Source organism: Pagrus major, chromosome 6 (assembly GCF_040436345.1).
Source record: "Pagrus major chromosome 6, Pma_NU_1.0".
Taxonomy (NCBI): Eukaryota; Metazoa; Chordata; class Actinopteri; order Spariformes; family Sparidae; genus Pagrus; species Pagrus major.
Window position 1 is genome coordinate 22176937 of NC_133220.1, and position 122038 is coordinate 22298974.

Genomic DNA, 122038 nt, shown 5'->3' on the forward strand with positions numbered 1-122038 from the left:
GATGTTTATTTTCTGTTTTCTATTGATCTGTGTGTGATACCGTATATTAACTGTAGTTTGATTGTACATGTTAGCTGCTAGGTTGACTGTCACATTTCTCCTAAGGGGGACAATAAAGGCTAATGTCATCTATTTTAACCCAAGCATTGTTATTATTATCACATTGAATAAGGCAATTTCTAATAATCTAGGATAACTTCACTCAAAAATGACAATTCAGTCATTATCTACCCACTCCCATGCCGATTAAAAGTCAGATGAGGTTTTGAAGTCGTTCTCCTGAACAACTAAAGTAGATGGGGACTTGGGGGAAAAAAATTAATTCATTAAAAAAAGAAAAGGGCTCCTTAATACCAGAGATCCCAAATTGATTTGAAAAGGCAACAAGACATGGATTATGACGAGCCTTATGGGGCCATGTTCCTCTAAGGGAGGGGCTGAGTAGATAATGACTGAATTAAAATGTTTTGGGTGAACTTGTCCTTTATCCTGAGTAAATAAGAGCAGTGCTCACAGTCTGTGGTCTAGCACTGCACTGTCAGTCCCTGGAGCATCAATTAGCCTGTCACACGACCTGTAAACCTGAGTTGTCCAGCATGTCTGCTTGTCTGCTTTCTTTCTTTCTTTCGTTTCGTTTCTCTCCACGTGTTTTCCTCGAGCTTGAAGCATGAGGCAGTAAGTCCTGTTGTTCTCAGGAATTTTTGGTGGGTGGTATGCAAGCGCGCCCACACAGACATAAATGCACCAGGTAGGGGTAATGCAATACCCAAGGTCATTGGTGCATGAAATCACGTGACCCGGCTCTTCCACTCCCATGACACCTTTGCGTTCACCCCACCTCTGGCGGCTCCACACCGGGCGGTGACGCAGCGGCAGCAGGACGTGTCAGGTGTCTCGAGGCTTCACTAAAGGAGCGAGTCAACGGAAGTCTGCACAGGTAAGACACGGCTCACAGCAAGGACGTGGAGACAGGTGGGAATAACTCGAGCGAGGGCTGGTTTAGAGATAACCGAAAGTGTGTACTTTGAGAAGTTGAGTGAGTTTTTAGATGTAGGAGTTGATTTTTGTAGTAAGGGACGTGTACATACTCATAGTCTGTCGAGATAATCGATACCGAGCTAGTCCAGCTGCTGAGGCTGTGTTGTAGCCGTAGCTTTTCACTTTATACTCTTACATGTACAAAGGTATAGCCTATATGACAGTATATACGTAGTATATACGTATACTCCCTGTGTGTTTTACCAGAAGTCTAGATGTAACACACCTGACATTAAAGTACTCTTAATGACATGTTTCCCTCCGAGCAGGGCAGCAAAGTCCTCAACACAACTCGTCATGTTTGTGACATCTCGTCAGTATTGATTCTTCAGGTCCAACCCAGTTATTTCCACGTAAACAGCATGTTTTGTGCTTTTGTCTTATAATAACACTAATTGCGTCTTAGGCCATTCATGTGTGAGGCAATGCCAACTCCTCCTTATTACCCATGAGTCATACTGTAGACAACCTGACTGTTTGTTGGTGGCTTGGCTTAAAGCTAAGGGGTAAAAGGTCAGTATCCACCTTTCACTGATAACAAGTGATGGAGACGAAGCTGAACGAGGGTGTTTAGGTTATCAGATTTCAAAAGCTCATATATCAGACAGCCTGTAATGGTTTCAAGGCTCCTCTTGCAGTGTATACCTGCTGAAACAGGGGCCACCTTTGTTAAGGCTTTGTTTACATTCTGTTGCCTTTGTTACTTCTGATTAATGATGATTTCGTCAATGTTGAATTCAAGGATGTAATAGGCCTACAGGAAATGATGATGTAATGCCGGGAGAATACAGGACCCTGTTCTCATACAAAGCAAAACTACAAAAAACACAAAAAAAGAGTTGGCTATTATATGATAGTTCTCTTTTATTGCTTATTAATAATACTGCAGAATGTGCCTTTAGCTTTTATATCTAACCTACGATGTCAGACTAACCGTCTCTCTCGGTTGCTGGTCAATTTGTTTAAGTTGTTTAATGCTGATGGCCTGTGGAGTTCTTTGTTAAGGACTCGGGTCAGATTTTCTTGACAGTCCAAAGGATGTGACTTTATTCACGTTCTCGAGTGCCTCGTCTCAGTGCCTCTCTTTCAACAGGGGCTAACGTTAGCTAATGCACAATACAGAAGTCCCACAGAGCCCCATGAACATGTCAATGAAACCAATTAGAAGAAAAGTCAAATCAGTCTTATCTGGTGGACCTGCAAAGGTTTATGCACATGTGGTATATGCGAACGTAAATGAGTTTAACTCACAGATACTGGTGTGTGCATGGTCTTCAGAGTCGAAATGGTAATAGCAGCTCCTTAAACAATACTTTGAGGAGAATCTAGTGTCTTTACTCTTGGGCTTTCAAACCAGGTAACGTGAAAGGAGGTCAGAATGTAGAGTGTGTAAGTTGTTGGCACATACAGGAAAAACATGCTATGACCCCACCCTATCCTTTATTTAAATCAGTAACATTTCCTGCTGTGTATTGATTTTCAAAGGACAGCTCTGCTCAGCTTTGCTGTTCTCTTTGTGCGCTTCAAGTGTCAAGAACTTGATTCTCAACTCTCGTCATTTTTCTGGGGAGTTCATGCATACGCTCTTCCTGGTTTCTTCAGTTGCTCTGGCTTCCTTCAACAGTTAAAGGATATGCAAAAGAGGTGGATTGGTGACTCTAAACTCAGTCCACCTGCGTTTGTTAATATCCCTGTGACGGGCCTGTGATCTGACCAGGGTGTGTCCCTGCTTTTCCATCTACGCACCAACCGCAAGAGATCCTGCAAGAGGACTAACAGGATAGAAAGGAGAGGTTAACTTAAGAGTTACCTTTTTAGCAAGGCCATCAAGTTACATTGTTTTACCCATTCAGCAGTGACTGTACACAGCACAACGGAAACAAACTTGTCTGTCAGGCCTTGAAACCTGTAGCAACAGTAAACAACCCCGGGCTATTCAAGAGGTAAGAGACCTAATAAAAGTGTACTGTCCTTCGTATCATTGCATTGTATCTCATTCTTTGTTAATCTTGTTAAGCTTGGCAGTAAACAAAAGTAGTTATGTATATAATTACATACAATTCCATATCGTTAATATGTAATATATGAAATTACATTGCATTTGTCTAAATTGCTAAGTCTGATGGTAATGCAGTGAGAAGTTGTTGCATTTGACTGTTTTAATGTTTAATGTCGGGCCTGATGTTGAAATTCACTTCTGTCCAAAGTCCTCACACCAGTATCGCTTTGCATCTGAGTGGTGATGTAATGGCTGCACTTGTGTGAAAAGGCCCAGACGATAAGAGAAATGGTAATGATTGAGTCAATCAGCTGTGGTGATTTAAACACACTGTCTGAGCACTAACAGAGGGATTCATGGGCTGACATTAGGATATCTCTCCATGTACAGAAAGTGTATCAGAGGCTCGTCATCCGTCTGCAGCACTTTATTTAAGTGTGGGTTTGTTGGAGTTAAAGAAAGATTGCGTGTGCCCTCGGCGAGTTCTCCTCTCATAATGACAATGTGCTCACAGTTTGTAGTTGTGTTTCCATCTTGACATGCAGTCAAGTGGTATGAGATTGATTGCAAGTTTGAACACGTTGACTGTATGAGCACATATATGTGTGAGCACTCTTTGGTATGTATGTCAGGCAGTGGGGTGTAACGAGGAAAACTGATGGAGAACATCTTGTAAATCAGTGATCTCACACTGAAGATAGTTCCACTACGTGCACAAACCTGGACTCTGGCACCAACACTCTGAACAGTCTGAACACGTCCAGGTAGATTTTAGCCTTGTTTTTCTATTTAAAACCAGGTTGTTTTGTCTATGTAAATCTTGTCCGATGTTGACATCCAGTATTTCCAGAATTGTGGTCTCAGTTGCATAAAACACAAAACTTGTAGATGGTACACTGGCGAACAAATTCGCCGAAGAGGATGGAGATGAGTGTTTTATTTTCTCGTTAAAATAAGGAAGAATTTGTCGGGACAGTGAGACCTTGCTGGCTTGTTTTTAATTCAAATCTATGATCCAGCTCAGCCTAAGGAGATGGTTGACGGTATGACTGAAGTTTAGTTTTCTTTGGTAAACTTTTTGTGAAATTATTTAGAGGTGAAGAAACACAATTAGAGATTTTCTGATCTACAGAGTGCAGATCCAATATCAGTGCATTAAAACTATAATTATATTATTATTGTTTTTAACAGCTTTTTACCAGTTACCCTGTATGGATATGATATGATTGCTACCATTGTTGTATGGTCTGACCCACTAACACTTTTGTATTGTAAAACAATAGATAAAAAATACAGACAATGAATGTTAGAAACTTTTCTTTTACTATCTAGTTTTACAGTAAGTCATAATTAAAGAAAAGAACACAAATGTCAACAAATGTAAGTTACACAAGTTGCTTGCTGTTTATGAATATTGGCTACTTGTGCTGCTTGGAAGTAGCCATGTCCCCTCTCTGGATTAATAATTCTCATAGTATTGGATCGAGAGTCACGCACTTGCCGATACCACATTCGGCATTTTAGGCAGTATCGGAGGCATTTCAGATACTGTTATAAGTATCGTGAACATGGCTTATTGTGGTTGTGTTTGCATTACAGGTGTTCAGATAACTGCCAGAGATGGAAAGTGGTCCATTCAATCGACGGTCATGGGCGACACAGTCCTTGCGTGTCACAGCGAAGGAGCTGTCACTGAGTGGACGAGGAAAAAACAATGCCATAGCTGAACGCTTCTCCAAGTGAGTAACGCCTGGCTTCTTTCAGTAATGCTAGCTGTTAGTTAACACTGGTAAAACTGTCAGTAGTACAAGACATGAATGCTAAATACATCTTTGGATAATGCTGCTTTGTTTGGCCCACATGACTACATCTTATTACCAGCCGCAACAACATCAACTGGTAATGTTTTTACCTTGTGAGTCTATCCGGTGTGTCATAATTGCAAAATGTCCTCCTGGGGACACCTATTGGAAGTTGTCTATCCAGATTTGTCAGTGTGATAGCGTCACAACACTGTAAGGTACAGTAACAAAACTTCTCAGTTGTGTAGTCCAGATCAAAATGAAGGCCAAGGTTGAAAGTGGGTATGGTCCGACCCATTAGTACTGAGTACTAATGCAATAATGTAGTAATGGTTACTTAGTAGTCATGGGGCAGATCATGAACATGCTGATGGGCGTTGCAGCTGGTGTGATCCCATCACAAGATGCTCTAGTTATTAATGATATTAACTGTTCTGTCAGTGCTTTTGACTTATTTTATGCTGAAGTACAAAATGTCAGCGCTCCATTTAGGACTCCAATGAACGAGTTCAGACTTGTTGAGTCTGCTTATGCATTTCATTTCTGCAGCCTTAAAACAAGTGATTACCATTTTCACTAATTTGATGATGTATTGAAAATGAAGGCAACAAAATATTATTATTTTGTCTCACAGAATGCCAGTTTTGTCATTTAATTAAAAAAAAATCTAATTAAACAAGCTGGTCTAAAATCAAACGAGAGACAATCCAGCCGCAACGCCTGCCAACATGTTCACGTGAGTACTGAGTAGTCATTATAACATTATTACATAATGGGTCAAATCACACTTATCTTCAAACTGGGCTTTCATTTTGATCTCAACCACACACCTGTAAAATTTTGTGACTGTATTAAAATGAATGTGGGCCAGGAGTAAAGTACGGTGGCCCTCTTGCTTAGACTGTGCCCGTCTTCAAACTCGGCCTTCATTTTGATCTTAACTACACACTTGTCAAATTTCCTGAGTATTTTGTACAGTTGTGATGCTATCGTGCTGGCAAGAATTTCCATCGACAGATGGAAAGAGACAAACATAAACAACTTGCAAAAATACTCAAAACTGCCTTTTTGGCACTTGCTACAAAAGGTGTCTGCAGGACCACATTTTACTATGAGGTAACGCACACACACAGACTCACAAGGTGAAAACATTTCAACAAAATTCTACACTATAAAAAATGTTTTCACAGTGTACTGTTGCTGAACATTTTGCAAAGCTCTTTAAAGAAGAAATGTCACTGATCTGAGAAAAGTGTTGTGTTCTTGTTTTGAGTCAGCAGAGGTCAGTGTTGTTTCTGTCTTTCTCAGGTACCAGAAAGCTGCTGAGGAGTCAAGTGCAGACAAGAAAAAGGTAGAACATATTTCATATATTTTTATTTTAGTTTAGAGACAATTCATGGAGTGAATGAAATAATAGTATACAGCTTCATTTGTTAAACACAATCTTAAATCAATGATCAGTGCATCTTGTTTCCATTGTTTTGATAAGCCTCTCCAAGATGTAAATGAAATGTGTGTGTACACTTGCTTCATTTGCTCAGTAGCTGCTGGTGGGGCTGAACTAATTGCTGCATGTTGAGATGAGGAGTGCACACGCACACAAACACACACACACACACAAACACACACACACACACACACACACACACTCACCATGCCAACACACTGTCTGAGCCAAATGTCTTCTTTAGCTGACCTCTCATTGGCCACTTGTTGCGATGGGCAGGCTATCAAACCCATAATCCTACTTCAGTGTAATCCCCGCAATGCTCTGTGTGTAGCTGCTTTGTCAGTGTGAAAGACTGATAAACAAAGCAGGACTGAGATTAAATGAGTTAACTGATCGGCTAATACCATGAAGAACTACAAGGTAATGTGGCTGTGCATGTAGCTGCTATATGAAATGTGGTGGCTGTTTACCTGTGTGAGTGTGTGAAGCAGGTGCTTTAAAAGTGTGTGAGCTTCTATAGTCTGTGTTTAATGATCTGATTGGTAATGACAGTGACAAGAAGGCTTTGTTCTTTGTTACTTCTGTACAAATGGGATATGAATATTCTGTGTGTTATAGCAGCTCTCCTGCATCTTTCCCATACATGCAGTGCACAGACGAAGCTCTGAAGGCTCATTTCTGTCAAACACACGGCTACAGATTGTCCATTTTTTTCTTTACACTAATTTATATTTTTGGTGTGATTCATCATCGTTTATTATAATTTTTCCGGAACCAGTAATATGTGTAGATATAAACTGGTGTCACTATTACAGGGTTGCAGAGGTCTAGTTAAAACAGTTAAGGATAACGCTCGTATCCTGATGTGTCTTAGGCAAGTTTGAATGCGCGGGGTAAATGACCATCTGTCCGTCTCCGTGTGTGTGTGTGGGGGGGGGGAGTTGGGGGAGTTGGGGGAAGGGGGCACCACAGTTAGTCCATTAGATAAATTACACAAATGTGTGTGAATAATATCAAACATTTTTTGGTTACAGCTTCTCAGATGTGAAGACTTGCTGCTTTTCTCTGTTTATTGTTATTTTTTTATTCATTTATTTAACCTTTATTTATACTCAAGAGATCATTGAGGGGCAGCCCTCAATACAATGATGAGAAAGAGATATACTAACAGAGAAAAGCAATACCAGTATAAAAATAATTAAAAGGCCTTAAAAGTTTCCGACCACGGAAAAAAGATAGATATATTAGGATAATTATACTAGGAGCTCAGGTAACTTTTATTTTTTCTGAACCGATTTCTGTGAAACTTGGATGTAGGATGGGCCCAGAATAGACCCCGTTTACTTTTGGCGCTGATCTTGATAAAGGGACGGATCCAGGAATATTTCTCACTATAACATTGCAAAGCATTTTTCAACATTTTCATTAATTTCTCAGGGATGCATGGATCTTGATGGAAAGAAACAGGCGTATTGAGGTATCTTATGACTGAGTGAGTCGTTTTGGGCCTTGCTGTAGGTATGCTCTCTAGTGCTGTTTTCGTTAGTTGTTGAATTACTGATTAAATATAATCAGATCCACTTTTAAATGAAAAATAATTGTGGTTAGAATCTGTGAAATTTGTTCACATCATGGACCAATATTTTCCTTTTATGTAGTAAATTGTTGTTAGTTACTATCACAGAATTACTATGAGCTGTCTTCACATCGGGGAAATTATGTTTTCATGGTGCATGTTCCTCCTTCAGAATCTGCAAACAGGCTTGACTGTCTCAGAATTCACTTGATGGTATCAGCGGGTGCAGCTGTACACGTTGGCCTCATGAACAGTGGAACTAATAACTGTACTCATTCTTCCAAAGTCCGAACAGAGGAGTTCAGCTCAGTGAGGAATATGTAAAATGATTATCCATTAATGATTTGTAGAGGAGCATTCAGACTTTAACAGTGTGTAATATACTATTTAGTCTGATATGCCTGCCTTACCACATACAGCGGTCAAGTTAGTTTCATTTCCAGTTTGAACAGGATGCAGTGGCATGAGTGTGTGAAGCACAGTAACTCAATTTTAGTCAGTTTTATAGTTACTATAAAAACAATTTGCAAATACTTTCAAAGCTCAGGAAGAAATAAATTGCCAACTTTATGTCTGACATTGTGTGCTGTCTCTCTTGACACTTTATTTATGGCATCACCTCCAGAGTATCTGAGCTGAGAAGTGTTCAGAATTCTGTATGAATCTCTCACCGTCACTTGATAATTTATTTTTCTTCCCATCTTGTCTTGTTTTCCATATTTTCTGACATTTTTTGCCTTACCCAGAACTGTTCTGTCTTTGAAGATAAGGTCTGTGGAGACTGATTTTTTTGCCAGTATTATTTTCACATGGTTTTTTCTATAGGAAAGTCTCATTGAGATACAGGATCTCTTCTTCCAGGCAGCCCTGGTCAAGATTACAGCATAAGCATTTAAAAAACAGTCACATAAAAAACAAATTCACATGTTGGAACACATTCAATTTATAAAAGCAATAGGAGGGAAATGGTAAAAGAAGAGAGGTATACACATTCCACCTCAAGTCACAGATTATGTAAAGCAGCAAAAGGGTTTCCCTCAGGGCCGTCTGTTAAAGACCTTTAAAGGTGTTCAATGAAGAGAATGTTTCTAAGATAATGGTAATTTGCAGCTCATTCCTTGACCAGGGTGAGAAAGCAGTCTTACCAAGCTGCACCCTGGGGACATTTAAAAGAATCCCGTTTGTAGATCTTGTTCTATAGTTGCTGTGATAGAAGGCTGGAGATATAAGTATGTAGTTGAACTAATAATGTCTCAGCAATCACTGAAGATGGAAAAATGTCAAAGCCGACACAGTGAACAAAGAGTTAACTTTTCCCTGAATGTATCATTTCCTGCTCTGGTTTCCTGGCTATTCTGACTCTCTCTCCCTCTCTCGGTCACTTTGCTGGTGTTAAAGGGGTTGGACTAACTCTTAGGAGCAGATTTTGTCTTGCTGCTAACATCTGGGAGAGCTGTGCCTCTTGCTGTCTCTCAGCACGCTGACCAGTAGAGAAGGACCAACTAAAGGACTCTCACTTTCCTTGCTGTTTGGTTTTGCTTACAACTCCAGCGAATTCAGGTTTTGTTTCATGTTTTTCTGTCTTTTTGCTTAAAAAAAGGGGAACAATCCTGTCACTGTCCGGTTCTTCCTGTTCACTCTGGATTTGCCTCACAAAGACAGTAATTGTATGTCTGGTTTTTTGTCCACTTTGGGGGGTTTGTCCCATTTGTTCTAGTCCTTATTCTCATGTTCTTATTTCTCTCTACTTTCCTTTCTTTCTCTATGTGTGTGCACGTTCATATAACTTATTTTTAGATGTACCAGTTTGATTTGATGTACTTATAAAGTACGCTAAAGCAGTTAAGTTTTTCTTTAATCATTCCTGATTTAAGTTGCAAATGAATTTGTAATTTGTGGTTTCATAATATAAGAGTGTTTAAATGTTTCCTACTGACCTGACCTCAGCTGGGAAGTTCGCCCATAAAAGCTCACATAGTTTTTTGTAAAGATTTATTAGTTGATTAGTTAACTTATATGAGCGTGATTTATTCACTCCTCCACGTCCTCTTTCTTCAACGTGTCATTCCTCTTTTATAATTAAGGAAGTTCCCGGAGGTCACGCTGCAGTAGTGTGCCTCCTGTTGTTCTGTTGTGCTGTTTGCCGCTGGACATGTTTTGTTGAAATGAATGACTGAGTAGTGAACAGAGCCCTTCTTAGTGTTGTTTTTTGGAAAGGTAAAGTTGTAGTGTGGAAGGGAATGCACTTCTCCATCTTGAGCCAATTGTTGCCTTGAGCAGCCGCAGCAAAACATCTATTTCCTGGATCAGCTTTGAACAGCTGTTCTCCTCCTCTGTCAGTGAAGCCAATTTCAGAATCCGGCATTTCCTTTATCCCATTGTGCTGAATGAGGGTTTAAGCTATATGTTTAAGCTGTATATGCGTGAGAAAAACAGACTTCCTCCTGATGTTTTTGATCGGCATTTTCTCTTTCTAACTTCTTTTTCTCTTTCTCACAGACCTCTGAGAGCGCAGCACCCTCCCTGCGGTCAGCCAACCTGAGTGCCCTAAAGAAGCGCTGGGAGCAGGCAGGCAATCGTGATCAGGCAAAAACTTCATCTGTGCCACCTCCCAGCCAACCCAGCTCTCGTGCTCGACCTCCTGCTCTGTCCAGGCCCACTCCTATTGCAGAGGAACGTCCTGCATTAAAGAGCCCCGGCCCGCTGACCACTCAGGGAGGTCAACTTACAGCCAGTCGTGTCCGGAAGTCCTCAAACACATCCCAAGGAGAAGAACAGAGAGGGATGGAGAGGGATGAGCTGACACACAGTGAAAGACCTGAAAAGCTTGAAGAGCAAGTTCCAACCAGCCCCTGTGCCTCTTATGAAAAACCCAGAGTGCCACTGAACAACCTGAAGATGAAGTTTGAGAGGGGAGAGGACGCCATCGGCAAGGTAGGTATAGACGGATTCACTGGAGAGGAACACATGCACAATACATTTGCGACACAATCTTTTTTCACTGCATGGTACGACTTGACTCGACTAGTAAGAAAAGTCCGATCTCATTGTCATGTCTTGTTATTTCATGCTCTCAATGTTTTGTCAATTTTGGATCAAAAATGGTATAAAATATCAGTACTTTTCAAGGTATTGTATTGAACTTAGTAATTCCAGATTTGTAAAATCACTATAGATTACAGTGTGTCAGTGAAAAAAATGCTGCAGCTTCAAAAGGCTAAAGTAGAGCTCCCGTCTATTGTTTTCCGACTGCCACAAAAGATTTCCGCCTACCTTGAAGGGGTTCTTTTTGAGGTGGAAAAGGAAGTAGAGAAAAGTACCTGGCACAAAAAGCAAGAAGAGTCAAGTCGAGCTGTACCCTGCAGTTGAAAGACAGAACTGGACTCTTGAACAAGCAGTGACATCCCCTCAATACATTAATACTTACATTATTTAAGTTTCTATAGAACTGAAACGAAAATTCTCGAGTAATATACTGAAATAAACGAGGCACAGGCGTTAGTCTCTTCTTACTGACAGCTGTGACAGCTGTGCATCTATTGGCCATGTTTCTCAGGCAATAACTGGAACCACAGTGTTGATGATTGGCTGTACTGATGGAGGTCGAAAGGCAGAATGTTTTCACACGTAGCTAACTGTATGTTGCCTGAAGCTGCAGAGACCAGAATTAATTTGCATCTTTTTGAGGAACTCTTAACCACTAAGATCGTACTTCACAAGGCTTGTTGCTGCACCACCAACCACCCATTACATTTACTAAACTGAACAGAAGGGAATATGTAGTAGTAATATTTCTATTGTGAGTATGTGACTGTGTATTTTGTGTATGCATGTAAAAGAGAGATAAGAAGTAACAGTTACTGACCACAATGATAACTTCTCCATGCAGCAATACCACCTACCACTTAAAACACGTTGCTGTCTGTGCAGAAATACTCAGTGCTAAGCATTGTTGTGTTTCTTCCCTGTATTTTCTGAAGTAGTCTCATTCCACCTGGATTTTCTTCCCCACCCTGTTTCTGTCCTTCCCTTCACTCTCCCCCTCTGAGCTCAAAACAACAAGCCCTCCACTCTTCACCTTCCAGCAGAGGAATGCAGGGACATTCCTGACCCAGGGCTGTTTCATACTTCAGAGAATCACCTCTGAGGAGTCTTTATCTCACTTTGCATTAACCACACTGTGTATCCTGGATTTCAAACAGTCCCAGTCTTGAGTTTGAGGTCTTAAATTTTCCCGTTTTATGTCATATTGTGCAGTTCTGTGTCCATGCAGCAGTCGTCACATAAACTGCACAAATTAATATTAGTTGTCTTTTACGTTTCACTTGACTTGCACTCGGTCACGCTCGCCACCATGTCAAGATTCTCCAGCTCTGGAAGCTGTAGCCTTTTAAAAATACTTCATAGTATGACTAAGAGCATGACGTCACCATTAGGAAAGAAGCAGTAGCACAAATTATAACACGTATTCTGTCAATACTGGTCAGAAAGGTTGATTATCTTCTTACTGTAGGTTAAAGCAGGCATGCCCTTCTAGTGTTTGGATTTATGTGGCTGAGGACGATGGTGGCACAACAGGACTCCTCAGTGAAGCAGCCTGAAGAAAGGAGCTATTTTAATTGGCTAAAGCTCTTTTTCCATTTGTGTGTGTGTGTGTGTGTGTGTGTGTGTGTGTGTGTGTGTGTGTGTGTGTGTGTGTGTGTGTGTGTGTGTGTGTGTGTGTGTGTGTGTGTGTGTGTGTGTGTGTGTGTACAGGATAACTGCTGAGAGAAAACTGTCTGGTATACACATTAGTATTGGTGACACGTGGACACACACACACACAAAGCTCATTCTTTTGGTTAAGTGCAATAGAGTATTTCTTTGGTTCTCTGTGCTGCATTTCAAAGGCGTGTTGGTGGCTGTCCTTGCAGATTCCTGTCATTTTTCTGTCTTTAGTGCAGTGTTGCTGAGACGGAGCCTGCAATTTAGTGCTAGTTCGGCGTTTGTAGTTCTGAAACTGTGTCAAAGGCGTGGAAGTAGAATATGGAGCCAGGATTCAGGTATAGTGTCCCTGAAGGCTATATATTTAAAGCTGCACATCTGTCATGCATAACTCAGGACAATATCTGAAACACAACATATTTCGAGTCAATTAGTAAATCTAGTTTATCTATATTTTTATACTTGAGGACACAAACACTTCATATCTTCTACCTGTTTTGCACTGAGGAGTCAAAGTGCTGACCTGTGTGGGATGCTTGTACACCAGTCCTGATGATTAGTGATGTCCATCTGTGATTCAGGCAAGTGGACAGACAGTGCCTCACATACAGCCTGTGAAACTTGTATTTACCAGTAATCTTTGTCTCAGAAATAATTTCAGACTCTCTCTCTCACTCTTTACACTAGTTGACAGAGGCTAAAATAGTACTAGCCCATAGTATTCAATCTCACACAAACTTTAGCACTTTTACAATGTAAAAGTTCTGTACATCGCAGGAAAATTCAAAGCCCTTGAAGTAAACACTTACAAGTAAACAAGCCTGCTTTATTGCATCAGAAATCTCTTATGGTATTCTGGTTAAAACATGTTTACCAAAAAAAATCAGATATAGAAACCTAAATCCAAAGGGTCTGTGTTTTATGAGATTGCCAGATGTATAGTAATGTTTGTTTGGCCGGAAGTGAGGAAAGTAGTAAAGATGTAGAGTTGGTAAACAAGCAAAGTCAGGAGAGGAAACGAGTAGAGCAGCAGATTGTGTCAACTGGACCTCTGATTCCTTGAATCCTTTTACTTCCACAGGGTGGCAGGACAACACTGCGCAGTACTTCATCAGAGGACATGGACCAACATGGGGGTAAAGGCAAAACACACACTTGCATACACACAACCCTTTGAATAATCAACCAAGGTTTTGTACATATCAGTGGAGTTGATACAATAGAAATAATAAAAGTGTCATCTCTAAACCTTTAAGTCCAAAACTGTTCGAATCTTTACCTTAAAACGCACTTATTTCGCACCTTAGTGTTATGCATGTATGTGGGTGGGTAATGTTGTTTCAGGGGACACAGTAGTTTGTGCCACAACTAGATCATGAATAGTACTTTTAAACTGAAGAGTGATCCTTTGTTGTTTAGGTGAAATGCAACCACAATTTTCATGTGAGTTTACTGTCAAAACATTAAATATGTTTATCTCTTCTGCCGTAGGTCCGTCAGTGCATGACAGGGTGTTGGATACGACATCCATGAAGGAGAAGATGGCCAAGTACCAGGCTGCTGTTTTTAAACAAGGCAACGCTCGTGCTGTGAGTTCATGCGATAGGAGCTGAATCAATAACATGATCAAATCAGATAACTCGAAAAATATAATTTCTCTAAAATAGGAATGAAACACAAAACCTTTCTGTGGTGAAACATACAAAGTGGTCTGAATTAAATTATTTCATTTAAGGTGACTGAACTCTGACCGTAATTGCTGACAAGCCAGTAGCTAAGTTCACATATAGTTGTGAGGGAGGCAACATTGTGTTTGAATCCTTATGGTGATTTATGAGTCTTTGTCTCTACCCATGAATGTTACTGTACATACATTGTTTTCTGCCTTCCTGTCTCTTAAATTTATTCCTTCCTACCTTCCTCAGAAAGAGGGGAAATACTCAACAGTTCATGAGTGTTTAAACTTTGAGTGTTTGTTTTCATTTTATCTTTCACTTTGTGTTTCCTCCAGGGTCAGACCTCAGATGTGCCTGCTGCGAAAACATCTGCACCTGAGTGCAATGGTGAGTCTGAGTGGCGATGTTATTGATACAGTATTACCTGTAATATAAAATGTGAAAGGGAACATCCAGTACACTGGCATCCAGAATTAGACACTGATTAGACACTGGTCTGATTTGCCTTTTCAACTGGCTTCTTACATTTTGTGTGTTTTGTCTGTTTCAGGGGAGAACGGCGAGCAGCCCAAAGCAACGAGGGTGAGTCAATCATCACAACCAGCAGGAGACATGCATGAATCACCAAAAGAAATCCAATTTCAACCCTCGTTGATTATGGATATATGTGACTGTTATTGTGTGTTTCAGAAGTTCTGCCCACCGGTGAGGGAGAAGTGCATCGCCTGTCTGAAGACCGTGTACCCGCTGGAGAGACTGGTGGCTCTTCAACACGTCTACCACAAAGGCTGCTTCCGCTGTGTTCACTGCGGCACAAATCTCAGGTTAGAGTCACACTGTTGCATATTTCCTGAATTTTCTTTTCTTGGTTTCCAGAATGGAAACAACTTTTAATGTCACCAGTAAATATGATTTAGATTTCCTCCATGGCTGACTGTTCAAGAGCCTCAAAAAAGAGGCAAGCAAGTAAAATATCATCTTTGCTGCTCTCTGTTTCCAGTCTGGGGAACTACGCCTCTCTGCATGGTAACGTCTACTGCAAGCCCCATTTCAGCCAGCTGTTTAAGTCTAAAGGCAACTATGATGAGGGATTCGGCCATCGCCCTCATAAGGAACTTTGGGAGCCGCGAGCCGACGAAGAGGAAGGTGAGGAAGCGGTGAAGCCAAAAGAACAACCAGCAGCAGTGACACGTCCGGCTGAGAATATCACAGAGAAACCGCCAACCCCAACTGAGGAAACATCCCCACAGGTGAAGGTCACAGATCTGACCGCCATGCTGGAGACCCGTGTGCAGACACAAACAAGCTCCGGTGAGAAACTCCAGTCAACAGAGAAGCTGGCTGAGACACGCAGGCTGAGGGTGGCCTGGCCTCCTCCTGGTGGTGAGGGCCACTCTGAGACAGCAGCACTTAGTCCAGTCACGGAGGGAGCTCCTTCAAGCCGACCCTGGAGAGCCAAGTGGCCCCCAGAGGATGATGCACCATCAGCCTTCCAGAGCTCAGACCGGGCTGAACTGGTAAGCCTGAGGAGGAGCTCTTCTCTCAGGGAACGCATTCGGCCTTTTACAATCGCAGCTAAACCCAGCCCTGCAACCAGTCAGGAACCCAGAGGACCTCGTCGCCCTCTCAAAGCCCTGATGGACTGGAGAAAATCGTTTGAAGAAAAGAACCCATCGGAAGAGTTGCCAAAGGAAAACAAGCCAGAGCCTCAGCAGGTGAAACAGGAAAAGAAAGAGCCTCAAATACCAAGTGAGGCCATCTCAGAGGAAGACGTGGAGACTCAGGAAGAACGAGATGAACAAGCACAGAGAGGAGAGGCAGCAGCAGACAAGATGGCAGCAGAAGAGGGCTCTCTCAGAAGCATCTCACCAGATATCTCACCGTCACCCTCTCCACCTTTACAGCCAAAACAGAACCGCTCCTCCCAGGATGTGGGCTTCTGGGAGGAGGAGAAAGAAGGAAGTGACGCAGAGGAGCTGAGCGCAGAGGATATCATCAAGAGGAACCGCTACTATGAGGAGGACGAGGACTCTGACTCATAGAAACATCTCACATTGTCACGTCCATCCACCTTCTAACACCTTTCAGTCAGTTTTGTTTTCTCAGTTTAAAGGTAGATCACAAATATAGCTTTGCCAGATTTTATAGTGTTATAGGAGAGATGCACAAATGCATAATAGATATGCATATATTCTGCAATAACTGCCTTTAATTTTTGAAATGTTTGATTTTTCTTTTTTTTACATTTTAATTATATACTGTAAAAATATCTAATACAGCTTTTATATGACTCGTGATTATACTAGAAGATGGGCCTCTATTAAATTGAATCATCGCATCTCTGGTCATCATCTCTTTCTAATTATATGCAGCAACAGTGGCGTATCAGATAACCATTTTACTTTATGCAGCACTTTAAGTGCTTTCTAATGACAGGCAGTGCTCTTGTGCATCAAGCAAAACAATCATTACGTGTATTTTTGCCGAATAGACCAAAATATCTCATACCTGGAAGCGTACACCAGCAGAATATTTTAAGATGCTGGTGGAGAACACATTTTGTTTTATATAGGTCATATTTTTACACATTGCCTCAATTTAAATGGTAAATTAAAGAAAAAAACAGAACCCAAGTGAGAATACTCTGGATTACATTCAAGCTAATGTCCAAACCTACATCACACGTCTTCTCTCAGGGATGAAAACATCATCAGTGTACTGTGCTACGTTATCACAGGTATTACAATAACTGGAAAGTCCCCTGCTGTTTAAATACTACAGAGCAGACAATGTGCAGTTTACTACTTTGACTGTAATTGAGTCTTTAGCTCATCACTACACCTGAATAGTCATAAGTAGGTGAAGTTCCTTAAATATAAATGTCTTCTGAACCTTTATAACACTATCCTGCAGGAGGCGCTGGGGTTCAGTTAAAAATAAAGTACAGTTATGTACAACTGCAAATTGCAAAGGGATTATTTTACTCACAGGAGTAGTAGGCGTAGCCATGTGGAGCAGCCTTCATATATTTTCTTACGACAGTCTGAACTTCTCCACTGTGTCAGAACAACTTGCAAATTTTCAGCCTGGTTCTGCTCTCCAGCTGCTCTAGCCACCATTATCACAAGAAAGGGAGAAAATATAACTAATTAAACATTTTTTCCCACTCAGACGTGTCCTTTCAGTCTAATAGCAGAGTATATGTTATCTCTCTGGGCCTTCTGGATTTGTGTATTTTCAAACGTGATCCAGTTTATATGGTATGTAAAAAACATTGTATTTGTTGAATATATGTTTGCACTGTGGAGGATTTTTTAATAATTTGTATAATGACACTTTGGGCATTTCAGTCTTAACTGTTGTTAAAACAAAATTAAAATGTATCAACAAGGAAATCCAGAGTTTGCACAAATCTGACTCTGCCTTTTTTCATTATTGTACCTTTGTACAACCTTACATACCAAACTTAACAAGGTCATTGTCCATCTCGACTTTGTGCACGTTCTCACATTAGAACATTGCTTTAAATTAAGTCAGAGGTCTTTACTTGCAGGCTTTGCTAAGAATATTATCTTTCTTCTTACATACGCATAGATATTATCTCCTTCAGAGAAATTGGTTAAATTGATAGTTTAGATTCTCAAGTTTTCATGCTCACTGGTGCCTGATGTAGCGGTACTGTTGAGCTATAAATAGCACCGTTGATACTTAAATACCAAACATTTTTTAAACGTTTAAAGACATCAAAGACACATGTCCGTCACATTAGACCAAATAATTACAATTAATAAGCTCCTTCTAAACAGCTTCTTCAGATCATCACTTCTGTTAAAACACTGCAACCCTTACAAAGGGGTACAACACACTGGGGAGTGGGGAAAATAATCATTATACAACAATACCTTGAGGATTGAAATATGAGGTCTGCATTAAAAAAATAAACTGATCTCATTTGCATGTGAAGTCCGCAAATGGCACTAAATGTTATTCTTTTCAAAATTGACTCAACAAAAGTGAGACAAAGCAGCCAATGGTGCAGTGAATGTAAATAGTCTTTATTTATTTTTTTTACATTATTTTTGGCATGTTTTTCTGATTGCTTCAAGTGAAAAGAGACAAAAGTGAACAAGTTAAAAGAAATAAAAACACACAGTACAAGACAGGATGTACACAGAGGCTGGACAGAGACAGCTGCTGTAATTGTGTTGAACTTCATGATTAATGACACAAAAGATAAAGTACGGCTAAATATTAAACTGGTGGCAGATGGCCAACAGCAGCAGAAGAAGAACATTATCAGCTTCTGTGAACTAAGATGCTGACTCACCAATACTGGACAATGACAAAACTAAACAGGAGTACACCCCGTTTACAGTACAGGCTGATATGATGATGTGAGAGTGTTTCCTCAGCACACAATTAGCAGCAGTTGAGCATCACATGAGCATCTTTCAAATCTTTACACTTCATGGACACAATTAATCCTTATTCCAATGAGTGTACCAGCAGGAGAAGGACTCCAACATGGATACAATAAGGTGTTTTTCAGCAACCTGCAGAGTCCACAGACATGCAACACCTTTGAGATGAGGTGTCAACGCCCATTTCTAACACTTCAAACATGATCCTACAAACAGGTGTATTATTTAATAAAGGATCCAAACCGGATGTTTTCACACAGGCACTTTGCCCATTAAAAGCAGTCTGGTTGTAAAGCCCACTTACAACGTAAATCAAGTTCCTTTATCTATTTATGTCAGATAAAAAAAGGAAGCAATACTTCTCAGTATTGCAGGTAAAAGATAAAACTCTGGAAGTTGTAGTTGTCGCCCATGCTATATTTATGAATAACTCAGTTACCCAACAGTTTTGGTAAAAAGTCGGTGTTGTGTGTAAAATTTGGCAGCACAAAAAGAAAATCAATGGTTGACTTCAACATACAGCAAGATCATAAAAAATAACCATAGAAAAGACAAGGTATTTGATTTTCAAATATACCTGAGAGCAGCAAACAGTTACAGTATGGCTTCATTTTAAACATTCAGATCTTAAGTAAAAAGTAGAGTAGAAATGTTATACCATGTTTAGTCCTTAATTATTCTTGTCCTGACATGGTTTGATACTCAATAGAATTGCTCTTCAGAATTTTCCCTTTTTGAGACATTTATGATCCATTTTATCCCAAATACCTCACGATCCACAGAAAATACACCGAATATCATGACTTCAAATGTGTCTTTTTTGTGTCAGTTTAAGGCTCCACTGGGTTTGTCATTAACTTAGAGATTAGTAATTTTCTTAGTTTGATTGTTTGACTGTAAAATACATGCTCCAATATGTGTATGGTTACACCTGGACACCAAATATCTCACTACTGGAGAACCCAAACTTTAACCTAAGTAATCTGTTGGGAGTTCTCCCTCTGACATGATTGGTTTTACTGTCACAAATATTTATCCCAAAGACTTTGGACTGATTATGACTGTATTTAATGACAGTATGTTGTCTACAATTAGGTGAAAAATCATACCTGCTTAAAAAAAGGAGTCATAAAAACTAACCTGGATTTTAAAAACAATTCAAAATCATCAAACTATCATTATTACATTTAATTATCCCATAATTCCTAATGCATGTGGCTTGCACTTCATGTCAGAACCACAGCCACAAAGCAGCTGGTTTTACTGACTGAGTGAACTCACTGATTTACTGTTTTTTGGAAGACTTTCCGAACACCAACACTCTCACCACTGAGTGTCAGCAACACACCATCAATGAGCTCAGTGTGGCTGCAGGCTGTGAGAGTGACGCTACATATCTGCTGACATAGATTAGAGCTGATAAGAGGGTTGCCTTGGTAGATGTGGTCTGCTCTGATCGATTCGTTATTTTGATGAGATCCTTTCTGGCATTTGATCTTATTTTATTAACTTGACCTTGTGTGATGGAACACTTATAGTATTTCACCCTCACAAAGGACTGATCATTTCATTATAAAGCACTTCTTTGAGGCTCGCCTCTTTCAAACAAAGTTCCCAGTGGATTACTGGTTTAACCTTTCAGGCACAGATAGTGATTTTCATGATTCACACATGAAGCTACATTCAGGAGCATTTCGTCGAATTTGCGAGTTTTACGTGTTTGATACATTAAAAGGAACATTAAAAGAGCGTGGGATACTGAAGACAAATTTGAAGACAATAGGCACGTGAGACTGAAGTGCTATAGGAGACCAAGAGCTGCAGCAGAGTCTAGTGATTGGTTTGCTCTCTTTTGTCAGTTGGACATAACCCTTTATGGCATTTTCCCTCAAATTTAACTTGAGATGCGGTACAGATTTTCCTGAATGACCCCATGCAGGAAATGTTCCTGAAAGGGCCTGAATAACATACATTATTTTGATCATTCCTACAGCATGAGGGCGCCACAGTCCCCTCCTACACTGGAGTGACTTTTTCAAGTAACGCCGTTGATTTGGAGGTAATATTTACTGTCCGATCTCCAAAATGTTCCAGAGCTTGATCATTCATCCCTGCTCTGATTTCACCGCTCAGTTTGTATTTCCTACACTCAGCTCAGCCGCTGAGCGGGTGCAGGTCCACTCTGACCTTCTCCCCAGTGCTCATCATGCCAATCGTGGGATACAAGCCTCCTACAGGTAAGGCCACTTCCCTGCGGCCCACCACTTGTCCATTTCTGGTGAAGAAGACCTGTTAAAACACACAGAGATAATAAGAATATTTGTACTAAAGGCTTTAAGAGTCCCTTGTTTTTATATTCCAAAGTTTTGACAGCATCTCACCGCGACTTTCTTCCCCTCCACATCTTCTACCTCGTCCTCCTCATCTTCATTGTTTGCATACAAGTCATTCTGAACCTCGCTGGGTTTGGGAAACACCTCGAGGTCCCAGTCATCTACATCATCTGAAAGACACAAAAAAAGAAAGAAAGACAGTTAAAGACTGAACATGATGAGACACAGGGCTTTGTAAACCATATAAAAGATGTTCACCTCCACCATCAAGGCTGTAGTCACGTGGGAACATGATTCCACAGCCCATTATGTCCCCTTCAAAGCAGCGTGGTCCAAACGCGTCTCCGACCCCGCTGCCCTGGAACAGCTTTCCATCATCTACAAAGAACAACTGATTAGATTCATGTCACATATATTAAAAAATACAATCAAGACACAGCTGCCATGACACAACACAACGTCTGCCATTGTTAACATTTCTAAAAATCTGTTTGGATGAGCAGTGTAAAATATCCACCTATTCATTTTCTGAACCACTGATCCTGCTCAGCCTACACACGGTGCACAGACAGACTAATTCCCAATCACTCCCACAGTTTCCAGTTTACCTAGCCTGCATGGTTTGAACTGTGGGAGGAAACCAGAGCAACCAGAGGAAACCCACGCAGACACAGGAGAGAACATGTATCAAATATTAAGTTGGGACAATGATAAAGTAGTTCAGTGGGAATTGTTTTCAGCAACGCACTGTTCTGTCTGTTCCAGCAGGCTGAAGCCAAAGAAAGCTGCATAGAAATCAATTATAACTAAATAAATAATTAATTATTATTGATATCAATATTAATAAAATACTGACAAACTCCTCTCTCTACGGTTGCCAGAAACATGAGTGACAGTTTGGTGCAGTTATCAATGTGACTGTGGGTGACACAATTAAATGTAAGACAGAATTTAAGACTGGCCACAATGACATAATGCAAGTGTTATATGGATTTATTTTGAATGCAAATGCTCACAGAGAAAACCTATGTACCATCAAAATCAGCACTCACCTGCATGATAGGCTATGGACCCTCTGCTCCAACCTGGATGTCTGTTTTTGGGGTAGTCCTGCAAAATAAAAGACAAAGTCACATCTTATGATTCATTAACACAACCAGTCTGAACAATGTCCCCATCCACTTCATTACCGGGGCGAAGGGGGTTATGTTTTCACCTGTGTCTGTTTATTTGTTGTTTGCTTTGTCAGCAGGATTACACAAAAAAAACTGCTGAATGGATTTGAACAAACTTGGACGAAGGATTCACATTCATGGCTGATCTCACAAAGGTAAACAAAGGACATAAAAACTCTACTATGAGGTGACACAGATCCAGGTGGTGGGATTTTCTTTCCAATAAATCAAAAAAACACAAAAAAACACAAAACAAACAAAAACAACAAAAAAATCAAGATATTGAGAAAGGAGAGTGAACATTATCTTAAGAAGTTTCCCTTCATTTAATTTGGGGTTACACATCATAAAGATTTGACAACCTGCAGACATCAACTGTAAGTTATATAATGAATTACTAAAATAGGAGTTAAATGAGAAGGTCAGTATATTCAATGTGATTTGTAACTTTTCTGTTATCATCTGCTATTTACTCCTTCCAATAGAACTACACACATTTTGTATTTAGCTTTGGCCATACTGAAGGTTTGTGGTCCCAACCCAAAATGATCTGTCATTAAGCACTGTGACACTGATCAGCTAAACCACCTCTTAAAAACGGTGACTATGTAGGGAGATATTCATGAAATGTATTTCCTGTGATCTAATATTGACTTTACAGTGAAGTGTTAAGTGTAATTCTAGGAGGTCTAAGTAGCCGTATATGCTCCTGTAATCAGAGCACTGATGTGATGATGGGCTCAGCAACAGGTAAAAAAAAAAAAGGCGTTGGAAGGAGAAAGCATGAGACAATAAAAAGGGCGTTATACGAGAGAATAAATGAGATAAGTAATGACTATTGCGTAGAAAACAGGACTTTCCCTGAAGCAACAAGAGAAAAAGGAATGCACCATAAACAGTTGCTCCTTTATCCAATATAAGCAATCATTGAGTAACTGGTGACTGTTAAGCATGAGTTACCCTGAGACAGAGAGAGAAAGAGTGAGAGACACCTTTGTTTTGCTTTTTTGCAGCAAGGTAATACTTCCCATCAGCAGGCTGATGCGTATTGCAGAAGATGACAGGGGACGGAAAGAAAAACCTCAGGAATGACCGTTTGATGGATTTATAATGCTCCACTGAGAACCGCAGACACATCGAGAAAAACAATTCCTGGAAAACAATCAGCGAAATGACAGAGCTCCATTCTCCACAACGTCTGACCTGAGGGCTCGACATGCCCACACACAGTATCTACCGGCAGAGGAGTCGGGGGAACTGAATGGTAAGGGTGAGTGAAACGGTGATCCACTACCTCCCAGGCTGTGTGCGCCATCGCAGCTGGCAAAACAGCAGTGTGATTAGCAAGACTGACACTTGAGCAATTAGCGTTCAATAACCAAACGACGTGATGTCGACATCCAAAGCAGTTATTACGCAGATTTTTTAACACAATATGCACAAGTTCATGGTGATTTCATGTGAGGCTTAAGGCCGCTGATTGCATCTCTGATGTGTAAACATTCAAAAGTCTTCTCTCAGACTTATTTCCAAAATATGGATCGTCAATTGCTGTCATCAGCACAGATTACAACCACTGAATGGAGCCAAACAAATTAGGATATCCTCCTTTAATTGCTTAGCCCGAGGAACTCCTGCATACTTTCAATTCTCTTCTATTCTTTGATTCTTGTGTATGGTAGTGCTGACTGATAATTCGCATTTTCATCGTGTGAACTGAATATGAATTAGCACCATCGCGAATACCATTTTTGGGGCTTTGACAAATTGTACACTTACTTAACAAATCTTTTGCTTATTCTCCCAAGGATCAGTCAGAACACACTACACTAGATCTGCTTTTTTAGACAGCGGTCAGAGGCGGTTTTAGTTCGTCACAATAACCCGGCCCCCAGGCCCTGACGTAAGTGGTTCTTGGTTCTAGACCAGCAAGTGTTGGTGCCACTCTGAAACCAATTTTACTGGTCGAGAGCCAGTTCTTCGGCTCTCGAAACACAAAGAACTGGTTCCAGAGCAGGCACTGGCTCCAAACCAGCACCTGAACCACCTTGGTCGAAAACTTGTAAGGGAGGCATCAGTTTGTGAAGTCCAGAAATGCGAGTCTGAGTTTTTGCCGGTGTCAAAGGGTGTGCAAGGTTACATTTTTATCAACATGATCTCTTCCTTGGATTGTTGTAAGGCACATCTTTATGCTGATGATTCCACCATATATTGTATTGCTGACTCTGTACAACTGGCCATTAAGAACCTGCAGCTTTCTTTTAATGCTTTCCAGAAAACTTCTCAAGCTGGTACACAATGCAATACAATTAAATGTATGGTTTCCCAAGATTAAAAACATAGATTACTCTAATCTCAAAATCTCCACAGTTAATGGATCAAATATTAAAAGGATTACTGAATTCAAGTATCTTGGCATCTGGCTTGATAACAAATTTGCATTAAATGCCACATCAGTGATCATCAAAAAAAGTGTTTTTCTTTTGAAATACATCCAGCAGATTGTTGAATTAGCTATTCTAGCCATTTTGGATTACGGTGAGGTAATTTACAGACATGCTGCTCCCTCCACACTTACTGTAGGCCCTTGGATTCTGTCTACCACTCAGCCCTGAGGTTTATTTCTGGTGACAGCTACAATACTCATCACTGCATCCTCTATGATGAGATCGGTTGGCCTCCTGTCGACTCATACTCTGCAGACCATCATATATAAGTGCCTCATGTTAGGACCGATCTTGGGAAGACTGCTTTTAGTGTTAGTGCAGCAGTCTCTTGGAATCTCTTGCAACATGAACTAAAACTGAACTTTAGGTCTTTGCGAACAACCATCCTCTATCAAGCTTGTAACTGTTGTTGTTCTGGAGATTTGTATTTCTATTTAAATCTTGTTTGCTTTTGTATGTTTGCTTGATGTCTCTGTTCATGTTCAGTATCATGGAAAATGAGGGCCTCCCTCAACTGATTATCTGAGTCTCAAATAAAGGTTTGAATGAATGAATTGCAGATTTTCCTCATATCGTGACAGCATGGAAACAGGAAGTGAAATAAGGCAGAAACAGAAGAAACTGAGACAATAGAACAATCTGATCTTATCTCATAAGTAACCTTTCACACACGTGACTGCAGCACTCTAGTTAACATGGCAGATTAGCATCTAAATGGAAAAACCTGCTTTCTATGGAAAACCAGATGTGGGGATGAAATGAGACAATATTTATTCTGTTGTTAGCTTTTCCTCTTTCGATCATCCATCACTCAGACTGGAAACAGTGAGAGCAGTGGTGCATATGAGGAGTGCGATGACGAGGTTTGAGAGGGGGGAAAAGAAGTTTTCTTACCCGACAGATAACAACAGAGTGTGTTCAGTAAGTACCACGGCCACTGACACGTGATCATTGTGGTGAAAATGAGGAGTCTCTCACCCTGCGTGCCAGCCCCAGGGCGATATAACACTTCTCTCCAGCATCTGTGATCTCCAGTTCATAGTAGTGGAAGCGTGTGTTGAGAGGCCGACGGGCCTGAGCCAAGCCTACGTCCACAATGCTCTTCCCTTTACCCACATACTCCAGCAGCTGTGGAAATACAGCACAAACATTCAGGTTATGACTGAGTTACTGTCTCTAATAATTTGTTATCATTTTAGCATGAGAACACTGATTTAAAACAGTATCATGCTGTACCCTATGGAGTCTTAGGTCATTTTTTTTTATTTTGCTTTATGTTCAGCATTAAACAAAATCCCATTATTTTATCCGTAGTAATGTGCCTAGAGTAAGTCAACTAAAGGACTTGAATAAACAAAACTTAAATGTTCACGATGCTCCTCAGTCTGCTTTTACCTTAATGACTAAACACTTACTTTTACATACAGCTAAACCAATCAATATTTTTATATAATAACAATGTATCAGAAGTGCCACTACGTGCCACTTTTAGCTCATGGTTTCGATTTTCCAGTCTGCAACTCCCCTCTGATAAGCCGACTGAATGCTGCCCAGCACCGAACATCAGACAGACACAGTTAGCCAGTGAACATAGTGGAGCACCTGAGGGGTGAAGAGACATATTTCTCTCAGCAGTTCATCGAGACAAACAGAGTGGGGATATTGGATTGACATTTGTGGTGTGACCAAAAAAACTTGACTCGAAATGGATGCTCATGGTGCTTCATGGCTGCTGGATGTGTAAGCAGACTGATTTGCTGAAGATGTTGCCACAGCGTTTTAAGGTGATAATACGGTATCGTTGCTGTGTATTCATCTTATCTGCTGCCCCCTAGTGGCAAAAAAATAAAATGTAAAAAAATAAATGTTAAAAAAAAAATAGATCAATGAATGCAGCTTTAAAGCAAGTCTGTATGTCTTTTGAAAGAAGTAGTAACATAATCTTAGTCTTAGGGATTCAAAGTTTAATTCATAAGCAATACGAACCCTCGCTCAATTTTAATACATTCAGGACTTTTGCTTCTACAGCCTTACCTGGACTAGCATGACCAGTAGTTTCTGTTTCCTAATGTTAATTAACTTAAGTATATTTGGTTGAGATTACAGTCAGTTAGCTGACTTAATGATCCTTCTTTACTTGTGTTACTGTTACATATTGCTTTAGCATATAACATTATCCTGGTTAGCATGGTAAGCACATGGGGTTAATGAGGAACTTGCTTTGGTATTCAATGAAAATTCATTAAAAACTTTGCATTTAGATTTAAATCTTGTGATAATTTGTGTCTTTAATCACTTAAATAAATAAATGCAAACACTACTTAGCTGTGGCCAAGAAATATGCTGAACATAATGTATGTATCATATGTATAAAATTTCTGGGTTTGCCCCAGACATCCCATTGTCTGATTTTGGCTTGGCGGCTGCAGCCTTCTCAGGCTGGTAGAGACAAGAGTTGAACAAGAGGAGCGAGCATGTTTTATTCACACATTATCCTATTAGGGATGTGAGATGGTGAGATGAAAAAAATAGGTCGCAACGTCATGCAATTCTTTCTTTCCTGGAAAAATAGGGCAGGGTCTGGATTCGTCATCGCTGCGCCGTATTGTTCTGGGACTAAAAGCTAAGAGATAACATAACTGTTTACTACATGCAGCAGAGGAGATCAACACCCCAAAAGGCTGAATCCTTTTGCTGAGCAGCATTCATAAATGTCATGAACACACCATCTGAAGATAACAGGGAAAACAAAAGACTATAACATTAGGGTAACACCTCATTGCTAGTACGGCTGCCCATTTTCTCAGTTAAATTCACACATCTCTCATTAACAAACAGTCAGCTGGATGAGATGTCAAAGACAAAGAATAGTGATGAAAATGTGTAAACTCATTAAGATCTCCCTTTAGCACCAATAACAAGAGGAGGTTGGTTTAAATTGTACACTTACTTAAATAAATAAGATATATTTTAGTCCCATTTATCGGCATTATCAGACTGATTATTTTCTGGAGAACTTTAACTTGTGTTTTCTTAGTACACCTCGTACTCTTCCTTTTCTCACTATATTGTATAAGCACAATCTCAAGAGGTAAACAGCGACTCTAGTCTTGTTACTACAGCTGACCTCATTTGGAACTGATATTAAATCACTCAGTAAACTCTGTGTGGGCAAGAGAGGCTCTGTGGAGTTTGTGTGTCTTAATAAACAGTTTTTAACACACCTGCATGTCCAATGTAATCACAACTATCAGCAAAATTAAACAGAACAACACTTGCAGTTACCGTTTGGACAATAACAGAGAAAAAAGTGCAAATGAGAAACAGAAACCAAGAAGCATAATCCCAAACTTAAGTATGAGTCTTGAAATCCTGCATCTGGCTTTGTTATTGACTTGTTTTTCTGTCCTGACAGCTCTCAAGTAGTGTTACGACGTGCACATGTGTAATTGCTGATTTGCAGGGAGATCAGACTGTGGTTTATGGGCCCTGCATTCATACAGGACAGGGCCAAATTTGTCGAACTGAAGGATAATTAAATGTGAGGGTGGCATAAGGTTACTTGTTCCTGCCTCAGGGCTATTCAGCTGTCATCCCCTCCCATCCTTTTCAATTCAGGTTTTATGCGTATCAACGGCTGAGTCAAACACAAACACTGCAGCCCTGCCATCACAGGGAGGGGTGGACGATATTCAATCCAGGATTTCTGTATCAACTATGTGAGATAAATATAACAGTAAACACGTTATATTTTCAGGACTCACTGTGCCAGTCACTCTGACGTCATGAAGACGGCCCCAGTCCTCTTCATGACTATCCACTATCATCTGCCCATCATCCTCCTCTGTGCCCCATTCAGCGTTCAGGTCCAGCTGCACTTCTTCCCCCAGAGAGTGCATTCCCACGGCAGGGTAGAGACCGTCAGGAGCTGCTGGGATCTCAACACTGCCGACCTAGGCACACATTCAAATTCTGTATTTTTGAGGAAAAGTAGCTGGGAACTATGAATAAAGTCACGTGTAAAACTGCACTGGCTAAATAAATTCTGTCTAAGTTAGAGAAATATGATGGTAATGGAGCACTTACTTCTTTGCCATTCTTGGTAAAAAACACTGTTAACTGTCCGTCATCAGAGTCCAGGGATATTCCACAGCCGATTCTGTCACCTCTACAGCATTTTGGACCAAACTGTTGACCTACAGTGTTGCCATTATACAGCCTGTGGAAAGACAAGTAGGAGAGGTTCAACGGCTGATCATTAATCATTTTCAGTTGTTTTAATCTCAGGCTAATGTTTGCGCTTGAGCTCTTACTAATGTGTTTTTAGTGTAGTGTCTGGTTAGATGCAGTAGTTAATCCAACACATATTTCTCCTATGGGAGACAATAAGGTTACCTACATTTCTGCAGATACAGAGAGAAACATCAAGACACAAGTAACAGAAAATGAAGGTAGAAAAGGGTTCACAATCAGCAGCTCAATTGTGTTATCTCCCTCTGTTTAAGTTATATTTTCTACTGTAAATGTTTACTCAACTTGGTGTTTGTACTGACAATTGCATTGCATACTCACTTGGATTTTTATTGCTCAGCCATGAACTGAAACATCTTCAAATCCAGCTGGAGGCTTTTGCTGCATGTTGTTAGGGCTGGATTATAGACAGATAACTCTAAGCCCCATATACGCACAATATGATATTTGGTAAACAAACAAAGCTACTCAAATGTCACATGATTATTATTATACGGATTAATTTAGTTGGGTAGTTTATCTATTTATATTTTGGTATTCATACGCAATTGGTTTGTCATGCACTTATAAGAAAAGTATATCTAACGTACAGTTACAGATACAGATTTTTACATTTATATAAAATATTCTAAAATGTTTGCTAAACATTATTTTAACTAGGTAGTTCTTTTTTCCTCTGTCTGAGCAATAAGACCCTGAAAGCACATAAAGAAGCTTCTCTTGATGATGAGTATGGACAGGAGGAATGATTACAGAAAAAACAACCTGTTTCAACGTTCACATCTATACCGGGCTAGTGTTTATAGACAGACTAGCATGAGATGTAGTATATTCGTACATTATTTGGCTGCATCTCCATGTCAAATATCATTATAAACATGTTAAGTCCACAGTATGTTTTAAAGAAAATCAGCATTGTCACATACTTGCCATCATCAGCATGAAAAGCCACAGAGTTTGGGAGCCAGCCCGGCTGATGGTCCAGTTTGTACATCTGAGGCACCAAACCAACAGCAATCATTCCCCTCACTCCTGTATCGATGATGGTCACCTGCAAAAGCCACAAGTTAAATTATCATTAATTATAATTATAATAAATTATCACCAGAAAACATGAGAAAAAAAACAAATTATCTTTGGGATGTCTTGAAACATAAATGTGACCAAACGTAACTCAATTTAACTGGAAGACTGAATCAGAATCGGCTTAATTGACCAGCTACATACAGGCTATGTCTCAATTCAGGGGCTGCATCCTTCGAAGGGCGCATTTGAAGGCCAATTACGTCACAATGCCACGCGAAGGCCATCCCAATTCGAAGGCTCCTCCAAATGCAGCCCACAAATGGGGCCTTCTTTTCCCTCTTTTTGGAGGATGCACCGCTACTATCCTTCGCGGCCTCCCATATCCCAAGATTCTTTGCGCACCCGAAAAATAATAAAAAAAAGAAAGAAAATGGCGACATCAAGTGGTGTAGATTGTCACTTTCGCAGGCCTGGGCGTCAGAAATCGTGATGTAAGGGTAAGGGTGGGAACATCTGGTGACGGAACCAGGAAATGCTCCGAAGGCTAGACCGTCCCATTTAACAACAGTGGACGCGGCTTTCGAAGGCCGCGTCCTTCGAAGGATGCAGCCCCTGAATTGAGACACAGCTACAGAGGGAATTTGACTCACAGTGGTGTTGCACTCAGAAACTGTGGGGGGCACCAAATCACACATTTCTACATAATGTTGCTTTAAGAGTGAAGAATGTACAGGACTGTAATGTACACAAGTAAATGAAAAAGGAGGTGTATATATCTAAATAATCACCACTGACCAAAAACATAATAAAAATCTGTATGAAAGCCAAGTGTTCTTTAAATTGTAAACAATAGAAATGGTGTAAAGATATAAAAAGAGATTATGTCGAGACAGGCTGTCATTACATTCTATAAATGTCGGAGGCGTGAGCATCAAATCACAGCCAGTAGCTTCAGATATTAATGTTTCTTCTAAATGATGTGGTGAGTCATTTTATTCTTCCTCTGATACATCTTAGGACACCAACCGTGAATGTAAACGACGCTGTTTTCACATCCAGAGCGATGAGTCATGAACTCCTCTAACAACACACTACTAACTGTGTTGAGACTGAGGAAGAGTAGGTGTAGTTTATCAGAGCTTCCTTTATCTCCTTTTGGTGGATGTTGTCATGTGAAGGTGATACAGCCACTGTGATAAATTGCATAGTACTGTACATAGTGCAGTACTAATGTTATGTTTACAAAGAAATAGGTTTTTAGCAAACAAGTAATTGATTTCATGCTAATGCCATGCTAGCAGGGCAAGATGCTCAACATGACAAGGCTACTGTGCTAATGTTCATCAGGTATTATGTTTGTTTGCCACCTTAGAGTTTGGCATGTTAGCATGATAATATTTGACAATTAGCACAGTACAGCTAAGGCTAATGGGAATGTCATTAGATTTGCAGTTATTTTTATGACAAACTGAGTTAGTCAAAAAATCTTGATGCTAGTGCCAGTGACTGTGTCAGGAGATCACCACAGTCAGAGAGATTCATCCTCTGGGTACCATGAATGGTTGTAAAAAAATTCACAGCAATCCATCCAATAGTTGAGCTATTTCAGTCAAAGTAGTGAAGCACAGTTTTACAGATTTTGTACTACAGGTTTTATATGCCGTTAAATTTTACTTTTGGGTTTGACACTGCTCCTGTTTTCACTTCATGAAATTTCCAAACCAACCTGAAACTAAATAGTATCTGTTTGTACAACATTGCATGTTGGTTCAATGTGAAAACCCTCCAGTAAAGAGCTGGCTTTCACCACTGTTATCATAACTGAATGCTGACCATATGACATCATCCCTAGGGAGCCCAACATGGACACACTGCAATCGGAGCACTGCTGGCAAATCCAGGGCGAGGAGGAGAGGAAACTTTTTAAGTTCTTTCCCATGACCTCAACAATGGTCTCCAGAGAGTGAGTAGTAAGTAATACGTCCCTATTTTCTGGGTCAGTGTAAAACATGCAGAAGACAAAAATCTACAGTCAGCACCGACTTTACGGTCATTTATTAGCTCATATGCCCATTTACGTAAATGGCTTCCTATCTCCTCCTACGTGACTCCCACAAAGTGAGTCACAACAATGAAACACATGTGAGTTTAAAGGTTGAACGGGTAAGTTAGTGTTTCACTTCACGTCAGACTGGGGGCAGGATGTGTGTGTTAGGCAAGTTTGAACACGGTTTACTCTGAGCAACAGTCACGATCTCAGGATGTTTGTGCACTATGGTGTCTATTAGAAAGAGCAATGAAATAAACAAACCAGCACATGATTTGTAAATGAGCCGCAACTTATTTGGCTCTGTGAAACCAATTTGTCAGGGCTGAGGGAAGAAAGCCTGCATCAGATCAGAGTTAAAGTGAAAAGCACCACTGAGACTCTGATATACTGTATCTGTGTATGCAGGAGTAAATGTTCTTTATTGTTACAGTATGAAGTACAGTATTGACCCTTCATACCAGTTTTAAAAGTTGCTAGTTGAGGCTGTGTGAGCAAAGAGTGTGAATCTGACTCCACTGGTGTCAACAGCACAGTATTATATATTTTAGCCACCCAAGCATCAACTAAGACTTGTTAGTGACATTTTAGCAGAAGCAATTGTATTTATAAGACCCCATTTTACAGAAATATTTCCCACCAGCTACAGCTGATAAAACCTGCCCAAAATTGCTGTAACTTCAGCCAGCAAAATTATTGGTTTCCAGCTAGAGATGTAATGCCTCCTTTTGTCTGCCTTTGTCTTAAAACAAGGACTCATTGTTGTAAAACGTATTGCCTTCGTTATCACTGTGAACTGAATGAGTTTGGTGCTAAAATGGAGGGCTCGACATGCATAGCAACAGTAGCTAAGGGAGGCAGGGCTTAGTTACAACACACTTTGTATGAAGTGAAACAATGTTAAAACTGCAGGAAATGTTTGTGACTCTGGTGACAAAATGTACTGAGTGTCTGGAAGAATAAAGTTTATCCTACTTCCCCTCTGATCCAAAAATATATTCCTCTCAGTCACAGGCTTTACAATAAAAATGATGCAATCAAAAGACATCAAGACATGTTTTCATAACCTGTGTCAACATCAAAGTTGTTATGAAGGGGGTTCAAACTGGCAAACCTGCTCAGCATACAACAGTGAATCTGTTTCCATTATAAAAAATATAGTTGCTGTTATTTGCGCTGACACTTAACACCTGAACCTGCTTCTGACATTTTGTCATACATGATTTTGACAAATGTGACATGAAGAATTGGTGATAACTTCAGTAATTACTGTACACCCAGTCCCAACACACAATGTAAAGGGAGGTGCCAAGTATCTACAAATCTATTTCCAAGATTACAGATGTTTAGTTTCTCAAAGAAGTGTCAGACCTTCTTTTTTATTGTGGCTCAATAAGATGGAGGCAAACAATCAGACATGATGGCCCATCTCATCGACAGAGCAAAAGTTGTGTCCTAAAGCTACAACAAATCAAGAACCAAGAAAACCAATGCTTGTAGTCGAAAATTGCTTTGGTTACTGTCAGATCTGAAGAGCTCCTCCATTTCTGTGCACTGCATTGTGGGACAATACGTGTCCGTCAATACCTTAAACAAAAATGTATTTGTATGAATACTCAGCATTGATTACACATTATTTTTCCATTACATGCTCAAAACCTCTGTTGCATTTTGGTAGTAGTGTGGAAATGAGGATATGGGTCATTTGTTAGTACTTCACTATAAAAAACACCCCATTACATAGTGAGATTGACATTGTAATATAGTAGTAAGTAAGTATAGCTTAACTTCTCTTGATTAATTCCCAGAATGTTTCACTTGTATCTTCATTTGGAATAAAGTGACTTATGTATAAACAAGTCTCAGAAATTCGGCCGTTTTATCATCCCACATGCTTAATAGAGTTCATAATTAATCCTGAATACATTATATAGCTGGCGAGAATTCAAGAAACCTAGTAGGCCTTAGGCTGATAATTACACCAATAAAGCTTCTACCAACTGTGGTGCATAATAAAAACTGCTCAGCTTAGAGAGTTAAATTGGGGTTCTTCACTGAATATCACACTGAAACTCATAAAAGACACAAAGTAGAGAGTTATTGTGAATCAGGCAAATTTACTAATAACAAGTCTGGCTGTATTTTTCCCTGACAAAGTGTCATTTTTTTTAATTGTCACTGCTACACTATACACAGACTGAAAAGAAAAGATCATCTCTTACTTCAAAGTAGCGATTTCTTCTCGACAACGGCCTGGCCGCCACAAAACAGCCAACTTCATCTGAATTCCCATGGTACCTACAGAGAGATCCAAAAAGTAAAACTAAATGTTACAATGATCATCACATCTGCTGAAAGCAACCAAAGTGGAGTGCTGACTCAGCAAGTGAAGGAAAGGCTTCAGTGTATAATGAGGGACTAAACCTCATAAGTTTCAGACTCTCATGATGGCATCACTCATCACTGTTACCTGAGTATGTCTCCATCTCTCAGCATCCTTTTGAGCCGCTCACGGTATCGCACCGCTCGCACTTCACGAATTTCTCGAATCCGCCTCCTCCAGTTCAGAAAGCGATAATGAAGGTTTATGTCGTCCATGTCTGAAAATCATTACAATCTGGGACAAAAGAAAAAGATGTATTACTGCTTTAGAGAATCACATAAATCAGCTGACATTAGATCTGAAGACAAAGGGCTGTTTATGAGTATATAATTTGTTCCTGATGATTTATTTGACTGAAATATCAAACTCATGACTCAAATGTTTGTTCACTCAATCATCATAGCCATGGAAGCTGTTGGGGAAAACCTTCAGAAAACAAGAGCACTAGGAACAGCACAGGTCCTCCTTAAAAACACAGCAAACATCTTTGATCACAACATGATTACCACTGTTGCCTGACAACAAGAAGGACCTGGGTTTGAACCTCAGGCCGAACCCTTCCCGAGAAGAGTTTGTGCGTTTGTGTTTTTCCATTTAAGTTTAATCCCACATTCCAAAGACAAGCAAAGGCCTGGACAGTGACTGTACACTGCCAACAGGCACGAACGTGAGTCCCCTGTTCGTGTTAGTCCCAGGATGGTCAGGTGTGGGTGTCTTCCACCCAATGTCAACTGTGACTGACTGACTCACGTTTCGACTGATTCGTCCGTTAATAACAGATACCCTGACTCAGTAATGTGTTTTTGAACCTAATATCTCACTGGTGTAGGGGGCAAGTAAAACACTAAACCTAAAACAAATCATGCTAGCTATAGACAAAGACAAGGGCTGAAACTAATAATCATTTGGTTAATGTGTTGATTATCTTCTAGATTAATTGATTCGCTTTGATCTATAAAATTTCATAAAACGGTGAAAAGTGATGATTACTGACTCCCAAAGCCCAAGATGACGTCCTCAAATGTCTCTTTTCGTCTAAAACTCAACAATATTCAGTTTACTACCAAGGAGGAGAAAAGCCAGAAAAAAACTCACATTTAAGAAACTGGAATCAGAGAATTTCGACCTTATTTCTTAAAAAACACTCAATTTATTGATTATGAAAACATCTAGCAATGGATATAATAGTTGACAACTAATCGATTGATTGGTAAATTGTTGCGGCCCTAAGACAAAGAAAAACAGGCCATGACTTAATATACAGGAACTACGAATACTTGACATTTTTGCTTAAAATATATCAATATCAGATTATTTTTCCGTTAATCAACTAATCGATTAATTGTTTCAGCTAAACACTGGTCAACTACATGTAATTTATCATGCTTTTTCCTGTCAGCTTATGTAATCCAAGCCAGGATGAATCAGGTGAAAGGAACTTCATCAGACACTCAGGTTTTGTTTTTCCATCCACAGTCAACACACAGAACAAAAGTATTTTACTGTGTGGATTTTGACTGCTTGGTAACATTTCTACTTTCGTCTCACGACGTCGGTAAATCTGTTACTTTCAAAACATAAGAAAGTGAAAGTAAATAATGGGCTAATTTTTGTGGTGACAAAACCAACTTCCCAGCCCAAATACGACTAAATAAAAATAGTTCAGGCTGTAAATGTTGATGTGTTTTGATAGAGTAAACAAATATTCAACCTCATATGATCATTTGATGTGCGTTAACTCCGATGTGGCTATTTACGAGCCTACCCTAAACGCAGCATCGCATTTCCCAAACTACGGGCAGGACTGTGTTGGCCGGCTAGCTGCTTTCAGCGACACAACATTATCGCGCTGTGCGGCCAATAATGTCCCATAAACATGACTACACATCAGGTTTCACACAAACTACTAAAAACCTATTCGTCTCATGTTGGTTCCTTACTGTTTTTAAACTTGTAACGCGTCGTCCTTCGGTTTTTCTTCCAATTTTAAGGAGGTGAAGTCTGTCACTTTATGTCCAACCTGCGCTGCCGGAAGTCCCGCCCTCCCAACCAATCACAGCGCAGGATGAGGACAGTGTCGTTAACCTGTGCAGTGCCGCGCGCGTGTGTGTAAGTGTGTGTGTGTGTGTGTTTGGTTTTACAGTTGGTGTTTTACATATTATTTTACATATATTTTACATGGAGAGTACACATATGTAGACTGATATATTTTATGAACACTTTTTATTTTATACAAAAATAATGATATAAAGTTTAACTGTATGGGATAAGCCTTGTACTCTTGATTCTATCTCCTAAAAGTAGTACAACACACTTTTACAGTCATATTTAATGTATTATTATGTTGATTTTGGGGAGGTAAGAATCACAGAGTGGCTAAAGTTGTGCTTTTTAGTCACAATAAGGAAGAGTCCACTGAGGTTGGGTTCTCTTTGGGGAAGGTATTTTTTGGTACCGTACCTTTCACTGATGCAATGGCCCTTTCATGGTGAACGTATGCTACCATAAGTAAAGGGTATAAAGGGTGGGAAGTATGGATAAAATCTTCTATCACTGTGTAATTGTATGTTGTGATATTCATATAATTCATTATATAGACTAGTACAATGTCTAGAAAATTAATTCAATTGATGTTGAATGTAAAATCATACATAAAATGCGTAAAAGAAAGATCAAATGGGAGTGTTTTAGTCAAAAAATCAAGATATCTCATTACATTCATGCAAATAAATCCTATTAATTCAGCATCGCCCACAGAGGACTAATACATCCTGAGGTATTAAGGGATGATAAATCATTCAGATCAAGTAGTCTTACCTCGACTTAAGAGATATCATTCTGTTCTATCCCTGGGTAACTAAGTTACATTTGTATTTGAGATGTAGTGGTCACAAGCTGGAAAAATAATACATCAAGTTGGAAGACTATCAGATTTTTTAAGATCGTGTCCTCTAATTTAATCTGTTGTGACTCACAGACAGTGGAATTTGCAGGGTGGGACTCGTTGCTCGTGGCTATTAATGTCTTAGTCATGCAACCTTGAGTGGCACTCCTTCAGCCTCTCAGTGTCGGCCGTTTCCTCTAAATCTTTAGCCCTGGAGTTACAGCCACTGTAAACACGCTCGGTGAACAAAGTGTTTGTTTAGTGGTTGCTATTTAAAGACAACCCTGAAAACAAGGACGATGGGTGGAAGTAACTTAATACTTTTACGCCTATTAGTGTAACTTGGTATTTTTCCACAGTACTTGTGCTTTTTAAAATATTTTATAACTTTATTTGTACATTTTTTGTTACATTCTTTAATTGAATATGTGTTTAACTGCATTTCAAATCATGCTCAAAGTGCTGTGTTGGGGGCTGACTATAATCACCATAAACTACACAGTACTGTAACAAAACAACTGACCATAGGAAAGAAAAAACACTTTAACTGGTTTAATTGGTACTCGGTGGGGTGAAGCTAAGTTTAACTGTTTGCATTACATTTGAAGGGGCACAAAGTAGTTTTTGGAGAAGAAATTCAAAGTCTGGATTTTAATACTTACAATATTAATGATGTAACAACAGAAACTTTCTTTTAAGGTCAGTATGATTATTCAGTTGATTCAGTCATGAAAACAAAGACAGTTTGTTTATTTAGTTTGTTTAGGCATTAAAAAAATCAGTCGGTGAAGGTCCTTAGAGGTTTTGTATGTGAAATCTGTGAAGTTAGTAAGTGCAACTGTGAGATAAATATAGAAGTACAATATTTGTTTTTGAAATGTAGTGATGAACATGTATGACGTAGCATCAATTGGAAGTACAAGTAAAACTAAAGTAAATTATAATAGCTAGTAATAGTATAGTAAAAGTAAAAACACAACTTATGTAAATGTACTTAGTTACATTCCACTACTGCTGATGGCTTCACTTTGACATTTGCTAGTTTACTTAAACTTGTGTTGCTCATTCCAATTTTTAGCTACAATGAAAAGTGACTCATAAGACACACAATCTAATAAATAAATAAATTCTGTATGGACAGATGACAAAAATTCAAACTGATGTTTCTCTGTCATGATGAACAGCAGTAATTTTAAAACTTGCATGCTGAATTTCTTGTCTGCTGAGCCTCGATTGGCTGGTTACACCAAAGCATCACTTCTGTTAATAAATCACCCTCTCAGTAGGGAAAAGGCAGAGCAGTGGAGGAGCGTACACAGCGATCACTCTGTGATTTATGTCGGTGTAGAAAACATTACTATCCTGCAAGATGACAGGCAACAAATGGTATGAGCATGCGTGAGAGTGTGTGTCAGAGACAAGGGGAAACGGGGTGTGCTCGGCTCTGTGGACATGAGAGGGAAAACTAACATTCTCCATCACGTACCCTCCCATACCTTTCCCCACTGCTCTTTAAAAGCTGCTGCCAGTGGCGTCTGTCAGCCTCATTATCACTCTGTCTTGGCTTGAGGGAATTACCGTCCACATTGCGACACACAGACAAACTGCAGGCGGCGGATCTGAGATCAGAAGTCCTCTGAGAAACCAACAATCACGAAGTCAGTTGTAGGGGACTGTTACCAGCGCTTAGTGGACCTCTTCCAGACCTCCAGTGTGAGATGCTCCTGTGTCTAAACATCCTGGTGCTGCTACTCCTGCAGCCGGCTCTGTCACTGCCGCTGACCACCCCGTCCAGAGGATGTCCCACCTGTAAATCAAGGTCCACAGAGAGTCAGCCGTCTATAGATTCTAACACCACCTCTCTGGCTGTTGGAGAACCGTGTGGGGTCTACACGCTGAGCTGTGCCCAAGGTCTACGCTGCGCACCACAGGAGGATGAGCCGAGGCCCCTTCGCGCCCTGCTGGAAGGCAGGGGAGTCTGCAGTAACACCAGCGGCATCAGCCCGACTGAAGCTGTCCGAACAGCAGGTAAGATTCACACTTTGTGCCTGGAGACGATGATGTTGATGTTCATGTTGTGTGGATTTTTAACACTGACAGTCGCCATTTCCTTATTTGTCAGTTTTTGACAGTTTCTCCTCCGTACTATTTACATTAAATCAACAAATGAGCGTTCGATCAGTCTTCCTGTAGCTTGAACATGAGTTTGTGGAAGTCAACAAAATATTTGGCCACAAGAACACACCTGTGTTTACACGCTGAGTTTATTTTTCCATTGCCAACAGCTCCCGGGCACGCTGTTACATAAAAACAACCGCATAACGAGATGTAGCAAAATATGACAGCAGTTTGCAAGAAACATGTTTTTATGGCTCAGTGATTGTGGTATAAACTTTTATTTGTTTTCCCGGATGGGTGTTACAGTTCATCTATTCAAGCTTTTAGTTTTATTAGTGCTGTTAGTTGACTAAGTGCATTACAAAGATAACAAAAACAGGCATACATACAGTATTAAGTGACCAATGATGAATGTTTTTGTCTTTATCTCATCCTAGCGACAGCACCTACTGAGGATCCAAATGAGGTAAAAAAATCCTTTTTGTCTTATGAGCTCAATAACTCAGGGAAACAACAACATTAGGCTCGCACTTACATAAATCTGCTGTCTCTTCCTACAGGCTCCGTGTCGTAAACTGCTAACTACACTTATCCAAGGTCTTGACGCCCATGTATTCGACCCACAACATGACATCTACATGCCCAACTGTGACAAGCGCGGCTTCTTCAGAAAGAAGCAGGTGAGTTTACAAACGAGATGAATTCCAGGAAACCGTCGAAAACTTTTCTGTAGACACGTGGTTTGTGTTTCCAGCTGCATAAACAGATTCATATGTTTGTTGTGTTGGTGCAGTGCTGGTCGTCCCGAGGTAAGCGGCGTGGCAAGTGCTGGTGTGTTGATCAGAACGGCATGCCGGTGACCTCAAAAACTAAACAAAAGGGTGGACTGAGCTGTTGAAATGGACCGAAGCAGAAGAGGCTGAAGCGTCGATACGAGATAAAGATGAAGGAACACCACACAGAGTTTAAAGGAGCTCTGCACAGTCTCACATTTCACTCTCCAGCAGCCAGAAGCAGCTCTCCACCAATGAGAAGCTGCTTCGAAAACAGGTGTAACTTTGTCTCCTTGCGCCCTCTACTGAACATATTAGGCCTGTAATAATAAGACATTCCTATAAAGTCTACTCATATTAGATGTAGATGTCAAATTTGATCAATATTCCAAAGTGTCACATGGAAAGAGACTCTAATGAGATCACTTATTCTAACTTGGACCCTCTCCTGCCCAAAAACTAACCCAATAACACTCCCTTCAATATTAATATATTCAATGAAATCAACCAAGTTTCAGGAACATCATGATTTGATCAATCTATTGTATTTATAGCCTACATATATTTTCAGTATTTTATTTTACATTGAAACCACTGTAAGTGTTTTACTGTAACTGCTGTACATAATCTCAAGATGTAACCCTATTTATGTCACTTTGAATATGATAGTCTATTTATGTTAATATTGCTAATGAATCAATAATTTATCAGTGGTTGCCTATAAGAACAGATACCTGAGGTGTTATTTTAAAAGCCTGAATTTTTTTTTTTTATGTAGAATTGAATGGGGGCATTATATGGGGGCGTTTATATTTTTCTTACTGCTTTTTTCTTATTTATTATTACTGTTTTAACTGATGCTCTCTATTTTTGCTATCCCCTTTGCTGCTGTAATAATGCAAATTTCCCCATTGTGGGACAAATAAAGGATTATCTTATCTAATCTTATCTTGTTATTATTGTGAGTTTCTTTTCTTGGAATTCATTTAGAAAATGTGCTTGTCCAATAGAGACTTAACTGAAGATCTGTGTATTTTGTGCACAGTTTCAAGATCATTTTGATGGTACAGTGTCTTGTAACAGGGTGAATGGTGTCTGTCTCAGCCACTCCGCCCCCCCACCACTTGTTTCTGCACTATGTAACTTCAGTGAGAGGGTAGGATCACAGCATTACATACATGTTTACTTCAACATACGGGTTTCCAACACATAACATTGTTTTGACGTAATGAGCTTTGTAGTTAACACCTACATTACATCTGAAAAACTATTACAGACCTGGGATTTGTATTCACGACAGTGGCACTCAGAAACTGCGTGGGGGTCTCAGGGTAGAGGCTTTACAGACTGTGAAGCCCCTAGAGGCAGATTTGTGGGCAATATAAACAAAACTGACTGGACTCTTCAGGCTTAATGATCCTTTAAATTAAGCAGTTTGAGAAGGAAAGTGACTGTTCGCTTGACCTGCTCACAACTGAAGTCCACATTAAGGTGATAACCTGTGATGTAAGCCCAGCTGATGCTCACTTCTTTGACCTGAATAATGTTATATCATGTGTTAAATGACATATATACACTGAAATAGTGAAGTTCACTCAGAATATAATAATTACAAATTACCCCAAGCATCTTCCTCTGCATCATAATCTCTAAAACAGTGCTCCATTTTTTTTTCAGTACCTTTTTGGCCGTTTTATGGCATTATTTGGATAGGACAGCTTAGAGATGACAGGAAACGGGATAACAGGTCAGATTCAAACCCTGGGCCGCTGCAGCGAGGACAAAGCCTCTGTATGTGGGTCGCGCGCTCTACTAGCTGAGCTGCTCAGGTGCCCCATAAAAAGATGCTTCTATATTAGCAAGAACAACATATGCGCCAATGCCGATATATCTGTGATAGGCCAATAGTCAGGCTCTACACATACTGCTTCATCACGAGCCAAGAAGGTTGGTAAACACAAATATGATGCAACTTAAAGGATAAGTTCGCCCCAAAATTTTGAATTTAGTCATTATCTACTCACCCCCCATGCCCTCGAGTTCCCAAATTGATTTGAAATGACGTTATTTACACCCTTTTTTTATCTCAAGTCTTCACTGTAGCTTCACTGTAAATGTTTTAAGCCAAAAGCGTTAGCCCGCACCCTGAAGTGGGTTCACAAGCTTGACCGTGCATGTGTAAATAACAGCTTTTTTAAAAATCGATTTGGGATCAATTTGGGATCTCTGGAAGACTTTGATTACTTTCGACCGAGCTGTATGGAGTTATTTTATTGTTGTTGTTTTTCCCTTAGTTTTTTCCATTTTAAAACAAGTCTCCATTTGCTTCAGTTGTTTAGGAGAATGCTGCCACGCTGTTTTGTTTTGAAGCTCCAGAAATGTTTTGTGGACTACGAAACTTTATCTTTCCACTTGACTTTCCATCGGCATGGGGGTGAGTAGATAATGACTGAATTTTTTGTTTTGGGTGAACTTGTCCTTTAACACAAAACCACTAACTACAGTCCTACAAAGTTATAATTTATCACAAGACTGTATTATTGTTATATTTGTAATGGCCTATAGGGAAAATATTATTATTGTTATTATTATTAGTAGTAGTAGTAGTAATAGTAGTATGATTGTCATTATCATTATTATCATTATAATAATTATTATTATTATCATGATTGTGTTTAAATTGGCAAATAACATGTTAACACACTCTCTGCAGTTCAAAGTAAGCTCCACATCACATGCCTGAGATGAGTAAAGATTACCAGGGAGCCTGTTGTTCACTGACTTCAGTGCTGATGTTGTCCCGGTGTCTCTCTCAGGACTGTGCACCTGTTTGATTTCACTGTTGTTGCACTGGCTCCATGTAAAAGCCCCACAGTGTGTGCAGCAGGAGGTGTTACAGCGCCATGCAGGTTGCTGCTGCAGAGACTCCAGACAAGGCGGACTTCAGGCTACTTTACATAAACAGGACGCCACAGATTACAAACCCGGCTCACACTCACTGAGACGCGGACACACGGCTGTGAAAGCGAGATGTCTTCTCCCAGCGCCACCTCCAACCCTCTGAGCACCCTGGCGCCCAAAAGGAAGACGAAGAAGAAACACTTTGTGCAGCAGAAAGTGGAGGTTTTCCGAGCCAGTGACCCCGTGCTGAGCGTCCTGATGTGGGGAGTCAATCACTCGGTAGGTACGTGCGCTGCTTCATGACTCTCTTTCTATTGGCCTGTGCGTGGATGTGTTCATTAACTGTATGCTCACTGATCATGCGCAGATTAATGACCTGAGCCAGGTGCCTGTACCTGTCATGCTGCTTCCAGACGACTTCAAAGCCAGCACCAAGATCAAAGTGAACAACCACCTCTTCAACAAGTACTGTGCTCCTCTGGAGAAACCTTCATGCTGCTTCCTGTGATTTGCACAGATTTCTGTGGCTCTTGTGATTTATTTGCCTGCATGTGCTTATCAGAAATTACAGACCCCTTTAGAGAACAGCAGAGCCTTTTTTACTCCAACAATACCTTTAAAAACTACCACAGCCACAGCTCCTACCACTGACAATAAGGGTGAAAGCAGCCAGAGAGATGAAAGAAATAGTAATTTGGCTTCTCTGTGGTGTGCTATGTTGTGAAGGCGACATGTAAAGGAATGATATACCACAGTTGGAAATGTGGCACCATTTATACCCAGCAGGACATTAATAACTTTCAAATTAAGTTGATGAATTCATCAGAAAATGTAGATGGTCTTGCAGAGGATGAGCATCGTTCAGGCAAAGTGTTTCAGAATATTAATGATTCATAAAAACTGAGCTATACGCTCACCCTGTCTGCTTCGAGGGTCAGTTTCTATACGGGTGGAGTCTTGAGTGGCTTTCAATAATCCTTTAATCCATTCAGGAATCCAGGTCGTGTAAAGACTTATAAACAGAGGTGGGAAGAACAATAAAATATGTTTTCTCCAGTTCAAGTGCTGTTACCGCTGTGAGATTTTTTTAATTGGTTGATGTGCATACAGCTTGGTGCTAAAGAAGAATTCAACCAATGATGCTAATGTCGTTTGGACATTTAGAAAGCTGGACTTGACACCACTGCATCATTAAACACACGCACACACATGGATGTGGGAACTGTGGGTGCTGAGGGGGCTAACATATGCCGAATTTACAAGAAGGCCCAAATAATTAAGAATTTGTCACAAACAGCGCTCCACAAAGTTTATAAAGTTTCTCCTAACTCAACAACTCACAAAATTGAGTGGTTTTATAAGGGAGTCTGGGGAATTGTTCGCCCTCTTCACGTCCTTGCTGCTGTTGACTGTAGTTGATGTGGCTACTTCGACCTATAATATGTTGGTGTTCAAGTTTGACGTCTGCTGTAGTGCAAAACCTTCTCAGAAAAGTATTTGTTAATTACGATTCACTGTTATCCTGGCCATTCAAACTAATACAAAAATAATAAATGTTACGCACCATTCACAGTTACATCATTATATAGACCAACCCCCCAGCACACCAACTGTGACTGACTTCACACGTCTCTGCACACACAATTCATGTTTTAGTGGCATTATAGAAGACACACTTGTATAGTGCTAGTTAACATAAACACGACTGGTGATTAGTTACTATCTCTGTATGTATATTTTTCAATTTGAGTATAACAGTATGTAAAAAGCAGGTTTTTAATCATATCATCCTTTTGATTACATGATTTGAACATGTTACGTTTGTGATATTTGTGCTGTGTTTAAGAAGATACAGAAATAATAACAGAAACCTTGAGTGGCTATTTCATTGTTTTTTTTAGTAGGCTATTCATATAATGAAGTTGTAGTAGCTGCTAATGAGATGCTATTTGAAGACAGTGAATAAAGCTACATTATTTGTACTTAATGTAAAACATCTGTGTTCCTCAGAGAGAACCTTCCGGGACTGTTCAAATTCAAAGAGTACTGTCCGCAGGTGTTCAGAAACCTGCGAGAGCGCTTCGGCATCGAGGACCAAGATTACCAGGTATGATTATAAACTCAACATTTAATGTGCTAACAACAACGTTGGCAAAAACGCTTATTTTACAGGATGAGGGAGGTAACAAGGTGTTGAAAAACAGAGACACAGACTTTCACAAACAAACAACTATCCAGGGTTGTTCAGTGTTTTTTCATGTATATAATACCAGACACCTGCCTGTATGCATTGATCTGCTCCCTTCTAAATTTGCATTTCTTTGTGTGATATTTGCATGAGCCAGGTGGCACACAGTCGTCATTCAGTCTGCGCACAACACATTTGTTTAGCACATGATTGCTGTATGTGTAATTAAAATATGTGCTGGTTAAAGTTTTATTTCTGCACATCTGCAAGAGTGATGCTAGAATATGTCTTGAAACACAACAGTGTGCATCAGTGCCAAATACAGCATGATAACACAAACACAAATATGTCTCATCTTTCTAAATGTCAATGTCATGTAAACTGTGTGTCAGTGATGGTTTTGAAACAGGATACCAGTATGATGGATGTAAAAGGTTTCACTGTTGTACAGCTGATGTCACATGTTGCCGTCCTCTCTCTCGCCAACAGGTGTCTCTGGCTCGCTGTCCTCCCCTCAAAGACGAGGACGGGCAGTGCGTGGGACTGCTGCTGACGTCATACGACCGCACTTTGGTCGTGAAAGAAATCTCCAGTGAGGAGGTGGAGGAAATGCACAACATCCTTTCTGAGTATCACCAGGTAACTAACCTACCCTGGGTGGGAAACGTACTCCTTGTAGGAGGTTTAAACACAGGTCAGAACACGATCTTAATCCACATTTTAGTGAGTCCAATTTGTGATTCAGTACTTTCTATTAGTCACATATTTTCCATTCATTTTGTCCTGTGTGTTTTATACAAGGAGACGGTGTGCTGTTTTTGTGACAACCCTGGTTGCCATGGTGAAGGTTTTGCAGTATCAAAGCTGAAAGACTTTTTCTTCCACAAGTAATGATACAAGACCGGAGCTCTCGTTCTTACATTAAAATGTATCTATAAAAGATATCTAATATAAAGCAAAGACACTGTCACGACTGTTTTTGCTTCTACAAACTGTATAAAAATCAGACTGATGGGAAAGATTTGAGGGCGAGATACACTCTTTAAAGACATTTAACTAAGCAGAGGATAGTACAGAGGATTGACTTTACACAGAGGCAAATTAACACAATATTGGAATTTTGTAAATAGATTATTCCATTCTTTTTGTCTGACAGCAGGGACTACAAAGGACCACGCCACTAGGTTGAAGCCTCTCATTTATTTCCCCATCATTCATTGCCTGTTCACTGCCGTTTTCTTCTAGCATATAGTCACCTGCCACGGCAACACGCTGCTCCCTCAGTTCCTGGCCATGTACAGAGTCACAGTGGAGAGCGAGGACACTTACCTGTTGGTTATGAGGAACATGTTCAGCCACAGACTGCATGTACACAGGAAGTACGACCTCAAGGTAAATACTGCAGTAGGAGTCCATGTTTTGAGTGATGCCTCAGTTCATTTAGCCACCTAATGAGCACCTTTTTGTCATAAATGTTTATCATATTTTTTATATAGTGTTGTTTAGAGGCAAAATGCTGCCCACTCGAGAAAGTATCTAAGTTTAAAGGCACTATAATAACATCACATAATTCTACCCATGGGGGCTTTAATGCTCGTGAATTTAAGTTGTACCAAACCTAAAACCCCTTCAGTAGCAAGCAGACTGTCGCGTTGTTGTGATTGATCAACTAACAGTGATAGTAGAGCTTTGTGAAATAATGGTTTCCATAGTATTTTGGTTTGAAGTGTTGGTGACTGTGTGGGTGTTTTCTTTCCTCAGGGGTCCCTGGTGTCTCGTGAGGCAAGTTTTAAAGAGAAGGTGAGATCACACTGAGGTCAATGTTGAATGACAAGCTCTACCTAAACTCCCTGCAGTCCAACATCTGTGTTTCTGAAGGGATGCAGTGAAGTTCGTTTTCAATAACAAGCGAGCAGGAGTGTTGCTTGTTATTTTTAAATGTAATTTGACTTGTTGAAAAGATGATGAATGCGAGCCTGCAGGGGTAGTTAAGTATCTGTTGTTGACCTGGTCAGATATCTCTTAAAACAATGGGAAAAGAATGTTTGGCAAAAGGAAAAGGCAAGAAAGATGTGTAACCTTAAAGACATGTTCATTTTTTTAATATCACCAAAATTTAAAGGAGGAGCCTACTCCAGTGATTTAGTCCTGCATTCCCATAAAAATGTTGAATTTTACATTTCCTCAGGCATTACAAAGCTCCTTAAGGGCCACAAGACAATAAATTGTTTTCACCAGTCGATTAGTATTTCTCCTGAGTAGACCGACGAGCACTAGTAGAATGGGTGGAATGCCCCTTTAACAACCCCCCTGAACCAGTTCAGTGCTTTTGATTCATATTTAGAAAAACAAAAAAATAAAAGACCCTTTAGTGAGATCTAATAAAAATCTATCATTCTTTGCTGTTTGCTTTGTGAGGATGAGAACTTTATGAGCTTCAGTTTGCTGCAGCCGTGCCACCAGACTGGTGAAGGTGTGGACGTGCAGTATATGTAAGAGCTGAAATAACATCAGACTCTTTCAAACTTTCCTGTTGTATGCCACTGGAAACAGAGCGGCTGATTGTGTTTTAATGAGAAAAACACTCATGGATAATGTGATTTCTGGGCTAAATATAATTTCACAGTAGTTGATCTTCACTCTAAATTTCCAGGTGAAGGAGCTGCCCACTTATAAAGATGTAGACTTCAGGAATAACATGCAAAAAGTGTATGTGAGTGACGAGGAGAAGCAGAAGATCATGGATAAGCTCAGCAGAGATATCGAGGTAAGACAACGGCGTTGAAGAAGCACGCAGCCATAGACCTTACTCACATGGCGGCCATTTTTCTCTAACGTCACGCTCAGGGTGAGAAACCTGCAAGTCGTGTAAACGTAGGTAACTGAAAAGATGATGGATAGTGAAAATCTGGAGGCACATTCGGCCATATTTCAAGGTAAAACAACATAGCCTATTTGATAACCCATTAGCTGATGTTAGCATTTAACAACTTCCTAGCTAACATTAACATTTGATTACGTGCAGTGTTTCATTCCCAGGTTTAGACAGCTCTCTTCAAGATGTGTGTTGATATTTCTGAATTAATTTACACCTTTCCTAATCGTATCACATCAAAACAGTATTGTATCAACCAGTATCGTTAGCTACAATGTGGCTAAATGCTAATGTTAGCTGTTGTTTAATGGAAGCTAATCTGTTAATGAAACCTGTTGTTTTACCTTGAAATATGGTCCGATGTCCCTCCGGTTCAAACTATCTGCTGTCTTTACAGTTGTTAATCAATCAGGAAACAATGAAATGATAACAATTAATCAGATCATCTACGTTTATATGACTTTCACCCGAGAACACAGCAGTAGCACATCTGACCGCTCACCCTGAGTTTGAACTCACAGGAAAATGGCCGCCTTGTGAATATGGTCTATAGTTTTCTTTGACACAATTTGTGCGTGCATGCGTCCTCTTGCTGCAGTTTCTGGTGCATATGAGGATCATGGACTACAGCCTGCTACTGGGCATCCACGATGTGGAGCGGGCTGAGAGGGAGGAGGAGGAGGAGATGGAGTCGTCCTATGAAGAGGATGAGGAGGAAGAAAACGACGTGGCTCCTGCTCCGGGCTCCACCTCACCTGAGGGTATCAGTGGCTACATGAACTCCTTCAAACCCATGGGCCCTGGGGAGTTCGACCCCTATGTGGATGTGTACGCTATTCAGAGCGCTGTGGGTGAGTCCTGACAGCTGAGTGAATATAAGTAGGTTATAGGAGCCCGAACGCTCATCTCATGCTGGCCAGCAACAGATACGATCATACATTTAGATCAATATCACTCACCAAATGCTGTGAATCACTCCCATGTAGATTCACCCCAGAGGGAGGTGTATTTCATGGGTCTGATTGACGTGCTGACGCAGTACGACACCAAGAAAAAAGCTGCTCACGCTGCCAAGGCTGTCAAACACGGGGTGAGACACCACGACTGGTTAGGATATCCTGCAAAATTTACAGGGTTGCTTTCATGTTGTATTCAGTTATCTCCAACCGAGTGTGTCTGTGTGTGTTTTGCAGGCAGGAGCAGAAATCTCAACAGTCCACCCGGAGCAGTACGCCAAACGTTTCCGGGAGTTCATCACTAAGATCTTCGCCTAGTTCAAGGATTAAAGGAGTCTCACCACGCAATACTTACTTAATCTCAAATCAACATCAGGAAGCACTGAAAATGTACTGTTTGATTCTAGATGATATATGTAGTTTCACCGTCAATATCCCTCTGTACTGCAAGATGGACTGTGCATTTTATTTTGATGGGAAAATGCAGACAGGAGAAAAAGCCTTGTTAATGTTTTTTCTTATGTTTTTGGGATTGCTAAAACGATCTCATATGAGGTGATGTAAATAAACACCTCTGACACTTAACTCTAACAATTCTTCCTGGCCAGAGGGAAGTGGAGATGAAGAGAAAAACACGTTTTCTCAACACGTGCGTTGTTGTCGTGTCCCTCTCTCCTGCAACGAAAGCCTCACCCGCTGCTGTTTGGGAGAAAGATTTGTATCTTGCTCTTATATATTAATTATGACTCACTGTTTTCTTGCCAACAAGAACATAATTTGGGCAAATTGGGAGAATCTACAGGGTCTCAATTAGCAACATTACAAATGTTAATCTCCTTTTTAGCACCAATGTGTTATTTAAGCTGATGTTATCTTGCCAAATGCAGATTTATAATAAATAGCTAAACATGATTGCCCTCTATTAAAAGCTATTTTCATAATGAGTTTACAAATATACCAGACTGGCACTTTCATTAGAGATTGCTCCTGTTGTGGAAACAGTTTCACCATTTTGTTTCCTTTATCAGTAAAGAAATGCACATTTGCCATTATCTATAATGAGCTTCTAATTTAAGGAAAAATTGTTTTATTATTTGTGCTTTGAAACCCAGAAACTGAACATTTTTCCAGCAGTGTTGACGGGCAACACTCCTCTCTGCTCAGTGTTCAGTGTTTATTGTATTACACTATAGCAGTGCAATGCTGTAGCCGCTTAAGGGGAGCTTGCATCATCTGAAAGGCACTGCAGCACACTAATTATTAAACTGTAAGTCGATCAGATCAAAGACTTCATTATGTCAAATATTGTGGCCTGGATCCAGCCTTATGCTGAAGATCCCTTGTTTCGCCTTTGAAGGACATTAACTATTTAACAGTGTAATGTAAATTATCAAAGAAATTGCCAAGCTCAGATCTAAAGATCAGTGTGTGTGTGTGTGTGAAAGCAAAATGTGATTGGCATCTGAGATTCTGACATACAGTACACTGCCATGTGGTCCTAAAATGTATTCTCAGTGGTAAAACATTAATTTTTGTCCTTATTTAGTCCCTCTCCTCTGTCCCAGTCCTCCTGGCACACATTCATGAATCTCCTTTTAAGATTATCATGAGGATTTCACTTTTGGACAAACAGGCAGAGGAGGGACAAAATTAGGAGAAACAAAGCTTGTGAGAATTACTCTAAAATAAGTCCAACATGCCCTTCATTGGTTAATGTTGTTTAGATTGGATGAAAATAGATAAATACTATCAGCAGATAAACTGAGACCACAGCTGTGCTTTGTTTTGTTTACAGTCTAGATTATTAAAGAGTTGCGATAAATAAACCTGAGTAACACATTTAAAAAAAACAAAAATATATTTATTTATTTTTTATTTTGAGTCAGGTTTTGGATTTAAAATGCATCTTCCAGAGCCATGGACATGTTGATGAATAAATACATGAGGGCAAATTGGTTTTATACCTTCCATACACATACATTCTGGTTTGAATTACCTAATATAAATATTAAACGGCATTTATCAAGTTTAAGGACAGATGCGTCGACCATATTCCATCGCCTACTTTTCACTCTAAGTAAACACAAGGTTACTAATTTACAGCTGGTGCAACAGGCTCCAGGTGCTGTGTAGCTAATTGAACTGACAAAGCTAAGGTTAGCTTTCCAACGTATGCCATTTTGCCAATAACATTTGACTAGCTAACTATAAATCAGAAAACAACATCAGGTAGGTTGTTTAATCAGATATTTCCCTCTCATTTGAAACCTCACACTAACTATGAATAATGCTACCTCTGAAAGACATTTCTCCACGTATGCAGACATAAATAGGCTTTAAACAGTAATGACTTAACTAATTTTGGAAAGACATTTCATGGTGCAATCAAATTTAGTAAGACATTAGTTTGAAACTTGCTCGTAGTTACTAAGAACTTAGACGGGACTTCAAACAAACTTATTTAAGGATTTACAGGCTGACGCAACCCAGTCCAAGTGTATTTTGTGCGGTGCACCCACTTTAAACTTAGTGATGCATAAAGCTCCACTTATTTAACACTTTTGGCTAAGTCTGAATTTACGAATTCACAAGGTCCATCTCTTATAAGGAACAACATTATGACTGCTGATGAGTTTTCTTTATTTTCTGTGTATATTTTCTTTCCTTTTGCGACTTCTGGGGCCATATGCCACCGAAAACACTCTGCTTGGAGACATAGTTTTGTAGGTATAAAGATGCTGTGTTGTGTTTTGGGTGACCTGTATCTTTATAATGTTCACTAACCTTATATTTTTGATACTTCAGTACAGTTTAAACACCAACATCTATGGATCTCAAATGTTCCCACGCTGGATCAATTCTTAAGTTGCCCTCAATTATTGTTTGTTTGTTTTTTGTTTCTTTTTACATCACTTTTGTCTCTATATGTGTTTGCCTTGTTAAATCACTGTACAACTGTAAATCCAAGAAAATGAACCATCTCAGGGATGATATGGTATAAAAATGAGTCCATGACTTCGACCTAGAAAGAAGTAGGTCAAAGTCAGTAGGGACCTTTAACAAGAACTGGTTTGATCCAGAAGATCTCGTGTTCAAATGGTAGCTGAGTGTTAAGTGATGGCCACTGGGTCCACCTGTCCAGAAGACAGCTCCTCTGCAGCCAGCATGTACTGGGTTATGCACCTAGGCCGTGTGATATTCCTGCCTGCTGAAGTCTCCTTCATTAATGGTTGGTGTTAATTTTTTTTTGACACAACTGGCCTCTATGAGCCCAAACAGAAAAAAACAACTCTGAACAAAACACCACAGTTTGGGCAGTAGCCTTAGTGTATTGATAATGAATGCTCTATGAGTCATTGCATGAGTAAAAAAATACAAATGGAGAGAGATGCTTACATCACAGACATGTACACTCAGCGGCGTCTTCAGATTAACATAAAAATACATACAGTACTGCAGGAGGGTCGTTTTTATGCCTTTTTTAAAATATTAAATTGGGCAACATTCCTCTATTTCATGTTGATTTTTCAGCCACTTACAAATATAATCATAGTCATTCGAAGGCCCAGTTTTATAGATCAGAACCTCTTCCAAGTTTTAATCTATTAAACTATTAATTAGTCACAGCAGGAATAATATTAGTTAAGTAAAAAATAAAACGCCTTGACAGTCCACCAAAACTGCATCATCTAAAAAGAACACACGTTAGTGCCTGAAATAATGAACTAAACCATCAGTTTTTGTATACATTCAATCAAAATCAAGGCATTTACACATCTAGTATTACACTGGCCTTGATAATGAGCTGCTGCTGGAGTCATAATGCACACATCATGTACAGTGTTTATGTCACGCACAGTGATACAAACATAACATAGAAATCTCAGTCTTGGATGTCAAAGGGTTAATCAGGTGGTTATTAAAGGAAAACCGAACCAAGACGCTGCACAGCAAATCTCTGAACAGCTACGAGTAACCCTTTGAGTTTTATACACAGAACCGACTGTACAAATCATACAATAACAATCTCGGAAATGAAGCACTTTTTAAACTTTTAGAATTATAATATTTTATCAATGCATTTCTATACAGTTATTTTGATTATCTTTAAAACAGCATATCTTTTTCAGCCACTCTAAAGTTTTTTCTTTTTTTCAACTCACACAACTTTATTTACGCACTGAAAGACCGTCCGGCTGTGTTGACCGTTACACAGCACTCTAAATTTAAAACTGACATTCACTGTCAATAAAGGTAAGAAGTGTGGATGTGTTTAATGTTGGAATTTCAAGCAGAGACGGACTTAAAAATAGAGACGTCCATCTTTGATATCGTAAACTTATTGCAGTTCTTTACTTCTGGGCTCTAAATGCTCAGATAAGCTTGTTTGAGGCCGAAGGCAAATTTTGATTCTTAACTGAGAGGAGAGTAAAGTTGAATATTGACTGCATGATGAAATATGAATCATACCAGCTGGTACACAGTGCAATACATTCCTACTGAATCATTTTCTTTCATCTTATCGTAGAAAGTGTAGTCAGAAAATTTCTCTTTTTGTTTTGATTAAATCTTTCTAGCAGACACACCCTTTAAAACCTCGGGGAGTGCAACATCTGGCAACATGTTCATCAGTCCTGCTGTTCATGTGTGACTGTGACGGCAAAGCGACAAGCTCTCTCTAAGACACACACACTTTACCACGCCACATTTCGATTATGAAATGGCTCTTCTCGACGTGCTGTAACTCAAGCTGGTGGTGCCGCTCTTGTGCGAGATCTTCAGTGTCGTGGCAACTGTCAGGCTCGGTGTCATGGCTGCCGCGAAGCCAACCGTGGTGGCTGGCTCATTTGGGCATCCGTACTGGAGCAAGATGTCGACACACTCCTGGCTGCCAGCATTACGAGCCAGAACCAGCGCTGTCTGCCCCTGAGCGTCCCGGTATCGAACGTCACAGCCATACTGAAGAGAAAGTAAATAAAAAAACAGCATTAGATTATGTAATTACCCCATATTCAGCATTTTAAGGAGGTCTTGTTTTATGTGGCATAAATTTCAACTTTGTCCTGACAGGGCTGTCTTAAATTGTCCAAACAAGGTGTGACTCAGTGAGCTTTAGTGCCTTTCACACATAGATCACCCTTGAATGGTCTGCTGAGTCATCGGTTTCGCCCCTTTTTGTTTTTTGCTGAGGGCACCACTCAGAGGTTCTTGAAGGGTAACATTTATTGTTTTGCTCGATGGTTTGTTGTGTAAAACTATCTTGCATAATTTCACACCTTGTCAATGCTCTACCTTCACTGCAACATTATCTCTGCTTGATAATGCACTTCTTGAATCTGATCATTCATACAAGGTGATTTATATGCCAGAGCTGGAGGTAAACACACCCAAACAAGAAGCTGCGTCATCACCACATCAGCCTGCTGACAGGCAGCGTGCAGGGCAGAGCCGGGCAGTCGCAGCGCTAAGATCGACCTGGAGGAGAGCGCCAGGCTGAGGGGGGCGTTAATGTCCTCCTTAGTGCAGTGGGCCAAAAGGAGCAGCAGCTTGGGGAGGTTGTGTTCCATCACTGCCAAGAGAAGACGGCCGGATAGCGTGATGTCTGGGCCCTCGCCAGGAGTTGGAGGAGGCAACGGTGCCACAAACAGTTTTTGCTCATATTTGGCCCTGATCCATGACTCCCGTTCCTCACTGAAGAAGCAAAGAGAAAATTAGGAGATGATGAATAGTCAGTGAAACACATTTACAGCTTCTTGTCTTTTTGTCGTTCAAGGATTTCAGTTTTTATCGACTGAAAATTGTTAACTCAGACACATTATTTAGTTTGCAGCTCGTATACATAGAGTAAAACATTAAAGATGCCCTCCACAAATGTATGAAGGCAAACAAAAAAACCTTTATTATATGTCTGAAAAAAAGTATGATACCAAAGTACCACATTAAAATCCTTGACGGAGACCTATTATGCTTTTTTGTGTTTGTCCTTTGCTTCAGTGTTTTATAACCTATAGGTTCTTGTGCATGTAAAAGATCTTGAGGGTTAAAAAGGTCAAAGTCCGCACCAACAGAAGCTCCTCGCTCCCACAGAAAACACTGCTCCTGAAACGCCTCGTCAGTAGTCCTGCCTTTAATTCTGTGACTTCATGACATCACACTACGTCACCATGTCACACATTTGCATAATTAATGCATAGCAAAAGATAAAAAATTAACTAAGCAAAGCTGCTCTGTTGTTGTTAGCGGCTCAGGCGTGTGTGAGCTGACCAATCACAGCAGACTGGGTATTCAGGAGGGGGGCTTTAAAGAGACAGGAGCTAAAACAGAGTGTTTCAGACAGAGGGGGAATACAGAGCTGCAGCACTGGACAGGATGAGAAAACTAATGTGTTTTTTGAGCATTAAAGCATGTAAACCTATTCTAGTAGTAACCCAAAATAAAATAATGAACTTGAAAATGAGCATAATATGTCTCCTTTAAAATGGCACCTACTCTTTCTCCCTGATTCAAAATTCCAGAATATATTAATATGCAATTATTTTCATTTCACAAGTTAAACTGCTGGACAGATGCCCCGCCTCTTAAAATCAGGTTTTCAGTGAGCGCAGAGGCAATTTATACTTTCAGCAGATGAATGTAAAAACAGCCTTCTAGAGTGAAACTCTGCTCATAAATCATTCTACACAGTGAAGCTCAAACATTCAACTGTGGGAACAAGAAAAAACACATTTTTGACAGGAGGGGGACTTTGAACCAAAGCTGTCTTTACCGCGAAGCATCAGGTGCTGGTTTACGGCGGCCCAGTGTGCGCGCCTCCCATATGCTGTTCACCATGTGGTTGCCGATGACACTGAGAACCAGCGTGAGCTCCCGTGGCAGATCATCAAGGTCCAGCGAGCGCACACGCGACAGGTGGGTCCCCAAGTTTCTGTGGATCCCTGAACACTCGATGCATATGAGAGCTCCCAGGTTCAGACTGGCCCAGGTTGGATCTGGGAGATAACACAAGAAATTAGGATGCCGCCCAGGCTGTGTGTATATGGTTGATAGATTTTGTCCATTTAGGTATGCCAGCTTGGCAATGTCATGCCACAAGAGTGTCTGTGAAACCCTGTTTGGAAGAGTTTTAAAGCAATACGTTTAAATCTTAAGCCAGAATGCCAAACATTATTTCCCCTGTAGCTCAGCCCCTTTAAAGTGCTCCAACATTAGAAGAATTTTCAGCATTTGATCTATTTTAGTTTGGTTTAGTGATATCTCAGACACTGACTTTAATTATAGGATATATTAATTAATTTTGATGACTGAAAAACTAAGGTTCATCATTAATGTGCTTTGCAGCTAATCGCTCCTGTGTTGGACTGAGGCCGAACACGTCAAAATGTTTGTACGTCCCTCCCTAATTGGCTCATTCACCTTGTGATTAACAATGTAGAATTTGTTTTGGCAGATATTTTTCCTCACTGAAGTAAAAACAAGGTATTTCAAGGGCAGGAAGGCAACAGATGAGGATTCAGAAAAGATTCAGTGAAGCATTTAGGTAACGAGTTTCATCCAAGTCAGCAGGTTTATCTAACTTGTCTTGAGTATTCCAACAATATGAAAACAACATAATGACAAATAAAACCAATTGCCCTCTGCATTAATGTTCACATACACAGACGCACAAAAAAAAAACATAAAACAAAGATTGTCATGGATTTTTTCACACTTGCAGAGTTTCTTGCGTGTAGACTAAGGTTAGTAAGTAACTCCATTTGTGATTTTTCTTTCCGTGATATGACCATTTTGTGATTTTACAACATCTGAATGAAGAACAAATAACTATATCCTAAAATACAGTATGCTAAATGTACAAATAATCTAAAGTTAGTCTTCTTTTTTATAACTTTCCAAGTGGTCACATCCATTTTCCATTGATTGGCCAGGTTTGCTAAAGTGGTGTGGTAATGTGGCAGCCCAGTCGCCAGGATATAATGTTAGCACTTAACGTTTCTGCAAACCACAGATATACATCCAGGGCTGACATTTGTGGCGTATCACGTTCACATTATATACTTTTAACTGTCTCTCATATCAGGAGGAGGAGGAGACGGCGGTGGCGTTACTACAGGCCAAGAAGGCTGCCAAACGGCCGATTGCTACTCGAGTCACAACAATGCATATTTTTAAGGATAGGGATAGTTTAAGCCGTGTGTTTTTATAAAGAGACCTGCAGACATTTCCAGTTGTTTTTCTGGCGACCAAAACCAGCTATTTTTCTTGGGAAGGCGGATAATTTCCATCTGTGATCATCGCCACGAGCAGACATGTAGGGTTTATATGAGACATGATAGGTAACCCAGATATGAACATGTAGGAGAACAGCTATTATGTCACTAACTTGGAGCATCGCAGTCAACACAGAAGTTGTTGCCCTTTGCGTTGCGGATTGCCTGCAGAGCGACTGCCTCACTCTGGCTGTTCTTGCGAGCCTGTGGAAGACGCACAGTACATGGTTATAAAAAGAGAAAGAACCGTAAACCAACTCTCTGTGATATAAGCTCTGCAACAGCTCTCTTCATTAATAACACTGATTATAATTTCCAAGAAGAAGAAGAAGAAGGCTATTATCATTATTATGACCAGCTGTAAAATTATTGGTATTGGCCTAAAATGACATCCACTTCTCATAACATTAATAAAGAAATGCATCACAGGATTAAAGTCATTATTGAGAATCATTATATTAGTGGCAATCGCCATTTTTGTAAAAGATTGAACTAATTCCACACGACTGAGGACACGACTCCCCACTCAAGAGCAGAAACGAGCACAGCCCATTAGTGGACAGGACCGCATACAGTTCTGGAGATGGGGTGGGTTTTGGTAATGGCCAATCTAATTAGCTGCCCTCATCCCTTTTAAAAGCCGCAGCAGTAACAGTTTTCTAATGGGTTGAGTAGAGTCCAGGCCAGATTCTCCTAAGAGAGAACTGTTCTCATCCAGGAGTCCCAAGGTGCAAATACACAGCACACAAATATGATTATATGGGCCCAATGTACTTCCAACGGCACATAATGCCTCCTGTAAATTTAATACAGGATAATAAATGTGTATCCACGATTAGTATTTGTTGTTTATATTGTGCTTACTAAAATAAGAAAGGCTGACTTCCAGTAAGACATTTTGATACATTATAGGCATAATTTGGGGTAAAGGAATATTAAGTTTAAGCAGTTTAAACGACTAAAAGATTAGTTTTGATATCCCAGAGAAAACTGAAGTCTTAGTTGGAGCTCAGATTACATCCTGTACCCAACATCTCTATAATATATAAATCATCTCGTCATATAAGCATTTATATTCTGTGTGCGTGCCTCTTCCAACAAAAGCCTTAAGATCGTCCTTTAGGCTTACAGTAAGAGCTGGTCTCATCAGATGGAAACAAAGACACAATTTCATGCCAACATGGGTGCCAATATTGCGCTGCACCACCTTATCTGCATAAACACAACCTCAGGTGCCATCCTCAATGCAAGCAGAACCACACATCATGCTAACAAAGACGTATCTTGTACATAAATGGCAATTTAGCTGCATTTGCGCCCCTGCTTGCTTCGTGGCCGCATGAAAATAGATCCTGAAATGTTTTGCAAGAGTAAGTGGGAGAACATTGTGTCATAGTAGTCATAATATTTTGTCAGCTGTCAGTTAAGTTATTGCTTAAGTGGGACGCGTAACACAATCACTTCACACGTGGAGAAAACATGATTAAAAGACACAGATGCAGTATTTTATCACCCAAAATAAATACTAAACATGATTCATCTGCATCTTTAAAGTTGGAGGGGATGTGGAGAAATCTGTGCAAACTTCACTATATAATATATTTAAATCACGTGAAACATTAAAATCATATCGGATTGTATAGATGAACATTTTTATGGATCCACGTTAAAAAATATCTTATAAATCAGTAATGGCTACTGAAATGTCTGCATTGAGAGTGCACTGTGTGCCTGTTCTTCATTCTTGCCTTGTTTTTGCTGCTCTCACACAGCTGCAGGCTGGCCAGGATCTGGCTCTCAATAGCTTGGACCCACGAGTCCCTCTCCTCCACACTCTGGGCTTCAAAGTGCCAAGTCTGGCCAGTGCTCGACACGATGAGGAAGTCAAAGTTATCCTCGTCTGGCACAAAAACACGTCAGAAATTATTCAAATGTAGACATTTCAGCAATAGCTTGTTCAAATTATTGGCTTAAAAAAACAGTTTTAGTTTGCATGCATCAGTGCAGCTAAGCATCCATGTCAGTCATCAACAAATCCTGTTGTGTGAACTGTTGAACTGTAGCCAAAACTTTGACCTAAAATTAACATATATGTAGGTAAAATTATCTTTGATGTACGGATAGAATATCAATCAAGCACTTTTAATTAATCCATTCTACAACAAAAGCTTAATACAATAAAATGTCCTTGTGACAGGAAAGAAAAGCAAAACAAGCGTGTGCAGAGGGCCAATCACTGTTTGAAGGATGACAGATCAACATTACCTGTCTTGCTTACGTTTCTTAAGCTACCAAAGCTTTTAAGTTTCCACATTTTGCGCTTGGCTGCATGAGAAGACAGAAAATGTCACAGAGAAGCCAAAGAGAAAAAGAGGAAATAATAAATGTTTCAATAAAATCTTGTGTAAATTTATCAAATTTTACTTCATGACAGTATAAATGCTGAATATAAAAAACACATGTTGAGTTCTTAGCGTTTACCATCTGCTTGGCCAAGGGTTGCGTCTCCTTTCTGGTTCATGCTCTTCTTCCTGCGATGCTTCTTCCTGTCTGTCAGCGGGGAGGAGGAGCCTACATCTTTGGTGGAGGAGGAGCTGGACACGCCTTCAACTGCAGAGTCTGGACACAAGAACACAAAAAAAACCAAAACGCTTTGAATTAAATGTATCGGGTACAAAATTTGTTTGCACAAATGAATCTGCCCTTTACTCACCAACACTTTGAGCGTGGTTGGACAGTGTAGAGGGACATCGCTGCACCCCTCTGTTACCCCTCAGGAACAGAGCACCACCCAGCCCCTCCATTTCCTCTACTTGCAGGATGCTGCTGGCACTTACAGGGACTAAAAAGAGACCAAAAAAAGATCAAATGAAAAAGAGTTTCTGATTCTCTTTGAACACCAGCAAAATAAAAGAGTGCGACTGAAGAAAGTTCAGAAATCTTTCACACACTCTTTGTGAAACTTGTAAAATCCCTGATGGTGTCGTTTCCTTTCGCATCTTTTCTTTGATTTTGAGTTCACATGCAATTTTCCTATCTGCCACAGAGTTTCATCACAAAGAGCCTTAAAATCCAAAGAACAGTGCATTTATTTCATCATTGTCATTTATTTTTTTTAATTAATTTTACCATCAAAGTTCATTCCTATTAAAGGTGCAATACGTAAGAACTGGCCACCTGTCGAATTCATACTCAAAACAAATGGGGGGCAGCATGTTGGTGGCGTAACTGCTGTTTACTGTAGCTGCTGTTTGCTAGTGAGCCCAGCTAGCCATGCAGCGAGCAGTCCAGGTGAAATATTGACACTTGTAATTACTAGACATGTTTTACATAAGAAACACTCTTAAATGAGATGATGCAGTACTATACTGCTAATCTATTATTATACTATTATTTAGACTTTGATATTTCTACTTTTTCTTGTGTGTAGGATCAAAGTACTTCAACCACTGGTTTTAGTTTTGTGTACAGATTTAGGAAAATGATTGGGTTTAGCTTTGTTTAAAAAAAGTGTATTCTTTCACCTGGGCTGACACCTTCAGGTCCTGGCACATCTTTGACCCGTCCATTGAGGCCGACTGGAAGGCCGCAGGTGGGTACAGCACGAGGCGGTCTCTTTCCTGGCACCTTCACTGTCACTCGCAGCAGGTCCATCTCTTTCCCGGGGGCATTCAGCATATAGTCCTGCCAAGCCAAACATCAGCCGTTACCACCAACCACTAGCTGTCAGCTCTGCTTTCAGCAGCACAATGCTTCAAAGCGCTCCATCAACACACTGACTCACATTGACACTGGAGTGATAGGACAGTATGCCATCGTTGGACAGCGTGACATACTTCTTCTTCCACTCTTTGTTGAGCGAGTTCCCACTGCGCTTCAGCAAGATGCCCTGATGGAGGTGACAAAAACCGAAGAGTGAGAATTTATGTCCGACGTCTTGTGTGTTCATCTCACAGATTTCGGCAGCATGACAACTGCTGGCTGCCAAAAACACCCACTATCCTATTCATCAGGCCAATATGGGGGATCACAACACATCATCGCTCTGCATGATGAAACAGCCTTCACACATTTGATTTCAAGTGACTGCTGTTGTGATGTCCTCTGCAGAAGGTCATGAGATACATCATATTTGTTTCTGTTCAGCATCTGCATTCTGTTTCCTACCTGTTTGATGGGAATGGAGCGTCCACTGCCCATATCGCCCTTACACTCTGCACTCCTTCTGTTTGAGTCACTGCCTCTCCGGCCCTGGACAGACATGAGAAGGAATAACTGCATCAGAGGCAATAATATGGTTGAAAACTGGTTAAAAAATATCATTTAGATCCCATTAACTATGGAAGTTCTTCTTATTATATTATGTGCATTTCATCACAAAGCCATTCAAAGAATTTTGAAATGTGAGAGAGTTTCTGCTGACTGCAAAATCTGGCTTATAAATGTAACAGATATCTATAGAAATGAGTTTAATTTCAGTGCCACTGCTGCATTAATCAATATTTCTAAATTAACGAAGTCCCTATTCACCTCATCTAGTTTCATAGCCAAATCCCAAACCCAGTCATGGTAATTTCTAGGTCATAAATTACTTTTCTGAAAGGTTATTTGACAATTTGGTTTAGAAAAAGGCCTGTTTTGTGCATCAAAACTTAAACATCAAAGAGGATGAAATAAACTGCTGAATAGCCAAAGGGATATTGGTAGCACACACACTTCTTCAAGACAGAGTTGACAAAACATTTAACTAATTTATTCCAGCCAAGTCAAAGTGGTTGACATGGCCAGAATAAATTGGTGAAATGGAGACTTGTCAACTCTGTCCTGAAGAAGTAAAAACAATTCAATGAAATAAACCTTGGACTCAGAACAAAACATGGAAAATGTTCTATTCCAATCTACTGGTGTGCTGTTTACACTGGTTATACCTCCAGCCCCCACTCTGTGGGCCCTGTGAGCAAAGCTGTTCACTATAATCAAAGGATATTACAAAGTCTTGTATATTTAGGCAAAATAAGATGGCAACATAAAGTGTATGAAAAATACTGCTACCCAGTGTTTGTCTTTAAGTGCACAGAATCTTCAGAATCATGATGTTTAAAACACATGACCTGATAAAATGTGATGTCAAAGTAAAAAAAAAAACAAAAAGGGAAAGAGTAGAAAAACAAAACGGTGCATGTATGTACCGCAAATCGCGAGGTGCGTCTCCGGGTGGCGCTCCGGACTGACCCGGGCGTGGCACTTTCCTGTTTTTCTCCTCTAGCCGTCCTGCCTATCTCTTTATGGCTGATCACAGGAGTGGAGGGAAGCGATGAGGAGTAATCACTGCTCTGACCACCATTACTGGCCTTAAGAGAGGAGAGAGCCAGAGCAGGCAATGAATGAAGTGATAATTGAGCAGTAAAGGGAGTTAATTAGGTTTGTTAGAACAGCAAAAATAGCAGGACAGGATGGCAGGAAGCCTAAAGTATACTCAGTGAGAAAAGGTACACTTAAATGGTACAACCTTTTTTCAGACAGTGTGGAACAGATGGTCCAGTAAGAGTCTTACCTGTCCTGGAAAGACACCTGACACTGGGGTGGAGCCTCCAGAGTGACTGGGAGAGTTGGGGAGAGACTTACAGGAAGCCAGTAGAGCAGCTTGCTTCTTGGCTGCCATGATCTTCTGAGCAGCTGTTGAACAAAAAACAAAACATTAGCCCTAAAAAAGACACATAAACCTCATATTTCTGCATTATCTGCAGCACAGTCCTCAGTTCTCTGGTCCAGATCTGAAAGGGACACATACCATCAGTGAAGACTCTGTTCACGTTGAGGCCGTACGTCGCACAGGTTTCATAGTAAGTGCAGCGACGCACGTCTGAGCAGAGCTGTCTGGCCCTGGCATCATCGATTACTCTGGGGTTGGTGCTGCTGATCTTATCTGGAAAAAGAGCAACAAAAGTCAACCTCTGCAAACATTTGAAGTCAACGCACATGTTGTGTGTGTGAGCGACTTACCCTGAGTGCCGACTACTACGAAAGGTATCTCAGAAATAGGCCGGTGGACAGCGAGCTGGTGGTAGATTTTGTAAACTTCCTGGAAGCTGGACTCATTTTCCAAACTGAAGACCAGGATAACTGCATCTACCCAACTTGCAAACTGAAGAGAAGGGAGGAGGAGAAAAGTAGCACTCAGAATAATCAGGAGGAGGATGACAGTAAGGGACTAAATTACATCAAATTTAAATACTTATCCACTTTTACCAAATTCAATCAGTTTCCAACCCACCTGAGCACCTGGGAGCTCTGTCTCTTCTCTGATTATCATCAGGTGGCTCTGTCCATCAACCAGGACCTCCTTAATGTACTGGCGCCCTGTAAAAACACAGTATGAATATGTAAGACCTTTTTATTTTGAATTTTTATAACAGGAAAATGAGCAGCAAACCCTGGCTCTGGTCATGAATGATCTTAATATAATATGTTATATATATATAATGTTATTAATGTGTATGAGAGGTACATTCTACAGTATTTAGTCTATTGTCACTATGCACTGACATTGTTACAAAAAAAAACATAAATTCTGTATTTGAGGACGTGTGAAACCAACCTTCAGCATTCTCCAGCTGCAGGTAACTTCCTGTCAAGTGTCTGTGGACCAGCGCTGACTTCCCGCTGCACAGACCTCCCAAAACACCCTACAGAGCACACACACACACACACACACACACACATACACACACACACACACACACACACACACACACACACACACACACACACACACACACACACACACACACACACACACACACACACACACACACACACACACACACACACAGAGAGAGAGAGAGAGAGAGAGAGAAGATGAATTTAGCACTAATTCCATTAAGCAGTTTGTAAAAGTTTTGTAGTAATGCCTACCAGGTGAAGCTCTTGTATAGTTTGGCTCATGGTCCATTCTTGACTGCTGGTGCACACAGCTGAAGACAAAAAAAAGAGGTTTGATTAATAAAAAGTTCTAAATAAGCTCAGTGCAGTAATGATTTGATGTACTGGTAACATGATGCTCAATACACACTATAAATAAGACAACTTTGGAGTTGCCACTAGCTGTAAGCTTCCAATCTATGCGCTAGGGTAGTCTAAAAAAACTCCCCACATCCACACACATCCATGAGTCACCACAGTTTTGTTTAGAGTCATAATATGTGTTAAGTAGGCAAATTGCATACCTCTGGTCACTGGTGTGACTAACTCGGCTAACCAGGCCCACTTCTTCTAGCTGTGGTGCCAAAATAAGCTAAGCTAAGCTAAACTTGAAACACGTATTGAGCTGTAATAGAAGTTGATGTCATGAAACTGTGTGCATGGGCAGTAGAGGTAAAACTGTGGGGGAAAAGGCATTTTAGACCTTATTTTGGGGGAAAAACACTGAATTGTTGAGCATTTTCTTTATCAGATTTGACTGGTGATCCTATTAATGCAGTTTTTATGTCCAGGTGATCATTAAAAGTGAAGCTCTGGCTCTCTCCCCATTCATTTAGATAGGGGCCTGGTCTTGTTAGCCTGAAATAACTGCCAGGGGGCATTGCCAAGATGGCTGCCGAGTGTCAAGACTTGCCTAAAAGGACTTTGACTAAACTAAACAAGTTATTTCTGTAAATGTACAAAGAAGAAGTTGATATCAGATCAAGTTATAGAACAAGGCTATTTCTCCACCATGTTGCCGTGTTCCTTTAAAAGAGTGATTACTGCCTGCTGGCCAGGTTTTCTCTGCCTGCCTGCGGACACACTGAGCAGTGTCAAGTGTGTCCAAGCTTCCCCACTGGGAGCAGGGAGGCTGCAGCTCCCAGACACTGAGCACCCAGAAAATTCAATCAAGTGTACAAATGTGCAAGTCTGCATGGGTTAGAGAGCATGCCAGATATCTTTAGTTTACCCTAACATTATCAGACACGGCATGTTTTTGCATTATATTATGGTCACCCTGCGAAAACCCTCCTAACAAGTCATTTATTCTTTTATTCAGCTCTAAAAACATATTAAACTTTAAAAAGAGAGAATTCAGCCAGCTGTGGTGAGGTAATTCATCTTATTCCCAGAGCAGTTTCCCTCATTTCATGAATTTTATAGAAGTCAGTGTCGACTGAAGCAAGACAGATCTGCCACTTGGCGCTCTGTGGTATTAGGAAGGTGAAACCTGATTCAAAAATACTTCTGAAAGGAGCAGATTTGCAACAGAACAAGTCAAATGACATAAAATATAAATAGTGTGTTAATACAGAATGTTTGCTCTGAGCTATTACTGTCTATTATTGAGTCAGCCAGAGTCTTAGTACTACTGCAGCGATCTGCCTTATCCAGTATTGTTATGTTATATTGACTATCATTTCTAAAATATTCCATAAATAGACCAAACAGCAGTGGGAAAGGTGAAACTATTGTGCTGGTGTTTTTCTTTTCTTATAAGAAAAACAAGTCTTGAGGGCTGAAATGTGAAGATGGATGTTTTTATACTGAATGATCAATGGACGGATTCTGGTTACTTTAATGCGCAGCATCATTTTGTATCAGACTAAAAGGAAATGGCTCTGTGAGACATGATAGAAGATAACTGTTGATAAGTGACTCATCTGGTTACAGAACATCGTGTTTAGGATGAGGCAGACGTCGGCATCTCCAGAGATGAGCAAACTCATTCCTCTGTCAGTTCTTCAGAATCACTTTGAATCATATCAGAAATTGACTAAATCTAACGAGGATATAAAAGACAAAAGCTTATATTTAAACTGAGAGAAGTATAGTGTGTCTAATGCAAATGAACTCGCTGTGAAAGCCTTCACTTTGACATCACTAAGATGATCTATCACCATTTATTATAGGTTTAACAACTCATATAGACCAGCGCTTGTGTTGGTTTTCTTTGGTTTCAGTGATGAGAAAATCCACTCTGCAGTGACGCTATGATGACTGAGTGTTAATATTAAAAAACCTGTATTATGTTCCAAGTGTCATGATGATAAATAGTTGTGCAGTTATGGCCAAATAAATCTACGTCACAGCTTAACTGTCATCATAATGATCCTCCAGCTGTGTGGGTTGATTGTGTAGCAGTCGGTTGAGTAAGTAATGCTTTATTAGATCTGGCTGATATTCTAAAATTAGACTTAACTAAATGATGTGACAAAAATTCATAAAGGCGGCACAGATTGCAAACTTAGCTGCATTTGTTCCTCGAGTCATTGTGTGGGAATGACAGCACTATTGCAGATGTTTGAATTATTCTTATTCTTCCTACTCCAACCCTCAAACTCTCAAATTTAGTTCTGAGGTCATGGATATATTTCTGCTCGGCGCTCTATAGAAAATATCACTCACACGTCACCTTCCCTTCCTCTCTCATATTCAGTCACAATGTTTTGCAGCAGTGAAATGACAGCCGGAGCATCATTATAGCACACCTCCACCAGGGTCAGGGTTGTGGATAATGAGAATCTTCAAACGAGGCGGAATAAGACAGAAAAGTTCACAGATGCCAAAGAAATGATAGATCCAAAGAATTCCTAAAACACGTTGATTTCTTTTATGTTATTACTTGCAATACTTTCCAACACTGATATATATATTTTTTAACTTGCTGACTGAGGTTGCACTTAACATTCAGGTTAGAGTACCTGAGCTCTGACCTCAGTAGATTTACAACAAAGATGCCTCTGTGAGTGGACGCTCAATAACACACACACACACAGCCATGAAGGACACCGCACACATCTGCAGATATGAGGCTGAGAGGAGACAAATGATAAACACACACACACACACACACACACACACACACACACACACACTCTGAATGTCGGGTCACGTTGTGTTCGGGCGGAGCCACACCGTCGTCCGCCTCTCACAGGGACACAGATTCTAACTTTAAACCCCCTCATCCCCATCTTTGGGCAATCCCCACGTCCTCCCCACCCCTCCACACTCTCCCCTCTATCAATGGCGTCACACCACAGACCAAACAGCATCTCTCACGGCTTGCTGTTGCCATGGCAACTCCATTTTTCCAGAAGCCTCCAGCCCCGGTCTCTATACAATAAATGGTCTCTCATGGATACAGCGACGTGTGTGAGAGGCACAGAGACATGTTGTCCACCTGTGAGGCTGATAATAAGCCAGCGTGTCCGTACACGTTTGGACCACGGTGACAAACAATTTCTGAATTAAATTTAATCGATAATGTTCACCTATCGTCAGAAAACTGACACGATATGCTGAAATTACAGGTTCAACACGGCTCAACACTTAAACACAATATAGCGTCGGCGAATGAATAGGCTCCATTTGAAGGCTGATTAACTCTATGCACAGCGCAGGAAGTAGCAGGTCTCCTCACTCCTCCGATGAACACAGCTCTGTGTATCCCCAACCTTAATTATTCATGTCCCACTTACTACTGACAAATTATTCAGAGCTTACTCCGATGCCACACTCTGTGTCATTTTCTTTAGAATATATCAATAAAGATTAAAGATTGATAAAGTTGCATAATTTCCTTTATTTTAAATAGAGGAGTCTGAATATTTCATAAGGTGTTTTCATAGTTTTTGACAGGACCGAACTCGTTTCTATTTGTTTTGGGAGTGTCAGGATTTGGGGAATTCCTCATAACATACATTAGTAAAAGTGCTGAGACAGATCAGAGCAGTGTAACCTTTCCACTATGAGAACAGAAGCTCTTCAACTGAAGCTGATGAAGAACAATTTGTACTATATTTTAAAGCTTTGTCTGCAACATTAATGATGTTAAGGATTCTATTTGTGGCTGGTTTTAGTTTAGTTGTACGTGTGTCATATTTTTATATTTAGTTTTTATTTACAGGTAAACAATATTCTGTTCATTTCTCCGCCAGACCTCTTGGAGGCCCAAGGAAGATGATTAAATTGGCTTTTAGATGCTTTTTTTGGTTAATCTAGTGATCATTATGGGGCTGTAATGATAACCCTCATTGTCAGTTAATCTAACGGGTCCAGTAGTTGATTGCTATCAAAAAATAGCAATAGTGGCCATGACAGTTTCCTCCAGTCTGACCTCTTCAAAAAGCTTATTCTGTCTGAGTAGTGGTCCAAAACCCCGAAATGCTGACAATTATCAAATAAGATTAAGAAAAGCAGGAAAAAATAATCTTTGTGTATTTTTTTCTTGAAAAGATGACTAATGTTTGATGATTAATCACCAATCAGAGTCGTTGTCCATTAATTTTCTTGCCTGGTCGAATAATCAGCTAATTGTTTCAGCTCTAGATCATTAATAAACCTGAGTAATGGTCCAGCCTTGTGCGCCTAACAGAGTGAAATCTGACAATTAACAAGCTAAAAGCCACATAAATGTTTGAAACATGCAGCTCTTTTACCAACTCAACCTTTATTACATTAAACCTGCCATACTTATATCAATGATGTCATTTTATTTTGAAAGTTTGCTCCGTTATTTCTTTCTGCAGCTTTGATGGAAGATCTTCCTTTGTTTTTCTCAAGGCCTGTGTTGAATTTCAATAAATTAGATAAGATTGTCAACATATTATCACCACATTTCACCTTTTAGATACACTGACAGTATCTCTACATCCCCACCAGATCCCTCAAAGGCATGAAAGGTAACGTAGACCTGATCTCAGGCAAGCTTTCAATCAGCTGGAGTTAAACCAAACGTGTGCATACAGAGAGAGTAAAACGAACGAAGGAAACAACAGCAGCTTATTCCAACAGAAAATAACCACAGAAGACACTTTTAGTGCTTTAACCAAATTCAAAATCTATTTGGCAGGAAAATAAGCATTATAAAGTCAGATGATAATTGAAAATCCCAACTGTGTTTAAGTAAAGCATTTGAGCATTATTGGGACTAAATGTGGTCCACACAGCTCCAGAGAGGGCGATGTAAGTGACACTAACTGTGTGATCCTGCAAGGAAAATGTTCTTTATAGTTGCTTAAATTTCCGTCCACGTGGACCCTCTTTATTGTTATTTTCCCCTTTATTTTGTTAGGTCTGTGCAGCACTGTGGGGCTCAAAATCAGTAAGAGTCAAAATGTATCAAATATAACTGAATTAAATATTAAGCCTGTCATAAAGTTCTGTGTCTGGATGCAGTGGATGCATGAGGCCTTACCTTCCTCCTCACTCGAGCCTCTCTCCACAGCTGGATAGAGGGGGGGTGTAGTGTTGGCACTGGGCGCTGCAGCTGCACTTTTGGTGAAAATGCCACTGATGAACTTCAGCATCTTTCGGTCGCGAGGAGGAGCTCGCTGGATTGTTCCTCCCTGGCCCTCCTTCCCCTTCTTCAGGTCCTCAGAGGGGGAATGTAGGTCGCTGTTGTCCAAGGTACGACTTGTACCTTTCCTTTGAGGCCTGGACACATCGGTGGCAGGAGGTGTAGGGAAGGAAACAGATACCGTCTTAAACCTCTCCCCCTGAGGGCTGTCCCTGGTCATGATGCCTGAAAATCCTCCGCTCATGGGAGCTCCAGGGCGGATGAGCGTGCCCCTGCCGTCACTGTCAGCCCAGGACGCCCTGTAAGGCCCCAGAGTTGTAGCTGCCATTAAGGGGGACTGGTCCCCCATACGGTTATCTCTCCGATCCAAAGTCTTAGCAGAGTGATACAGGCTTGTGTTGGTCTCTCTAAGTTCCCTCCAGCACGCCGAGTTGCCTCCTGTGTGTGACCTCATCATGACTTCAGGACGCTGGCTGACCTGCGGCGGGATGGAAAAAGGGAGGCTGCAACGTGAGCGGCTGCTCAGGTCCGCTCCATTTTCACCCTTCAGGAACAGCATGGGCGGCTCTCTGTAGAGCTCCGTCTTTGGGCGCAAGGCTTCTGAGCGAGGCCCCTCTCGGCGCACAGTTCCCTCAGAGGTAGTTCCTCCATACACTTTGACCATCTGCCTGACAGGTGGATGTACAAAAGAAGTGTCTCTGCTTTTACCGACTGATACAATGTCTTTTTGGTGTCCATGAGTTTCCCTCCTCTCAGGCTTCCCCCAGCTCTCAATGGGGCTGCCATATTTGACCTGTTCCACCTCTTCTTCCACCTGTGTGTTTTCTTTCTCCAGCACTTGAGTACATACAGGTCCTTCATCCTTTTCAGGGGCATAGCTCACCTCCTTCTCCTCCTCCACCTCCTCCTCCTTCTTAGGGCTCCCTTCCCCCTCTGGAAGAGCCTCCCTCTGGTTCCCTGCTACATCCTCCTCTGGCACAGCCTCAACCTTCACCAGAGTGAGGGAAATGAGGTAGGTGGTGCGTCTCTGTGGGTTGCCTGCCTTGCTCATCAGGACAGCAGACTTCAGCACAGTGGCACCTGCTCTCTGACCTAGCCAGACCTGCCCACCTCAGTCATGGCAACTGGGACGAGCCTGAAGCAGAGGAGAGAGAAAATCTAAGATCAAACAGAGGTATCTGATCAAACCCTCTGGAGCTGATTGTGTCTGATATCAGGCCCGTGCACCTGACAGGAACCTCAGTTTCCTTTTAAAATAAAGACACGAGGACTCGGTGGGAAAAAAATGAGGGATGCTTCAAATTGCAAATTTCAGAATAGATTTAAAAGGGTGGCCCAGTGGTGAAACAAGTCTAGACTGTTTTTTTTTTTAATGCCTCCATTAATCCTCCTCAATGCACACTGCTACTACTGGTCTCTACCACTGATTCATTCATAATCCTCCCCTCTCTTTGCATTGCTTACCTTCTTTAACTCACCTATTCTGCACAAATCTGACATGCAGACACACTGATGGATACAAGGAAACATTTCTCTTTACTCAGTTGATGTCTCAGCCTGGATTATGCAACAGTCAATACATTCGCTTGATCCGTTTCTTGACTAGGACTTCAAACGAATATTGGCTGAATAATGCCACATTACTACAGTATGTGTCTCGTCTTTTGCTCATATCATACCTTCATTTCCCCTGAAGAATATCCATTGCACACCCTTGTACATCTGATGTGATGAAGAATTTATCTCGCCATCAGATTACCATTCATATCAAACGACACATCAAACAAGGCTGAGAAGAAAAAAGGAGCTCCGGCTCATGAGTCCAAGAGAAAAAACAGGTGAAAGGGAACAGGCTGTAAAAAAACATCAAAATGGAAATCATTCACTTGTCACGAAGCGTCTGGCAGCTGGAGCTTCCGTTCGACAATGTCATGCATAAAATTATGTATGCACGGTGTGAGGGTCACTGGGAGATGCTGAAAAACATCTGTTGTTATGTCTCCAGAATTTTTTTTTTTAAAAAGAGAGATAAGTCGCCGGATTTTTGCAGCCCAAGCAATGCTTCCTTGTGCCTGTATCCCTCTGGAGAGCAGCTCCTCTCGTTCACCGCATCCTCTCCTCCGAGTGCCTCATCCAATTAGCAAGTCAATAAAATGTGTCTGTGAGGCAGAGGAAGCCCACCAGCTCACCACAGCCCCTCCTCCTTTTTTTCCCTCCTCTTCTCGCTGCCACAGAGCCTTGCAGCCCCCCTGCTAGCCCACTGTTAGCCTGCCGCACACCCTGCTCCACACTGGATCCAGCTCTGGCAAACAGGATGGGGATGAGTGGCTTGCAGTGAGGCGATGGTGGAGGATGAGGTGGTCCTTGCCCACGGTCATCGGATTTTTATCTGTGCCGACACAACAAAAGAGACAGGAGGGAGAAAGAAAAAGCCTCAGCGCTGCTCCTGCCAATGCATCTGCTCTGTCTCCAGCTCTTTCTCTCCTCCTCTGAGCGATTTATGGGCAGCTCCTGCTCTCTCTCCCTGCTTCACTGTCAGTCCCCTCAGAGGGAGAAAGTGAGGATGCACAGGAGGGAAAGGATGTCTATGGATCAATGCAGCGGGACATAAAGTAGAGAGGGAGTAAAAATGTGTAGCAAGGGAAACTGAATTATGTAGCATGTAATTAAACTCCGTCGGGAGGAAACTGAAGATACTAATTTGGGTGTGCAGGTGACGCTGCAAGAAAGAAGAGGAATATAAAAAGGGAGTGAGAAGGACAAAATGTGTGTTGTGAAAATATAACATAAAAGAAAACATTCTCCTATCACTGCACAATCTCTCTTCAGGCGGAAGCCACTTCATCTTCCCCCTCTGCTCGACTCCTCATCATTAACTTGTCAACAGTTCCTTAAGAAAAGGTTCAAAAATCAAGTTAATTAGCATTTTTCTTTGTCACTCCGCTAAACATGAGTTTCCTGATCCTCTATCCGTGAATCAGATATATGAGGCAATCAAAACACAGCAATTACAGCTAAATAAGATTAAGCTGTGAACCTCACAGGGTGAAAGCAAAAATAGATGCTGTTGTAAATATCTAATTTTGAATACATAAAGGTTGCGTGTGCATGTTAATATTTTACATGGCCTATTTAGATCAGAAGCATGTAACAAATGATGTTTCAGATATCAAGGTTTGTAGCTCAGCGGGGTGAAGATACTGAACCATTGATTCTTCTTTGAACAACATGTCAAATTGTGGTATTTGGTTATTTTGAATTGTCCATTTTGGAGGAAGGTGTAGGCTAACGTGCCAAACAGCTGCACAGTGTTACTGTAGTCAAATGCTACTGAGTGGATAATTTCACTGCTGAAAGGATGAGTTTGACATTTTAGGTGCAGCTTGAACCAGCTGCCAGTTAGCTTAGCTTAGCATAAAGAGGGGAAGCAGAAGAACAACTAGCTTTGTCATTTCTACACTTCCTCTTTTGTATGAATTATATCACAAATTAGCTGAGAAATAGTATGTTGCTTTGCTTTAGTGGTGCTGGTGTCCACTCTTTATGCTAAGCTAAGCTAAGCTAACCGACTACTGGCTCCAGCTACACATATAGTGAAAAATAGTATCACTCTTCCTCTCACATGACCCATAATGTTGACAGCTAGCTGCCTCATCCTGTCCCCGTTTCCAGTCTTCATGCTATGCTTATTTAAGATAAGTTAACGAGCTGCCGGTGGTCGCTTCATATTTACTTTACAGAAATGAGAGTGATACCAATCTTCTCATCTAACTCTCAGCTAGAAAGCTAATAAGCATATTACCCCAAATCTTGAATTATTCCCTCAATTTACAAGCAGCCTCCGTCAGTTAAATGTACACTATGCAACTCTTTTACAGGCCTATATACAAGAAAGAGACAGGGCTCCTGATACGTGAAATAGCAGTTTGGAGGTGCTAACAAGAGCTTTAGATGTAGGCCTACTTTAAAGCTACATGTTTACATTTGTATTTTTTAGAACAGGTTTGTATTTTGAACATTGTACTAAAAAAAAAGTTCAACACACACAACAAACGGCAGGGTGGGTCATAAAAACTTGTTCTCATCGTCAAACTATATGGATGTTTTTCTGATGAGGACAGGCTGAAAAACTTACATAGTGCACCTTTAAAGTCATTTGATTGATAATTATATGTATGTTTTAAACTAAAACTCTTACATATTGCACCTTTTAAATTTGGGAATATTTCAGTTTTTTTGTATTGGTTCATTCATGAGACAACAAATAATTTAAAGGGCGGCTACTTTACTACCATGTAAATATAAAGGTAAATGTTCGATTATTGTCATGTTACAACACCCGTGTTGTAACATGTTTCTGTTTTAAGTTTGAGTAAACAACCTGTAGTGACGTCATCAGGGATTGGACTTGTTACAGACTCAGGGTTTGGAGTTTGAAATATTATCAACAGTCTTAACAGACAGGAAGGGTCTAACAAAAAGACACCATCGATTTCCATTTTGTGAAACACAATAGCAATTCACTCGGATTAAACCAAAAAAGAAAACATCTCTCTGATTCAGACAGCCCCATTCATTCACTCTTTATTTGTCAATATTCAGGACAAAAGCAGTCTAGTGAGGCTACTTGGTCTTTTAGTTGTTGTTTCGTGTTTCTTTTTGTCAGTATTTAAAATCATTCTTTGTACTTTCACCCAACATTTCAGTCCATTTCATTTTCCATGGGATCACAATCATTCATTTTATATGGACTGGCATCTGTATAATAATACACAAATGAAATCTGAATGTGATTAAAACGTGTTTTTATTCACTTGTAGTTGCAGTGCTGGTTGATTTCAGACGGTTTTAGCAAAAAATGTTAAACATGAAATGAAGTTGAACCCTTCAGTCCCTCAATAAAAGAAACAGTTTCTTTCACTATATGAGAGCTTTTAAGGGCAATACCAGTATTTTTGTCATGTGTGTCTATCTTGTGCGTTTTCCTACTTCTACTTTATACTATCCTTTCTTTTCCTAATGATTTTCATTCAGCTTCATGCCCGTCACAGGCTTATGTTGTTTTTGTTCCTTTTTGTAGGATAAATATTAATACAAATAAAAGTCACTGACGACTGACTCTTCTAACCCTGAGGTGTCACTTCTGTCAGACTTTGTTCAGCCTGCAACACAAAAAAGATGACATCTCGGCTTCCTTCTGTCTAAACACTGTACAAAAATAATAAGAGAAACATTTCAGAGGCCATGACTGATGTTTCTGTTGATCAGTCCCTGCTGATGAGACTGATACAGAAATCAAACATGAAAAACACTGGTACTGTCCTTGAAGACATGACATGTTAATGTCATTAATTGTGACATTTACACGTTGGGAAGCATGCCAGTGATCCTTAAGTTCACTCCTCTTCTGTTTTTAATTCCATTCCCCCGTCTTTAATCCTTTTTGATGCGGGAGTAAAAGAAAATATCCCAAAGCGAAACCCAGACATCTTGAAAGGCAATGCACTGAATGAAACTGAAATCCTTTATGGTCAGGCCAGGTCTAAACTTAGACACTGTTACCTCTCGCTGCATGTTTAACCGCATCACTTCAGCTTTTTGTCTGAGTCAATGTCTCCTCCTCATGGAAATATGGATGGTCTAGGGCATTCAGGGCAGATATTCGTTTGAAGGGGTCAAAGGTCAGCATTTTCTGTAGAAGAAAGAGTAGCAGGTTAGATTTCAGATATCAAAGCAACAGCTTTTAACATTTTAAGAAATACTCTTATTCACTTTCTTGATAAGAGTTAAATAAAGAGGTTTAGACCACTCACATATCTGACCATTAAATACGAAGCCGGAGGCAACAGCAGGTTAGCTTATCTTAGCATAGAGACTGGAAACAGGGGAAACGCCTAGCCTGGCTCTGATCAGAGGTAACAAAAACCGTCCTACTAGCACCTCTAAAGCTCATTAATTAACATGTTATATCTCATCTTTCTTGATCCATATGATTTAATAAAAACAAAATTACTGGACTGAAGGAAATCTCTATTTTGCCAGGACCAGTTGCCAGGCAACCAGAAGAAGCTACAGGAAGTCACAGGTCAAAGATGTTTATTCATTTAATAATACAGAGGAAGGTAAAGAAATTAAATTCAGTGGAAAGTCACCAAAATAAGCTAATATATATGTCATTAGCTTTCTTTGCTTATTAGGATTTAGTTTTTTTTAAATAACTAAAATAACTTATCGCTTAATTTTGATCATATATTATCTACATCATATAGAGAGGCATTGTAAAATATACCGACCACTTTAAAGGTGTTGTTAAGTAACTGATTCAAACCCAGAAGAGCAACATTTATGAGCATTTCTGTTGGTAAACTAAATACTAATACATTGGAAAAGTTGTGATCTTGAAGGAGGCATATTATGCTCATTTTTGGGTTCAAAATTGTATTTTGGGTTACTACTAGAACAGGTTTACATGCTTTAACGCTCAAAAAACACACCAGTTTCCTCATACAGAACAACAACACAACAACAGAGCAGCTGCATAATGTCATAATAGGTCTCCTTTAAGTCTTATTTTCAGTTTTACCAGAGAATGAACCTGTTGAAAGTCTGTCTGCTCTTTCCTCTAGTTTAACCAGCTGGTTATTTAACATTAGTCACAAGAATTTCTCATATTGCCCCAGTGAAATTCTTGTGGCTTGTGTTGAACATCAGCAGACTATGACTCAAAAAAGTTCTTCCTGACTCTGAGGTTACTTGCTCGTTACTGTCCTGATTTCAGCTCTGTACACATCTTATAATGAATTACCATGTATGATGGACTGTCCCTTTAATTTTGAATTCAAAGCGAAGTCTTACCAGCAATAGTTGTGCCCCCTGCTCATCTATCTCTGGAACAAAGTCAGTGATTGGTCGAGGTAAGAGAGGGGGGAAGTTTTTTCTTGAGAGTGTAACATCAGTCGGCCACTCCTCCTCTGGTGGCAAGCCAATAACTCTGAAAAGAGGGATCATTGTCAGTGAAATAATATGAATCATCTGCCAAAGTCAGGCAAATGTGATGGAAATAATTTGTTACTCACTCGAGAATCTTCCCAAGTTGGTCCACTTCTGATTCTCCGCAGAACAAAGGTCTAACAGACAGACAAAGTCAAAAATTTGAAGCAGATCTCATATAATTAACTCACATGTGTTTGTACTTCCTGTTTGTACGGGAGGGCAAACTGTAACATGGTGTCCATTAGACCCAGATTAGCATGTCGGCATGAAGGGCAAGTTGAAGGCTCCCACTGATCTATTTTGCGACGTCTCGCCCAGTTACACTTGTTAATTGTTTGTGATACTGTAAGCTATAACATTATAATGATGTGCCTCTGCTCCATCAATGTATCATTATATAATCACCATCATTATACTAACTGTTCCCAAGACGATTATTCTCAGACATGAATCCCTTTATGCAATTATACAATGCATCATTTCTACCACTAGATGGAGCTACTGTGTATATGCTGCACTGGTTATCTGCTGATCTGGGAGAGACGTTGTGAATAATTGCCAATTAGAAATCATATAATACTCCGAGCATATAGACAGAGACATATTTAAATGATATGTCTCCAAGCTGCACAAGTTGCCTTAAATTTACACATTATGACTTTTGCTTGCAGAAACTCCTTGTGGACACGTGAACACCAATAAAGTCTGGATGTTTATTGTAAATTTAACTTGGTCGGGGGAGGGCTACGACTGAAATAGAATATCTATGCTGTAACATAATATGCGTGTTCACCTCCTGACAGTTTAATAGTCCGGACAAGATTTCCCCATGGCCACAGATAACCTGATAATGTTGACCATTTACAGATAAAATCTGAACCCTGCCGGCTGCTGTGACACTGGGACAAAAATGTGTTAAAATCTGGACAGTTACACCACTGGGTAATGAATACACCCACTATATACAACCTATAAAAGGGTCTAAAGGGGAAGCATCCATTTGCCATGATAAATATCATATTGGGTCTGTTATGTCTTATAATATAGCGTTAGCATGTTTGGGACTATAAGAAACTATTTGACAAGAAATGTACAGTAATGTTCACCACATTATGAGCAAATATTGATATTTAACATGTCTGCAAACTGTTTATTGTCAATGTATACACTTTTTTCTCTACAGCATCCAATCATGTCAATGTAAGCATGATTAACCTTTCTAGACATTTTATTTACATTTAGGCAACTCCAAGCACTTTCCTGATAGGGAAGGATGTTATCTTGGTTTAATTTGAAGAAGTCAGCAGCGACTTAAAACACAAGACAGGAAAAGACTTTAGTCAGTCTTTAACAGAAGCCACAATCTTCAGCTCACTTTAATTAAGCGTTTCAGTAACCTAAATCAAACAACGCATAAAAAGTTAAACATGTTCCTTTGCTTTGTAAGCCCCTGCTTATGTTTCATGCCACACGTTCAGGATTGGAAAAAAAACGTTGCCTGTGAACATTATCCAAGCAGTGTTTTCCTCCGAAACGTATTTGGAAAAGTATATCAGTATCAATGTATTTTGTTGTATTTTTTGAGAGATGTTTGGTGTGCGTCTGAAGATTATTCTGCTGACTCACTTGCATCTAAACATCTCGGCGAAGATGCAGCCGGTGCTCCAGATGTCCACAGGTGTGGCGTAACTTGTCTGCAGCAGAACTTCAGGAGGTCGATACCACAGCGTGACCACCTGGGAGAAACAAACACGTCCATCAGCAGGTGTAGGACCAAATGATTTGAACACAATTAAAGAAAACAAAAATCAGGAACCAATAAAATGTTATAGTAGGATGCAAAACTGTACTTTTTGTTTAAGCTCGTTCACAACAATAACCATAAAAAATAAAAATATCTGCATTTCTGATGACCATTTTCCAAAGCTTAATGTATTAATAAGCTAATGTTAGCATGCTAACAGGCTAAACCGAGATGGTTAACCTGTGCTGCATTCAAATACCCATACTACCATACTATTTAGCATTTAAGCGGCACTAAAAATCACATACTAAGTAATGTATCACAATGTGTGTGTGCATACTGCCTGACACTGTGAGCCAGTTAGTATGCCGAAGTTGCATTTAGCAATAGTGCTACCTGAAAAGAGCAGCTAGCATGGCTGTTCTGGTTAAAAACTGATCCCTATATGAATTCAAGAAAGCTCAAACCAAAATTTGACAGTAAGCTAGTGAGCAAATATCACATTCATGCTGTAGTGTAAGGTAGATTAACTCTGACGACAAATGACAACATTGACATTTGCCGAAAGGGTAACGAGAAGTTGGAAGTGTCACACGTTCAGCAGACACTGAATGCATCAAAACAATAGATTTTTTATCTCAGGCAGATTTTCAGTGGCTGAAGGTTGATTTTTATTTTTGAACTGAAATGACTGGAAACCTGCAGCCTGGGTGGTTAAAGTCCAGGCTTTGGAAAATGGCATAATCACAACACAATAAGATATCAGTGTTGTCCATGTGAGTTCTTACCACAGGAGTGAGGGCCATGTGGCAGCTGTAGATCCTGGCCAGTCCAAAGTCAGCCAGCTTCACCTGGCCCTGGCTGGTCACCAGAATATTCTCTGGTTTCAAGTCTCGGTGCATCACGCGGTTCGAGTGAAGGAATGCAAGACCACACAGCAACTGCCTCATCAGGTCCTGCAAAAACAGTGTTATACCTCCACTGAAACTACAGTTCAACAGATGTGTCTTCCTTATAACATATTTGACAGATTATGCAGTTTAGTTTAGATATTGTTTCAGTTAGTTCTTGCCTTAATGTGTCCGGGGGCTAATCCTGGAGTTGGGGCCCTTTCTAGGTACGTCTTGAGGTCTTGGTCCACATGTTCAAACACCAGAGTGACTTTAGTCTCCTGGTCTGACCTCTGGGTGGCACATACATCCATAAGCCTGTCATGTAGAATAAAAGGTGACTTCTGTGAGGTGATGGTGGTGTTCACAGTGAGTTGTAGACAGCACGCACAACACTTTAATGACGGTCTTACCTGACCACATTGGGGTGGTCAAACTGCTCCAGCCTTCTCAACAGAGCCACCTCTCTGACTGTGGAGACGGGGAGGCCATTTTGGTCCGTCTGGACACGCACGCTCTTCAGTGCCACAAACTGCCCGCTCTCTGTGTCTCGGGCCTTATAAACCGTCCCGTAAGCGCCTCCTCCGATCTCTGCCACTGGCTCATACTGGATACTGGTGCCGTGGGCCATGGCCAAGATCAAACAGACTGAGACAAAGTAGGGCAGACAGATCAGATGTAAAAGCTATTAATTACAAGAATGAGATAATTAAAAGGGATTTTGAAACATCACACTAATGTGCAGCCTGGAGCTGTTCCATTGAAAATACTGCAAATCAACAACTGACGAACTGGGAAACCTTACAAAACACAGACCCCTTTCACACTCATCAACCAATCACTCAACCCAAACCTACCCATTACACAGATGTATGTAAAGAAAGTGTAGTTGAAACAGATCAAATCAGACAACTGAAGACAATACAGTTAAAAACAAGAAAGACAAGACACACATAAAAAACATTAATTTCCTCACTCGAATCGAGGGGCTAAGGACAGAGGATGCCGTTCACTGTACAGATTGTAAAGCCCACTGAGGCGATGTGGTTGTGATTTCGGGCTTCATAAATAAAATCAATTTGTAAAGGAATAAACCGCACTCATATATTGTCTCTGATTAGCTGGTGAATATTTAGTAAGAAAGACAAAATGTCTTCAGGCTAAGAATAACACACTGCAGAAGCTGGAATTCATTGCCTTTCTACTCCAAACCTTTCATATTCAAAATGAACAGTTGCTCCTCGGCAGCTCTTGTGCTTCAATATCAATTTCTGAATGAGTACAGAGTTGATTTTGAGCTGGCAGCAGTGCGTCTCAGAAGAAACATTTCTGAGGTTGTCTTGAGCTGAAATACGTGTCTATTGTAACTCTGCTATTATACTTTTGCATCCAAATGACATCAGCTTGTTAGCAAAGAGTTGTCATTCCAGGAGTTCAGTAAACAACAGCCCCTTATCAGTGTCCAATGAGGAGATACGAATGTGTCATATACATCAGTCAGCCTCAACATTAAAACCACTGACCGGTGATTTGCATAATACTGATCATTTCCTTACAAAGGCACCTGTGAAAAGGTGGGATATATCAGGCGGCAAGTGAACAGTCAGTTGTTGACGTTGATGTGAAGCAGGAAACATGGGCAAGTGTATCAGGCAGGCGGTTTTAATGGTGCAAGTTCTCAGCGGTAATATTTCACAAACAGCATAACATTGAGCTTGTAACACCGCGCTCTACAAAAGAGGACAAGGGCAGTTTTTCTTCTTTAGTATTTCCATTTGTAAAACAAACTGCTCGGCGCTGTCGACGACTGTGTAGCACTTAGAGTGCTGCTGTATTCAGGAGGGGGATGCTGTACAGCTCAACAACCTGGTTGATGTGCCATGGAGCTGACTGAGCCATTCCTGTACAAAATATACTGTTTCAGCTATTCAGAGTGGGTAATGTGAATAAAATCTTCTTTTACAGAATCTTCCATTTTTATATTTTGAAACTTTATTAATACATATTTCTAATACAATAGATTTCCTCTTCAAAAATGTCGGGAGAGGAATGACTAATTAATTTAATTCAAATCTCAGTACTTCATCACAGAGCTATAAAAGTGCTGCTCACTGATTTACAACACAGGGATAATTAAACTACAGTAGCCTAAGTATAAACAGTAGAGACATTATACTGTATCATGGTATATATCATAATTGCCCAACTCTCTCATCTATATTAATTAAAGCCTAATAAAATTGGTTTCAATTTCCTCTCTGTGGGTCACTAAAGTTTAATTTATTATCATCATCAACACAATCAGGCTGCTACCAACTACAAATTCAAAATCTTTAGACCTGCATCAGCCAACTTTTTAGCCTCTTGGTTGCAACGGAACAAGCTAAACACAACATAAACGCTCATTTAGCCGCCTGTAGAATTTAAATCCGATCTTCTCTCTCTTTTTAGTTTTATTTTGGTCTCCACTGACTCCTGAGAGAAATATCTGTCTCTTCAGCTGATAAATGGGCCCTTATGTTCATGTTCTAGAGGCATATTGTGTCTGGTGCTGAGTAATGGTGGTACAGTCACTTTGTGAGAGCTCTTTCAGTGGAAACAGCTGCCTGCCTGGGTATGCCTGAAGTGACTCCAATAAGACAGTAAAGTTTTGGGGCATAAAATCAAAATACTTCAGATACTCAAACCCTCTGTAGAGCTGAGGAGAACTGCACTGTAGAGAACTAATTTTCTGTGCAAGTGCTTTTGAGGAGATTTCAAAGTATATATTACATATTGTGCATGGCTTCACCCACCACTAATAAATAACACACAGCAGTCTATGTAAACTTTCTGGCAGCAGGAGTTAACTGTGCTCGGAGCTAAGTGCACAACATTTTAAGGCTAGCTGCACTGGCCTCTATTAGAGTGAAACCTCAAAAGGTATTTTTGGTGCAAAGTGCTGACATGTCTGACATATTTTTTATCCATTTCTTTATTCACATTCACCAAATGTTTTATTATCCACGAGCTAAAGGACAAAAGTACCCGACCTCCCGAGAGAAATCAAATGGTTCACTGAATGGGACACCATTTTACATGAAATACATTAAACACAGGACCCTGCCAGCACAGGAAGCAACGTCAAACACTCAATCTTAACAGCGTTTTTGTCCCATTGCTTCTAAATTGTCTCTGGCTTCACCACCACCTCCATCCATCCGCCTCCTGCCAGGGAGCAGGCATACAACCAGAGAGAGCATCGCCCGCTCCTTCCTTCCCTTTGTTCAACTCTCAGCCTTTAATCTGTTAAACCAGTTTGGTACACTCCCCCCCTGCTCCGCCTGTCCCCACACCTTATCCCCCTCCATCCACCTGTGTGCCTCTTCCACCTACTCAACATTAACACCTGTCACATTCATATCTGGCATGTGTGTCCTATTGTTTTGTGGTCATCTGCTCCCTCTCACTCCTGCTGCCTCCTCCAGCACAGTCCCTGGGTTCACTAAGTTATGAACGTCGGGGCTCGAGGACAGAGCAGAGCAACATCATTACCATATTCACAATCCCATCCCCCCTCTCAGGTGACAGGTGGTCTTTGCTGAAAAAGGCATTGCTTTTCGGTCCTCTGTCTTATAATCCTGTTCGTGTTGAGGTTAAACATTTGTTTTATTTGAACTGATGGAAAGGTTTGATATTTGATTAATAACATTTTTTTAAAAAAGCCAAATATTTGTCTGTTCCAGCTTTTTAAACATGAGGCTTTGATGCTTCATATTCATATCCTGTCGTATATGATTAATATCTTTGGGTTTTGAGCTGTTGGTTGAATAAAATAAGCAACTTCAATGTATCACATTGGGCTCTGAGAAATTGTTATTGATTACATTATATAGGCAACACATTGATTTTAATTGAAAACATGATCAGCAGATTATTCATTAATTAAATTAATTGCTAGTTACTTCATCATTTTATCCTATCGGACATTTGTGTAAAACATTTGTTGTAATTATCGTATGAATCGTTGAGAAGTGACGAAAACATGTGTTTTGTGAAGTCAACGTGACCTTGATCTTTGAACACTGACCACCATAATCTAATCATTCATCCTGAAGTCCAAGTGGACCTTCATGCCAAATTTGAAGAAATTCCCTCGATGTGTTTCTGAGATATCGCGTTCACAGGAACGGGACAACACGAAAACATAATGCCTCCAGCCACAGCTATAACCAACGCTGAGGCATGGCAAGAAACTAACCTGTCAATATAAAACGTTTCCATGTTGTTCTGTGTCAGACTGTATAAATACTATGATCACAGTGGACTTGTTGGGGAAGATAAAGTGCGAAAGAGATGAAGTCGAGCCGGAGCTACAATTGTTTCTGCAGAGGACAGTGAGAAAAATGCAGCAACAAAAGAACAGAAACACAATCCACTGAAAGGCCAAACACCTCAACAAGGAATTCATTCTCTTCTGTTCTTTAGCGCACTCTTCATTCTCCAAAGCCGATACTCCCAAAAATACACAATACTAACACTCAAAGAGACTTTCAGTCTCTGTTGACAGCATGACTGGACTGTAACTTTGTAAACATGATTGCTTCATGAGCCCAGAGAAGAAAACAGATAAATGCAGAGTCACTGTTGAACGTAGCAAAACATACACGCCTTTTAGGGCTGACTGTTGAGATTCAGATGATTTGTTAAAATAAAATATAAAACCTTTTGGATCTGTATGTGAATCTCTCCAGAGAAATCTCTTCTACTCACTATTTACAGCCCAACATGTACAGATCGGGTTAATTATATCTCAAAGTGTTATTGAAAGTGAACATGATACCAACTGACAAGGCTTGAACATATTATAGCGAACAGTTTGAATATTCTGCAATGCAGCCAAACCACATTACTGAAGTGGTCAATATAAAGTGTCGTTAATAAGAGGAAGAGATGTTGCATTATTCGTGACCGACACACCACATTTCTTCCTCTTATGCAAAGAAAAGTTGAGTCAGACTGTCTGCGGACAAGAATCTGCTGGCATTCCTGTGTGATTCTGCAAGAAATACAAATTCCTTTCAACATTATTCAGGTCAGTGCTGACCTGACAAATAAAACCTAAAAATCATAGCTGACATTAAGCGACACAGAGAAACATAAAAATACCACCAATATCACCAAGAAACTTTCTTTTTGATTCCTATAAAAAATACTCCCAATAAAGATTTCTGGCTGATTCTTATAATCATTTCAAAATAAACATATTGCAGGTTTAATTCATGACAACCAATAACTATAAAAACATTTTTAAAGAAAAATCTGACTGTCTGTCTAATGAGCTTTTGTTATAAAGTCCATCAACTGATACTAATTATCAAGATGAAAAAAAAATGTGATATCTGTTTTTAGTTTCCTTTAATCACATTTTTTTAATATAAAAAAAATAAACCTCCTAATTACACTACTGACTCGAACTACACTAGCTTTAGTTTTTGTATTATAAATACATTCATTTAAAATGTAGTTTATGATTTTAAATTCATATCATACAGTGTCCATGTGGAACCAAATGTGCATTAGGCAACAATAACAATAAGTGCTGACCAAATACTGAGCAACAAATTACAATAATCTTCCTGGTGTTAACAATTAAAAGCTAAGACAAATTGCAATCTAGTGGTTACGGGTAGACACAATATGTTACGACAGAGCAGAACTTAATAATAGATATTAATAAACATTCATTTCTTATTGAATTGGTTTTTATCCAATAAAAGGTTTTCCTTTGTATTTTGTTTGCTAACTAAAATAAACTTTGGCAATCTTCCCAGAACTTTATGATGTTGTTGTAAAAAAAAAGAAAGAAAAAAAGCCATTTAATAGTTTAATCAGTTTCCATTAAAGAAAGCTTCTACAACTGTGATAAACTGATCACATATTGTGAGTCCACAGTTTGCCCACATGTAGGTTGCCTCATTAAAGTAATTAAGTTAAATTTAGGCGTTTATCATCACTGCCATTGTGAAACTTTCCACTGAAGGCAGCAGACTGTGTGGTAACTGTTGTGGGAGGCAGCAGAGAAGAAATCCAGAGAGGACAGGGAGAGGCCTGCTGAGGAGGCTGAGTAAACCGGCCTGTACAGTCAAATGTCAAACTGTAAGAAGTTACTGAGTCTTCTTCAATACTGACAGGGTTCAACCAGCACTGCTGTTTTAAAGTTGATGCAGGTGTGGACCATTTACAGTTTGAAAGTCCAGCAAAAGTGTTTTCATTTTGTAACTTAACTGGATAAAATAAAACCAGTGGTGGGATTTAACCAAATACATTTGAGGTACTTGTACTTTTCTAACTATTTTCCTTTCATGTGAATTTGTACTTGTACTCCACTACACTATGGAGGGAAATATTACACTTTCAACTCCACTACAATTACCTGACAGCTTTGGTAACTAGTTACTTTACAAAGTAAGATTTTTGCACACAAAAAACAGAAGAGTTTATAAAATATGACATTTGGTTACAAATCAAAATGCTTTTATATAGTTTATACCAGTTAGGCTGAAACAAAGAGTGGGTTAATTAATTAGTTGATTGATGGAAAAAAGTATTCCCAACGACTTTGATAACTGTTTCAGTCATTTTTCATGCAAACATTTTTCACAAAACATTTCAGGAGATTAATCCAAATATGAAAATAATCCTATAAAAAGTAGTTTGATATTAACTCTACCTCAACCAACTACCACAGCAACATGTTACCTATAAAAAATAATATAATTATAAGTGATATAATAATATATCAGTCACAGGGGACGTTATTCCACATTGAGTATTTTTACTTACTTAATCATCATTTTACAACACATAGTTGTATTACCAGATGTAGTTTTTATGCAGTATTATAGTATTTAAATGTATAATATGTAGTGTAATGTACATACTTTTATTGAAGTGACTCTTTTAATGCAGGACATTTACTTATAGTGGAAGCACTCTATGAATGTCAAAATACATCATATATTTCTATATAACACATTACTTTACTTACTTTTACTTACTGTATCATCATAATACAACACATATTTGTATTACAAAATGTAGTTTAGGCTTATATGTCGTATTTAAATGTATTATTTGTTGTCATACTTACATACTTGGCTCACATGTTCAATGCAGGACTTTTACTTGTAGTGAAGTATTTTTACAGTCTGTAAACTTTTAGTGCTCTGTGGATGACAAACTAAAAAATATATATTTACATTTGATCTAAACTACCAATAACACATCTCTGAGTGTAAATATCATGTGGCTGATTTATCCACCTTCATTTCACAAAGGTAAAAAACTGTGTAATTTGATTGAAAATGAATCGTTACAACATGAAGTGTCATTATGTCTGAGCAGGCCTGCTGTGGTCCTCATGCCAAACCCTCCCCTGGTCCTACAGGAAGTGGTCTGGTTGACTTGTCACCTTAAAAACATCTCCTCAGAGAGACTCACACAGCACCACCAGAGGAGAGAGAGGGGACAGATGTTTAACACAACACCTGGAGGTCTGTCACACAACACTGAGGCCGATAACCTGCAGGTTTATTGATCACCAATCAGCAGACAGCTCACATTTCATTCATTTATCACACTTAATCAGCTCCAATGCAGCCGGGCACTGAAGGCCAGTGGGCGGAGGCACAAAACAGGCCAGGGCAGACGGAAAGCCCTGTCTCCCGACACGTGGTGCTCCTCCATAGCGCTCCTTTGTTGATTAAAAAAAACTGTCTTTAAAAAAAGTGAAGCAGCAACAGGCCACACGGACTTTTTTCTGCTCCTCACCTACATGATCACTGACGTGGCGGAGTAATAAAAAGTAGAGACGGGGAGCGGAGGAGACAGATCACCGCCAGCAACTTCCACTTCCACATCTGTGCCACATTACATAAATGTCCGCTGCCAAAGTGTCACACAGGAATCAAGTCTCATGTTCGGGCGACAGCTCACATACTTGTACTCACCTCGTCTGTTTCTTCTCCGCGGCAGGTAAAAGCTTCACTTGAGCTTTATGAGGAGGACATGCTCATTCTTGTGCCACGTATATAACTCCCGACAGAACCGGGTCACAGAGGCAGGCGGGTCGGGTCCGGGCTCAGGGTTTCACAGCCCCGGCAGTGGATCTGGAGAGGAGAAGCCAATCAAGATATGATTTCGGCCTCCTGTGTTTTTTTTCTTCCTCCAGCCTGCTCTCTTCTTCTTCTTTTGGGTTTGTCGCTTCCTGTTGCTTCTAGCAACTCTTGGAGGAGGCGGAGCTACAGAAAGCCTTCACAGCATGATCATGTCAGCAGCACATCTCAATCCATCTCAAACACTTTATATCTGCAGAGAGGAGCACTGTAACACTTTAACGAGCATCGTTAATAAACGGTGCATTTGTAGTTCATCAAACTTTAGGTCATAGTTGTTTCACTGTGAGCAAACAATGAAATGCGTCATAAAACTGTTACCTAGCAATTGTTTATTATAAAGTTGCAACTAATGTAAATAAATACTGTGCAGGTCATTTAAACATTATTTGGATGAACATTATAAAGTTGCAACTGATGTTTAAGGACCTTCAAATTGCCCAACAAATGGTTTCCATCACATAATTATTAAATAAAGTTTAATTAACTATAAATGTACATTTTATTAATGATGATAAATTGTTAAAACATTCACTGTACCTACAGATTATATAAAATAATAATACCATAATAATAAATAATTCCTAACATGCTGTTCTTTTAACATAAAGGCTAAATCATCATCATCTGTTGGATTTAAATCCAAATACACAGTATAAACTGTATTTAGAGCATATCATCCTACTTACAGTAATCTACATTACCATTCAATATTGTATATACTCCTACAGTATTTTATATACACCTACACCCAAAGGACCATAAAGGAAGTGTTGGGCTTTATTGTGTTTTATCCTTTTTTACAAATATTATAATATATTATATACAAATATAAGATGCCTCTCAGTGAGGCTGTGAGTGTAATATATTCATTAATGTGTCATTTATTGTAAGATTCCATATATATTTATATGTCTATTTCTTTTAACTTACTTGTATGTACATTATATTCTATTTTCTAGCTTCCTGATTTAAACCACCTGTGCACATACTCGACCAACAAAGTCGAATCTGATCCGGATTGTTTCTCTCAGATACTAAATATAGAGCTACTGCACATAGATATCAGACACATGTTTATAATTCAGCACAGCACAAAAAAATGTTTTCTTAGTTTAATTTTTTAAAACTAATTTAATTGCTTAATGTAAGAAAATGCACAAATCATGACAATTTAAGGGAGTACAAGGTAACATTTATATTAATAGAAAATACAAAAAATATATAAAAATGTATCAGTAGTTTATATATTTGGGACAAAAATATAACAAAGAAGATTCATACACAACTCTGTTGCTACAGTAATAAATATACACAATATACAAAATTAAAGCAAATATCTAAATGTATATTATATTTCATGTGGAGTTGTTGGCAAAGATTTGTCTATTTGTATTGTATACAGTTACATTAAAACTGCACAAAATGCTTTTATCGTCATTAGTTTACTACTTCAGCCATGTCAGTGCCGTGATCATAACCCCAAAGTAAAGATATTTTTACAGCTGTATAGTGAAAAAGTAAATGTTGTAAGGAAAACAAGAATGGTGAAAGAAAGGTGAGGAAATCTGTCCCAAATAAACAGAAAGCTCAGTATACATCCATTAATAAATCAAAAGAAATACATAGACTTATACATACTTATAAATACATTAAAATATAAACTGATGTATTATCCATGTACAAACAATACTACCATACACATTAACACCTACTGCTTTAACGAGTACTTGTACACATTAAGTTTCATTAATTGCTTCCATAACAGTGAAAGTTTCATTAAATCTAATAATATTCCACATTTTGGACAAAATTCATTTTAAAATACATATTTGCTCCACAAAACATAATAAAAAAAAGCATGTGGGAATAAAATATCTGGGACAATAAATAACAAACTCTCTTTATATTAACTTATCATTAGTAAATCAGTTATTGAGATAAAAACATTAATAAATAAGGTGGCTACTCTAATTACAGCTGATTTAGTAAAAGTATAAATAGCAGATCGTCCCCTACTGTTTATAAACTAACATTAACTCATATATTTAGTATATATCCAGTACACTCCACTCTGATGCACATCCAGCCTGTGTATTTGGCATTAGAGGTTAACAAAGTGTCCAAATGGGAAGAGTTGGGACTAATGGACTGAATACAGTTCAGGCTTGTGACTCACTACTATTAATCTATTCATTAAATGTTGCTTTCTGTTCCTTTATGGTCTGTTGGTTACAAACAAACTGCACAACGTCTGCCTGCCTTGAAAACGGCATGAATGATGGACTTTTCTATGAATAAAATCCTTGTTGGTCAGTCTCAGTTTATGAGTTCTTCTGTCCTGCACAACCAATCTGTTTCAGATATAGTCCCTCTTTTACAGTTTTCCTCCCAGCCACCGCTGCTGCATTTGTGTTCCCGCTGCCTGCTAGAGGGGAAGGAAGTTGACGCTGCCAGTATCCGCACTTGTGGCCAGAAATGGGGATGTAGTGCAGTGACATTGGCATGCAGACTGACTCAGTGGCTGGGACAAAAGTCTGAAACAAGACGTTGCTTCTCACACTTCGGTTCTGCTCGATTATGAATGAGAGACTTCTGAGAGAAGAAGAAAAAGAAGAAGAAAACGGTAATGAAAAATATATACAAATGATCACTAAATACATTTAATAACAAACAAATTCAACAAAAAGGGCATATTTACATTCATGTTGAATGTGTATGGAAATATCTCATTTCCACACTTAAACACAATACACACAGTGAAAACTAATATATTCTTTTAATATATCATTCTTTCATTTTCCAGTCTGGAGAGTTGAGCAAGCATTTGACCAGTTCTTGGTTTTGTCTCTACAAATGTTGACTAAAGTTGCTGTTAAAAACATTTCTACTGATGACTTGCACAGCATTTGGGAGGAGGTGGGGGTTGGTCAGGTGGTTTAATGGCTGTTAGTGACTGTTTTAAGTGAGTAGTTTCGGCAAAACAAGTCCCCAATTCACTGAGTAAGATGTGAAAATATTCTGCCTCTGCATGCTGTTTTTTGCCTGTTGCAGCACACCTCTCTTATCCCCACCTGCCGTGTCTTTTCGTCATCCTGGTCAGAACTGCTGTAAATCACCTCCATACTGTATGCCCTTATGAATGACATCTGTTATTATGTCAAAATGCCCTCACTGTGAGAAAGGTCCTGTAATGGCATTCACCTTGAAGGAAAGATGTTTTCTAGTTCCTGGTCACTGCTACCCTCCATCTCATCTGAGGGTGAGACTGAAAGTCTTTTTAATGGTTCAAGATGTTAAAAGAAGCGGGAGGCAGTGAAGAAAGGGAGGTGGTAATATGCTCATGATGCACCACCTGAAGAGCTTGCTCACTGCTTTTCCCACCCCTGAAAAGAGACCTGGCAACTGCAGATTTCGTTGTAGGTGGACTGTGGAGGACATTCAGATGGATAATCAGACACTTCACAAGAGCATCAACACCAGATGGATTGTTTGATGGGATTGCCACCTCCAGTGGCTGTTCTGGTTTCTTTGTTGAGTTTTCTCATGTCGTCCTAGAGTTAGCGATGTTAATTACATCCCATGCTATTTCTGAGAATGCTTCTTCAGATGCTTGATGGTGGCGTTGATGTCTGCTGTCTGAAGGGACTTTCTGAAGGGGCATTTATGATGAGCCTCATGAGTAGAGCACTAAGGAGGTTGGTAGTTGTCCTCTCTGACAGAGGAGATGAGGTATCAATTGACAGTGATGAGAGTCCTTTGCCATACTGTTTGGAGGCACTGAAGGACCAGGGGAAGACATTGGTGTACTCTCAAAGGTTATTTCAGGAGATATGACTCCTGAAGCCACATCATTGCCTTCCGTCATAATCAGACTATCACACAGGTCCTGAGATTCAAGCCATCCTGAGGGGTGTTGTAGTCTGCCTATCAGTACCTTCAGGAGATTCCAACCTGGTGACCTGTCACTCCTTCTTTATCCAGCACCTGCTGCAACAATTTTCCCACTGCATCCTCTGTCATGACAGACATAATGTCAGGAGAAAAGTGGAGCTGAGTAGTGTTCATCTTCCTCTTGAGACGTCTTCCCATTAGAGCGAACAGAATGTGATATGTCTGGCCCACCATCAGATGATCATACATTTTATCAGTCAGTTCCTTTGAAAACTGCCTGACGTTGCCACTGGACATGATGTTTTCCAGTGTTTTGTTGGCATGTTTCATATTTTTCTGGCAGGTTTAAATTATTACACAAGCTTTTAAAATACTTTTTGATTGGTCTCAAAATCTAGTGGAGAAGACAGCTGCTTTTTCACACTGGCAATTGTTGTCTTGCTGGTCTGACTGCAAGCTTTAGATCTCGGCCTTCGAGAGTCTGGAGCAGCTCTTGGTAAATTAACAGTTTTATCAGAGGCATCCTCTTCTTTGAGTCTATGTTCAGAGGACCCTGAATGTCCCTCTCCATCAGTTCTGTCAGCTTTCAGCACTTACATTTGTCCAGTGGGATGCAAAGAGCTTCAGCAAAACTACCATCGAGGGAGTCTTCCCACCGTGTGAGGACGTTTACTAAAGCTGTCAGCCGACTTATATCCATCAGCCTTGGAATCACTCCTGAGTACACGCTCCTGAAACATTGCAATTCTCAAGGTGGATGAGGAGAGCGTCTGTGTGATTTGAGAAGCATTTGAGCCAGTGTTGCATCGACGTCTGAGTCCCAAATCCCTAAATCAGGTATCATGCCTCACTGTGCCGCAGAGACTCTGTCAAAATATTTGATAACGATGGGCCTCTGGTGTGACAGGGATAGTGTTGTCCAGCTGGGATCTAGAGCCTTCCATTTTAGACTTCTCTTTATTTGAACTTTACTTTCTGTAAATTGTTCAGTGATGCGTCGAACTTCACCATGGTTTCAGACTGTGGTCTGGAAACTTTCTTTTTTGGTTCTTGTTTTTACCTTTTCTTGTTTCACTGTATGTTGCGGCAGAGATCGAGACTAGAAATGAACAATGTGCAGCCATAACCATGATTATATACCTCTGTATAGGTATATCATCTGACTGGTGCTCAGCTGGCTTTAGTAAAACTGCTTGCCCTTTAATCAAACAAATCATTGTATTTACCACTAAGAACAGCTATACATTACTTTACAGATATGCAACACATTAAAGCTATTACTGTCTACATGAATCACTCGTGTGCGAAATGCAGCCCAGTCGCAAGGATAAAATGTGAGCGGTTAAGGTTTCTGCACCGACATGTCCAAGTTTGTCATACGCAACGGAGCATGTTGACAGCTGTACAAAACGTGTCATATCAGGTTCACATTGCATGTTTATTAACTGACAGGAGGTGGAGGTGGAGGTTAGGGTGGTGGAGCTACAGGCGACAAAGCTGCCAAGACAGTGACCACAGTTCAGTGAACTGCTTGATATTTTAAGGAGAACTCGGTACAATTTCCAGCCGCGTTTGTGGCGCCAAAAAAGGATATTTTGACAGAAACTCGGGCAATCTGTAGTGGTGTTAGTGCCAACAAAGCCCAGTGTTTTTAAGGAGACCTCGGGACGTTTCCAGCCGTGTTTGTGGCGACCACTTCAGGTATTTTAAGCCAGACGCTGATGTTTTCCTAACCCTAACTAAACACTTTTTGTGCCTAAGCCTAACCAGAGCATAAGCACATTTAAAAAAAAAAAAATTCTGCCCCACTGGCAGATTTATAATGAGGAGGACAGGAACAGGTAAAAAACACTGGTGCTGGGCAAAGAATGTATCCACAACTACAGTGCTTCTCTTTGTTATGACAGAACGGGCTCGAGTTTGTCCAATAAAAGACAGTAGACAGTCTCCTCTGAGACAAGTATGTGACGGACAGTGCTGTTGTACTGTCTCTACTGTCTTTGTTGTGTTTTATAAGAGCTTTGTGACACCATGCATGAGATGGTGAAGGACACACACGTACACAATAATTGTTTTTCTTCCCTCCATCAGCCTATGAATATGAGCACGTGTCCTGCACGTCACGTGAATATCAGCACCTTGGACAGCAGCAGCCTCTGTGGATGAAGCTCATCTCTGCTCTTCTCAGCAGCTGGAGGGAGGATGTTTTTAACAGTTCGGATGAAGAAGTTTTATGTTTTTGACCTGAGGCGCCTGAAAACCGACTGAAGATGAAGTTTTAACATGGTGGTGAAGCTGGACTCATGGCTGCAGCTCGCCTTGTGAAGTGGCACCAGGCCTCGATTTAATTTGTTGAAAGTGTGATGATGCTGAGGATGATGATGATGATGAGCATGTGTCTTTAACAACCCGGAAGGGCCGGTTGCAGCCCGCCGTCGGCTCATTTGGTGTTTGTGCAGGAATCCATCTCTCTCCTCCTCTTCGCTCCTCCTGATCTGTGGCGCAGAGATGTTTGGGGGAAAGAGGTGAACTGCCATTGCAAGTTGCCGCGTAATGGATCCTTCTTTACTGTTCAGCAGATTGTATTTGTCTCGCATCCATCTCTTAAGATGCGACGCCGCCGGATTGTAACTTTGTAAGTGGGTCGAGGTGTGGGACGAAACCTGCTCCATCAACCAGCCACAAAAACAAAGAGAGAGAGAGAGAGAGAAAAGGCAACAGCGAAGTAGAAGAAGAAGAAGAAGAAGAGGATGAAACTGGTGAATTGATGGATGCCACTGCGAGACAACAAAGGATGCACGCTTGTCACCTCGTGTAATTACACCACCCCTGAAGGGAAACGAGAAACTCGGATATAAATCGGCTTTAACTTAGTTGTTAATAGGATTTAACATCATCCTCGCAGCTCCTCCGCCGCGTTTTGTTGGACAGCTCCTGCCGATCTGAAGCGCCGGGAGGACCCGAGGGATCCTCGGGCACACAAGTAAACGAACCGGGCTGAAGATGTAGGCATGGGAGGATGCTGCTGGACCCCTCTGACTTTAATGTTTGAGCCTCGGTGTTCGTGGCTTTCAGCCTCCATTGAATCCCGAAAGAAAACGCCTCTGTCCATGAAAAATAATCCCTCCCTATTGGCTGGATCGCGGTGCACATGCTATAACAACAGGATATGCAAAGAGCTATGGGCTGATCTAATAGCCTATCATGTTGTCCGCATGCTTTTTTGACCGAGATCTGTATTTTATTTATTAGGATGTGACTTGTCTACTTGAATCAAATGGTTCAGATGCAATAAATAATAATAATAATAATAATGATAAGGAATAATAATAATGATGATGATGATGGACGTGTCACAGTCAAGCTGAAGGCTGCTTTGTTTGTGCCTGTGTAGTAAAGCTGCTGAAGAATGTTTAAGTATCGGATCCGGATGGTATTCAATGAACTCAAAGTGTTGTTCCTGATGCGCTCTGGATCCAGCAGCAGGAGGACGGACACAGGCACAGACCCGGACACCCAGACCAGGATGAGAGGGCTCGCCATACGGGGCTGTGGGTGGCCGCCTCTCAGCTGCTCCCACCGGGACGATGAGGAGGAATATTACGGCTCTGACCCGCGGCCACGCAGCCTGGCCTTTGAGAACAATGAAGATGAGGCCAAAGACAACAAGGAAGGAGGCCTGGACGCAGCTTCCCTCCCGAGTCTGTCAGAGAGCGGGACTCGATCACCGCAGTGCCGGATCTGCTTCCAGGGGCCCGAGAAGGTAAAGTTCAATAACACAGGTATCCTTTAATAAGGGGTGAGCTATACTCAGTTGGACCCTGGTACCCATGAGTCCAGGTTTCTGTTGGCATCTCAGCAGCGCAGGTGCTCCGAGGCTCCTGGGGCTTCAAACCACGTGGTGCTGAGCTGAGGGAAGTCTGTTGAAGGCAGGCAGGTCATCAGGTTCACTCCTCCACTGCTGTCTGAGCACGTGGATCCACAGAAACGCCTGCTGTCATAAAAAATAAAACACTACAATATGTAGTTTCAGGAAAACAAACCCAGGAGGCAATGCTCAGAAAAAGGTCAAGACATAAAAAGGCAAATATTTATCCAGAAGTTTGTCTGATTTAGAATATTTTGTTCAATTTTGGTTCATTATGTCCTCAAATGAAGACTCGGTGCCAGCCTGTCACAGTTTAGATCCAGTTCAGGATTAAAGGAGACTCATTGAGCTTTTTCGTTTTCAGTGTTTTATATATTCTTGTGCATGTAAAAGATCTTGAAAGTTAAAAAGGTTGAGGTCTGCACCAACAGAAGCAACTCTCTCTCCTGAAAATTTAGGAGATATCCTGATTTTTAGTCCCTAGTGTGAGCCCTGACAATCATATGCATGGATCCTACATTTCCCATAATGCAACTCAACAGCATCTAGTAGGAGGTCGGAAATGTTTCACAATCCTATTTCCCTGAGATTACCCTGCTTTGTCGATGTCCACGTTTGTTTGATGAATGTTGTAAATATTTAGTCTCCAAGCTCAAACTGCAATAACCCTGATGACATCACTATGACGTCATCAGGGTTATTACAGAAGACATTGTACAACTGATTTCACAGGCTGAGCAGTGCTCATTACAGTTACAGATAGTTGTTAAAATCATCGGCGTGCCCTTTGAATTGATTTAATAATGGAAACAAATGAATGAATTAAAAACCCATGATGAGGATGTGAGTCATTACACATCAACACCACACTGTTTCAAATATCTGTAAGCTGCATCAAGCCTGCTCAGATGCAAAGTAAACATCCAGACTGGCTTAGACTAAAAACAGGAGTCCATCTATCAACAGTGATCTGAAAATAGCAGTGGGCAGATGAAGGACATCAGTAAAGAACAGGCTGGAGAGACGCAGGAGGAGCTTTGTGTTTACTTTTTGAACCAGTGGAGTCCATCTGATGCACAAAATTAGGATTTAAAGTGTCAGTGAACAGTTCCTCCACATAAAAGACAGTTTTACTCATTATCATTCTGAGGGATTTGAGTGAGTGAAGCAGCAAGAGTTCAATAACTTGCTGAGTGACTCTTCAGTAGGAACCGTTAATGCAGGGATCAAACCTGTGGTCGATCCTTCAGGCTGCAGCAAGGTCACAAAGAATACAGCTCAGATATCTTCTACCTACAAGAAGTTTTTAAAAATGTTTATTTGAGTCCTTAGTCCAGGACGTGGACGTGAGCACGTCAAATCCAGTGGACGAGATCAACCTTGAGGAGTCAGACTTTGCTGGAGGTCTCACAAAGTTTTGGTTTCACCTCCAGATATCCAACTAATTAAAGACCTAGCACATCACCTAGAGTCAGACAGGAAATAAAGTGAGATGTGCGAGAGCGTTGTCAGTCCGAGGGCCTTGGGGACTCTCACACTGACAACACAAGCCAGCGCCAGATGTCCTGTGATTTCTTTTGAGGCTCCAGCAAAGTGACACGAGAGAAGAAAACTTTATCCAAAAGAAGGCGTTGAGCAGCAGGCAGTGAAATGCGTCCAAACAAGTAAACAGTATAATATCCCTTTATCACATTTCCATTCATGTTTTGAGAGGCTGCAGCTCAGGATGTAAAGATGTGTGTCTCCTTTGACAGTGAACATAGCAACCACTGAAATTTTCTTTCAAGTCAGCACATAACTGTATAGTACGTGATGCTTGAAATATCTTCACAACGATAAACTGCTCGCTTTTACACCCTAATTAGCTCTAATAAAAGAATAAATGTTTGGATCAGTGACAGGCTTGCATTGACTCCAGTTAACTCTGCAAGTGTGACAAGTTGGGAGCCGATCGTTGCTCCAGAAATCTCATCCAAAATGTTCATCTGGACTGAAATGCGGCGATTGCATGAGCCAAGTGCTACTCACAGAGTTATTACAATTGTGAAAACCTTCTTCATGCAGTCATGAAGGGACTAAAGAACTGAGAAGAAATATGAGATCTGTGCACGACTGATGGAGACAATTCAATGCCGTGAGGTTGAATGATGATGACATTTATCAATGATGGAGAAATCGAAATAATTATTTTTTCTTTTGTTCATATGCTCTATCTTAGTGCAGCAAGCAGGCCACAATTGCTTGTGGTCTGCTTTTAGTGTTAATTTTATCACGTAATTGAATAAATTAAATTAAATATACCCGATGGAAAAGGCTGATATCATGCCATCTCAGTTGAGGCAAAATGCAGCTCGGGTTTTTCCAATTAATCCAAAGGAACCATGAATAAAGCCATCAATAGTTAATGAGAGTGAGCTGTTCATACTGTAGGTGATAAAACCATTGTGTAATGTTGTTGCACTTGTGACGTACCCTTTCATCATCATTTGCAGTTTGTCATTATTATTTTACACATAATTATTATTCAGCTACTAATCAACACTGGAGGCAGGATTGCACAATGACTGGCAATGTCATGTTAACTGATTATCCAAATTTGTTGGAAAACAAGAAAAAAAAGAGATTAACATTCATCAGTGAATACTTTTAATATTTTAGTCTTGATTTGTCACCAGGTTCATCTCGAAAAAGCACCAAATTTGACCCAAATTTATATTTTGGAGTGGAATTTTTTTTTCCTCAGTTGAATTTTTTAAATTGTTGTTACATGCATGTAGTATTAGTATAGTTTCATAGTGATTATATGCAATAGTGTAGTATTTTTTAAATCCCTTTCCAGCTTCACGACAGAAACAACCATGGACACAATCACCTTAAACCTTCAGCAGATAAAATTTCAGTGCAACTTTGTTTTGGCTGCAGATTTCCATGTTGGCCTATTCATGATAAAGATCTTTGTCTTCAGTTTTCACCGTCATCAAATCAAATCATGTGACAGGCAGACTCAATCACAGTTTTTAACATCCAGCGTCCTCTGTGAATGCGTCCCATGCAGCTGCTCTTTGTGCCCTGCAGGGGGAGCTGTTGAGCCCATGTCGCTGTTCAGGCTCTGTGCGCTGTACCCACCAGTCCTGCCTTATCCGCTGGATCAGTGAGAGAGGCTCCTGGAGCTGTGAGATCTGCTACTTCAAGTACCAGGTCCTGGCCATCAGTACCAAGAACCCACTGCAGGTACAACACTGTAGTTTAAACAGTTAAAGGCCTACACACACTACTGCACTGCTACTTTAAGTTTCCAGATTTAAGCAAGTGAGTTATTGGAAGAAAAGGATCACATTAGCGGTCCAGGATCTTAAGGCAAATGTAAAGGCATAAGGAAGAAGCCGTGCAGAGTTTACATACCCACCACCAACAACACTGAGACATTTGGGACTGAAATTGTCCCGTCGACACTGATTCCATAAAGAAACCTCATTATTTTCACGACTGTTGGCAGATGAAGAGCGAGTTGCCCATCTCACTTTCCACAGAGCTATTTATACTGTTTTTAGGGACAAAAGAGAAGAAGAAATTGAAGAGGACTTAGAGGAAGATGCCAAGACCACATTCATGAGACGGTGAACATTTCAAAGAGCTGGCGCGTGATTTAACCAAAGTGTGTGGCACATGGACGAGGGGAGAACAGACAGCATCACCAAACGATCCCAGCCTCTGAATGCTGGAACAGAGATGTTATCAGATGAAGCACTTGTCCCCTCATTTACAAGACAATCACTGAATGAACATTATGAATTGATTATTTTGGAGAATTTAAGTGATACAGTATTGACGAAACAACGTAATTCATTTAAGAAATTTAATTTACTTTTCATCGGTTTTTATTGTCATTTAATTGTCCTTTCTTTATTGTTTCATTCATCTCAACAAGCAGCTGACTTTACTTTAACGCTGCTTGATTCTCTAACTAGTTGCAAAATGCATCATGTTAGATTTTTAAGACAAAAAATAAAATGTTTACAACTTAATCCATACATGTTTGTGTTGCACAATTAATCAATATGTTGTCAAAATTGTGACACATACAATGTGTGACAAATACACATTATAATGAAGTACTGTAGAGCAGCAGAGATGCTCTGACCTTCAGATCTCATTCTCCAGATGTAAGAAAATATGATTCTTTGGTACAGACCCCAATAAATGTCACACAGTCATGATTTTAATTGTTTTTTTCAGTGAAAATGAAAATTGTGATGCAAAAATTGTCATTCCTACTAACCATGAATCATCATAATTGCAATATCTGTCAAAATAATTGCAATGCGTTTCTTTTACAATGTCGTGCTGCCCTGCAATTTATCCTGCCACAGATAGGCAAAGAGAAGTGTGTGAGAGAAGAAGTTCATTATTGACTATTCTCACTTCAGTTTCACAGCAGCATAATGGAAATACTGTCATTCCCTGTGAAACCCACTGATTACACTGTGACGTTTGTGAAAACATGTCGAAATGAAACATGGTAATTTGAATGAGCACTGCTCTATAGAGGTACATTTTTGTATAACAATACCACAACAGCTCCTCACGTAATCAAGAAGCATTGTGCAGTTTACAGGGTTTCAGTCCATTTCTATGTCTCTCTCTGTCTTTTCTAGTGGCAGGCCATCTCCCTGACTGTGATTGAGAGGGTGCAGATTGCAGCCATTATCCTGGGCTCTTTGTTCCTCATCGCCAGTATCTCCTGGTTGGTGTGGTCCTCACTCAGCCCTTCAGCCAAGTGGCAGCGGCAGGACCTCCTCTTCCAGATCTGCTACGGCATGTACGGCTTCATGGACATAGTTTGTATAGGTAATACACTGGCACTTTATTTTGCATGTCCATAATTGGCTCAAAATCTCCAGAGAGACACATTATGATTTGGTGGTATTTATCAGGAATCTAGAGACAGTGTTTGTGATATACAATATCCCTTAATTAATTCCAATTAATTGCAATCTAGAGAGTATTTTAGTCATAATTAGTATCATTGGTGCATAATAGGTGAGCTGAGCATGCAAAAGTCAGCATATATTTAAACATATATATGATGAATAATGTTTTCAATAATAAATTAACAATTAATTAATATTTACTTGGGTTCAAATAGAAGAGTCCTTTCAAGAAAATTCCTGTTTTCTCTCTAATTAGCACCAAAGTACACAGTTAATCCAAGAAAATTATATAGGGAATCATAAGAAGGACCCTGTAAATGATGTGTTACCAATCCCACTTTCAATTAACACATCTTTTATTCACCTTATTAACAAGACTGATAGTCTACAGCCTTACTAGTGACTCTGTGAGCCTTCATTAAGCACAGCACTACTTTAAGCTAAATGCCAATTTCATGATGCTAACATGCTCACAGTGATCCTGCAAAGGTTAAGCAGGCTTACGGATAATGAATGAATGAATGTTATCATGCTACAGTAATTAGCACTAAACACAAAGTACAACTGAAGCTGATGGGACTGTTATTTGGTCATAAACCCAAAAATTTCCGTCAGGGACATTTCGTCCTGAGGTGGTCGTCATTTCATAGCATACACTCACAACCAGACATTTGAACCTCACGGTGGCGCCAGAGGAAAAGTCATCTTGCTTCATCCTTGGCATCATTTGACCAAATTTCAGGACAATCTGTTTAATAGTTGTAATGAGATTAAACTGAAAGCAAAAAATGTCAATGTGCTGCCAGTGCTGTAGAAGAACAGTGAGGTGATAAATGTGTTTGGATTCGTCCTCTGGGAACCATGAATGTCTACACTTCATGGCAGTCCATCCAACAGTTGTTGAGATGTTTCAGTCAAAAGTAATGTTGATCGGCCAACAGAAGGACAGACAGACCAACATCAACACAGCAGTGTCCCTGGCATAGGGTTGCAGCAGTATGAGCTTTTCACGGTACGAGAGCCATCCCAGAATGTAATGTTTTCACGCTTTTTATTATTATTATCAGTTACAACGACCCTCAAAGGAATGAGGTTTTTTTTTTTTTTTGGTTAAACAAACACTTTATTATAATTTCACAGAAACAATTTGTAATTTGTCTTACATGAGTATATTTGTCGTGGTATGTCTATGCCTCCTTTTTCACATGAAGGGATTTTCCTCAACACGTGTTTCTTACCAAACATCAGTCCAAAACACCCACAAACATGTCCAGTGTAATTAATCCTTTTATTTTCGAGAACGTCTAGTTCCCATCAACTCTACATTTGAGTACAACCTGATTCTTAATGAACAAACAACTGTTTGTCTATATGTAACCCGGTTTTCTTGCCCCCAAACTCCCCCACCCTTTATCCTTTATGCCCAGGCCTTATAATCCATGAAGGATCGTCTGTTTACCGGATCTTTAAGCGCTGGCAGGCGGTGAACCAGAAGTGGAAAGTGCTGAATTATGAGAAAGCAAAGGACTTAGATGACCCCATCGGTTCCAGCAGTAAAGGTCGTGTAGAGAGGAACTCTTCTAACACAGACAGCAGGCGGAGGACGAGTCGACACGTTAGGACTATTCTCAACCACCACTGTGGCTATACTATTTTGCACATCCTCAGCCAGTTAAGACCCAACAACCTGCGCCATGCCAACCAAGAGGTGGTCATGAGGGTGACCACTGTGTGAGGCTGGGTTACACAGACATAAACACTCCCATGATTAAGGAGGAGATCAAAGTGTTTGATTGGGATTTTTTTCTTTTTAAATCCTGATCTGTCACATTAACACTGCCGTAAACTTCTAGTCTCTTTTTGATTTTGATCGCAGATTCTCCCTGAGCTCAGAGTGGACAATTAGAAATATTTCTCAGATTTGGACAAAGGGAGAAGAAGGCAATTTTATCTGAATCTTCAGAGACAGAGACTGTGAAAACATGAAAAATTATAAAAAAGTAAAGATTCTGAAAAAAGCTTTGATTCTTAAAGCTGTGAACCATTTTTTTTTACCACCATGACCAATGTTATGAAATGTTGTTGAACTGTTTTTGTTTTGCTTTCTAAGGAATAAATTAGTGTTATTAAGTTTGATTTGAAGTTGACTCTAAGAGATTTTGATGGTGAAAATGACTGTGCTCCTTCGCTTCACTTGATGGATCAGACATTAAAAAGACCAATAAAACTTTAAGACATGACACAATTGCTTAAAATATACCCTTAAAGTACAAGTCATCTTTTGTAATAAAGACTTTGTTGATCTCAAAGGAAAACGTTGTGTTTTGTTGGATCTCGAATGTGTCTTAAATACAAAGTTTACACTCTTGATATGTGCAGATTGGGTTTTTGTAACATCAAATAAATTAACGTGATGATGTACAAATCTCACTTGATTAAACCACTGATGTCACAGGCAGATACTTGTTTTAATGTCATTCTGCATCAGTAAAACTTCCGCTTTGATACTCAGATGTTATTATTATGATACTGCAATTCACATCCTTCTCCATTATAATACATATTTAATTTATTAAATGCCAAAATGGACATTTACATTTCAGTTAAAATCTGTACTCTCAGGCTCACCTCACTCATCTAATCGTCATATGAGATGCTGACATGATGCACATGTCACTAAGAATCAATAATAAAGGCTTTAGTTGCAGCTGTAAACCCAGACTGGCTCACTCATCTTAAAAAAATATTTGGAACCAGCTGGCACTCAAAACTTTTAGGTCAGTACAATATAGTAACATGACAGTTTTGAGTCTACCAGACACAAAATAAATGTGTCACATGACCCACGTCTGACTGGAATGTATGTCAGTTCAACAGGATCTTTTTTATGTTGCTTTGACTCATTTTGACTAAATGTATGTGTACTAAAAAATAAATAAGAATTCATGTCAGTTTTATGTCAAGACAGCAAAATGTTTTTGTGTCCAGCATAGAAATACAAATAAACAGAGAATTTATTTCAATATGGAAAAAGCACGACTGAAAACCCACTCACACCCTTTTAGTCTGCAGTATCCTCAGAAAACTTTTATTTTACTTTTATAACTAAAGTTAGAGAAGGACAAATAGAGAGCTCAGTTTACAGCAGACAGTCCTCTGTGCATCTTTAGACATAAACAAGTACTTCCTAAAGCCATACACTTACAGGAGGGAACTATTATGTGTCACGACGTTCTCGACTGAGCGAGCTGAGACGGATATTAGAGTTGACTGAACTGCAGCATTTCCATTTAATATACGGCACAGTGGCACATCATCACCGGCTGTGCGGCTGTTTTGACACTAAAAATCATGAGGTGGAGTTTCATCCTGCAGGGAGCAAAACAAACGTGGCTGTTAAAGAAGATTTGAGGCTTTGCTGTTAAATATATATGATCCACTGGGGAAATGCCTCACATTTCCAGGACGAGTCCAGATAGAGTTTCAGAAAGTATTAAAAAGCTTTTGCTTATTTATGGCTATATTCCCCAAACACTTTTCTTGACATGTATTAACTGCGGCTGGGTTACAGTTCTATTGGAGTCATTTCATCTAATCAACAGCAAGAGTCACAAACAACATTGCTCTCTTGGGGTTCACAGACCCTCTCATTGCACAGTAAATAATAAAACAAAGCTCTGTCAGTTCAATATAACATGTGAACTTGCAACTAAAAGCAGCCTAGTGTAGTTTCATCTAACAGTATCAGTCTTAACTTATTAAAATAGTAATGTACTTAACTACACTTTTGACTTACTTGTATTTCACTTCACTATTTCCATACTTGAGCTCATTAAAGAGGCAAATTATGTATTTTCTCCACTAGGTCTATTTTAAACGCTAAACATTTGGGTGATAAATGTTTCACATTAAACAACCCGATCGTATAGTGAGTAGTTAAAATACATACAACAGCGGTTCCCAATTAGTGTAGAAAGACCAAGAAATAAAGAAATTAAAATACAAGCAGCTACATACAAATAGGTTTATTTTCCAGAATATTCTCTCTAGTTTGGTTGTGTCTTGCTCTCTTTAATCATTCCTTTTCTCTGTAATTTTACTGCATGAGGTCTCTACTACTACTGATATAAAGCCATCTGAGAATAGAAAATTAGCCTACTATTAAACTGATCACAACTCATACAACGATAACCAGTGACAGATATGACTTTTATTTTTATATTTCTTATTATGTATTTAGTAGTAATTTTATAAGTAATAAAATAAGAAAATCTTTCCCCCAGCATTTTCAAATAACAAGAAACAGTCGTTATCATTTGTGAACACACCTCAGAGTATTTTCAAGCAGCATATTTTAACAAGGAGAAAATAACAACAACAAATAAACCAATAAAACATGTAATTAGTCTACATTAAAATTAAATTAGGACTTTAATTCAAATGTTTCTGGAGTCTCAAGGCACTTTTTTCTGGAAAAAGCTTAAGTCTATTAATCATTTATAAATGCCTTTTAAAAAATCCACATTTATACCTACATAATAAGTAAACTACTTTTATTTTGTATACGTTCGGTACATGTGCTGATCCTTTGCCTTCAGTAAACATTTAAATATAGGACTACACGTGTAAAGCTTTAAATTTACATTGAGGTGTTGCGGCCGAGTACGTGGTGCAGATATAGGCTCAATAAATAGACTTGTCCTTAAGTGTGTATAATGATGCTGTCTTTCAACAAACCTGGCAACCGCGTAGGCGCTTCGTGATGACGTAAAAACGCAGCGACTTACAAACGCTGGTAAACTATCTAGAAACAAAACGTGACAGCCTGGAAGTGGTTTGTAAGAAGTGTACACCTGGGTTTATTTGATAATAACGACACAGTCTGAATATTTCGGGGAGTGAAGTCTTTATTTGAGTCCAACATGAGTTCGTCGATGCCGCAGAAGCGTTACTACAGACAACGAGCCCATTCAAACCCGATGGCTTACCACACGTTTGATTAGTGAGTGATGATGTCCATGTGTCCGAGTTTAATGCGCTGCAGTACTCTTTCTGCCACTGCCTGCTAATGTAAAGACTGTCAACCCCAGCTGTGCATGTAGAAACGAAGAGAAGTTGACAAGAAATCAAGTAGCTGCTAACTTAAACATAAGTTTTGTTTCAGTGGCAGGGAGTTGAGATATTTGAGATTACTGCTTCCTGTTAAAAAGACATTGTACCATCTCATTGTCCCTGTTATTCTCTATTATCCACACCAAACACTGTCAGCTTGGTTTTATGTTTCCTCCTATACATACAAAACCTCCTGTTTCCTCCTCAGCCCTGTGTGTCCAGAGGAAATGGACTGGTCTGAGCTGTATCCAGATTACTTCCCTGGCAACCCCTCTGAGAAAGAGAGCCCTGGAGTTGAGTTCGCAGACATTGGATGTGGATATGGGGGACTTTTAGGTATATATGTTGTTGATCTGACCACCTACAGATCTCACAGGTCATAGTTGTGCACTTGATTTACCTCCTGTCTCTGTTTGTGTCTTTACCTTCACTCACAGTGGAGTTATCACCACTTTTCCCAGACAAACTCATCCTAGGCCTAGAGATCCGAGTGAAAGTCTCTGATTATGTTCGGGATCGTATCCAGTCACTGCGGGTGTCTGAACCAGGGAACTACCAGAACATCGCCTGCCTTCGCAGCAATGCGATGAAGTATCTCCCAAACTTCTTCGCTAAAGGACAGGTAGGTTTATATGTATGTGTGTGTGTTTGCTGCTGTGTGATGGCAGAACAGATGGGACTGCTTCGGGGGCCGGGATGCTAAATTCACTCACTAATGCTCCTTTTTTTTTTTGTTCTCCTGAAAATATCGTTAGCTACTTCTCTATTCTGCATGAAATGACCCAGTTCAGAAGCATTATTTTCAGCCCACCTGTGTATGAATACAGTTTAAATTAAGACATAATGTAAGTTTGATTTTGATATTTGTTTCCCGTAGCCTTCTGTTTGCATTGGTATCAGCACTCATAAGTACTGGGCAATATGGGCCAAAAATCGCAAGTGGGCAAAATGTTCATTTGCAAGTCAAGGCCACAATTGTGATCAAAATAAAATGCACTATGATTCACCTCACACAAACAAGATTTGATTTCATTAATGGCACAGACATATTTGTGCGTACCATGTGTAACATATGGGCCTATGTTGCACTATACAGCCCTGAACTATATCTCATTTGAAAATATATCGATATGCCTTAAAAAGTTGATATATATACTCAGCCTTAGAACTCATTGAATATTTAGTTCTTTGTCTTTTTTTACTTACTTTTAGATTTCAAACACTAAAAGTCACAAACGGTGCTTTATGTGAGAAAACACCTCAAAATCAGCCACAGATACCTTAGCAGAACTCGTGTTTTTCACTGAATTTAGGAATTGTGGAAATTTTGTGTATTTAAAAAATGGAATTGGACATTTTCGTTACATTTGTTTGTAAATTTGTTCAAACAATGTTTTTCGACCGACCTTTGTCCACCAGTGTCTCCATTACCATTCCATTTTCCATTCCCTTTGAATCTCCTCAATTAACTAAAGACACATGGGTGTTTTACATACAGTTTAATAGAGGCACATTAATCAGTGTTGATCAACACCTTCTAACCAATCAGAATCAAGGAGTGTCAGTGGCCGTGGTATAAACACTAATACAGACCACCACACTGTTTACACATTGGTAGGACTGTGAAAATGACTTCAGTGTATGTGTATCGAATGATGAAGTTGCATATATCATTACTGAGTTGTGTGAGATATGCGTTGTAAATCTATATAGTGCTCAAAACTTCATACATTTGTCAAAAAAAGCAATTGTGTTTGCTTTAAATATGAACCATACAAGATGTATACTGGTTCATGAAGGCAACTGTGGAACAGACTGTAGGTCAGCGGTGCCCAAGCATTTTCCTGAAAGGTCCAAAGGTGGGACTTAATGATGAGCCACCAGCCAAAAGTAAACACCATATTGTACTGTTATGATGCAAAACAGTGGTAGGATCCAAAGTTCCCTTAATTTACTGAGTTCCTCCCTGATGTGTCGCTCTGCTCACCATTCTCAGATTATGAGAAATTAAAAATTATGCATCCTACATATTTAAAGGGTAACTGCACCAATTTTCTCATTAAAGTGTGTTTACGGGTCTTGCGGAGTAGTATAATGCATTTTGTGGCTCCAGAGGAAGCTGCATGTAATCTGATGAATTGATAGAGAGGGGGGTTATAATTTGAGGGAGAAGTTTAATTTCAAGATGCCAGCAGGTAACATGATAATAAAAAGTAAGTGCAAGATGATTTTCAAAAGGTACAGGGATAAGGGAGGGCTTTAAAAATCACTAGGTGTTTTCAGAGATGTATGCATGCGTTTGTGTGTATAAAATATAAATATGTGATAACTTATAATTAGTTATAGAAATTTGGTCTATACGCGTGAATGTATGTTTGTGTGTTCAGCACATATATGTATATATGTATATGTATATATGTATGTATATATATATATATATATATGTATATATATATATATATATATATATATATGTGTATATATATATATATATACATACATATACATATGTACATATACATATGTATATACATATACATACATATACATATGTATGTATATATATATATATATATATATATATATATATATATGTGTGTATGTAGATATATTTATATTTAATATGCTATATATTAATTATAAATATAGTATATTGAATTTGTAACGTGCTTTTCCTTTTATTCTGCTTATTTGGTGAAAATTTTAAATTTTTTATTTTCTACACGTCCAAAATACATTTTCATTCAATCATTCATGCAGAACCAGAGAGATCACCTTTTTTATTCCATGTATTCTTCTTCTTTAAAACCTGGTGCCTACATTACCCACAGGGCAGTTCATCCACTGAGTGACCTCACTGGAGGCAATTTATCACATTAAATGCAGCTTCCTCTGGAGCCACAAAAGGCTTTATACTACTTCTTTCACGTATGTATTAGTACTCCCCAAGACCTGTAGACACACATTTTGATGTGTAAAATTAGTGTAGTTACCCTTTAAAGAGCCTTTAGACCTCACAAGCATTAACAGTGATTAATATTATAATTTTATTTTGTTTTTTGTATAAATGTTTGAATAGCTGTTGGTCTGTGTTATTGTGGAGTTTTGTGAATCATGTTTTACATGTTGCATTTTACTATGTTGTGATTTTGTATGGCTGCTACGTCAACCGGGTCTCTCTTGTAAAAGAGGTCTTGATCTCAGTTGAACTTATAAAATAAGGTGAAATAATTAAAATAAATAAAAAAACATCTGCCGGGCCAAAGCAAACGTATGCCTGCTCCCTTTACTTACTTAATATATGTAAAAATAAACATATGTGACATTAATTGGAACTAAATTGGAGCTCACACACAAAAGGCCTGCAGTTCTATAATAGCTCATCCGACTTGACCTTTAATAACTGTAAATTAAAGCTGACAGTCTGTCCTGGCACTGCCAAGGTAATAAGAGTACATAGGCCAGACGTTTCTGACTTAAAATAATTACTTTCCTCAGGGTTAACATATGGGCTGAATCAATTTATACGGATTGCTCAATAAATCCTGGATTTCAAAACAATGGGGTAATTAACAGACACGCAAGGCATCGCATCAGCTGAGTATAGAGCAGTGCAAGACGCCATTTATCCGTTCCAATTAGCTCCGGTAATCTGTGACTTGTTGAAACTCGCAATAGATTACACAGTGGACTTAGTGTACCAGGGTTAATTTGGGTACTCCGGATAAAAATCTTCACCTCAAATGCCCCAAGTGAGTATATACGGAGAAATGAACACAGGAGTGTAATTGCTGTAACACTGACACATTTCAGGTTTCAGGTCATTTTAAATAATATGACTATTATTTCTACAGCCTGAGTTTAGGCTTCTAGCCAAGTTTGACTTGTTTTGGGGTTTTTTGCATTAAAGCTGCTTTATTTTTGCAACAATATTACTACCATTTTAAAACTTATTCACAAACTGCATCTCTTGACTTGTATTCAGTTAGGAGAGATGAAGATTTCCCCCGCTGCAGCTTGCTTTAGCAGTGGTTGTCTTCCTCACTCATGACTGTCGTCGCCACCACCCCAGTTTTCAAAGAAGTAAACGACCACCCAGACTAGTTTCTTAGAGTCTAGTCCCAAGCCTTGTCACATGCATGATGTGTTTCAAGTTGTTGAAGCAGCATATTCCAAAGACCTGAAATACCTCTCTTTTTTTTCCCTCTTCTTAGTATGTTTTGTAACCCAAAAGTGATTCAGTGTGTTATGGTTTTTCCGTCTTCCATCAGCACTGAAGTGGCCCCTGAGGCGGGAGCAGTCCCCAGTGATTATCCCCACGTCTCTCTGTCTATACCTGACATTATTTATTTTTAACTAATAAAAAGTTACTGGAATGGTTTTTAATTTATCAGCCAGACTAATGTCAATGGAGCCTTCACTTGTGCACTTGTCAAAGACCGAGACACGGAAAGAAAAAGAATCACGGAGGGGAATTCCAGTTTTGCAATCTGCGCTGCTTAAAAACAGTCGACAAAATAAAATGGGGGGCCACATTTAAGTGATGACATTCACACATTTTAGAAGCACAGTGTCAAAGTAGATACGAACAGAACGTTTACCAAGTAATGACTGAAGTCTAAAAACTGTTTTCAAAACATTCTGTTCTGACCATTTTGTCTTTCAGCTCAGTAAGATGTTCTTCCTCTTCCCTGACCCTCACTTTAAGAAGACCAAGCACAAATGGAGGATCATTAGTCCGACATTGTTGGCAGAGTATGCCTACACACTGAGAGTTGGGGTATGTACATAAGACTTGCTCGTCGATCAACATATGTCTAATTGGCAATTATTTTGATGATTTTAAGTCATTTATTAAGCAAAAATTCACTTTCAGCTTGTTAAATATGGGAATACTGATCTTTATTAAATGTACATCCTTTGGGTTTCAGTGTGTTTGTTGGTCAAAACAAGGAAACTGAAGATTTTACCTCAAGCTCTGAGGAAGTTTCTGATGTTTCTTAGTCTGAAGTTTATAAATAATAGATTTATTGATGATGAAATTAGTTGTAAGTTACATCAAAGGGTGCACATCAAACTATTCTTTGCAGTACTTTGTGTTATGTTTGTTCTGTGAATCATTTTTTAAAATTGAAAACAGTTACAAAATTAAGTTCAAACTTTTGAATGGTTCCTTCAGCCAAAATACAGGTAAAAAATATTTTCCCTTTAAGGTATATCTCCCTTAAAAGATAAAGCATTATGTCATATTTTTCTTATTGTCTACTAGCACTTAGTTCCACTGGTCACAAATAAATAATTTAATTGGTAAAATGATTTCTTAGAAAGTGGGCACTTTTAAGAAAACAGTACTCAAACAGCACTAAATGAGGATTCTAGTTTGTGGACTAATACACATTCAGAGTTTTAATGGGATTTATTGACAATAAAAAATTAATTTCATCACCAGTTTTATGCAGTTACTGTAGTTTTGGTTGTGTTGTCAGAGATTTTTAAATATCTGCAGCTGAGACTTTTGTGACCATTAACACAAAGAAGGAGATTTGAATTACATTCATAAACTTAATGGCTAAAAAAAAACAAAAAAACTAATGGTTGCACAACAAATTGGCACTCTCCTTCTCATTTTATCAGTTGATTACATTGTGCAGAAATCCATGAATTCACTGAAATAAAATTGAGCAACTGGAGTGGCCTGCAGCTGGTTGCCTTCTGCACACACCCTGCTCCTGCCTGTCAGAGCAGCAGCGGGACGCTTGAACGAGGCGTGAGTGCTGATGGAGGTTTTTGGGAACAATGGGGGGCTTGTGTCTAAATTTGGCTTTATCGTTTTTTCCTCTGGTGTGTGCATTGATGCATTTGTGCATGCGTGTGTGCCTGTGTGTGTGTGTGTGTGTGTGTGTGTGTGTGTGTGTGTGCGTGTGTGCGTGTGTACGTGCATGTGTGTGTGTGTAAGCTCTACAAGGGCCTTCAGCATTGGCACATAGCCATGACTGTGCTGGTGGGCAGGGAGGCTGTCAAGAAACTGCACATTCATAGAGGCAGTTTCACACCAAAATTAACTCAAGTCTGTTTTTTTATTAGAGAATATATTTTGAATCAGACCACACCTGAAAGAGTAACAGGTGTGATTAACTGCAGAAAACAGGCACTCTTCTTGCCTTCTCTGACGTAAAACTCATATTTGCTGACATGCACTGGTGTGGAAATCTGTGCCATAGCTAAATTTTCTACGAAATCCTCGTTCTAGAAATGTTATCTATCCAGCCTCCAAAGTAAACTACAGTGCTGTAGGTGATTAACCTCTGTGTTGTCTGTAGGTTATTTTTATCTTTTTAGAAAGGAGCGGTGCTCTCCACAGGTGATGAAACCACCTAACTCTTTATTTTGTGATCAATACTTGGATCGGTGATAACCCCCCAGTGAAGCTTTGTTAACTTACCTTTCCTAGAACTGTGTTATTAACCTCCCTTTGTTTGTCAGGGTTTGGTGTATACCATGACAGATGTGGAGGAGGTGCACGTCTGGATGGTGAAGCACTTCAGCGAACATCCACTGTTTACACGTGTCTCTGAGGAAGAACTGGTACGTGGTCGTGCAGCTTTTCATCCCCATGTTTGCAGGTCGTGACGACATTTTCACTAATTTATTGCTAAATATGATTTTTTACCTGGACGTTACTTTAAACAAACATTATAATTAGCTCTATTATGGCTAGTGGCAGTTTCATATTTACTGTATAGACACGAGAGTCATAAACTTTTCACCTAACTCCTTGCAAGAAAACAAATAGGGGAATTTCCCAAAATGATGTACTTTGCCTTTTAAAAGTCATTCATAAATACATGAATAGTTTGAATAATCGCTGTCACAAATAAACATTTGTGTGAGTTTATTAATGCAGTGTTCAATCTTTCTTTGACAGGTTGGTGATGTCATTATAAGTCGATTGGGCACCTGCACAGAAGAAGGAAAGAAAGTCCAGAGAAATGGAGGGAAGAATTTCCTCGCAGTTTTCCGGAGGATCGAGGATTTAAACTAAGACCAAACAGTTTGGACATTCAAAAAACTGAAAAAATTGTCTCATGCAGTCATCTGTTTGTGGAGGATAATGCCGCTCTGTGGAGCTGGAGGCTGTGGCTCAGTCCCCCGGCAGATGAACAGTTCTTCTTGTTACAAACATTGACATCATTACTTGATCAAGGATTTGAGTTTTACACATAATTTATGTATTTGATCCATCAGCTTACAAAAGACAGCACAAGGGAATGAAATCATAACAGGATCTCTATTCTGACTTGACTCATGAAGTGTTGTGCATTGCTTTTTTTAAATGAATTTTTTAATCATCTTCATATTATTTTTATTTTTTTTTCTGCAAAAGCTCCAAAGTGCTGCTTTTGGATTTCCTGTAAAGCTGTAAATTCTTATAGTAAAACAAAAAGTCAGTGTTGGGTTTGGTTCATTGTGGATTATATGTTGTGTTTTGTGTCGCAGCTATTTTGGGTACATGTCCTTTAACTTTATTTCAAGAGGAGTTTAGGTTGTACTGATTGCAGCCATCTTTTCTAATCCTGCTTCACGAGGCAGGGCCTCAGTGTTTGCTATTCATCTGAAACTCATTTCTATCCAATGATATAACTTTGTTGGCTCTATGGTGGTTTTTCACTGTATTGGCGACTGAATCTGTGATGGATTAGACTGAGAAGTTTTCCAGTGATCTATGTCGGGCTTGTTTGCTATGTGTCATTGTCTGGTTTAAAAATAATCCTGCAAGCTGCAACACGTCCTCCGAGAAGTTAATGCAGCACAGAGTGTTCAGAGCGATGGCTGTGATAAAATCTCTATACTTATTCAGTCAACATATGGAACTAGTTTAATACCTATACATTTGAGGACATTTTTAAATTGCAAGTAGTTATTGCTAATATAATTTATTTTACTCCGTTAAAACCACAATTTTACCACAACTTAAGATGCTCTTACATGTTATGTCATATGATAAATAATAAATAAGACCCGTTATATTTTCATCTACCCGACATATCTGCTGAGCATCTCTGTGAGTCCAAATCAAAGGAGTCTGTAACAGAAACTGTGGTTTTCATGCTCATTTCATGATTTAAGCTGTTTATTACAGGTTGGTAGTTATATCTGTCAGGAGTTTGGACTCTTGCTGCTGCAGGGGGTGGTGATTAAAAACAGGACGGCACATGCCTCAGTGATAGAAGCCCAGACACTGGAAAACTTTACATGATTGCAGAGAGACATTGAAGCTCTCACGAGGTAAAAGTCCCATTAATAAGCGGAAATATTTAACCTCTTTATACTTATTCATCTTCTGCTGCACACTGATATGAATAAAGGGATTGTTTCCAGTATTAAATAAAAACTGATCTTGAAACCTCTTCTGTAAATATGCAGCAGGCTGACAGTATGTACAAAATGTGCATATTTACCATGTGCTTGTGGGCTAAAGTCCACCTGTGACCAGGTGATGAACATGTAAAATCCATGTCCACTCTCATACAGCAGTATTTGCTCAGACCCATGACACTTTCTGCTCCAAGCTAAATGGCATCAGGTTATGATTTCAATAGTTTTTAATATTGAAGCAATCACTCTCTGGTTATAGTGCCCATGAAAAGCATATTCATGGATGTATTGGCAATGATTTATTCTTGACTAAAGAGAATTTCCTGTTGTTGTAGAGCACTACAAGCTGCCATGAGGGGAGAAGAGATTCCTGCACGGCATTAATCATAAAATGAAAAATGGTCTAACTGGAATAAAGGAAAAAGGCTTGTTTATTTGCTACGTGGCACATTATCAAGCTTTGTATGATGTATGTATTTGTATGATGTTATTTTTTTTCTGAGTGATTGTAATATTGTTTGCCCTCTAACCCCTTAAAGTTGCTCTTGACCTTGGAGATTGGAGTCAAATGGCAAATAATTCTCAACACAAGGTCGTCTTACTTGGATTTTCAGAAGCTTTTATCCACACCTCATTGCTGTCCATGACAGCTGAGCATCCCCATCTGCTGAGGAAGGCCATGTAATGTGACTGAAAGCATAAAAAAACTCAGTTAATTTAACCTTGTTCTGAGAATTATTTACCAAACTTCAAAGATTGAACCTTTCAGCTGAATTCTGTCTCATTTCCTCAATTCCACATGTGGTTTGATGAATACAGGAAGTATTCACAGATTTTTATGGTGTGAAATTGTTAACCATAAAATCTGTGATGTTGTTGAAGAGCCGCTGTTCTGTTATCATTCATTATTGCCATGTGGCAACAAAGCCATTTGTGTCAGCCAAAGTACATCATCTAACATTTTAGTACCATCAGGTCATCAAACAAGAGTTTAATTAAATGCACTGAGGGGGAATAAAAAAAGGGAAATCTAATCATTAGCACTTGGCAACACCAGTAAAGCGATGTGGATGCTGCCTTTGCTTCATACCCAAAGAATTTGTTGCATCTGGTCATCAGTTATTGAGGTCAACGGGTAATCCCCCTCTGATAGTGCTTACAGAGGCAGCTGTCCATGAGCTATAACACAGAATGTGCTAAAACTTTAGTAACTGATTTCATTGTCACCTTTCTCCTCTGTCGGGTTAATAGATGCAAATTATCTCTCAGTACACAGTTAAAGAAGTGTAGTTTGGCGTATTTAGAATTATTTGCTTTCTTGCCAAGAATGTGATGAGAAGATCGATCCAACTCTTGTTTGAATGGTTATTATGAAGCTACAGCCAGCAGCCAGTTAGCTTAGCTTAGCACAAAGACTGGAAACAGGAGGAAACAGCTAGCCAGCAAAATATGTCTACCAGCAGCATTATCATGGATCCCACTGCTTTTCCTGCAACACCCGCCCTACTCGGCCTCTGATTGGTTGCATTCGCTATGTTTGACTCAAACTGTTAACTCATAGTCATGAGTATTTGTGGCTCTGGTTGATGTTATGTCTGTTTTTCTCGCGGACACCCCCGTGTCTGATCTACCTCACTAGCCCAGAGACACTGCAGCTGTGACAGCCAAAGAGGTTGATGTGTTTACTTGGGACACTACGGCTCACAATTTGCTGCATCAACCACACTGCTGGCTGTTTGTTTTACAAACCAACTGCAAGAAAAACACAGACACAACCCATTAACACCAGACAACCTGAACATACACTTAGGAAATAGCATGCTAGCTAGCTAATTCTTGTCTCTTTTGAGGTCTGATTAAACAGTTAAGTCATCGTGGCCCACTGACCACCTTCTCTCCCTCTGGTTGTCCAGCGGACTGCTAGCGCCATGAAAATGTATGTCAGATTTATTCTGTATTTTCAACGGGGAGAAAGATGAACTTTGAACTTTCTGGCCTTCTACCTTTCAAAAAACGTGTTGGATGTATAGCAGGGAGTACCAGCACCATGAAGCCGTCGATGCTTTCATCATACGAAAACAATTGATGCAAGCAAATCAGAGGAGGAGTAGGGTGGGTCTTGCAAGAAAAGCAGTGGGATCCATAATAATACCTGCAGTTGTATGGTTGTACTATTTCTTGGCCAGGAGAACTTTCACACTTCCCAAAGTGCCAAAGTTACTAAAGTCTGGAAACAGGAAGTTACTGCTCTTGGCCAAGAAATAGTCAGGCACATAAGCACACCATAAAAACAGAACTTCTTTGTACACATTGTTTTTTATAGTGATTAAACAAATGAATTGAAATTTTACATGTCCCCCCTTTTTCTAGTCTTTGTGCTAAGCTAAGCTAACTGTCTGCTGACCATGGTGCTATATTTACAGTACTGATATGTCAGTGGTATCGATCTTCTCATGTAACTCTTGCCGAGAAAGTTAGTCTCACAAAAAGTTGAACCACTCCTTTAAACTGCTCCATCTTCCTCAGTCTTCACTCTCCCAGACCTTTTCAAAGCCCTTAATACTGTAAACCACCAGACTCCAATACAGGCCAACAAGGGGATCTCTGTATGTGTGCACTCATTGTTCCATGTCTAACTGAACTCATCATTTATCATGAAAAAGGTCTCTGATCTGATCTTCTTTATACATTCATAATCACATCAAAACATTCCTACTTCGTTACCAAGCCACTGGCACATAAACTCTGCCTCTCTTTCCTTCCTGATACTCAGGTTGAGGTGTGCAGCTCTGCGGCCTGGTTGACATCTCCAGCTGGATGACTGCCCGTTACCTCAGGCTCAGCCAAAACCATCTGAGCTGCTGCACTCCAACAGAAAATCCTTACTTGTTTCTTCCCACAGCGTTAACAATAATGTTGAGATTCTGCACAGCCACATCACAGCAAACCTGCCATCCTGCAGGCTAGCATCTAATCCTTCCTCACTTGGGACTCTCCACTCTGGACTAATGAGAAACCTCCACTGACCTGAGTTTCCAATCTAATCTTTTGTTCTCTTTGTCTCTGAACTGTGTCCAACCCCATACTGCATGACTGCCTGTGACTATTGGGAAGAAAATATCCCATTGTGGTTGAGCCTGTACTCCTGTCCTTCAGTAGTTTGGGTAATTCCTCCACCTAAACCCATCACCAGTACCTGCTGGCTCCCCTCAGACTGAAATGAAGTTTCAAGAGTCACAGCTCTTTCATTCTGTCTTGTATTGCAAACTCATCTCTCCAAAAAACCTCTCCTGTCCCTCTCTTCACCTCAAATCACTTGTTTACCTTTTCAAACCTCTCTCCTCTACCTATTATGTTTGACTCGGTATGAAAATCTACAATAAAGTAGTTCTTCTTTTCTTGTATTGGTCTGCACCTCTTTCATGCATGGGATGACAAAGACTGACCTTACATGTGGTATTTCATTGGTGACATGTCCATGGGCTTACCCAATTGCCAGAAAAAGGTTGGCAATGTACATCTGTGCAAACCACGGACATGTTGAAACTTCACATTTCTATATGTTGCACGTGGTCTTGTCGCCATAAAGACGGCTACAGGCTGTCCCGACGTCTCTTCAAAAATATTCAGTTTTGTTGCCACTAAAATGCTGAAAAACATCCTGACGTCTCGTGAATGCTTTGATTTATCTTATTTATTTTAGAAATATTGATATGATGTGTATGAACCCTATAACTTAACGTATTCGTGGTTTGCCGAAAAGTACAGTGGGAATTTTTTATTTAAAGCAGATATAATTAGTGCAAGGTTTACAAATGGACACCTGTACAGTCCTTGACAGACTTAACATGTTTTTTCTGAATTTCAATAGCATTTTCTAAACACAGATTGTAGTTTGAACGTAATCCCCTCCAGTAAAGTTTTAAGTTTTACACTTATAGACTCAACTTATATACTCAACTTACTCAACTTACTCTACTATACTTTAGATAGTGACTTGTATCTGATATGTTTTTTCAACAAAAAATTAAATTACCATTCAAAAACTTCTTAAATGTTCAGTGCGTAGGATTTAGTGGGATCTATTGGCAGAAATGGAATATGGGATTCATAATTGTGCTTTTATTAGTGAATGATCACCTGAAACAAAGAATTGTGTTTCAAGTGGGACCTCTTTCACGGAGCCGCCACAGAACAAACCAAACACCGGCTTCAAAGAGGGCTTTTCATGATTCAAGCAGCTACCATAGGGGAGGATGAGCTGAGGGGTGTTCAGTTGGTTGCAATATGGAACCACACTGCTAGATGCTGCTAAATCCTACACAATGGACCTTTAAATTTACATCTACTCCTTTTTCACCATTGAAAAATATCTTGAATAGATGCATATTTAAAAACCTTTAATTTCAGAAGTCCAAGAGAGGTTTCAGGTGTCATCACACATCACACATAAAGTTACGAGGATTGGTGTCCGAATTAAACTCAGCTTGTACGTACGTGTTAAACTGAGATTTCAGGTGATCAGAATCTTTCCCACTTCAGCAGCTGAATATGAAAAGACATTTTTGTGTCAAAGTCTGCACTTACATCATTCTGCAGAGCAAAGGTAAAACATCCAGTGTGGAATTTCAGGCTTTAAAACACATTTTTACCCATTTCTAATAAATCTTCTTTTTTTTATGCTAAGGGCCAAAGGCACAGCTGTTAAGCTTTTTCATATCTCAAGAATCATTTCGAAAGAATCAGTTTGCATTCAGTGACTTGGAGTCTGGACATCAAAACTAAAAAAAATCTCTATGAGAACAATATTGCTCCAGCCAGATGACCAAACCAACACTCTCGGAAAATAATTTAAACTATTTGAGTAAACTATCGGGTCGTAACAAAAAACACTGCTATCTTTATTGCGCGTCCATGTTTGCCCAACCACCACATGTAAGTGATAAATATTAGGAAATTTGATCTGTCCAAACCTTCCAAAGTAAGCAATTGCTGCTGATGGACGCCAGTAATCATTCTGAAGGGGAGAGCAGCTGCAGCTCTCTTCGGCTCTCTAACTGTTTACACCTGCTGCTCATAACATCATGACTGCTTCATTATTTAAGTCAGCTTGCATTGGATGACCAAAATAAGTGCCAAGGGGTCACAAGTCATGTCTAGACTGATGCATGCTGGCTATAGGTTAGGCTGAATCTGTCCTGTGAAAATAGAGATTTGCGCTTAGCACTTCTTCAACATCTCCACATGGATCCAACTTTGGTTCCTTCCCAAGGTTTCTTCCATGTTGTCTTTGCCATACTAACAGCATTTTGTTTGTCCATCCATTCCTTACAGGATGATATTTCTGCACAAGTAAATATCACACTTGTTCAAATGTTTGTCAGTTTTCTGCACAGAGCTCGATAGTCTTTGTGAACACAATCGGCGGAGTCAATCATAGATTTTAGTGAAAAATCATCATAGTTATTTTTTGTATAGTCAATTACCAATTCTAATACAGTAGGTCTTTGCCTTATAAACACTTCTCAGGGGAAAAAATGTGGTGGACATACATCATATACTGCCAGAATGGAAAAGACTTATTTATATGACAGAGCACATCTGGTGTCCATATGTGCTCTGTATCTAACAGATGTCCTTTACCACACCTTAAATACCTATTTTATATTCATGATGTGAACGTGTCTTTAAAAAAAACTGCACAATCTTAATCAGTTACCACATGTAAGGCAATAAAGATCATTTTTCAGTAATTTTATTGCTCTATTTTGATTCTTTCATTACCACATCCTCATATCCTGTGTGCTCACGAGCAGCTGTTGGGCATTTGGTAAATGTTGATGTCATAACCCTGTTCACAGCATCTCTTCAGTTTATTGTTATACAGATAACATTTTGTGTGTGAACACGTCTAAAGCACCATAAACACCATAAAGAGCAAACTATTTATTTAGACAAATGGGAACAACATGCATGTATAAATATGAATAGTAGAGGAACCTAACACAGGCGCTCAATCCCTGAAATTGTACTCTTTGAGTGAGTACTTAATGTTGTGATTCCCCAGCTTGTCAGCTAAAAGTAATGAACAAACAGTTGAAGAATAGCCTTATGAATAAACATGTATAATAAATATACAGTTTAAATATTTAGAGTCAGTTGCTGATTTGAGGGGGACTCCATCCTCCTTGTTTTTCAGCCATCCCCAATCTCCATCCCTAGTAGCAGAGACAGTGCAGGGGCAGAGGGCTTATTTGGTTGATGTAGTAGTCTAGTCTGTCTGACTCGTTGATCCTTAAAGCAACACTATGTAACTTTCTGCTGAAGGATAGTTGATTGAGTGTCTTTCCAGCCATCCATCCAATAATCACCTGTTAACCCAATTATCCTCTGCAGGGTCCAAGGGGGGCTTGAGCTGATCCAAGCTAACACTGGACGAGTGACACGGTCAGCCAGTCTCATGCCCAGATCGTCAACCACCAATCACAATCATATATCAAATCCTGTCTTTGCCTTTTGGACTTGAACCATTAACCCAAAGCGTTGAGAATGTTGGGAATGAGACTCAACAATCGACTATCTTCCTCCAGAATTACTTTAAAAGTTACATGGTGTTGCTTTAATCTGACTGAATCAGATTATCATGTTTTGTCTTGGATGTGATATATTCTGTAAACTTTATACATAATTACTCAATTTAATGCTATATTTAGCCTATATTCTCTATAGAGTAGTGTCACCTTCATGATGAAAGTGACAGGTAGCATTGTGTAGTCGCGGAAGAGCAAGAGGATCATAGAGACGCACTGCTACCTGTAGTATTCCTGTACTCTTCCCCCAGACCGACCGCCTTTGGCTTTATGGTTAGGGTTACAGTTAAGGTTTTTGGGCCACCCCCCCCCCCCCCCCGTTAAACATTAACACTGACCGGTCAGGGTGATCAATACATTTGTTTCAGCTTCCACCACTCCAAGTGGCAGTTCAATGAAAACCATTGAGTAGTTCAATGCTAAATGTGGTAGTAATATCAATTTTCCTGTAAATAATTGGCCTGTAACTAAAATCATATACATCCTGTTTATGACTCTTTCACAAGAGCATTTGTATCATGATCGTTAGTGGTGTTGAAGGGGAGCTCACCAGCCTGCTGAATAAGAGAAAAACAGTTAACACAACCACTCTAGACACACACTCATTCATCTGCACCTCTGGGCACATATACACTCTTCTGATACCACCCAGACAGACAGACTGTAGCAATGAACTTTAGCACACTAGTCTCGGAGTATAGCAGCCTCCCTTCTGGGCACTGAGCCAGTACAGTAAGGGGAAATACCGGGTACCTCTCAGGCTATCCCTGCTGCGCTCCATAGCTTGATCTACAACTGGGCCACATCAGCTCGCACTGCACAACAGCACAATGAAGCCATTCTTCTACAGGATTTCTTATTATGGTTTTCATAATCGATATTAATCCCCCGTTACAAGGCAAGCCAAGATTAATTACAATTGTCTGGTTTGGTGAGTTTAATTTGTGTCAGACTTCTGTGTGGCCTTAAATTACCAAGAAACTGAAGATGAGCATCTGAGCCGCAGTGCCAAGAGCAAAAATGTGAAGATCTTTCTTTGAAAACCCAAGCAGAACAAGGTAGAGGAAAAGCATTTTTACATATTCAGAACTTTCCTTGCAGAGACGTTTGTGCAGTCCTGAACAGACAGATATCAAAAACATCAATTTCAAAAAGCATATCTTTGGTTTGATTTGTTTGCGGTGAGTTGAGTAAGACCGAGACTCATCAAGACACAGGTGACCTTGTTTTATAAGTTGTTTATGTGTTTTGTCTTTATCTCTTTTAGCCTTGAAGATAACTTTCCATCTTCCACCCAGGAAGTCTCGTGTACTTGTCTCGTGTACTTGTCTCGTGTATATACGTTTTCTGACAGACCTTTGCTCCTTGCTGTACTTTCTTCCTCATAACTCAGCATCACGATTTGTTTTGTGTCTTCAGGAGGTCAGATATGTAGCGATTGATCCAGTACTTAAAAACGTTCCTCCGATATCACCGTCTCTGCCCTTGAGGCTTCGTTCAATACAGCTGGAGCTGCTGTCAAGTGTTTTCATCGATTCATCCTCGTTGACTTGGGTGCCTTTAATCGTAATTATGCAACCTAATCAGTTATCTCACGTTCTTACCACTACTATTTATCTCATGCTCGTATAATCCGTTTTTATGCACCTACTGATCTCTGTGTTCAGAATGAATGTCTGTATCATAAGAACTCGTGTAGATGATTGCAGTTACATCATGACCGATGTGGATATTACTTAAACTGTTACTTCAAAACAATCTCTACAAAACCAGCCCAGGAGTACTTCACTGGGTCTTTTCTTTCCCCATCACTTTCATTCATTGGACTACATTTAGTTCATGACATTTCGATTTCATCACATCCAGTCTACACAAGAAGCAGCAAGTCGTTCTCAGGAGACTGAGCTCTCTTCCAGCCCATAGCCAAAT

General features: G+C 39.8%; 8 protein-coding genes across 12 annotated transcripts; 5 read left to right on the forward strand and 3 right to left on the reverse strand.

Annotated features, from left to right (window-relative positions):
• The first annotated feature begins 851 nt into the window (after positions 1–851).
• Positions 852–17640, forward strand: LOC140998008 (LIM domain and actin-binding protein 1-like). Of its 4 annotated transcripts, none has more exons than XM_073468123.1 (10): positions 852–937; positions 4637–4776; positions 6148–6190; positions 10365–10799; positions 13651–13705; positions 14061–14158; positions 14581–14632; positions 14796–14827; positions 14936–15069; positions 15246–17640. In XM_073468123.1, exons 2-10 carry the CDS (start codon positions 4658–4660, stop codon positions 16285–16287), a joined length of 2010 nt encoding a protein of 669 aa, XP_073324224.1. In that variant the 5' UTR covers positions 852–937; positions 4637–4657; the 3' UTR covers positions 16288–17640. The 4 variants fall into 4 exon arrangements, with proteins under 4 accessions (XP_073324224.1, XP_073324226.1, XP_073324225.1 ...); XM_073468125.1 differs by having other exon boundaries at positions 866–937; positions 14939–15069; XM_073468124.1 differs by lacking the exon at positions 852–937 and adding an exon at positions 2965–2981.
• Positions 17641–18279: 639 nt separating this feature from the next.
• On the reverse strand, positions 18280–36372 carry LOC140998703 (SPRY domain-containing protein 3-like). Its single transcript, XM_073469062.1, has 11 exons — positions 36269–36372; positions 34416–34562; positions 34168–34243; positions 29799–29923; positions 28708–28840; positions 28386–28574; positions 25600–25749; positions 22052–22109; positions 21258–21377; positions 21048–21169; positions 18280–20955 (listed from the first exon to the last, which is right to left on the reverse strand). The coding sequence occupies exons 2-11, from the start codon at positions 34541–34543 to the stop codon at positions 20821–20823; spliced, it is 1236 nt and encodes a 411-aa protein (XP_073325163.1). The 5' UTR covers positions 34544–34562; positions 36269–36372; the 3' UTR covers positions 18280–20820.
• A 2558-nt stretch (positions 36373–38930) lies between these two features.
• LOC140998632 (insulin-like growth factor-binding protein 6) lies at positions 38931–40261 on the forward strand. The gene is made up of 4 exons (XM_073468973.1): positions 38931–39240; positions 39768–39796; positions 39891–40010; positions 40124–40261. Exons 1-4 carry the CDS (start codon positions 38931–38933, stop codon positions 40226–40228), a joined length of 564 nt encoding a protein of 187 aa, XP_073325074.1. The 3' UTR covers positions 40229–40261.
• Positions 40262–43133: 2872 nt separating this feature from the next.
• Positions 43134–49341, forward strand: LOC140998576 (phosphatidylinositol 5-phosphate 4-kinase type-2 gamma-like). Of its 2 annotated transcripts, XM_073468895.1 has the most exons (10): positions 43134–43283; positions 43372–43469; positions 45015–45111; positions 45682–45831; positions 46438–46584; positions 46954–46992; positions 47846–47959; positions 48666–48918; positions 49054–49157; positions 49261–49341. In XM_073468895.1, the coding sequence occupies exons 1-10, from the start codon at positions 43134–43136 to the stop codon at positions 49339–49341; spliced, it is 1233 nt and encodes a 410-aa protein (XP_073324996.1). The 2 variants fall into 2 exon arrangements, with proteins under 2 accessions (XP_073324996.1, XP_073324997.1); XM_073468896.1 differs by lacking the exon at positions 45682–45831.
• Positions 49342–52328: 2987 nt separating this feature from the next.
• On the reverse strand, positions 52329–70606 carry LOC140998179 (arf-GAP with GTPase, ANK repeat and PH domain-containing protein 1-like). The gene is made up of 19 exons (XM_073468364.1): positions 69454–70606; positions 64206–64264; positions 63889–63976; positions 63565–63650; positions 63294–63435; positions 63082–63216; positions 62845–62966; positions 62480–62641; positions 61458–61541; positions 61075–61179; positions 60815–60974; positions 60004–60132; positions 59772–59909; positions 59556–59615; positions 59039–59190; positions 57404–57494; positions 55790–56012; positions 54411–54714; positions 52329–53982 (listed from the first exon to the last, which is right to left on the reverse strand). Exons 1-19 carry the CDS (start codon positions 70604–70606, stop codon positions 53737–53739), a joined length of 3639 nt encoding a protein of 1212 aa, XP_073324465.1. The 3' UTR covers positions 52329–53736.
• Positions 70607–74343: 3737 nt separating this feature from the next.
• Positions 74344–87384, reverse strand: cdk4 (cyclin dependent kinase 4). The gene is made up of 8 exons (XM_073468963.1): positions 87174–87384; positions 79596–79830; positions 79365–79500; positions 79081–79248; positions 78175–78284; positions 76632–76682; positions 76411–76546; positions 74344–75247 (listed from the first exon to the last, which is right to left on the reverse strand). Exons 2-8 carry the CDS (start codon positions 79811–79813, stop codon positions 75146–75148), a joined length of 921 nt encoding a protein of 306 aa, XP_073325064.1. The 5' UTR covers positions 79814–79830; positions 87174–87384; the 3' UTR covers positions 74344–75145.
• A 7257-nt stretch (positions 87385–94641) lies between these two features.
• On the forward strand, positions 94642–101766 carry LOC140998775 (E3 ubiquitin-protein ligase MARCHF9-like). The gene is made up of 4 exons (XM_073469150.1): positions 94642–94995; positions 98176–98331; positions 99756–99948; positions 101459–101766. Exons 1-4 carry the CDS (start codon positions 94642–94644, stop codon positions 101764–101766), a joined length of 1011 nt encoding a protein of 336 aa, XP_073325251.1.
• Positions 101767–104816: 3050 nt separating this feature from the next.
• On the forward strand, positions 104817–113180 carry mettl1 (methyltransferase 1, tRNA methylguanosine). The gene is made up of 6 exons (XM_073467470.1): positions 104817–105033; positions 105352–105479; positions 105581–105765; positions 109810–109923; positions 111627–111728; positions 112069–113180. Exons 1-6 carry the CDS (start codon positions 104954–104956, stop codon positions 112183–112185), a joined length of 726 nt encoding a protein of 241 aa, XP_073323571.1. The 5' UTR covers positions 104817–104953; the 3' UTR covers positions 112186–113180.
• The last annotated feature ends 8858 nt before the right edge of the window (positions 113181–122038 follow it).

Coding starts and splice junctions, on each gene's coding strand:
- LOC140998008 (XM_073468123.1), top strand. CDS start 4,658: ATGGAAAGTGGTCCATTCAATCGACGGTCATGGGCGACACAGTCCTTG. Junction 10,800..13,650: donor GAGAGGACGCCATCGGCAAG/GTAGGTATAGAC, acceptor TTACTTCCACAG/GGTGGCAGGACAACACTGCG. Junction 14,633..14,795: donor ATCTGCACCTGAGTGCAATG/GTGAGTCTGAGT, acceptor TGTCTGTTTCAG/GGGAGAACGGCGAGCAGCCC.
- LOC140998703 (XM_073469062.1), bottom strand. CDS start 34,543: ATGGACGACATAAACCTTCATTATCGCTTTCTGAACTGGAGGAGGCGG. Junction 29,924..34,167: donor GAAGAAATCGCTACTTTGAA/GTAAGAGATGAT, acceptor TGGCTTTTGCAG/GTGACCATCATCGATACAGG. Junction 28,841..29,798: donor TTTCATGCTGATGATGGCAA/GTATGTGACAAT, acceptor GTCTTTCCACAG/GCTGTATAATGGCAACACTG.
- LOC140998632 (XM_073468973.1), top strand. CDS start 38,931: ATGCTCCTGTGTCTAAACATCCTGGTGCTGCTACTCCTGCAGCCGGCT. Junction 39,241..39,767: donor TGAAGCTGTCCGAACAGCAG/GTAAGATTCACA, acceptor ATCTCATCCTAG/CGACAGCACCTACTGAGGAT. Junction 40,011..40,123: donor GCTTCTTCAGAAAGAAGCAG/GTGAGTTTACAA, acceptor GTGTTGGTGCAG/TGCTGGTCGTCCCGAGGTAA.
- LOC140998576 (XM_073468895.1), top strand. CDS start 43,134: ATGTCTTCTCCCAGCGCCACCTCCAACCCTCTGAGCACCCTGGCGCCC. Junction 43,470..45,014: donor AACAACCACCTCTTCAACAA/GTACTGTGCTCC, acceptor TGTGTTCCTCAG/AGAGAACCTTCCGGGACTGT. Junction 45,832..46,437: donor TCCTTTCTGAGTATCACCAG/GTAACTAACCTA, acceptor GTTTTCTTCTAG/CATATAGTCACCTGCCACGG.
- LOC140998179 (XM_073468364.1), bottom strand. CDS start 70,606: ATGAGCAAGGCAGGCAACCCACAGAGACGCACCACCTACCTCATTTCC. Junction 63,436..63,564: donor CAGAGCTCCCAGGTGCTCAG/GTGGGTTGGAAA, acceptor CCTTCTCTTCAG/TTTGCAAGTTGGGTAGATGC. Junction 59,910..60,003: donor CAACCACGCTCAAAGTGTTG/GTGAGTAAAGGG, acceptor TCTTGTGTCCAG/ACTCTGCAGTTGAAGGCGTG.
- cdk4 (XM_073468963.1), bottom strand. CDS start 79,813: ATGGCCCACGGCACCAGTATCCAGTATGAGCCAGTGGCAGAGATCGGA. Junction 79,501..79,595: donor GACCACCCCAATGTGGTCAG/GTAAGACCGTCA, acceptor TCTACATGACAG/GCTTATGGATGTATGTGCCA. Junction 78,285..79,080: donor ACATGGCCCTCACTCCTGTG/GTAAGAACTCAC, acceptor TGTTTCTCCCAG/GTGGTCACGCTGTGGTATCG.
- LOC140998775 (XM_073469150.1), top strand. CDS start 94,642: ATGTTTAAGTATCGGATCCGGATGGTATTCAATGAACTCAAAGTGTTG. Junction 94,996..98,175: donor GCTTCCAGGGGCCCGAGAAG/GTAAAGTTCAAT, acceptor TGTGCCCTGCAG/GGGGAGCTGTTGAGCCCATG. Junction 99,949..101,458: donor CATGGACATAGTTTGTATAG/GTAATACACTGG, acceptor CTTTATGCCCAG/GCCTTATAATCCATGAAGGA.
- mettl1 (XM_073467470.1), top strand. CDS start 104,954: ATGAGTTCGTCGATGCCGCAGAAGCGTTACTACAGACAACGAGCCCAT. Junction 105,034..105,351: donor GCTTACCACACGTTTGATTA/GTGAGTGATGAT, acceptor TTTCCTCCTCAG/CCCTGTGTGTCCAGAGGAAA. Junction 109,924..111,626: donor CCTACACACTGAGAGTTGGG/GTATGTACATAA, acceptor TTTGTTTGTCAG/GGTTTGGTGTATACCATGAC.